We start from the raw sequence: 144,179 nt of genomic DNA on the forward strand, positions 1-144,179 counted from the left end.
CAAAGGACGCGATCTGCTGCGGAAAGCTTTCATGAGTGCCACCTTGTCATTGTAATCCAACAGTTTGAAGATCACTTGTCTGGGACGATGTGAATTGTGGTCAGCTGTTGCTGGGAGGTTTCTGGGGTCCGGCCCCACTCTATGCGCCCTCTCCACCCGGCATGGACGGGGGAGACCTAAGGCTTCCGGCAATGTCCTCTCACACTCGTTGCAAATCAGCAGATATCACCGCTTCTTTCAGCCCCACCAGTCGCAGGTTGCTCCTCCTGGAGCGGTTTTCCAGATCCTCCACCTTGTCCCCCAACTGCGTAGTAACAGACAGCACCCCTCTGAGTTTGGATTGCAGGCGTTCATTTTCATCCTCCAACAGCGTCATACGCTGTTCTAACTCATCAGCTCTGATAGTGACTTGTGCCAGCTCCGCATGCACGCGGTTTAGAGAATCTTGCACCTTTTTTTCCAGCGCCTTTTGCAGGTCTGGCGCTATCTGTTTGGCTACTTCACGGGCCAGGGTTACATAGTCAATGGCTACTGGAAGAGCGGACAGTACATGCTCTGCCGGGCTTGAAAGCTGGGACTGATGGTGCTGCAGCTCATCTTCCTGTGTGTATAGCAGGGTCGCAGTGGCGGGAAGCGCCGCCATCTTACCTCCCTTTACCACGGCCGCGGCTGATTCCTCCATGGCTGGCTTCTGCGCGCTTCTGAGGAGGTACCTGTCCATACAGGCACCACCGATGATGTTGCCGTGTGCAGGGCAGGTGACTTCCCCGCTGATTATCGTCGCCGTAGCGACTATTGCGAGTTTACAGGCTGGACGGGAGCGGGAGCTCAGTCACTCGCGTCCTGCATCCCCAGAACCGGAAGTCAATTTGTAGTTTTTAACAGCACCATTTATTGTACCGTACAATGTACTAAGCTAACTGCTAAAGAAAATAATATTTGTGGGGTAGAATTGAAAAAAAACTGCAATTTCTTCATTATTTTGGGGGGGGTTCCGTTTTTACGGCGTTCACTGTGTGGTAAAAATGACATGTTAATTTTATTCTGTGGTTCAATACAATTACGTCGATACCAAATGTATATGATTATTTTTATATTTTACTACTTTTACAAAGTAAAAACTTGAAAAAAATAAATAAAAATAAATTGTTTTGTGTCAACATATTCTAAGACACATACGTTTTTCATTTTTCCATCCATGGAGCAGGGTGCGGGCTTGTTTTTTGATCACTTTTTATTCAATACATTCAATTTAAATTCAATAAATTCAATTTATGCGATTGTCAGATCACTCAGGCAATACACTGAAATACTTATGCAGAGTATTGCATATATCTGTGATCTACTATTAAAGTGGCTCTGTCACCAGTTTAAAAGTGCCCCATCTCCTACCTAATCTGATAATGCTGTAATGTAGATAAGAACAGTGGTTTTTATTTAGAAAAACTATCATTTTTTAGCAAGTTATGAACAATTTTAGATTTATGCTAATTAGTTCTTAATGAACAACTGGGCGTTTTTTAAATTTTTCCGAGGTGGGCGTTGTGAAGAGAAGTGTATGACGCTGACCAATCCCCATCATACACTTCTCTTCATTCATGCCCAGCTTGTTTCACTGCACAGCGTGATCTCGCGAGACCGGAGCGATGGAAGAGTCAGACATCGCATCCAGGCATGCAAGGATCTTTATCCGAATCTGCAGCGGCTGGAGGTGATGTCTGTTCAGTCTTACATGGCTCCGATGAAGAACCTGTGGGAGGAAATCCCGTCACAGCGTGATCACGCTGTGCAGTGAAAGAAGCTGGGCTGAAATGAAGAGAAGTGTATGACGCTGATTGGTCAGCATTCACTTTAGTTTTTCCCTCCCCACCTTCCAAAAGCTGTAACTTTTTTATATTTACATCAATACTGCCGTATGAAGGTTTCTTTTTTTGTAAGACGAGTTGTAGATTTTCACAGCACCATTTATTGTACCATATAATGTAGTGGGAAACTGGAAAAAAAATACCAAATTGATATAGCTTTTTATGTATTTACTACTTTTACAAGGAAAAACTGATTGTTAGAAATAGAATATGGCGACAAAACTAAAATTTTGAGAGCCATAACTAATTTCATTTTTCCGTACATTTAGCGGGCTTATTTTTTGAAGGGCGAGCTGTAGTTTCTATTGGTACCATTTTGGGGTACATGAGACTTTTTGATCACTTTTTATTTCATTTTTTGTGGGAGATGAAGTGACCACAAAACAGCAATTCTGACGGTTTTAATATTTTATGGCGTTCACCGTGCGGACTAAATAATATATTGTAATAGTTCAGAGTTTTACGGATGCGTCGATACCAATTATGTTAACTGTTTTAGTTTTTTTACATTGTGCTTGAAGGAAAATGGTAAAAGTTTTTTTTAAACGTTTAATTTTTTTTTTTTAAAAAACTTTATTTTACTGGTCCCCCTAGGGGACCTGAACCAGCGATCGCTGTGTCGCTTGCACGATATACTGCAATGCTAATGTATTACAGTATATCGTGATACTGACAGTCTCGGAGGTCCCTGGGGCAGGGCTTCATAGGAGTACAAAGATGGCAGACCTGGGGGCATTCATCAGGCCCCCAGGCTGCCATGCCAACCAACGACATCCTCCGATCTAGCCGCGAGGGGGCCGTTGGAACGTTTTTAGTCATTTAAATGCCGTGGTCGCTATTGACCGCGGCATTTAACGGGTTAAACGAGCGGGATGGCGCTCGTTACCCAGAAGTGTCGGCTGTAACACACAGCTGACACACTCAATCTATGGAGCGGGCTCAGCCCATAAACCCGCACCATACTCCCCCACCTGACGTGCGCAGTGTATATACGGCGGATGTCGGGAAGGGGGTTAATCAATATATGCAAATTAGCATTTTGGAGCAACAAGGGCGCCAGTGTTGCTCCATAATTGCTCTGTCTTCTTTCCCCAGTACATCCCATCTTTCATTGATTGACAGGTGCCAGGCAGTGTGATAGCTGAGTTCACGCCTGACGCCGTAGTCTCCTGAATGCGGACGCGGCTCTGCTTCATAATCTTGACATTGTACTGCGCATGCAATGACGTAATGGCGAATGACGTTGTTTTGCAATTACATAATCGGCTTTACTGCGCATGCACCGATTACGTCATTAGCGCATGCGCAGTACAGGCGATTAAACCGGTGAAACGTCAAGGGTGTACTGCGCATGCGCCTATTATGAAGCAGAGCGACGCGTGTTCAGGAGACTATGTGGTCAGGCGTGAACTCAGCTATTACATTGCCTGGCCCCTTTCAATCAATGAAAGAAGGGATGGACTGGGGAAAGAAGACAGTATTTTGGAGCAACGGTGATGCCCTCGTTGCACCAAAAAGCTCATTTGCATATATTGATTAAAGTGGTTTTCTCTGCAAAGGAGCCACCCATGTGAAAAAGGAAAATAATGTTACATGCAGGTGAGCCCACACTATATTACTCTGTTGCTAGTTTGATAGGTACATTTCTGGTAAGTTTTTAATGTAGAAAAAGTGATCGAAGCATCACATCCAAAGGAACACAGTTTATTCAACCGTGTGAGGTTTCAGTTCAACAGAGCCTTTCTCAAGCGAGAAAGGCTCTGTTGAGCTGAAACGTCGCACGGGTGAATAAACTGTGTTCCTCTGGATGTGCCCCCTGGATCTCTTTTTCTACATTGGCATTAGGGGACCGTTGGATCCAGTCCCGCTGGGCTCTGTACTCCTATATTTTTCCTATGTTCTGGTGCTGTTAAACGTTCCTTTCCATTTACTTTTTGCCCCTGACAAGGCTTAATAATAGAATACTGATAGCATTGCGGTGTTAAAATGCCGGGATTGGAGTTATCTCCAATCTTGGCCATTACATTGAGTTGTCAGCTTTATCATACAACCGACCATATAGAGCGGGTTCAGCCCGCTCAATATTTTCTCATCCGACTCCCGCCGTACATATATGGTGGATGTCACGAAGGGGTTAGGGTATGTTCACATGCCCTATTTACGGACGTAATTCGGGCGTTTTATGCCTCGAATTACGTCCGAAAATACAGCTCCAAACATCTGCCCATTGAAATCAATGGGGTTACGATGTTCTGTGCACACAGGCTTTTTTTTTTTACGCGTAAAAAGACGCCCGTGTCAAAGAAGTGCATGTCACTTCTTGAGACGTAATTGGAGCCGGTTTTCATTGACTCCATTGAAAAACAGCTCCAATTACGTCCGTAATTGATGCCGCAAAAAACGCGAGCACGAGCAATTATGTCTGAAATTCAGGAGCTGTTTTCGCCTATAAACAGCTCCGTAATTTCAGGAGCATTGGATGCTGCCGTGTGAACATAGCCTTAGGGTTTAACATTCTGTTTATAGACTTTGTTTTAACATCCCATTCATTTGGGCTTCTAATTCTTGGGGCACAGTTTATAATAGGTTGTAGGTTTCAAATACTTAGAAGCTTTGTCATGGAGGGCCCCTTGTTAGTTGCAGGGACGGTAGCCCTCATCATAAATAAACTGCTCCATACTGTAGGTAGCCTCAATCTGGCCCTGGGAAATGGTTTTGCATTTTAGGCCTCGTTCAAACCAGCGCCGTGTTCCGTTCGACCTTTCCGTTCCGTATGATTTCAGTTTTTTTTAGTGGAAACAATAGACTACGCTATTGTTTCCACAAAAAAAAAAGAAAGAAAACCTTACGGAATGGAGACAAACGGAAACCATTTGCAACAAAAGCATTATTATTGAAATCAATGGTAATGCAAATGAAAGCTATGGTTTCTGTTTGTCTTTCCATTCATGGGTGCCTTCGAACGGAAAGGTCTAACGGAACCCATGAACGGAATCGGACGCTTATGTAAACCAGGCCTTATACTCAACACGATGTTGAAGTTGGTTTCTTATTCGTCCAGTTTCTTATTCAGGGCTGAAGTTGGTTTGTTATTTCTTATTCGCGTTTTCAGTGTTTTTGTTGTTTCAAGTATATTAACCCCTTAACGACCGGCGTATAGTGTTTTTACGTCGGCTGTTCAGGGTAGTTCTTCTGAAGCGCCGCCTTTTCACGTCAGCACTTCAGTAGAACTTTCCCTGCATCGTGCGGGAATCTCCTGAAGCCCGTGCTGTTGCTAACAGCCTCGGGCTTCAGGGCAACGATCGGAGACCACTAGCAGTGTTCTCCAATCATATTTAGCCCCTCAGATGCGGCGCTCAATAGCGAGCGCCACATGTGAGTGATTTTAGAGGGAGGGGGCTCACTCTCTCATCCCACTGGCATCCCTGCGTGCATCGCGGGGTGCCGATGGGTTCTATGGCAACCTGGGGGCCTAACAAAGGCCCCCAGGTCTGCCTTTAGTGATTGCCTGTTAGGCCATGCCAGAGTTTTACACTGACTGGCAATAATACACTGCAATATAAGGGTATGTTCATACGCAGTGACCAAAAACATCTGAAAATACGGAGCTGTTTTCAGGCGAAAACAGCTCCTGATTTTCAGAAGTTTTTTTAACAACTCACGTTTTTCACTGCGTTTTTTACGGCCGTTTTTGGAGCGGTTTTTCAACGGAGTCAATGAAAAACGCCTCTAAAAACGTCCCAAGAAGTGTCCTGCACTTCTTTTGACGAGCCGTCATTTTACGCGCCGTATTTTGACAGCGACTAGTAAAATAAAGGCTCGTGAGAACAGAACATCGTAATTCCCATTGAAAGCAATGGGCAGATGTTTGTAGGCGTATTAGGGGCGTTTTTTCAGGCGTAATTCGAGGCGTAAAACTCCCGAATTAAGCCTGAAAACACTGCGTGTGAACATACCCTCATAGCAATCAAATGTTTGCACAGTGGGACTAAAAATAAAAGTTAAAAAAAAGTTAAATAAAAGTTTGAAATAAATAAATAAATGTCCCAAGTTAAAAAAAAATAAACCCCCCCACTTTTTCCCCTTACAAAATACTTTATGAAAAAAAGTTAAAAAAGTTACTCATATTTGGTATCGCTGCGTCCGTAACGAACCCAACTATAAATGATTACATTATTTAACCCGCACGGTGAACGCCGTAAAAAATATTATAAATAACAACGCTAGAATTGCTGTTTTCTGTTCATCCTGCCTTCAAAAGCATTTGATAAAAAGTGATCAAACCGTCGCATCTACTCCAAAATGGTACCAATAAAAACTACAAGACGTCCCGCAAAAAAAACCCTCATACAGCTGCATCGGTCAAAAAATAAAAAAGTTATGGCTCTTAAAATATGGCGGCACAAAAGCAAATAATTTTGAAAAAAATTAGTTTTTAGTGTGTAAAAGTAGGAAAACATAATAAAATCCATATAAATTTGGTATCACCACAATCGTAACGACCCGCTGAATAAAGTTATTATATTATTTTTACCACACGGTAAACGGTATAAAATTAAGACGCAAAAAAAAAAAGTTACATTTCAGTTTTTTTTCCAGTACCCCACTAAAAAAGTTAATCAATAAATTATATGTACCCCATAATGGTGCGATTATAAAATACAACTTGTCCCGCAAAAAAAAAAGTCCTTATACAGTTATATCGACACAAAAATAAAAAAGTTATAGATCTTTGAACGCGACGATGGAAAAACGTACAAAATTGCTGTGTATTATAGCTGACACCCAGGACTAACGGACAGGAACAGCGATCGCGCTGTTACAGGAGCCTTTAAAAATTACATTTTTACCAGCGATCTAATGATTGCTCGTTCCAGTCCCCTAGGGGGACTAATAAAATGTGTACAAAAAAAATAAAAAAGTAAAAAAAATTATTATTAGTGAAAAAAATACATAATATATTTAAAGTCCAAAAAATTCCCCTTTCCCATGTTTCCTCTAAAGTAATGTAAAATATAAACAAAATTGGTATCACTGCATCTGTAAAAGTCCGAATTATTACAATATATCATTATTTAACTCTAACTGGGAACGCCGTAAAAAATAAAGAATTTAAAATGCAAAAATTGCTGTTTAAAAAATAAAAAAAATAAAATAAAAAGTGATTCAAAAGTTGTGTGTAAAAAAGAAAATGGTACCAATAAAAATTACAACTCGTCCCGCAAAAAATAAGCCCCCACACCGCTCAATCGACTAAAAAATAAAAAAAGTGATGCCTCCCGGAATATGGTGAAACAAAACGTTTTATTTTTTTAACAAACAGTTTTTACTTTGTAAAACTAGTAAAATATAAAAAAAAAAAAAACGTATAAATTTGGTATCACCGTAATCGTATTAAGTCTCCGAAAAAATTTAAGTTGTTGTTTTTACCGCACGGTGAAAGCCGTAAAAACGAAACCCAAAAAACAATGGAGGAATCGCAGCTTTTTCCAATGTCAGCCTGCAAAGAATTTTATTTTCAGTTTGCAGTGTCACCGTAATCATTATCAGGACACTGTAGTAATGTTAGGGCTTGTGTATGAGGCTGCACATAGTGATATAACTATATCGCTAGTGCAGTGTAAATTAATGGAGGCGTGCATGATGCCGATTGGTCAGCGTCATGCACTCCTCTGTACAACGCCCACTTGGTCGAAAGTAAAAATACGCCCACTTGGGCACTAAGAAAGCTCATTAGCATAAACAAAAATCGCTCCTAACGTTGTCAAAATAGATTGTTTTCTTAAATAAAAAGCATTACTGTCACCTACATTATAGCGCCGATCTCCTTATGTAGGAGACAGAGCACTTATAATGTGATGACAGAGTCTCTTTAAGGGGTGTAGTTTCCCAAATGGGGTCAGTTTTGGGGTGTTTCCAATGTTTTGGTACCTCAATGGATTTGCAAATGCAACATGACACCCAAAAACTATTCCAGCTAAATTTGAGCTCCAAAAGCCAAATATTGTTCCTTCCCTTCTGAGTCCTGCTGTGGGTCCAAACAGCAGTTTACCACATATGGCGTATTGCTGTAATCAGGACAAATTGCTTTACAAATTTTGGGGTGCTTTTTCTCCTTTATTCATTGTAAAAATTAAACATTTCTATGTTATTTCAGAAAAAAGTAGATTTTCATTTTTACTGTCTAATTCCACTAAATTCAGCAAAAAAACCTGTTGGGTCAAAATGCTAACTATAGCCCTAGAAAAATTCCTTGAGGGGTGTGGTCTCCAAAATGGAGTCACTTTTGGGGGGTTTTCACTGTTTTGGTCCCTCCAAGGTGTTGCAAACGCGACATGGCACTGAAAACCAATCCAGCAAAATCTACGCTCCAAAATCCAAATGGCGCTCCTTCCCTTCTGAGCTCTGCCGTGGGTCCAAACAGCAGTTTATTACCACATATGGAGTTTTGCCGTAATCTGGAGAAGTAGATTTACAAGTTTCGGGGTGCTTTTTATTCTTTAATCCTTGCAAATATAATTATTTTTTTTCGAAAAAAAGTAGATTTTCCCTTTCACAGACAAACTCCAATAAATCTAGCAAAAGACCTGTGGGGTCAAGATGTTAACTATACCCCTAGATAAATTCCTTGAGGTGTGTAGTTTCCAAAACCGTGTCACTTTTGGGGGATTTCCACTGTTTTGGCCCCACAAGACCTCTTCAAACCTGACATGGTGCCTAAAATATATTCTAAAAAAGGAGGCCCCAAAATCCACTAGGTGCTCCTTTGCTTCTGAGGCCCCTGTTTCAGTCCATTACCACACTAGAGCCACATGTGGGGATATTTCTAAAAACTGCAGAATCTGGGCAATAAATATTGAGTTGCGTTTCTCTGGTAAAACCTTCTGTGTAAGGCTGTGTTCACACGGAGTTTTTTGCAGGAGGAAAATTCCGCCTGTAAAAACTGACCCTGGAGGTTTTCATGTTTGATGTGGTTTTTGACGTGGTTTTTGAGGCGGTTTTTCAGGCTGTTTTTGCCGAGGTTTTCACATGCATGACATCCTTCTGTCAACGGATCTGTCACCATTGAAATGAATGGTGATGCAAACGGAACTTACTTCACACTTGCCTTTCCGTTGAGGGGTTCCCCTGACTGAAAGCACCGACGGAACCCCTCAGCGGAAACCACGCTGATGTGAACAGGCCCACATTAAAAAAAAAAAAAGTATACTTACTTCTTGAATCAATTTCCCAACATCAATGTCCATTCGGTGGTACACCTCTGCTGTCGTCATTTCTGTTCCTGAAATGCTAAAAAAAAAAAAGAGATGACATACATGAACAACTGCATAACAAAATTAAAGAAAATTTTTTTTTAAAAAAAAATATTTAAAAAAAAAATGCACAGCTCCATACATGTATAGCATGTATGGAACATAGGAGCAATTGCACTTACTTGTATTTGGATGCAGGACTTCGGTTTTCTGTATCCCTGAGTTCTGTCCACGATGTTTCTCAGCCTCCACGAGCAGACAGGAAATGACAGCCCCTTTCTGGGCTGGACTAGCAGCAGGAGACGACTCCTGCAAAAAACTCCTCCAAAACACTCGGCAATATACTCGTCAGAAAACACCTCACTAGTTCGAGGTGTTTTTTGACGTGTCCCCATTGATTTCAATGCGGTTTTGGACGCGGAAACCGCATCAAGATGGGTCATGTCCCTTCTTTTTGCCGCGATGCGTTTTTTTTACTCGCGGTAAAAAAAAGCCTCCGTCTCCCATTGAAATCAATGGGAGTCATTTTGGGTCGTTTTTTGGAGCGTTTTCCGCATCAAAAAAATACGTGTGAACACAGCCTTACAGGGGAAAATATATTACAAATGAATTTCAGCAAAAAAAAATAAATTTGTAAATTTCCCCTCTACTTTGCTTTAATTCCTGTGAAACGCCTAATGGGTTAATAAACTTTCTGACTGCTGTTTTTAATACTTTGAGGGGTGCAGTTTTTAATGTGGGGTGATTTATGGGGTCTATCTAGTACATAAGGCCCTAAAAGCCACTTCAGGACTGAACTGGTCCTTGAAAGATAGCCTTTTGAAATTTTCTTGAAAATGTGAGAAATTGCTGCTAAAGTTCTAAGCCTTGTAATGTCCTAGAAAAATAAAATAATGTTCAAAAAACGATGCAAACATAAAGTAGACATATGGGGGATGTTAACTAGTAACTATTTTGTGTGGTATTACCATCTGTTTTACAAGCAGATACATTTAAAATGAGAAAAATCATAAATTTTTGCACATTTTGGTGTTTTCACAAATAAGCAATGAATTTATTGACCAAATTTTTCCACTAACAAAGTACAATATGTCACGAGAAAACAATCTCAGAATCGCTTGGATAGGCAAAAGCATTCCAGAGTTATTACCACATAAATTCTCTAATTCCTGAAGGCCAAAATGAGGTCGGTCCTGAAAGGGGTTAAAGAGGCTCTGTCACCAGATTTTGCAACCCCTATCTGCTATTGCAGTAGATCGGCGCTGCAATGTAGATTACAGTAACGTTTTTATTTTAAAAAAACGAGCATTTTTGGCCAAGTTATGACCATTTTCGTATTTATGCAAATGAGGCTTGCAAAAGTACAACTGGGCGTGTTGAAAAGTAAAAGTACAACTGGGCGTGTATTATGTGCGTACATCGGGGCGTGTTTACTACTTTTACTAGCTGGGCGTTGTGTATAGAAGTGTCATCCACTTCTCTTCAGAACGCCCAGCTTCTGGCAGTGCAGATCTGTGACGTCACTCACAGGTCCTGCATCGTGTCGGCACCAGAGGCTACAGATGATTCTGCAGCAGCATCGGCATTTGCAGGTAAGTCGATGTAGCTACTTACCTGCAAATGCTGATGCTGCTGCAGAATCAACTGTAGCCTCTGGTGCCGATGTGGCCGACACGATGCAGGACCTGTGAGTGACGTCACAGATCTGCACTGCCAGAAGCTGGGCGTTCTGAAGAGAAGAGGATGTTACTTCTCTTCACAGCGCCCAGCTAGTAAAAGTATTAAAAACGCCCCGATGTACGCACATAATACACGCCCACTTGGACTTTTACTTTTAAACACACCCACTTGGACTTTTGCAAGCCTCATTTGCATAATTACAAAAATGGTCATAACTTGGCCAAAAATGCTCGTTTTTTAAAAATAAAAACGTTACTGTAATCTACATTGCAGCGCCTATCTGCTGCAATAGCAGATAGGGGTTGCAAAATCTGGTGACAGAGCCTCTTTAAGTAACCAAATGCCATATCTCATATTTGGTATATACACACACACACACATATATATATATATATATATATATATATAAAAAATATTCTAGCATTTTGGTGTTAGGCTATACTAGCCATGGGGTGGTAGCAATATTCTCTATCTGCACACAGAAATACCGCCCCAGGAGAAAGAATATTGTTACCGTCCCCGTGGCTGCATATAACTAATGGGGCTTATATATCTGGAACGGCTGAACCGATTTTAACAAAACAAACACCAAAATGCTAAGGCTTCGTTCACAGGGCTCCGTTCAGGCGTTCCGTCGGACCTTTCCGTCAGGGGAACCCGTGAACGGAACCTTGACTGAAACAAACGGAAACCATAGGTTTCCGTTTGCATCACTATTGATTTTAATGGTGAAGGATCCGGTGCCAATGGTTTACGTTTGTCTCCGTTGTGCAAGGGTTGTCATTTTGACGGAATGAATAGCGCAGTAGACTACAGTACTGTTTTCATCAAAACGACGGAACCCTTGCACAACAGAGAGAAGCGGAAACCATTTGCACCGGACCCGTTACCATTGAAATCAACGGTGATGCAAACGGAAACCTATGGTTTCCGTTTGTTTCAGTCAGGGTTCCGTTCTGACGGAAAGCTCTGACAGAACGCTTGAACAGAGCCCTGTTTACATAGGGAGATGTGCTGCCGACAACGATAATATTTAACTTTTTTTAAAACGATACTATCAACAGATGATCGAGCGTTTGCTCGTTCATCTGCTGATCGCTGCCCTGTTTACACATTTATCGATAATCGCCCAGTGTAAAAGGGCCTTTATACAATAAACTCCTTGAAAAATGCAACACAGCACCTTATATAAAAAATTAAAAACAAACTATTGGGATAACCAGTTACTCATTCAAATCTGTAAAAATTTACAATTTCACACTTTCATGCCAGCTTTTATGCCCAAAACAGGCTAATTTCAACTGATTTCGATGCGGGCCATTTCTCTCTGTATGTTGGCAGTGTGAAACGTGTAGCCCAAAGTCATTTAACCTTTCAAAAAACATCAGTTACTTATTTAAATCTGGAAAAAGTGTCCGTCTACCCACTTTGATGCCAGCTTTCACGCCCAGAAGCTGTACAGGCCAGGCTGAACTCTACTGAATTTGATGCAGGGAATTCCTCTCTGTTTGTTGGCAGTGTGAGATCAGTGGCCCAAAGTCATTTAAAGAGGCTCTGTCACCAGATTTTGCAACCCCTATCTGCTATTGCAGCAGATAGGCGCTGCAATGTAGATTACAGTAACGTTTTTATTTTTAAAAAACGAGCATTTTTGGCCAAGTTATGACCATTTTCGTATTTATGCAAATGAGGCTTGCAAAAGTACAACTGGGCGTGTTGAAAAGTAAAAGTACAACTGGGCGTGTATTCTGTTTGTACATCGGGGCGTGTTTACTACTTTTACTAGCTGGGCGCTCTGATGAGAAGTATCATCCACTTCTCTTCAGAACGCCCAGCTTCTGGCAGTGCAGATCTGTGACGTCACTCACAGGTCCTGCATCGTGTCGGCACCAGAGGCTACAGTTGATTCTGCAGCAGCATCAGCATTTGCAGGTAAGTAGCTACATCGACTTGCCTGCAAACGCCGATGCTGCTGCAGAATCATCTGTAGCCTCTGGTGCCGACACGATGCAGGACCTGTGAGTGACGTCACAGCGTGATCTCTGGAGAACACGGCTGTGTCTGCACTGCCAGAAGCTGGGCGTTGTGAAGAGAAGTGGATGACACTTCTATACACAACGCCCAGCTAGTAAAAGTAGTAAACACGCCCAGATGTACGCACATAATACACGCCCAGTTGTACTTTTACTTTTCAACACGCCCAGTTGTACTTTTGCAAGCCTCATTTGCATAAATACGAAAATGGTCATAACTTGGCCAAAAATGCTCGTTTTTTAAAAATAAAAACGTTACTGTAATCTACATTGCAGCGCCTATCTGCTGCAATAGCAGATAGGGGCTGCAAAATCTGGTGACAGAGCCTCTTTAACCCATCAAAAACATCAGTTACTTATTCAAATCTGTAAAAATAGTCAATTTGCCCACTTTGATGCCAGCTGTCATGCCCAGAACCTGTTCAGGCCAAGCGGATTTCAACTGATTTTTATGTGGGGCATTCCTCTCTGTGTGTAGGCAGCGTGAAACGAGTGGCCCAAAGTACTTTAAAGGCATGGTGTCGCCCCAAAAACATGTTTTTTTTTTAAAATTTAAACATTTAGTGTGTGGGTGATAAAACATTGTTCAAATTTTTTTTATTTTTTTCGCGAGTCAGGAAATATTATAAATTTTTTCAAATTTATAATACTACCCATTTTTGGTCACTAGATGGAGCTGTTTGGAGCTAGTTCCCAAAATTGCAGCATTGCAACATTGGGTTAAAAGCTATCGCTCTAGTGAGCGCTCAGCATCCCCCCCTCCTTTATCCTGGCTAGTGCCGGGATAAACGAGGGGTTTGAAAGGTTTAACCTCCTACACTGTGTGTCGCCATTTTTTGAGGTAACCCACAGTGTAGTAGGTTTACATGCAGTAGTAAACACACACAAACACTAACATACATTGAAATCGCTTACCTGCTCCTGCCGCCGCGGCCCGTCCGCTCCCTTTGCTGCCGCTGTTCCATGTGCACTTGTCCGGAAGCCGCGACCGGAAGTAGTAATATTACTGTCCGGCCGCGACTTCCGGTCCACAGGAAAATGGCGCCGGACGGCGCCAATTTCGAATAGGACTGTGTGGGAGCGGCGCATGCGCAGTTCCCACACAGACGCCGTACACGGCAGTCAATGGGACGGGAGCCGTTCGCAGTCCCTATGGGACTGTGGCTGCCGTATTCCATGTCTGTGTGTGTCGTTAATCGACACACACAGAAATGGAACAAAAAATGGCAGCCCCCATAGGGAAGAAAAAGTGTGAAAAAAAGAAACAGTAAAACACAAACACACAAATGAAAATAAACGTTTATATTAAGGCACTAACATCTTTAACATATAAATAAAATATTTGTGATGACACTGTTCCTTTAATCCTTTAAAAATACCAGTTACTTATTTAAATCTGGAAAAAGTGTCCGTCTACCCACTTTGATGCCAGCTTTCATGCCCCGAACATGTTCGGACCAGCCTGATTTCGACTTATTTTGATGCGGGACATTCCTCTCTGTATGTTGGCAGTGTGAAATGTGTTGCCCAAAGTCATTTAACCCTCAAAAATATCAGTTACTATGTACAATTTCACACTTTCATGCTAGCTTTTATTCCCAAAACCTGTTCGGGCCAGGCTGATCCCAACTGATTTTGATACGAGGCATTACTCTCTATATGTTGGTAGTGTGAGATCAGTGGCCCAAAGTCATTAAACCCTTTAAAAATACCTGTTACCTATTGAAATCTGGAAAAAGTGTCCATCTACCACCTTTGATGCCAGTTTTCATGCCCAGAACCTGTTCGGGCCAGGCTGAACACTACTGGTTTTGACGTGGAGCATTCCTCTCTGTATGTTGTCAGTGTGAAATTTTATGTGGGGCATTCCTCTCTGTATGTAGGCAGCATGAAACGAGTGGCCCAAAGTACTTTAAAGGGAATGTGTTGCCAGCAAAACATGTTTTTTTTTTTTTTAGTTAAACAATTAGTGTGTAGGTGATTAAACATTGTTCTAATTTTTTTTTTTTTTTTCACGAGTCAGGAAATATTATAAATTGGATTCAATTTATAATATTTCCCAGCACTGGTCACTAGATGGAGCACTTCCCAAAATTGCAGCATTGCATGTGGTAAAGCAACCACATTGCTTTATGCTGCAAAATTGGGAAAAAATCCCTCGCTCTAGTGAGCTCTCAGAATCCCCCCCTCCTTTATCCTGGCTAATGCCGGGAGAAACGAGGGGTTTGAACGGTCTAACCTCCTACACTGTGTGTCGCCATTTTTTGAGCTAACACACAGTGTAGAAGGTTTACATACACTAGTAAAACACACTGAAACACGAACATACATAGAAATCACTTACCTGCTCCATTCGCCGCCGCTCCCTCCGGTCCGTTCGCTCCGTCTGCTGCCGCTGCTCCATGTGCACAAGTCCGGAAGCCGCGACCGGAAGTAGTAATCTTACTGTCCGGCCGCGACTTCCGGTCCACAGGAAAATGGCGCCGGACATTTCAAATCGGACTGTGTGGGAGCGGCGCATGCGCAGTTCCCACACACACGGCGTACACCAAAGTGGATGGAACGGGCCCCGTTCGCAGTCCCTATGGGACTGGAGCTGCCGTATTCCATGTCTGTATGTGTCGTTAATCGACACATACAGAAATGGAAAAAAAAATGGCAGCCCCCATAGGGAAGAAAAAGTGTAAAAATAGAAAAAAGTAACACACAAATAAATATAAACGTTTTTAATAAAACCCTAACATAAAACTGATATAAAAAAAAATAATTTGGTGACACTGTTCCTTTAACCCTTTAAAAATACCAGTTACTTATTTAAATCTGGAAAAAGTGTCCATCTACCCACTTTGATGCCAGCTTTCATGCCCAGAACCTGTTCGGGCAAGGCTAATTTCAACTGATTTCGATGCGGGCCATTTCTCTCTGTATGTTGGCAGTGTGAAACGTGTAGCCCAAAGTCATTTAACCTTTCAAAAAACATCAGTTACTTATTTAAATCTGGAAAAAGTGTCCGCCTACCCAATTTGATACCAGCTTTCATGCCCAGAACATGTTCGGTCCAGGTTGATTTAGGCCTGGTTTACACGAGCGTGTGCGTTTTGCACACGCAAAAAACGCCGCGTTTTGCGTGCACAAAAGGCACTTAACAGCCGTTATCATTATGACACTCAGTTTGGATGTTTGTAAACAGAAAAGCACGTGGTGCTTTTCTGTTTTCATTCGTTTGACAGCTGTTGCGCGAATCACGCGCGTCACACGGAAGTGCTTCCGTGAGGCATGCGTGATTTTCATGCACCCATTAACTTCTATGGGTGCGTGATGCGCGAACAACGCACAAATATAGGACATGTCGTAAGTTTATTTGCAACGGTCTCACATTGCACAAAAATCACGTACTGTCTGCACGGCCCCATAGACTAACATAGGTCCGTGTGACACGCGTGAAAATCACGCGCGTTGCACGGACGTATATCACGCTCGTGTAAACGAGCCCTCAGACTGATTTTGATGCAGGGTATTCCTCTCTGTATGTTGGCAGTGTGAAATGTGTGGCCCAAAGTCATTTAACCCTTTAAAAACATCAGTTACATATTCAAATCTGGAAAAAGTGTACATTTTCCCACTTTGATGCCAGCTTTCATGCCCAGAACCTGTTCGGGCCAGACTGAACTCTACTGATTTTGATGCGGCACATTCCTCTCTGTATATTCTCAGTGAAATGAGTGTCCCAAAGTTATTTAACCCATCAAAAACATCAGTTACTTATTCAAATCTGTAAAAAATTGTCAATTTACCCACCTTGATGGCAGCTTTTATTCCCAGAACCTGTTCGGGCCAGGCTGAAATTTACTGATTTTGATGCGGGACATTCCTCTCTGTATGTTGGCAGTGTGACATGGGTGACCCAAAGACAATTAACCCATCAAAAACATCAGTTACTTATTCAAATCTGGAAAAATTTTGAATTTGTCCACTTTCATGCCCAGAACCTGTTCGGGCCAGGCTGATCTCAACTGATTTTGATGAGGAGCATTCCTCTCTGTATGTTGGCAGTGCGAAATGTGTGGCCCAAAGTAATTTAACCCTTCAAAAACATCAGTTACTTATTCAAATCTGGAAAAATTGTCAATTTGCCCACTTTGATGCCAGCCTTCATGCAGGGCATTCCATTCTGTATGTTGGCAGTGTGAAATGTGTCTTAAAGTCTTTTAACCCTTTAAAAATACCAGTTACTTATTCAAATCTGGAAAAAGTGTCCGTCTACCCACTTTGATGCCAGCTTCTATGTCCAGAACCTGTTCAGGCCAGGCTGAGCTCTACTGAATTTTATGCGGCAAATTATTTTCTGTATGTTGGCAGTGTGAAATGAGTGGCCCAAAGTCTTTTAACCCTATAAATCACTTTGAAGTGCCCACTTTGATGCCGTTTTTTTGTGCCAGCTTTTTGTTTTTAGGCTGTTTTAGGCCCTGTTCACAGAGTATTTTGACGAGCTTTTTGCCATGGAAACCGCTCCGCAAAACTCGTCAAAAACCGTCCGAAAATGCCTCCCATTGATTTCAATGGGAGGCGGGGGCGGTTTTCTCCCGCGAGCGGTAAAACCGCCTCGCAGGAGAAGGAAGGTACATGCCCTATCTTCGTGCGTTTACGACTCTGACCTCCCATTGACATCAATGGGAGGCAGAGAAAGCGTATTTCGCAGTTTTTGTGCCCGTAGCACTCAATGGGCTCGAGCGAAAAACGCAGTGAGAATCGCGGCAAACGACGTGCAGGAAGGCCAAAATCTGCCTCAAAATCCCAAACGGAATTTTGAGGCACAATTTTCCTCCTGTAAAAAAAACTCAGTGTGAACGAGGCCTTAAAGAGGCTCTGCCACCAGATTTTGCAACCCCTATCTGCTAGTGCAGCAGATAGGCGCTGCAATGTAGATTACAGTAACGTTTTTATTTTTAAAAAACGAGCATTTTTGGCCAAGTTATGACCATTTTTGTAATTATGCAAATGAGGCTTGCAAAAGTCCAAGTGGGCGTGTATTATGTGCGTACATCGGGGCGTTTTTAATACTTTTACTAGCTGGGCGCTCTGAAGAGAAGTAACATCCTCTTCTCTTCAGAACGCCCAGCTTCTGACAGTGCAGATCTGTGACGTCACTCACAGGTCCTGCATCGTGACGGCCACATCGGCACCAGAGGCTACAGTTGATTCTGCAGCAGCATCAGCGTTTGCAGGTAAGTAGCTACATCGACTTACCTGCAAATGCCGATGCTGCTGCAGAATCAACTGTAGCCTCTGGTGCCGATGTGGCCGTCACGATGCAGGACCTGTGAGTGACGTCACAGATCTGCACTGTCAGAAGCTGGGCGTTCTGAAGAGAAGAGGATGTTACTTCTCTTCAGAGCGCCCAGCTAGTAAAAGTATTAAAAACGCCCCGATGTACGCACATAATACACGCCCACTTGGACTTTTACTTTTAAACACACCCACTTGGACTTTTGCAAGCCTCATTTGCATAATTACAAAAATGGTCATAACTTGGCCAAAAATGCTCGTTTTTTAAAAATAAAAACGTTACTGTAATCTACATTGCAGCGCCTATCTGCTGCAATAGCAGATAGGGGTTGCAAAATCTGGTGACAGAGCCTCTTTAACGTGTTTTCACCTCTGGCAGCTCAGTGCAACATATTTTATTATTAATATAAGTTTTCCCTTTAAGATATTCTTAAAAAAAACTAAAATACTGAAAATGTGAATAAGAAACCAACTTAAACCCTGAATAAGAAACTGGACGAATAAGAAACCAACCTCAGCATCGTTCATTGCATCACCACTAAGGTAAAGAGGAACAACCTCCCCACTACTACCAGCATTACCTCACTTGTGCACAGCAGGACCCCATAAACACACAAGGCTCTGGTAAAACAAGAGATAGACATAGTTTTCATAGGGGCATCTGTGGCCAATGCACTTACGGGGCACTTCTGGGTGGGGAGCATTTATGCGGGCTTTTGTGAATGAGGCACCTTTGTGGTACCTGTAGATGAGGCACTTATGGCGGTGACACCTGTCACTCCAAACTAGCATTTACGATTTCCTCGCCTTCTGCTTCCCGCCTAAATCGCTCCAATCCAATCTCAAGGAGCAGAGTTCTCCCAACACCTACGCCGTTCTGGCGATGACGTCACGCATCCACCAAGACCAATACAACTCCTCCCTAATAAGCAGTGAGACGCCCAATAGCCGATCACGTGACCTGTTTACCTGTCTTTGCAGAGTTCAAGTGAAGACCTTCGATGTCGTGTACTATAAAAGGGTAACTCGGCAGGGGCGCGGGAGTAAGAACGGGGCGCAGGGTGTAGAGCGAGGCAGATGAAGCAGAGCCTTAGGTTGACAGGTGTTGTTTTTGGCGGCCTTTGGTTTCGGTGTGTAACGTACTGCAATTTATGACCTGTAGGCGTTGCCCGAAGTACTATACCAAGGCCTGCCATATAATGTGTGCTGTTGTTTCTTGCATGCAACTGAAATAGGTCACCCATACAATGATAAAAGTGTGAAGATTGTTTGTTGCGTTTACTGTAGGTAAGGAATGGAGACTGGAATTATGATATTTTGCATGGTTATTGTTTACATAGTCCTCACACAAACCTGAGCATTTATATGCTATATTAGCCCCTGTTCACACTAGTACAGGTTCTGTTCCTTCAGGTTTCCATATTAAAGTTTATATTCTACCTGGCAAAAATGGGTAGGCCTGACAGATCTCATTATATTAGGCTCTGTCCACGTTTAATTCAGAGGCTCCGTTACAAAAAATTCTGTCAGATTTGACGTGTGGTATAGCCGCGCTATTCTTCCTGTCAAAACGACGGGGTCCCAATGCTGTTGTAAGTCAGCGGGGTCTGTTGGTTGTCAGTGGCATCCATTGCATGACAGATGCAGAAGAAGGCTCGCTCTGAGCTAAAACTCTGCTGCTGTCTGTACTGCGACAATAAAAAGATTTTCTTTTTTCGAATGCTGACGTCATTGCTTCTTTCTTGAGTGGGCCCAAAAAGACGGCCTGTTGCGTTCTTAGGGTATGTTCGCACACACTTTTTTCAGACGTAATTCGGGCGTTTTACGCCTGAAAAAACGGCTCCATTACGCCTACAAACATCTGCCCATTGCTTTCAATGGGTTTTACGATGTTCTGTTCCTACGAGGTGTAACTTTACATGTCGCTGTCAAAAGACGGCGCGTAAAAAGACGCCCTCGTCAAAGAAGTGCATGTCACTTCTTGGGATGTTTTTTGGAGCCGTTTTTCATTAACTCCATTGAAAAACAGCTCTAATAACGTCCGTAAAATACGCCGTGAAAAACGCGAGTAGTTACAAAAATGTCTGAAAATCAGGAGCTGTTTTCAGGCGAAAACAGCTCTGTAATTTCAGAGGTATTTTGATAAGCCGTGTGAACATACCCTGACATCTGCATATAAAGTGACGGTGGTGCTGTTCCTATCCTTATTTCTACAAGATGCAGTAGATCGTTGTGGCTTCAGTTATGAACGTAGACCACAATGCAAGTCTGAACGTAGCCTTAGGCTATGTTAGGAGCCAGTACAAAATAGTTGGTGTCTGTCGTGTGACAGATCAGGCACTTCAGTTTTTTTTTGTTCTGCTTCTGGGACGGAGCAGTACAACGGAAACCCCAGATGCAGATGTGAATGAAGACTTGAAAAGCTTTTCCAGTTTTAGAAAAACATGGCAGCATTCTTCCAAAAACAGTGCCACACCTGCCCACAGGTTTTGTGTGGTATTGCAGCACAGCTCCATTAACTTCAATGGAGCCGAGCTGCAATACCACACACAACCTGTGGACAGGGGTGTCACAATTTCTGGAAGAAAGCCATGTTTTTCTAATGCTGGACAACCCCTTTAACGATACCTGGTAGACTCTGTTCACACTAGCTTCTTGGCTACTATTTCTAACCGAGCCATAATAGCTATGGGAACCAATTTCCAACGGATAATGACGCATGCTTACAGACCTTGTTGACATCTATGGGGTTTGTTGGGGCTCCAGTATTTTTGAGGGCAAGAATAGCTGTTCTTGCTGTTAAAAATACCGGAAAGGCCAGCTGAAACTGTGACTGAACATCTTGAATTATACTGTGAGGGGGCAGCTATGGGGGCTTTATACTGTGTGGAGGGCAGCTGTGGGGGCATTGTACTATGGAGGGCAGCTATGGGGTATTATACTGGGTAGGGGGCATTCTAAGCGCATTATACTGTGTGGAGGGCACTATGAGGGTATTATACTGTGTTGAGAGCACTGTGGGGCATTATGCTGTGCGGGGGAAAGCTTGAGGGGGTTTATTATATACAGTAATATACAGCAGGCTCAGGGAATATATATTCAATGGTGTAGCATGCAAATAGGAGGTGTGGCATGTAAAAAGAGGTGTGACCTAAATAATCGTAATCTAGGTTACATGTTCCATTAATCGTGATTTTGATTAGGGCTGGACGATTAGACCCAAGTCAGTGGTATTTATTTTTTTCAAAACGCAGAATGCTGTGGGTATGGCATCTCTATAGGATTTGAATAATACCAGAAAAAAATGCGTGAGTAAAATGTTATAAAATACCCCCCAAAAAAATAAAATACATAATAATTTGAAATTTGCTGGTTTTTTACAAGTATTTAAAACCGCTGAAAAAAAGTGTGTGTGTGAAGGATGCTCTAGGGCAGGGGTCTCAAACTCGGTCGGGTAAGTGGGCCACAGATAGAAAAAATGGGAAGTTGACGGGACGCATTACTTTCAAATTTGATAGAATACAAAATTATTATTAATCAATTAGTTATTTGAACTACTATAACATTATATTACTATAATACTACATTACTATAATAATACCGCTAGGTTTAAGATTTGAGATATTTCTCCACATGCTTATTTCAACTTTCCAGTTTAAAGGGAATGTGTCGCTAAAAAAATTATTTTTTTCCTGTTAGTTAATTAGTATTTAAGTGATGAAACATTGTTTAAATATTTTTAAAAATTTCACAAGTCAGGAAATATTATAAATTAGATTCTAATGTATAACATTTCCATGTGCTGGTCACTAGAGGGAGCAATTCCTAAAATTGCAGCATTGCAATGTGGTAAAGCAAACTCATTGCTTTATGCTGCAAATCTCTCTCTCTCTCTCTCTCGCTCTCTCGCTCTCTCATAACACGAACATAACTTACCTGCTCTTGCCATATTTTCAGACGTAAAACGAGGCATTATACGCCTCGTTTACGTCTGAAAATAGGCCGTGTGAACCCAGCTTTAGGTGCTTTACACCACTCCACACTAGGGATGTCACGATACCAGAATTTTGACTTCGATACCGATGCTTCATGTAGTATTGCGATTTCTATACCAATTCGATACTTTGCCAACAGTAATAAAAAAAAAGTTCTTCCATTTTCTGATGTGAGGTGCGATGATGACACAGGCAGTTGTTAAGACATACCTAAGAATGCCCTAACAACAGGAAATATGGTAAGACAGCCCTGGAGTCCTTCAATGGACCCTGGGCTGTCTGCTCATATATGGTATGTCCCTCAATCGCGTCACAGGAATTGCCGGTGACGCGATCCAAGGGGCATCCCCCTTCTCATTTTCCCCTGAATGCTGCAGTCCGCTGTGATCGCAGCATTCACGGGAATAACGGCGGAGATGAGAGGTTTCTCTCATCTCCGCCAGCGGGGCTGCGGCTGTGTAATACAGTCATTGCCCCGCTCCTGACAGGAAGTGTGCGCGCAGTCAGCATGAGGAGATGCAGCTGGCGCTGCACTAATGAGCGGCGGTTCAGGTTTCTGTTTTCAGTGCCGCCGCTCATTAGTGCAGGTCTGTCCGCATCACATCATCCTGACCGCGCGCACTTGTCAGGACTCCGGAGCAGGGCAATGACTGTATTACATGGCCGCAGCCCCGCTCTCATACATTCATGTGTTACAATACTGAGCTGTGCGGCGGCACAGCTCAGTTTCGAAATGCATGAAACAACGGTATCGAACCGTTTAGGGATGCAGAGTATCGAAACGGTATCGAAGTTTCGATGCATCGTTCATCCCTACTCCAGACCACGCTTGGTATTGCGTATAGTGATCTTAAGCTTGTCTGCAGTTGTTCGACCGTGGAAACAAAACTTTGTGAATCTAGCGACACACAGTTTTTGTGCTGATATCACTTCCAGAGGCAGTTAAGGACTCTTTAGTGAGTGATGCAACAGAGAATAGTTGATTTTTACATGCCATGCACTTCAGCACTTGGTAGTCCCACTCTTTGTGTTTACATGGCCTACCTATTTGAGGCTGAACTGTTGTCACTGCTAGATGCTTCTACTTCACAATAATAAAACTTAGGCCTAGTTCACACAGTTTGTTGCAGGCAGAAAAAAATCTGCCTGCGCTTTTGTGTTTTCCGTTTTTCTGCGTCTTCTTTTGCCCACGGCCATTGATGACCGCTGGCAACTAACGCTGTGAAAGACACTCGGAAACGAGCGCTGCAGGTTTTTTCTGCCTCCCATTGATTTAAATTTGAAGTCAAAAGCGAAACCGCGACAAGAAAGGACGTGCCTCTCATTGAAATCAACGGGGGCGATTTCCGCGTCAAATTTAGCGCCAAAAAAACTGTGTGTGAACTGGACCTTAGGGTTTTACAAAATTCAGGAACTGACTTGTGGCATCCTATGTCAGGGCATCCTAAATCACCTCACTCTTCAATACAACCCATACAACTACCAATGTTTGTCTACAGAGATTGCATCGCTGTTTGCTTGCTTTTATGCACCTGTTTGCAATGGTTGTGGCTGAAGCACCTGAACTAAATAGATAGGAGGGGTGTCCACATACTTCTGTCCATATAGGGTATGAATGGCAGAATATTTTTTTTTTGTACTGTTTGGAATAATGACTAGTTGCGCCTGTCATGACCATATTCTGCCCTTAGAATATTTCCATGACAGATCCGCTTTAAATATAGAACATGTATCTTGTTATTGGACTAAATAAGTGGAATTTTCCAAATACTCATTGCTATTGGAGTATCAGCCTATGTCATTTTATTTTCTTATAGATCCTATTAGTTGTCTTAGTCAGTGCTTGTTGTGTCTTCATGACGTTCAATAAGGGGTTATTTCCCAGGCTCTGCCTACATTTTCCTTGACATGACAGTGTTTGTTCACTGTACTTGTTACTTTCCTCAACTTTCCACATTCCAGATATTGTATAATTAGAAGATGAGAACCTAGCAATAACCTATTTTCATTAACATTCTTTGACTGTAATCCAGATGATGTAAGATTTCCATGCTACACACAGATCTACCAAAACTCCCTTTAGCAGAGAAAAGACAGTCCCCTGATAAAACTATTATAGAGAAAGAGATTAGTTAGGCAGCAGAGCTGTAAGGGTATGTTCACACGCGTAACAAAAAACGTCTGAAAAATACGGCGCTGATTTCAGAGAAAATAGCCTCTGATTTTCAGGCGTTTTTGAAGCGGAGAATGAAATTTGGAGCTTCTTTTCAGATGTTTTTTGAGGCGTTTTTCAAAGTGTTCAATGGAAAATCAGCTCCAAAAAACGCCTCAAGAAGTGACATTCTACTACTTTTTACGGAGCGTCTTTTTACGCTCCGTTTTTTGACAGGGAAGCGTAAAATGACAGCTCGTCTGCACAGAACATCGTAAGACCCATTGCAAGCAATGGGCAGATGTTTGCCGACGTATTGGAGCCGTCTTTTCAGGCGTAATTCGAGGCGTAAAAAGCCTCCATTACGTCTGAAAATAGGTCGTGTGAACACAGCCTTATAATGTTAGGCTGGATTCACACAAGCACATTACGTCCGTAATGGACGGAACGTATTTCGGCCGCAAGTCCCGGACCGAACACACTGCAGGGAGCCGGGCTCCTAGCATCATAGTTATGTACGATGCTAGGAGTCCCTGCCTCTCTGTGGAACTACTGTCCCGTACTGAAAACATGATTACAGTACGGGACAGTTGTCCTGCAGCGAGGCAGGGACTCCTAGCGTTTTAAAGGGGTTTTCCACTTTCTGACACTGGATAGGTCATCAGTATATGTAGGTGCGTGTCCGACACCCATACCCTGCATCGATCTGCAACTCCGGCTGCCTCCGGACGATGTTGCCGGAAGCAGATGGCTCTGGTCAAAGAATAGCGGCCGAGCTGCAGTATTGCAGCTCTGCTCCTATTCAAGTGAATAGGAGCAGAGCTGCAGTTCTGCCGAACAAACGCTATGCAGTAGTCAGAGCAATCTGCTTTCGGCTCCAACTACTGCATCCCGTTCCAAACTTCTGGTACACGGAGGCAGCCGGAGTTGCGGATCGGTGCAGGGTCCGGATGTCGGACGCGTACCGATCATATACTGATGACCTATCCGGTGGAGAGGTCATCAGTTTTCAGAAAGTGGACAACCCCTTTAATTTGACCCCTGATAATCCTAGAACTTATTTTCAACACAGAACTGCCATGTAATATGGAATTTCATAAGAGCAGAAACAGAAGTCTAAGGGCCCATTCACATCTGCGTTGTCTTTCCGTTGATCTGTTCTGCTCAACCTTTCTGTCAGATGAACGGAAAGCAAAACGGAAACTATCGCCTCCGTTTGCATTACCTTTGATTTCAATAGTATTTTTTTTTCTTTTTGTTCTTTCCAGTTTGCCTCCATTCTGCTAGGTTTCCGTTTTTTTTCACAGAAACAATAGTGCTGTCGACTACGCTATTGTTTCCATGAAAAACAACAAAAACCTAGCGGAACAGGGACAAACTGAAACCAACTGAAAAAAAAATACCATTGAAGTTAATGGTAATGCAAACGGAAGCGATAGTTTCTATTTGGCTTTCCATTCATCTCTTCCTCTGATGGAAATTATGAACGGAAGCCAGCGCTGATGTGAACAGGCTCTAAAGCTACATGCACACGCTGCGTAATTTGATGATGAAAATCTGTATCAAAACTGCAGGTAGGGCTGGGCAAATCGAAATCAAAATTCAGAGCAATTAATCAACGTCATGTTGCAAATTTTGGTTTTATGAATTATTTTCTCCCGGTTTAAACTGTATCTGCATCTTCAGGACGCAGATACCGTTGAATCCAATGGTAGAGCAGGGAGACGTAAAGTCCCTGCTCTATCATTCACTATGTATTGCTGGATGTGAGGCAGTGACATCATCGCGCTTGTCTGCACCGAGCTGCACAGACCTGAGGAGCAGAGGGATCTTTTCCACTCATCATTGGAATGGGGTTAGGTGAGTATGTATATGATTATTTTTATCAGCAACTATTGGGGCTGTGTGGGTGCAACTATGGGGGCATTATACTGTGTGGAGGGCAACTATAGGGGCATTATACTGTGTGTGGAGGGCAACTATAGGGGAATTATACTGTGTGTGGAGGGCAACTATAGGGGAATTATACTGTGTGGGTGCAACTATGCGGCATATGCTGTGTGGGGAGCACTATGTGGAAAATATACTGTGTGGGGCAGTGTCAGGGGGTATATTCTATACAACCGGCTCAGGGGATAAAGCCTCTTGCTCACCATATTGTGTCATAATCGTGTGCGACTCCAAAGGTGTACCTCGAGTCTGTATAGACATTCACCCTTTTACCTGTGCCAAACTTACATGCTTCTGCAAGTGCCATGACTTCTGCCTCTTGGGCAGAGCTGCTGGAGGGCAGTGACTTTTTCAGCTCTGTCTTACCTTCCTGGACATCACAAGAGAACACAACATAGAAGTATAGTAGAAAACGCTTATAACCCCCAGAAACGATGCAGAACTTATGTATACAAAACGAGTCATACATACACTTCTATCTTACTTTTCTCAATTGTTAACTCGCTAACTCACTCCTAATAGTCGCAACGTGGACGTTCAAGAGTGCTGTCCAGATTCGTAGACAGGAGTGGTTACCCGCCACTTCACACACAGAGTTTATAATAAAGTGTCTCACCTTAGACCCAGATTCTGGTGGATAACTCTATAAAACACAGAGGGACTATACCATATACTTCCGTCCATTCAAACAGCAAACATACAGTTAGCATAACAATATTACATATTTTTCAATATTAGATATATTCTGCAATCTGTAATATAAACCAAAGTTTTCCTATGGAGATTGGACATCAAATCATTAATTACAGCAGTTTATATAGCCAATATGACGTATGCACACCAGAAGATAGAGAGACTAAAAATACAATATCACTGGCACATGTCTATATAATATAATGCGGTAAAGATAAAGGTTAATTTATTATATACAATGGTTAGTTGAACAGATGGAATTCCTGTGACTCCCTGTCTGGTAACTCACACAATAAAATCAGTAACTTCTGTTCTCCCACAAGACACGTCATCATTCTCCATGTTAATACATTAGTAAAAAGTTTCATTTCTTAATGTTTTCTATCATACACCCCAATATTTACAAGTATTAAGCTGATCCGTCATATACTTAATGTGCCCACCCTCCGCTACTTGATAACATATTAAACACTTTGTCAGCAGAAAAACCTTTGCAGAGAAACTTGTATAGCTCAATACACATTTTAGTTTCCGATACATAAATTTATAAAACTTTCCTAACAGCATCTAATATGAAAAACTATTACATTTTATTGGTAAGCATGCTTGAAATGGCCTTATCTATAGCCAAAATGTAGCTCACGGGTGACCAATAACATGGAATACTTTTTCATATTGAACGCTGCAGTCATTTTGCCTTTTTGCTGTTCTTCATGGTCACATTTCTGAGATTCACTAAAGTAGGCACTACATGTGTTGAGGGAGTTCAGGCGGTCCGCTAGTAGTTATATTGCTATGGTGAGATTTTGTTTTGATCAGTATCATCCAACAATAACTCAATAGCTGTTTAGAATGTCCTTGAACAGTACCTTTCAAAGAATGGTAGTTGGTGGTACAATTGAATTGCTCAATTTGATCCAGCCTGCAGGTTAGTGTTATCACATTAGCTTGCAACTTAAAGAGCTTCCATACCTAGTCCAGCCTGTTAACCATCTTGTCTCTGTCATCCTCTGATGGAGGTAATCATGTGCTGATGGCTAGACACAGGACAAAATAGAGTTTTCTGTTTATGCGAAAGGAGTGAGTATCATGGGAAGAGTACCATGTAAGTTGATGTAGGACACCAATGTGTGGCTCCCGAGGCCACAGAGATTTTTTCTGTCGCTGCTGATTGCACTGGCGCTGAGTTGATAATGCATAGTGAGTGCAAGAAGTTTATGAGGGTGCCTTAAGTTGGGGCATCATTGGGTGAAAGTTCTCTTTACCAAGCAGAAATTAAAGAAAGTGTCAATCCTTGGCTCTAGGAGGGTGCCGCTGCCTTTCCCTTTTGTGGGATCTTGTTTTTTGTAAAGGCAGTTTTGCACTCTACTGTTCGCTTATTTTATATAGCTTTACATTTTTGAAATACATCAATGTCCTTGGCAGGTTTTGTATTTGCAGGAATTCTTTGGAGTAGGGCAATAACCTTCAAAGTAGTTCATTGGTAAACACACAGCCAATCTTATCTAGTCCTTTTTCCATTTTCTTATATATAATTTAATACTGCGGTTAAAGAGGGGAAATAAAAATGTAATTATATTCAAAGCTAGATAATACATTCATATACTGCTTGCTTCTTGCTTACTACACTTATTTACTTTGCACTGCAGGGTGAAATTAATCAGCCTTCGGGTGGCACCGCAGTATGGTATGAATTTGTCCCACCACATACAGTACCAGCCTGCTTGCTATATGAGTAGTAAAAGCATTGCATTTCCTGCTGTCAGTCGTGAAGGCATCCAGCCTCATTCCATCTTGGAAGAATTGAGGACTCCCTTTTCCCGTGCACTCATCGGAAGATTTTTCCAAGATCCGCCCCGGTTGGGGAACCAGTTCCTGGAGGATTCTCTTCTCCAGGGTTACCTCAAGAGACATCTTCCTCCTGTGGTATGCAGATAGATGCTTTAAACTTACATAGTAGCATAAGGAAGAATGTGCTGTTTGTGTTTCTCAGAGGTGATTATTTTTGCCTAATGCCTTACATCAAATGTTACATAGTAGCAATTAAATGTTTGTTAAAACGACCCTCCGGTCTCAGGGAAAAATTATGAAATTAATGGGGTATATGGCGTAATATTACCAGGTGTCCTCCAGTTGCCCCCCATTCCGTGGATATGCCATTTTTGGGTCTACTTCTATGTTGTCTCAAACCAACCACAGTGCTTTTCAGACGGAGTCTAAGACACTCCCTCTATTGACTGATTGGACGAAACTGTTCACATGAGCAGCCCTGGCCAGTCCGAGAACAGTGGGAGTGTCTCAGACACGTATTCTAAGAAGCGCTGCAGCCATTTTAGGACAGCACAGAGGGAACCCTGAAACGGCGGATCCACGGCAGAGGAGCACAACCGGAGGGCATCAGATAAAATTACTCCATATACTCCATAATATTTAAAATGTTGTCCAGGAACCTGAGGGTCGCTTTAATTGGAAATTAAAAGTAAGTCCACTGGGGAATTTATAAGGTAGACTCATTGCAAATAAGGTAACGCTACTCAACTTATGATGGTGTACCCATATAAACAGTTATTGCTAGTGTTCATGCACTCATTCATATACATTGTTGTTGGGATGTACTAAGCTATCTGGAGCCAATTATTTTCCTGGCTGAGCTGACCTCATCCCCTTCTCCCGTATAAAGCGTTGATTCCATTTCCCTCTGTCTGCAACTACTCATAGAAACTATGTACACATGGACCAGCATGTTGGCTTGTATCACACAACTCCCTGTATATACAGCTAGCTCTAGTAATATGTTTCCAAATTGATGTAACTGTTGATCAGGTGACTCTGAACTTAACAGTACATTAAATGACTAATGTTGTCATAGGCTGACTGTAATTGACTAGTTCAGAAAAAACCTTTACTTGTACACTTAGCCGACCACAATCTTCCTAGACTCCCTCATAAACATGCACGTTTGGATCAGCAGAGCTTACGTGTTTTTTTTTTTTTTAATAGGGAGATGAAAGTAAGCTGCTGTCAGATGCCTCTGGCAGCTGCTTTTCTTCCAGGGAAACAAAGGATAAGTTGACATCATATTTGTGATGAATGTTTTGTGTGTATGCCAGGAAAGCTCCCAACGTACGCACTAAACGTGTCCATGAGGTTACGTCAGCCTGATGGAGACTAAAAAAAAAAGTGTAATTTTGGCCTCCATTGTGCTGGTATATGTTGCTAAACCACAAAAAAAAGGTATGTAACAGCGTAGTAGACTACCCTATTGCATAAAACGGAATCCAGAAAGAAAACCATTACCACACGTATATGTTGTTAACAATGGGACCCCATAGCGATGTATCCCTCTATATGCCTATACAGTGGGATTGGTTGCAACTGTAACGGCTGTCCCCACGGCCTCTGCTCCGGTTCCGGCGCCCACCCTCACCGGCTGCTCATCCCGAGCTCCACTTACCCGGTCCGGACGCTCTGCTGGCCCTGGACGGCGTCAGGTGAGTGCATCCATTACCTCCTTCCGCGGTCGGCATCCTCGATGTGCGGCTGCAGTCACTAGAGGGCGCGCGCGCTGACTCGTCTTGCCTTAAAGGGCCAGCGCGCACCTTAATTCCCAAGAACTTCCTATTTAAGGTTCCTCCTCCCTTCCATCCCTGCTTGTTCAACCAATTTCCCCGTGAGTTCCCTGTGCCCTAGTTCCCTGTTTCCGTTCCTTCTGCCTTTGTCTGGATTTCCCGTTACTGACCTCTGCTTGCACTTGACTATCTATTGCTGCCATACCCATTACGCCGCCTGCCTTGACCTATTGCTGCCATACCCGTTATGACGTCTGCCGCCTGTCCTGACTTCTGCCTATCCATACGACTGCCTCTACCCGCTGTGCAAAGCGTTGCCTGGGTTCCAAGCACCATCTCCCAGACGATACCGAGGATCCACGAACAAATCGGTGAGAACCGTTATAGCAACATTTTCGTTGCAGGTATACGGGAGGAGATCTTTGAGGTAAAACCTTCGAAGATGACGGGTCACTGCAATGAGAAAATCTCCTCACTCACCATGTACAAACCACCCTGACCCTGCACAGCAGATCCCCCACAGCTCCTGTCCACCTGTAACTTCTGCAGTAGCTCAGCCCTGAGCAGAAGCGCCGTGATCAGCAGCAGAGGCTATACATTCTACGTACTACACAGTTTTATACATTCTACGTACCACACATTTCAGCTTTTACTGTGGTTCAGACAGGATGAAAGACAATCCATCGTCCCAAGCTTTGCAGGCTCAGAGATTAGATTCACTGCGCTGGGGCTCCTATTTGCAGCCTCCCTGCTGAATAGAGGCAGGTACTGGTACACAATGCAGAAAAATGCAGTGTGCGCAGCTCTGAGTCCAGATGCCATTCAAGCCCTTTCTTTGGCAAAGATTTCATTCTGCTTTGTGGCGCAAAGCAGAAACCTGGTCATTCTGAAACACCGCATCGGGGAGGAACAGCATATCCTCACAGACAGTGCCCAGTACCAGCATCTACTGCTGTGAGTACTGCCTGCTTTTTCCCCATAGAGATAGGGAGTAGGGCTGCATGGTCGACGTATCCCACTGTATGCCTACACAGTGGGATACGCAAGGGGGCATGTTACTATGGCTGTGACACTGTCCAATCAACTGGAGAGAGGAGAGCGTGTGCGCCCGCACGCGCAGCTCGAAGCTGTGCGCGCATGCTCTCACTCACTCTTCAGCTCTCGGCAGACAAGGACAAGACTGTGAGGTCTCGCGAGAGATCATACAGTCATGTCTGTCGAGAGCTGAAGTGTGAGTAAGAGCATGCGCGCACACGCTCTGCTCTCTCCAGCTCCTGCTGTGGCACTGTCCGTAGCTGATTGGACAGTGTCACAGCCATAGCAACATTGCGATTACATGCACATTACATGACAGTTCAGGTGGTTATTTAAATATCGGGTGCCAAATATAACGACACCGATATCTAAATAATGGAGGGTAGGAAAAAAAGGTAAAGTGCCCCAGGGTTGTATGGGCAGGTTAAAGGTTCTCTTTAAAGCCCTGTCTGCCCATCTTTTTGGTCCATGCATGTCATAAAATAATACAAAGATATACTGTGCATTGTGAGCGGCTCTCAAATGTGGGATGCACTGCAGTCAGCATGACTCCAGATACCAGAGACAACCTACCAGCACCTTATTGAGTCACTCCCCGACAGTCTAGCTGCTGTCCATGCTGCACACGGCGGTTACTCTGGATATTAGCTGGTGGTCATAATAATGTGACTCAACTCTGAGTGTAAAAGGGGTTTTCCATTTTTATGTAAGTAAAGCTTATTCACTACATTTTATGCAACTTTCTAACATACTTTGTATTTTATTTCCTAGTCCTGCTCTCAACTGAGAATAGGATACAATTGTACCAGTCTAGGCAATGCTCTGTGAGCTAAACAGCCTATATTCCAGACTGATACATTGTAGCAAACTATCTGTGAGATAGATCTGTGAGTTTTTTCCCTGTCCGTTTTAAAATTGGATGAATTTCGTTTGTAAATTTTTTGCCACATGCTGACCTCTGTAGATACTGCCACAGCCCCCCTTGTAGGTAGTGCCACACAGACGCCCCCTGTAAGCAATGCCACACAGCCCCCCTGTAGTTAATGCCACACAGCCCCCCTGTAGTTAATGCCACACAGCCCCCCTGTAGTTAATGCCACACAGCCCCCCTGTAGGTAATGCCACACAGCCCCCTATAGGTAATGCCACACAGCCCCCCTGTAGGTAATACCACACAGCCCACCTGTAGGTAGTGCTACACAGACCCCTTGTACATAGTCACCCCCCATAGATGGCACCCCACCCCCCTACTTTCCTGTAGAGGATGGCTCCAGGAGAAGTCCCTCACTTCACTGTCCATATATGGACATAGTGCAGTCAGGGACTTCTGTTTTAGCGGAATCCCCAATCCCCGGCCACAGCGTTGCCAAAGCTCCAACAGGAAGCAAAAAAATACCCTCCTCCTCCTCACATGCACTTCTCACTGTGAGGAGGAGAAGGTTAGAGAGTGAGCGACGGAAGACACGGCCGTCACTCGGGACACATTCCAGTGATGGTCGTGTATTACCTGGCCCCATAGACTTCTAACGGCCGAAAATAGGGCGTGTCCCATTTTTTGACGGACGGGTTTCCCGGGCCGTCAAAAAATCGGTCGTGTGAATAGCCCCATTTGGGGTCTATTGTTCCTACTGCAGCCGTGTGACGGACGTTTTATGAACGGCCGTCACACAGTCGGGAAACCCTGTCGTGTGCATAAGGGCTTAGCCTTTTGCTCTGCTGGAGTAATATCCAACAGATTAATTAAGAGGCAAACACCTCTTAAAGGCTATGTACACCTTTTTGAAAGTGAATTATTTATTTTTTTTATAAAAATTTCAGTGTGTTTGGTGCAATTATTCTTTATTAGAAATTATTTGTTCTTTTTGAGATACAGCTGCTCTGACCTGTGTACAGAGCAGTTGTATAGTTCGCTAAATCCTGTACGAGTTCAGGGTCGGCGGTAGACGCGCAAGATCCACCTGTCATCCATCACATCTAACTTCATAACCTAGATGTGATCGATTACAGGTGATTCCTGTGTGTCAGAGATACGCAGGACCTGCTGACACTGAACCCATTAAGTCCACAGGACAGACGGATTCAGGTCTTAGCAAAAGATACAGCTGCTCTGTATACGTGATACAGAGCAGCTGTATCTCAAAAAGTAAAAATAATTTTTAATAACTAATTATAAAGTTGCACCAAACACACTGACTGACATTTTTATATAAAAAGAATCCCTTTCAAAGGTTTATATAGCCTTCAATAAATCTGTTGCATCTTTTACTGGCTGTGCTCCACAATTGTGGCATAACAATTCGACTGTTACACCCTCCCATCACCGCTCGAACAGACCTAAAAAAGAAATTGAGTGCGTCAGTACCTTCTATGAGCCGTTGCCTGATTTGAGAACCTGAAAGAAGTGGTGAGGTTGAGTACCACCTCTTCTTATTTTTTATTTTTTATTGTACAATAGGGAAAAGGGAGGTAGCCTGATCAAGGGGAGCAAGATACGGGGCCTTGCATGGGCCTCTACCTTGTTATGCCCCCACAGATAACTATCCACTTGCTGGTGTAAATTACAGTAAATATGTTGAGCCTTGGGTGACCCCCTTCTTCCCTTTTGTTAAGCCAAGCCACTTTTGAAAAACTCCTCCTAATTACAACTTTTGTCCCTTTTGCGACTAGTGTAGAAAAAATAATAAATTCCCCCCAAAGTATATAAGAAAGTTGCACAAGAGATTTAAGCTTTATTTACATAAAACCAGAAAAACCCTTAAAGCGTGTTTTTTCAGGTTAAAGAGGCTCTGTCACCAGATTATAAGTGCCCTATCTCCTACATAATCTGATCGGCGCTGTAATGTAGATAACAGTTGTTTTTATTTTGAAAAACGATAATTTTTGAGCAAGTTATTAGCAATAGAAATGTATGACGCTGACCAATCCGTGTCATACACTTCTCATTGTTCCAGTACAGCTTCTTTCACTGCACAGCGTGATCGTGCACAGTGTGATTGTGACTGCACAGCGTGATCTCGCGGTGTTGCGAGTACTGCTAAAAATGAATGGAGAGAAGTGTATGACGCTGATTGGTCAGCATCATACACTTCTCTTTACAACGCCCAGTTAGTAAAAAAAAGTAAAAACACGCCCAGTTGTCTATTAAGAAACTAATTAGCATAAATCTAAAATTGCTCATAACTTGCTCAAATATGATTGTTTTTCAAAATAAAAACCACTGCTGTTATCTACATTACAGCGCCGATCAGATTATGTAGGAGATAGGGCACTTATAATCTGGTGACAGAGCCTCTTTAAGCAGTCGTGTGTGTGTGTGGGTGTGTGTGTGTGTGTGTGTGTGTGTGTGTGTACGTAAGAAAAAACACTAACTGCACATTATACAAAATCTTTCCGATATTTATCCGCAGTTTTCCCCTTTTGTAGGCTCTGTTTCTAATTGTCAGTCTTCCCAGATCTCACCTCCACAGGAGGAGGAGACTGTGCTGTGTATGAGAGACATCATAGCAGCTAGAATAAAGGAGAATCCTGCTCTTCTATCTAGCACACGTGTAAAAGCAGCAGCATGGAAGACCTGTAAGGAGCAGAGTAGCTGAGAATCCAGCTCTGGGGTAGCATAAAACGCTACTAGAAGCTGCAGCAGTGTCTCCCTCCAGCAGCTCCATCCTCCTCCCAGCTGGTGTAGATTTCACTCTGTGGGGCGTAGTAAGGTAGAGGACCATGGCTCCCTCCCCCGATCAGACTACCCCCCCCTTCAACAACTTCACATTCATCAATCATTTAAAAAATAAAGTAAAGCCTTTAGAGTGAGGCGTCGCATATAAGGCCCTGACACTGCTCGGTGTCAGGACCTTGTATGAGGCGCAGCATACTAAGGAAGCCTAAGAGGAGCAGCTGTGAGGTGAGCATACTTTTTTTTATTTGTTTTTTATTTTAATGTCCGATGGAGGGGTACAGTACGATGGGAAAGGGGGGGATGGATGGTGCATGGCCGGCCGAAGGATACAGAACACTTATTAAAAGGAGTTCGCATCTTACTCCAAAAAATTTTGTATTAAAGGAGTTTTTCAGTCCCTAAAAATTGATGACCTATCCTCAGTATAGGCCATCAATAGCTGATCGGTCCGGGTCCAACTCCCGGGACCCCCGCCGATCTGTTTTGAAGGGGGTGCAGCACTCGTACGATTGGTGCTTCTCCTTAATTTCTACTTGCTCACTGTGAATAGTCAACACAGATGTAGCGGCGATTCACAGTATTCGGACTTGTTCACACGGCGTGTTCAACAAATAGATGGTAGAGGAAGTAAACTTTAAAACTTTTTTTTACCCTTATTGATCCAGAGAAAGGTAGGAAATCCATAAGGCACCAAAAATTCCCCATATGAGCCCAAGTGGCGATTAGACTGGACCAACGTTCAAAACAAGAATTCTATACGTTTACATATGTGCTGATATTATTTTGTTCTTAGAATTTATCTATGCCATTTTTTGAAGCCATCAAATTTTACTGCATAGATATATATTTGTATGGTTGTTTTTTGTTTTTTTATGTAGGTGTTGGAAGAAGTTAGCCAGGATCTTGAACGTTTTGGACAAAGATTAGTAGATGAGATTGACAACCTTGGACGTGAATGTGAACTCAATCCACCTCACTTGCAGCATTATGATGCCTGGGGCCGAAGAGTTGATCGCATCATCACCTGTCCAGCTTGGCAACGGATGAAGGTGGTGTCTGCAGAGGAAGGCTTGATGGCAACAGCATATGAAAGAAAATACTCCAGTTGGAGGTAAATATATATGTTTTGAGACTATGAAAATAAAACATTTACATAGAAAAACTGTTACACACCTACTTTAAACACTGTTCCCTTTATAGATTTCAGCATTTAGAAATGAGAAATAAACATGTAACATATCTTAAGTTATAAAAATAGCTACATTTTTATATCACATAAAATAGTTGCGAAGGTTATAATATTAATAATCTTCATATAGCTCCACAATATTTTGCAGCACTTCACAATTCAGAGAGAAAATGTGAAAATAAGATCAGCCATTTCAGAGAGACAAGATGTGTGACGGCCATGCTCGCAAGAGTTTACAATCTTCAAGGAATAAGGGCTCGTCCACACGCTGCGGAATTGCTGTGTTTTTTCCGTACGGAATTTCAGATGGAAAAAACGCAGCAGAATATAGTAGCAGCATAGTGGATGAGAGTTAACAAATCTCATCCACACGCTGCATAAAAATTCTGTGCAGGAATTGACCTGCGGTGCGTAATTTTCAGATCGCAGCATGTCAATTCCTGCTGCGGAAAGTGGACAGAATTGCTGTGCTTTTCAGAGAAGATGTCACCATCTCTTTGCATTGTGAAAAACGAAGTAAAACACGCACCATTTTCTGACGTAAATATCGCAGGAAATGGTGCGTTCTTGCCGCAGCGGAATGTCTATTTTCAACTGAATTTTTCTGCAGCAATTCCATTGTGTGTGGACAAGCCCACAGTGGTGACACAAGGTAAATGTATAACCTTTTTAGGCACGTGTTATACTTAGAGGCTTTGTCACCAGATTTTGCAACCCCTATCTCCTATTGCAGCAGATCGGCGCTGCAATGTAGATAAGAGTGACGTTTTGTTTTTTTTTTAAAACGAGCATTTTTGGCCAAGTTATGACCATTTTTATATTTATGCAAATGAGGCTTTCTAAAGTACAACTGGGCGTGTTTAAAGTTATGTACAAGTGGGCATGTATTGTGTGTGTACATCTGGGCGTTTTTACTTGTTTTTCTAGCTGGGCGTTGTGAATAGAAGTGTATGATGCTGACGAATCAACATCATCCACTTCTCTTCACAACGCCCAGCTTCTGGCAGTGCACAGAGACACAGCGTGTTCTCGAGAGATCACGCTGTGACGTCACTCACTTCCTGCCCCAGGTCCTGCATCGTGTCGGACGAGCGAGGACACATCGGCACCAGAGGCTACAGTTGATTCTGCAGCAGCATCAGCGTTTGCAGGTAAGTAGCTACATCGACTTACCTGCAAACGCCGATGCTGCTGCAGAATCAAATGTAGCCTCTGGTGCCGATGTGTCCTCGCTCGTCCGACACGATGCAGGACCTGGGGCAGGAAGTGACGTCACAGCGTGATCTCTCGAGAACACGCTGTGTGTCTGTGCACTGCCAGAAGCTGGGCATTGTGAAGAGAAGTGGGTGATGCCGATTCGTCAGCATCATACACTTCTATTCACAACGCCTAGCTAGTAAAACAAGTAAAAACGCCCAGATGTACATACACAATACATGCCCAGTTGTACTTTAGAAAGCCTCATTTGCATAAATCTAAAAATGGTCATAACTTGGCCAAAAATGCTCGTTTTTAAAAAAAACAAACGTTACTCTTATCTACATTGCAGCGCCGATCACATGCAATAGGAGATAGGGGTTGCAAAATCTTGTGACAGAGCCTCTTTAAAGAGGCTCTGTCACCACATTATAAGTGCTTTATCTCCTACATAAGGAGATCGGCGCGATAATGTAGGTGACAGCAGTGCTTTTTATTTTAAAAAACTATCTATTTTCACCACTTTATTAGCGATTTTAGATTTATAAAAAATGAGTGTCTATTCACAATCCCTGCACTTCATTAATGTGTCTGTGGTAGTTACAGCAGAGCACAGCATAATCTCGTTGTAACCTGTCATCTACAGCGTAATCTCGTGAGATTACGCTGTGCTCTGCTGCAACTACCATAGACACATTAACGAAGTGCAGAGATTGTGAATAGACATCCCGTGGAATGTATTCACTGTCTAAACACTTCAGTATTGTTAATGTGTTCGTATAAGACAGCACATACTGATCCCTATGCGCTGCCTAAATGAATGGAGAGGAGTGCATGATGCTGATTGGTCAGCGTCATACACTCCTCTGTACAACGCCCACTTGGTCTAAAGTAAAAACACGCCCACTTGGGCATTAAGACACTCATTAGCATAAATCGAAAATCGCTACTAAAGTGGTGAAAATAGATCGTTTTTTTAAATAAAAAGCACTGCTGTCAACTACATTACAGCGCCGATCTCAGTATGTAGGAGATAGGGCACTTATAATGTGGTGACAGACCCTCTTTAAAGAGGCTCTGTCACCAGATTTTGCAACCCCTATCTGCTATTGCAGCAGATCGGCGCTGCAATGTAGATTACAGTAACGTTTTTATTTTTAAAAAACGAGCATTTTTGGCCAAGTTATGACCATTTTTCTATTTATGCAAATGAGGCTTGCAAAAGTACAACTGGGCGTGTTTACAGTAAAAGTACAACTGGGCGTGTATTATGTGTGTACATCGGGGCGTTTTTACTTCTTTTACTAGCTGGGCATTCGGAATGGGAGTGTATGATGCTGACGAATCAGCATCATCCACTTCTGTTCGTTAACACCCAGCTTCTGGCAGTGCAGACACACAGCGTGTTCTCGAGAGATCACGCTGTGACGTCACTCACTTCCTGCCCCAGGTCCTGCATCGTGTCGGCCACATCGGCACCAGAGGCTACAGTTGATTCTGCAGCAGCATCAGCGTTTGCAGGTAAGTAGCTACATCGACTTACCTGCAAACGCCGATGCTGCTGCAGAATCAACTGTAGCCTCTGGTGCCGATGTGTCCTCGCTCGTCCGACACAATGCAGGACCTGGGGCAGGAAGTGAGTGACGACACAGCGTGATCTCTCGAGAACACGCTGTGTCTGCACTGCCAGAAGCTGGGCGTTCTGAAGAGAAGTGGATGATACTTCTCGTCAGAACGCCCAGCTAGTAAAAGAAGTAAAAACGCCCAGATGTAACACACATAATACACGCCCAGTTGGACTTTTACTTTAAACACGCCCAGTTGGACTTTTGCAAGCCTCATTTGCATAAATGCAAAAATGGTCATAACTTGGCCAAAAATGCTCGTTTTTAAAAAATAAAAACGTTACTCTTATCTACATTGCAGCGCCGATCTGCTGCAATAGCAGATAGGGGTTGCAAAATCTGGTGACAGAGCCTCTTTAAGTGGGGTGATTGTGACAGCCAAACCATTATCCTCAGGAGATAATATGCATATATTTAAAATCTTGTAGTCTCCCGATGCATACAAACTATATATAAATGTAGCCAATGAGCAGCTGTCCTATGACATATAAAGCTGCTGCTTAATGGCTTCGGCTCCCTCACACTATGTTTTACAGCACACCTAGAAATAGAGTAGAAGTAAATATCTATAGCACACACGTTGCATTTGCTTAACCTGGTGCCTCCCACCCCATACTCCTCACCCATTTTCTGTTATTGGATTTGTAACCAATTGACACGATAGAAAAAATAAAAATACATTTCATTTATAATGCAACTCCCTAAATTACTATCCTAGGCACCTGTGCAGAGGTACCTAGTGGCAAAATAATAGCAAATCCCATTCTGGAATAAGATTAGTGTGCATGTGAGGCAGTTCTATAGGATAACATCCCTAACTCTTCAATGACAGAGCAATTCAGTGCTCTCATTTACTGACTCAATACCTGAATGTATATTTTCTTGGACCACTTCTTTTTTAACACTATAACCAGAACAGCCTATCTCTCTGCTGAATATTAAAACATGTATTGCCACTATTAAGAGCCTTACAAGGAAAGTAATTTATGGTGTAATTTTTGAGTAACGGAGTGCTCTGTAAAATATGAGATCCCTCATTTGTTAGTTACCAAGGGGGCTATAAGTAAATTCTTATAATTAAAATAGAACATTATTTGCCACATTGTCTTATAATTTTTTTTTTTGTTAAGTAAAGAAATGTCATTTTTTAGAGTTTCCTGAAAGAAAACCATCTGATTTCTTAGAAATAAAAAGTTTCTTAGAAATATTCATGCACAGAGTGAGATTAAATCTTTGTATCTTTATCACATATGTGCAGAGACTAAAAATACATATTCGAGCTTTTTGATGACATCAAACTCTTTAGATACAAGAACAACACTTTTTTTTTTTTACATAAGTTGCTGCTACCAGTTTTTATATATTTTTGTGTTATTGGACAGATACCTTTTTCTACTATTGATATGCAAATTGTATGGGGACGAACGATCGTATTAAAGGGGTTTTCCAGTCAGAAGAAATTGATGGCCTATCCGTTAAGATAGATCGGCAGCACAACCTATCCTTAAGATAGGCCATCGATATCTGATCGGTGGGGATCCGACTCCCAGCACCCCTGCTGATCAGCTGTTTTGAAGACACACTTGTAGTGGCGGTTCACAGTATTACAGCCTTCTCCCATTCACTTGAAGCACAGTACAAGCAGGGAAGAAATGAAGGGGAAGCAGCACTTGCACGAGCGCAGCAGCCGCTTTAAAACAGCTGATCGGCGGGGGTGTCGGGAGTCGGACCCCCACCGATCAGATATTGATGGCCCATCTTAAAGGTAGGCCATAAATTTCTTATGACTGGAAAACCCCTCTAACAATCATTTGTCCCCACATCGCAATAATTGCTGTAGGTAAATGGAGCTAAACGAGCACGGAGCATATCCACAATTGGCGTGTATTTGTTTTATATTTTAGTCATTTCATTAAAAAATTGTACAACTATCGTGATGCTCCGGATCCTAATACTTATTTGACCCATGAATTTAAAGGAAATGTCTTATTTATATAATTTTAGATTTATTAATTAGATGTAAGTCTATAGAAGAGAAATAATGTGTTTTGTTCTTTTTTTTAAATGTGTTAGCCGTTTATTTGTTATTTATAAAAACTTTTCTGTAGGCAGCCATATTAGAGATACACACATCCTACTTGTATTGTCTGTACAGTCCAGTGCTTCTCAAACTGTGATGTGCTGGGAAGGCCGTTTTTATAGTAGTAATCATATGCTGATCTTTCCTTCTGTGCAGGCCTTCCTCTGGTCACAACAATATCTGATTTAGCAATGTAAATACAAAATTTTTAGGATAAAATTAAATGCAAAATTTCTAATTTTGGCGTAAACCGCACTGGTGGTGAGGCCCAGGTATCACTGTATTCTTGCTGGTTAGGCCCCTGTAGAAAAAGATTGAGAAGCCCTTATGTAGGCCTGGAAATGAGTCAATTGACAGAGAAATTTCATAGATTATGACAGGCCTCTCTCCCCTAGAGATGCATACATAGCATTATTTACAGGGCTGTGAAGTCAGTAGGCTAAACTTCTGACTAACTCTGACTCCTCTATTTTCCCACTGTCCAACTCCAGCTCCGACTTTGACGCCTTCATAAGGCTCATGTATAATAGTTAGTAATTTCAAATTTACGGTAGTAATTGTAGTATTACTACAGCATCAGGCTTTTCATCACCATGTAAATAATCAGGCTACTTAAAAAGGACCTGTCATGTTTTTGTTTTTTTAAAAACCACATTCCTCCCCTTATTTCTCGCCTCCTCTCGATTCCAGCACTGTAAGAAAAAAAAAGTTATCCCCCCCCTTTTGTCCCGCAATGGCCCTCGCATGCTAATTTTGAGTAAAGGTACAGAGAGTAGGAGACTTCATCTCTCCCCAGTAGACTTTGCCTCGTGCATCGCTATGATGCTGTCCAATCAGAACGGATGGCTTTACAGAGATGCAGAAGACCTGCTGATTTTGCAAGATTAACTGCAGGTTTTCTGCATCGCTGTGTGGCTGTTCGCGCTGATTGGATGCTGTCACAGCGATGAACGAGGCAACGCCTACTGAGGAGGGATGAGGTCATCTCCTCTCTGTAGCTTTACTTACAATTAGCATATCAGACGCCAAAAGGGAGTAAGGGCTGTAGCTAGACTATAAAAAAAAACAACAAAAAAAAACATGACCGGTCCTCTTTAACAAAAATGAGGTGATAAGCCATGTTTTTACAGCCGCTAGAACATCCTAGTCAGGGATGGACATATCGCCAGTTCAGCTGCACAGGGGCCCGGAAGCACAGGGGCCCTCTGCAGTCTGTGTCCACCTCTGATCCTAATTATTAGAGTTTTTGATAAATAGGGGCCCTCAAATTGATAGAACATACAATAAATTTATATGATTAACCCCTTCCCGACATTTGACGTATCCATACGCCAAAGTCGGGTAGAGGAAGTATGGAGCGGGCTCACGGAGTGAACCCGCTCCATACGATGCGGGTGTCGGCTGTTTGTTACAGCCGACACTTCAGAGTAACGAGCGGCATCGCGCTCGAGCGCGATCCCGCTCGTTTAACTCGTTAAACGCTGCGGTCAATAGCGACCGCAGCATTTAAATCATTAGAAAGAGGGGGGCGACCCCCTTTAACAGCTCATGGCGCCCCCCTAATGAAGTCCCCCAGGTCCGCCATCTTTGTGCACCTTTTAAGCCCTGCCTCCTTAATAGGAGACTGTCAGAATCCCGATATACTGCAATACATTAGTATTGTAGTATATCGTACAAGCGATCTAACGATCGCTGGTTGAAGTCCCCTAGGGGGACTGATAAAAAAAGTAAAAATGAGTTAAATAAAGTTGTGTAAAAATATTAAAAGTTAAAAAAAAACATTTTCCCCCAGAGCATAGTAAACAAACAAATAAATAAACATAATTGGTATCGCCGCGTCCGTAAAAGTCTGAACTATTACAATATATCATTATATAACCCGCACGGTGAATGCCGTAAAAAAAATAATTGTAAACGCCAGAAACCTCTATTTTTTGGTCACCTCATCTGCCACAAAAAATGAAATAAAAAGTGATCAAACAGTCGCATGTTCCCCAAAATGCTATTATTAAAAACTACAGCTTATCCCGCAAAAAATAAGCCCTCATTCCACTCGATGGAAAAATGAAAAAGTTATGGCTCTCGGAATTTGGCGACACAAAATAAATTTTCTTTTTTACACTTAGGTTTTTACTTGTAAAAGTAGTAAAATATAGAAAAAACTATATATATTTGGCATCGCCGTAATTGCATTGACCCACAAAATAGAGATAACATGTTGTTTTAATTGTACCGTGAATTCCGTAAAAATGGCGAGCAAAAAACCATGGAGGAATCACTGTTTTTTTAAAAAAAAATTTACCCCACAAATATTTTTTTTCCCGTTTCCTAGTACATTATATGGCAAAATAAATGGTGCTACGAAAAAAAACTACAACTCGTCCCGCAAAAATCAAGCCCTAATAGTACTATATCGACGGAAAAATGGGGAGGAAAAAACGAAAATGAAAATCTGAAAAAGGGCTGCGGCGGGAAGGGGTCAAACTTTCTAAGCTTTCCTAAATTACTTTGAAAGTAAATATGCGACAAGCTATACATTTAATAAATGAATACAATATTAATATGTAATATTCAATTTTTTTTTTAAACTACGACTCCCATTACACAACCCTACTTTTCTGTATCTATAGTGTTATTATCCTGCCTTATCTAGGCATTCAGCAGTACAAGAGAGCTGTTATGAATCCCCCACCTTTTAATCATAGTGATCTGCAGAAAACGGAGTGTCAGTCTATTGTGTCTGCTCTAGTGGCAAGTGTGAAAACTGGAATATTTCAAGATTGTGGATAGTAGCGAAAAATAAAAATGGCAAAATGTTTAAAAAATATATTTTTATAATAAAAACCTGATTGAAATCATTTGTCTGTTTTTGGTGATACGTTCAATTTAAGAACATTAAATATTTACATTGCGCATTCTACAGCCGCCTGATCCAGTTTGTGAAGATCTATCTCTATTCACCATCCTCTGGATTGTTTAGTTGCCCTCTGGCTATGACTGATGGTGCAGCAAAGGTCATAGAGGTAAGATGATTTATGATTGTGTTGAGTACAGAGTACACTGTATTCTAAGAGCATATTGATGGGTGACTGATTAAGAAGTTTTATTTTTTTATAATTAGTGTTAATCTTGTTTAAAATGTGTTATCTAGCAACTATTTTAAGAACAATCGGATAAATCTGAACGATGTCAAAGCCGAGACCCCCACCAATCCAGAGATTGAAGGGGACGCAGCTTTAGTTTAAGGGCTTGTCCATACGTAATTGCTGCGTTGTTTCTGTCTGGAATTGAGGACAAAAAATACGCAGAGGAATACAATAGCAGCAAAGTGGGTAATATTTAACAAATCTCATCCACATGCTGGGTAAAATTTCTGTCCCGAAATTCACCTCCGGTGCGTATTTTTCCTTCTGCAGCATGTCAATTCCTGCTGCGTAAAGTGGACTTTACAGAGGTGATGTCACCATCTCACAGACTTTAAGAAAACGCAGCAAAATCCGCATCTGCAGTAAAAAACGCAGGAAATTGTGCGGTTTTTTTTCAGCGGATTATTTGCTAGATTTAGCGGAATTGCTGCATACGTTTTGTGCAGCAAATCCGTTACTTGTGGACAAGCCCTAACGCTGCGTCCCCTTCAAAGGTTGTCCCTGCGCAGCGGCTTTTCCAGCCACTGGCTGTGCAGGGAGCTGCAGTACAGCCTGATGTACTTTAGTGGAGCTATGTTGAAGTTCCTCAGTGAACCACTGCAGGGAAAAACTTGGAAGGGGATACAGCGCTAAACTAGCACTGAATCCCCTTTTTTCTCATCATTGTGAGGGTAACCCCAAATGATTAGAAAGTGATGGCATTTCCAAGCAATATGCCATCACTTTCTGAGATGGTTAAACCTCTTTTAAGTTCTTGTTAATAGTAAGCAAATAAAAAAATCGATTATATTAATAATGTACGTAAACTTTTAAACAGTTCTTAGGCTTCGTTCACATCTGCGTCAGGCCTCCGTTCCGACGTTCCATCACCCGACGTTTTGACAGGATGAATACCGTAGTCTACTACGTCAAAACAACGGAACACTTGCACAATGGAGACAAACTGAAACCATTGGCACCGGATCCGTCACCATTGAAATCAATGGCGATGGAAACAGAAACCTATGGTTTCAGTTTGTGTCAGTCAGGGCTCTGTTCCGACGGAACGTCGAAACAGAGCCCTGACGCAGATGTGAACATAGCCTTATACTGATTTTTTTTCGATTTGTGCCTAATTAAAATGTATGCATCATACCAAAGATAAAATTAAGAAAGGAAAAAGCAGATTGGAACAAGGTAGTATCAGAAATTGAAATTATCTATATCAATTCTTATGAAGAGCACTTTATTAACACAGGGAGACAGAATGTTTGCGGAGTAGGAGTTTAACGTGTGGTAAGTCTGTCTACGGGGCCCATTTTGTTAGACAGCTTGCTCTATAATCTTTAGATGTACCCAAATGAAGTTCATATTGAAAATGGAGAAAAACCCTTTAACACCTCCGAAAGATTCTGCGCTTTAGCCGTTTTCTACCTCTTACCTACATTAAATCTAGCTGCGATCAGTATATGGCTAACTGGCCATCGAAATTCCAAAGGAATAGTGTCCATCTGCATATCTAATAAGGCTACTGCAGGAGACGGTGTGAATACTGCACCCATTAATTCCGAAATATAATGGAAAATGTTTCCAAAAGGGGTAAACCGATTTACACGACCACGATAGATGAAACAGTGTGCCCCACGGTTTCTCAAGCATAACGGGGAAGCACCTACTTGCATATGTGAGACGTACAGGGGCGCAATACCATCTAAGCTGAACCTTCCTCACCACTTCCAAGTGGTTGACACACTTGGATATTTTATGTGCGTGAAGCAGAGCAGCCTACCAGTCCTCTTCCGAGAACACCTGTCACACATCTGATTCCTACTGAGACATATATATTTCAATTTAAGAAACGGGCCATGGGTATTCAATGCCAGATAAGCCGAAGCTGATCCTTTCAATGATGTATTGTCAGAGTCTAAAAATCTTTGGAACACTGAAGCCTGTCCAGATGCCTGGAGAGCTGCTGAGCCCCTCTGCAGAAAATGTGGAATTTGCTAAAATATAAATAAGTGGTTTTTGGGAATGTGGAATTTGAACACACTAAGTGTTTGGGCATCCACTTGGCAAATGAAGTTTAGTGTAGATAAATGTAAAGTTCTGCTTCTGGGTACCAATAATCTGCATGCATCATATGTCCTAGCGGGAGCTACGCTGTGGCAGTCAATTGTTGAAAAGGATCTGGGTGTACTTGTAGATCATAAACTAAATAACAGCATGCAGTGTCAATCAGCTGCTTCAAAGGCCAGCAAGATATTGTCGTGTATTAAGAGGTATGGACTCGTGGGACAGGGATATAATATTACCACTTTACAAATCCTTAGTGAGGCCACATCTAGAATATGCAGTTCAGTTTTGGGCTCCAGTTCATAGAAAGGATGCCCTGGAGTTGGAGAAATACAAAGAAGAGCAACGAAGCTAATAAGGGGCATGGAAAATCTAAGTTATGAGGAAAGATTAAAAGAATTTATTAAATTATTTATTTATTAAGAACCTATTTAGCCTTGAAAAGAGGCGACTAAGGGGGGACATGATTAACTTACATAAATATGTTAATGGTACATACAAAAAATATTTTGAAATCCTGTTCCATGTAAAACCCCCTCAAAAAACAAGGGGGCACTCCCTCCGTCTGGAGAAAAAAAGGTTCAATCTGCAGAGGCGACAAGCCTTCTTTACTGTGAGAACTGTGAATCTATGGAATAGTGTACCACAGGAGCTGGTCACAGTAGCTACAGTAGATGGCTTTAAAAAAGGCTTAGATAATTTCCTAGAACAAAAAGATACTCGCTCCTATGTGTAGAAATGTTTCCCTTTCCCATGCCTTGGATAAACTTGATGGACATGTATTTTTTCAAGTGTACTAACTATGTAACCATGTAACCTCGAGTTCCGTGAAAGACCTAATTTTGACCCCATCATACAGATCAGAAATGTGCTTTATTCCCAAATGATTCCACACCGAAAGGTCTATATTAGGAATCCATTGTGTTAGGTAGGATAACGGGCATTTCAGTTTGGAGCAATGATATAGTTTGTATACCTTGAGTGCCTTGCACCACCCCTGAAACGTGTTTAGTAGTGGGTAAAGAACGGAGGTCAGTTTGAGACTCAACCAAAACCCCTATTAAGACAGCTTTAACATCCAGATGGGGCACATATGCACTTTCAGTTTGCATCCAGTGAGAATTCACTTTCGGGTCCCAACAGCATTTAATAGCCGCTAGGGCTGAGGCCAAATAATAAAGATAAATATTCGGTAACCCTAAAGACAAGAGTAGTCATTAAAGTTTTAGATATACGGGCTGTCACGTTGGGTGCGTGGACCCACTAGGCCGTACCGCCTTAATGGTATGGCAGCTGGCCAGCAGGACACAGGTCAAAGTCTATAGTTCGTATAGGTGTACCTGTGGTAGCTTCAGACAGTAGCAAGACAGGCTCGGATGGGACTAAGCAGCAGGCAAACACCTGTCGTGGTGTAACATTAGAGGCGTAGTACTCAGCGCAGCACGACTTCAACTCAATATGGCACTTGGACCAGGATAACAAAGGTTACAGGTAGCAGGAACGGAAACACAGGGAACTGGAAGACACTTAGGAGACCATTTGCAGAGACAAACTAGGGTAACGACAACAACGCTCAGGCAATGCAGGAATGGGTTTTTAATTCAGGTGCGCGCGCTGGCCCTTTAAAAGCAGGCACAAGCGTGCCCGCTCACCCTACGGGATAAAGCAGAGCGAAGCCGAAGTGAGCGGTAGCGTCTCCTGTGGAGGAGACGGGCACCAGCGCTCACTAACCATAGCTGCGGCCGTCAGGAGGTAAGCAAACCTGGTGGCCCATGGCCATGACACGGGCCCTCTTATTTTCCCATATGAATTTAAGAAGTGTATATTGCATGTCTGTAATGATCCTCAGTGGAATCTGTAGGGGGATAGTCCTTAAATAATAGAGAATTTTTGGCACGAGCCACATCTTGACCAGGTTTATCCTGCCCACCCGAGATATTATAACATCAGAGACCTGTTGGACTTGGGTCTTGATAGAGGAGTGAAGATCCCTAAAATTAGAGATGACCGTGTCATTCGGATTGGCTGTGAGTTTAATACCTAGATATGATATATGGTTGACCGCCCAACTGAATGCTATGACAGTGTCTTCCATGATCCACCTCTCATATGGGGGTTCCCCATGCTTGTTGCAGTAGGCTGATCTTCTGGGTTGTACCTTCTACCCATACCCTCCTTTTTTCTCTTCCCCCTTTCATTAGGGTGAAGAATTTCCTTACTTTCTCTTTCTTCCTTCTACCTCCTTAATTCTTCGATCTTTAGTTACGTTGTAACCATGTTCTGTATTTGTAACCTCGTATTCTGCAATGTACATCGTACATACGCCTTCTTGATGGACCTCAATGGCTCCTTGATGTCCCTCTACACTTTAACCTGTATTATGTTTGCTGCCAGTGGCTTAGATATAGGGGTCGAAATTGAGGCCGGGCCCCGACGCCCCCCGCAGCACATCAATAAAAAGTTACTATAGTAACTGGGTTCGCGGGCCCCTGTTACTATAGTAACTACAGTACTTACCTTCCTGCTTCACAGCGCTGTGCGCAAGGCATGACATCACAACGCTATGCGCAGCACACAACATTCTGATCCTGGATAGAGTCAGGAGCTCTGCTGCGGCTGAAGAGGAGGGTAAGAGTAATATCCCTGTCTGCTGAAGCTGATTGCCGGGGTCCAACCCCCGGGACCCCACCAATCAGCAGTTTTGAAGGGGCCGCAGCGCTCGTACGAGAGCTGCTTCCCCTTCATTCCGGTCACTTGCTCACACTGTGAATCAGTGTCCGTGATTCACAGCGTGAGCGAGTAAGAGAAATGAAGAGGAAACAGCTCTCCTTCGTAAAAAACAGCTGATTGGCGGGGTCCCGGGTTTCGGACCCTGACCCATCAGCTATTGATGGCCTATCCTGAGGATAGACCAACAATGTTTAGGGACTGGACAACCCATTTAAAGAGGCTCTGTCACCAGATTTTGCAACCCCTATCTGCTATTGCAGCAGATAGGCGCTGCAATGTAGATTACAGTAACGTTTTTATTTTTAAAAAACGAGCATTTTTGGCCAAGTTATGACCATTTTCGTATTTATGCAAATGAGGCTTGCAAAAGTACAACTGGGCGTGTTTAAAGTAAAAGTACAACTGGGCGTGTATTATGTGCGTACATCGGGGCGTGTTTACTACTTTTACTAGCTGGGCGTTGTGTATAGAAGTATCATCCACTTCTCTTCAGAACGCCCAGCTTCTGGCAGTGCAGATCTGTGACGTCACTCACAGGTCCTGCATCGTGTCGGCACCAGAGGCTACAGTTGATTCTGCAGCAGCATCAGCATTTGCAGGTAAGTAGCTACATCGACTTACCTGCAAACGCCGATGCTGCTGCAGAATCATCTGTAGCCTCTGGTGCCGATGTGTCCTCGCTCGTCTGACACGATGCAGGACCTGTGAGTGACGACACAGCGTGATCTCTCGATAACACGGCTGTGTCTGCACTGCCAGAAGCTGGGCGTTGTGAAGAGAAGTGGATGATATCGTGTAAATCCGCCCTAACACTAACCCCCATTATTACCCTGGTACCCACTGCCACCAGGGGTGCTGGGAAGAGCCAGGTACGATCCAGTACCTGACCATTTGCAGTGACATGCGGGTAATGGGGAGGCCGCACGCTGGTATTAACAGGCAGGCACAGGCCAGAAACTGTGGCCCTTCCCACCCTGGTAATGCTAGCCTGCTGCTGTGTTGTATCTGTCTGGTTATGAAAAATGGGGGGGTCCCCCCCAATTCTCATAACCTGCCAGATACAACACAGCAGCAGCCTAGCATTAACAGGGTGGGGAGGGCCACTGTTTTTGGCATTCCCCAGCCTAATAATGCCAGCCTGCGGCCGCCCCGGTGCCTAACTATCGCTACAGATGGTCGGGTACTGGTTCATACCCGGCTCTTCCCAGTACCCCTGGTGGCAGTGGGTACCGGGGTAATAATGGGGGTTAGTGTTAGCCTCTGCACCTGCTAACATTAAGCCCCGCCTTAGTAATGGATGTTGTCAATCAGCCAGCGGCCATTACTAAGACAGTAGTAACAAAGTTTAAAAAATATTCTATTGAAATAAAAAAAACACAATCCTCATTATCCATTATATTGAGAATAAAAAAAACGCTGTCATTGATACTGTCTGCTAAGCCACTGTATCTAATCCTATCATGTGTGATACTGTCTGCTGAGCCACTGTATCTAATCTTATTCATCGTTTATAGGGTCGTAGTGCTATAGATATTTTGTGTCACACACACACATTATTTTTGGGGGGGTATGTGTATTGGGGCTATTTCCCCTGACATTTTAAGTCCTTAGTGACGCCCCTGGCTGCTAGTGCTTCATTGTTGGGTCACTTAGGAGACCCAGCGATGCAGCTGAAAGCTGCGGACTATCGGCCATGAGAAGTTTGCAGGGGGGCCCAATAAGAACTTTTGCATCGGGGCCCATGAGCCTTTAGCTACGCCCCCACTTGCTGCCCACATGGGCATTGTTATGTTGCTCTATTTTGAATGTGCCTTGTGACAACAACTGTTCTATTTGCTATTTCTGTAAAACGATAAAAATTTTGGAAAATAAAAATACCTTATTAATCGCTCCATGTAAAAACGGCACCCCTTAAAGTATTTAAAGAAGCTCTGTCACCACATTATAAGTGGCCTATCTCCACATAAGGAGATCGGCGCTATAATGTAGGTGACAGCAGTGCTTTTTATTTTAAAAAAAAACTGTTTTCACCACTTTGTTAGCGATTTTACTCTTCGTTACTCTGTCTGTGGTAGTTACAGTAGAGCAAAGCGTAATCCCGCGAGATTACGCAGTAAATGACAGGTTACAGCGAGATTACGCTTTGCTCTGCTGTAACTACCATAGAACATTAACGAAGTGCAGAGATTGTGACTAGACAGCCCGTGGAATGTCTAAGCACTTCAGTATTGTTAATGTGTTAGTATAAGACAGCACATAAGGATATAGCAGGATCCCTATGCGCTGAGTAAATGAATGGAGAGGAGTGCATGACACTGATTGGTCAGCGTCATACACTCCTCTGTACAACGCCCACTTGGTCTAAAGTAAAAATACGCCCACTTGGGCATTAAGCAACTCATTAGCATAAATGTAAAATCGCTAATAAAGTGGTGAAAACAGCACTGCTGTCCCCTACATTATATGCATTATAATACATTATAATGTGGTGACAGAGCCTCTTTAACCCCTTCCCGACATTTGTCGTAAGTATACATCATGGAAAGCCAGTGCTTCCCGCAAAATGTCGTATACTTACGACAAATGTTTGGCACCGGTGAGTCGGTGCCATAATCGCCGGATCTCAGATGTATCTGACAGCTGACATCCGGCTGTAATGGCGGGAACCGAAATTAGCTTCGATCCCCGCCATTAACCCCTTAAGTGCAGCGCTCAAACGCGAATGCTGCACTTAAGGTGTTTGCAGCTCATCGGAACCCAAGCAATGAAATTGCCGGGGTTCCGGTGGCTGCAATGGCAACCGGAGGCCTAATACTGGCCTCCCAGTCTGCCTAGCACGGAAGCAGGTCAAGATCCACCCGGCGGCTGAGCCTGATCGGCTTCCGTAGCCGCCGGCAAGATGGCGCCTGCTCAGGAGCTGATTCGGCGTCATCAGCGGTGGAAGTGAGCTGTATGTTACAGCTGACATCCACCTGTAACGGCAGGAACCGGAGCTAGCTCCGATCCCTGCCATTAACCCCTTCGATGCAGCAATCGAAAGCGATTGCTGCATCGTAGAGGTTACTAGCAGATCGCCAGCCCTGACAGGCAATCAGGACTGGCGACTGCTGCTATGGCAACAGGAGACACAATGGTCTCCTGCTCTGCCATTACAGAAGCCGATTTAGGCCCCGCCGGGAGGCGAAGCCTAATCGGCTTGCTGTCAGTGTATGACTGACAGATCTAATACATTGCACTACGTAGGTAGTGCAATGTATTAGGGAAAAAAAAAATCGAACCATTGGACCTTCAAGTCCCCTAGTGGTACTTGAGAAAAAGTATAAAAAAAAAGTGTAAAAAAAATGCAAAAAATAAAAGTTTGAAAACAATAAAAGTTTCAAGTAATAAAATAAAACACAATCCCCCTTTTACTCTTATCAAGTCCTTTATTATTGAAAAATATTAATAAACCATACGTATTTGGCATTGCCGCAACCGTAACGACCTGAGGTATCAAAATATTATATTTGTTGTACGCGGTGAACAGCGTAAAAAAAAAAAAAAACTTTACCAGAGTTTCTGTTTTTTGGTCACTTTGCCCTACAAATATTGGAATATAAAGTGATCAAAAACTCGCACGTATCCAAAAACGGTACCTATAAAAAACTATAGCTCGTCCCGCAAAAAACAAGCTCTCATACAGCTCCATGGACAAAAAAATTAAAAAGTTATGGTTCTCACAACTTGGCGACAGAAAAAATACATTCTTTTTACAAAAGTAATTTTATTGTGCAAAACATTGTAAATCATAAAAAAGTTCTATAAATTAGGTATCGCCGGAATTGTACTGACCCGCAGAATAAAGTTAACATGTAATTTATAACGCATTGTGAACGCTGTATAAAAAAAAAACTAAAAAAAGCTGTGCCAGAATTGCGTTTTTTTTGTTTACCTGACATCCCAAAAAATAGTATAAAAGGTGATCAAAAAGTTGCATGTACCACAAAATGGTACCAATAATAACTACAGCTCGTCCCACAACAAACCAGCCCTCATACCACTACGTCTATGAAAAATAAATTCGTTAAGGCTCCAATAAGTCAGGAAATAAAAAAATATGCAGTTGTGCAGGTCCGAGGGGAACATTTCTTCTGTTTCAAGAGGCGATTTATCAAGGACCTAAAATTAGGGAACCAGGAAGGGGAGAGCCCAAACATATCCGCTGGAAGCGACGGTGCCCGTATTATACCAGGACAACACTTCCCAGCAAAATTCACCAAACTGCCAAGGTGCGGAGTTTGGAACAAAAGGGGGATAAGAAAGGACACCATATATCAGTGCGACACCGGCCTGTTGAGAAAGTATTGCTTTACAACGTAACACACATCTATGGATTATTTTATTATTTTTTTACCCCATTATTATACCACCTGACTATGCCTCTTATATACTCCACCCGGCTTACATTTACCCCCACATTATAAATGGAAACACCAGCATTAATCAAACAAATCTACTACCAAGCAAAATCCGCTCTCCAAAAGGCAAATGGTGCTCCCTCCGCTCTGAACCCTACAGCGTGCCCAAACAGCAGTTTCCTTCCACATATATGGCATCGTCATACCCGGGAGAACAAATATAACAGCATATAAAATATTGTAGAAATTTTTGCCAAGAAATGAGCACGCAGTGCAATATACAAACTTTCACAGTGTAAGAACAGTATATAAAATGTATAAACATCAGTGGGAGGGAGCCTCCCAACCATCCAAATTAAGTATATATCGAAATGTATTGGTACTAACTGTACCATGTGTACAGCAAGATAGTGCAATAGTCAGGGGACCAGGCCCCAGAGAAATAAGGGTTGGTACGTATAAGTGCCACCATTGTGATATCACACCAACACAAGACACCAGACAACAAAGGGAAACACATACAGACAAAGCGCACAGAGTAGGGTCACAGAACTTGTTCAGAACATTCCATCCAGCCAGAGAGATAGATCAGCACCACCCCGGAATCCAGACCACACTGCCCACGTTTGGACGAAGAGCACAGATTTGCCCCTATCAGCAACTCCTCCATCCTCATTATCCCGTTCACCTCCGTTACCCATTCCTTCAAAGAAGGGACAGTATAAGACTTCCAGTGACGAGGTATCACCGTTCTCGCCGCAGTCAAGAAATGCCTAAAGACACCCTTTTTGAGGTGTGGGAGTGATCCAGGGACCATGGAGAGCAATCCAATAGAAACGGAGGTCGGGACCTCAGTGTGAAAGAAGGGACGTAGTTTGGGACAATCACACCAAATATGCAACATGGTTCCAGGAGCCTCCCCACACCTCCAACTATCAGCAGACACATCAGGAAATATCCTATTCAACAACACAGGACAACGGTACCACCTGGTAAGTATCTTGTAGTTCTTCTCGAGCGAAACAAGACGTTGGGAGCTTGTGAGCTAAAAGGAAAGAAGTACCCCATTCCTCTTCAGAATGCTGGACCCCCATTTCCTCGTCCCATGCAGTAGTGAAGGACAGTTGAGAGAACGAAAATTTGGGCAGAAGGATCCCATGTAAATAGGACAACACATGAGAAGGGGCAGTAGTCAAGGATAAATAATGTTCCAGAGGAGTCTTATCCTGTAGCAAAACAAGACAGTCACCCATGGAAGAAAGATAGGAGTGTAGCTGTAAATAGGACCACCAGGTTGATCGTCTCCCCGGGCAGGCCTCAGAGACAGCATTCATTGATAAGATGGCACCATCAGGAGTAAGAGTCTCAGCCAAATATCCGCCCTCTCCTCTCCCCCAAACAGAGGAATGTATCAACACCCACCGCCGGGGGGAAGGAAGGGTTATCAAAAAGAGGAGTCAGAGGACCCGGGCGATGAATAAGGCCCGCGGCACCAAAGATTCTCTCCCAGACCACAAGGAACTGACGTGTGAGGAAAGGCAAGGAAAGCACGTGTCGCTGAAGGACAGACAACCACGGCAGAGAGGACCATGCAAGAGGAGACAGCTTTTTCAATGCGCACCCACTGCTTACCCGTTTCCGAGCGGAACCAATCTACGACGCGCATAATCATTGCAGCTTGATGGTATCGTTTCAAGTCTGGAAGACCCGCGCCACCGTCTACCTTTGGCCGACTAAGGACAGCAAAACGGATGCGAGGCTTAGAGGATCCCCACACAAATTTAGTTATTGCCCTATGTAAGGTCTTGAAAAAGCCCGATGGTTCTACAATAGGGACAGTCTGAAAGATGTAAAGAAATTTGGGCAAAATATTCATTTTAACCGCGTTGATACGCCCAAACCATGACATACGGTTCCCACCATACTCCGCCAATTCCTTCAGGGTTCGCTGCAGAATGGGCGTGTAATTCAGAGCATACAGGTCCGACTGCTGCGTGGGGACATGCACCCCCAAGTATTTTAAGGACGTTGGTTGCCATTTGAACGGGAATTCCCGAGCGAGATGGGTAGCCAGAGGAGCATCCATAGATATATTCAAGGCCTCAGATTTAGAATAATTGACTTTAAAATTACTTAAATGACCAAAACGCTCAAATTCCTCCGTCAAAGATGGCAAAGAAATCATGGGAGTTGTAATATACACTAGGAGATCGTCTGCATAAAGCGCCAGTTTATGATGCTGTGAGCCAACCCGTACACCATTAACATTAGGGTTGCGCCGCAGTGCCACGGCCAGGTGTTCCATGACCAGAACATATAAAAGGGGCGAGAGTGGGCACCCCTGTCTCGTGCCATTAGCAATAGACAAAGAGTCAGATAAAAGTCTGTTGACACAAACTCGAGCAGTAGGCCTATGATACAAGGCCATTATCCTATCCACCATAGTAGTGCCAAGGCTAACCTGCGTCAGGACACTGCGGAGGAACACCCAGTGCACTCTGTCAAAGGCCTTTTCGGCTTCAACTGAGAGTAAGCACATCGGTATCTTACGGGATTGGCAGTACGATGTTAAAAGGAGAGTCTTGTTAGTATTATCCCGCGCTTCCCGACCGCACACAAACCCCACCTGATCATCCAGGATCAAGCCAGGCAGAAACGGTGACAGACGAGAGGCAAGCAACTTCGCGAAAAGTTTTACATCAACATTGATTAGTGATATGGGCCGGAAGTTAGCGCACAATGTTGGATCCTTGCCTGGTTTTGGTAGGAGGGTGATATGAGCCTCGAGGGACTGGGGCGCAAAGGGACACGAGGAAGACACAGAGTTAAAGACTTTCGTCAAAAAAGGAGCCAGTTGATCCTTAAACGTCTTATAGAATTTGTTATTAAACCCATCGGGCCCCAGACTCTTGCCCAAGGGTGAGTGCCCAATTACACGCTCCACTTCTGATTCCACAAAATCTTCCCCGAGCCCCAAAGCCTCCCCATCCTCCAAGGGTGGCAACGCAGTATTATGCACATAATGGTCGATTTTATCCCGTAACGCCTCCGCCTGCATATCGTGAAATTGGCCTTTAATATTATATAACGCCGAGTAATATTGTCTGAAGCAATCAGTAATACCAACCGGGTCATGAACCTCACTGCCCGAAGGAGATATAATTTTAGGGATGTAGGACGCTTGTGTACGGGGATGTAATATGCGCGCCAAAGACCTACCACACTTGTCCGCAAATTCTTAGGAGTGCTTCCTCATCCGATCCCTGAACCGGCGTGGGACTGATCTATCAGGGAGCGTAAGGATTCTCTCACTGTAGTAAGATCCGCAAAAACCTGTGAAGATGTAACCCGTTTATGACAGGATTCCAAATCCCATATCTGAGTGAGGAGACACGCAATAGTTACCCCTTTTTCCCGCTTCAAACGTGCCCCATGTTGTATCAAGACTCCTCTAATGACACATTTCAGTGCCTCCCACTGGAATGGCAAGGGAGTAGAGTCATGCTCATGGACCTAAAAAAAAAACGAAAGCGAATCCTTAAAGGGAATGTGTTGCCAGCAAAACATGTTTGTTTTTTTTTAATTAAACATTTAGTGTGTAGGTGATTAAACATTGTTCAAATTTTTTTAATTTTTTTCACGAGTCAGGAAATATTATAAATTAGATTCTAATTTATAATATTTCCCATTGCTGGTCACTAGATGGAGCTATTCCCAAAATTGCAGCATTGCATGTGGTAAAGCAACCACATTGCTTTTTGCTGCAAAATTGGGAAAAAAGCACTCGCTCTAGTGAGCTCTGAGAATCCCCCCTCCTTTATCCTGGCTAGTGCCGGGATAAACGAGGGGTTTGAACGGTCTAACCTCCTACACTGTGTGTCGCCATTTTTTGAGCTAACACACAGTGTAGTAGGTTTACATACAGTAGTAAACACACACAAACACGAACATACATAGAAATCTCTTACCTGCTCCTGCCGCCGCGGCTCCCTCCGGCCCGTCCGCTCCGTCTGCTGCCGCTGGTCCAAGTGCACAAGTCCGGAAGCCGTGACCGGAAGTAGTAATCTTACTGTCCGGCCGCTACTTCCGGTCCACAGGAAAATGGCGCCGGACGGCGCGCATTTCAAATTGGACTGTGTGGGAGCGGCGCATGCGCAGTTCCCACACAGACGGCGTACACAGAAGTGGATGGGACGGGACCCGTTCGCAGTCCCTATGGGACTGTGGCTGCCGTATTCCATGTCTGTATGTGTCGTTAATCGACACATACAGAAATGGACAAAAAAATGGCAGCCCCCATAGGGAAGAAAAAGTGTAAAAATAAGAAAAAGTAAAACACAAACACACAAATAAATATAAACGTTTTTAATAAAGCACTAACATCTTTAACATATTAAAAAAAAATTGGTGATGACACTGTTCCTTTAAGGGCCGACACGCACACTGTATCTCGTAATAAGTTATCATTAAGTTTCCATGACTGGAAATTCGGCACCGAGTCAGGAAATGTAAGAGTCAGAAACACAGGGGCATGATCTGACCAGATCATGGGGCCCACATCAGAAGTAGGATGCCAGGTAAGCAAATGGTGGCTAATCAAAAAAGCGTCTATCCGACTATACATATTATGCAGTGGGGAGAAGAAAGTATATTCTCTCACCTGAGGGTGCAGAATCCTCCACACGTCAATCAGTTGCATGGAATGCATCACAGTCTTCAGTGCCCCCAAGTGCGACTTAGGAACAGTAGACCTACCCGAGGAGGTGTCAAGCCTGGAATCGAAAGTCAAATTAAGATCTCCTCCCACAATTAAAACACCCTCGGTGAACTCTTCCAATTTCTTCAAAAACAAACGACCCACTCGGGCCTGGTCCTGATTAGGGAGGTACAAGTTAGCCAGGATGAAAATCTTATTTCGCAAGGACAGTTTGAGAAAAACGTACCGACCACCTGGGTCAACCAGAACGTCAATGATTTTGTGAGAAAGCGATTTGTGGAGACATATACTAGCGCCCTTGGACTTGGATTCCGGGTTGGCACTGTGAAACCAAGTCGGAAAATATCGATTTGTGAACTGTGGCGTATGGCCCACCTGGAAGTGAGTCTCTTGTAGGAACAAAATATATACCCGCTCCTTGTGCATGTTATATAAAACTTGCGAGCGTTTTTCCGGGACATTAAGCCCCCTAGCATTAAAGGTACAGACTTTCAATTGCGCCATCGCCACCTCCTACCGAATAAAGCAAATTTCAATAAAGCAAATAACAATATAACAGAAAAGAAAGGAAAACCAAGACCCTTAGCATGATACCCTATAGTGGTGAAATAATAGTATGCAGCATTAGTAGGGACCTAAAGAAGCCTCAGCAGAGAACACCCCTGAATACATTCAATATCAACATGAGTGCACATGCAGGTTAGCAATACAGGGAATATATGAAAATTTTAGAACATTCACATTTGTGGTGCATTAACAGCAATCAACCTACACCAATTAGCCACCAGATCTCCATCAGCAATCACTTATAACAAGAAGCAGACCCAAACCGCAATGGCTATATGAAACACAGAATACAATTGCTGAAGGTGAGAAACACAAGAGCCGTTGCATTTAGTTCTGACAACAGGCCGCAAGGAGACATAAGAAAGGTGTCACATCGGCTCAGCAGGACGACCCTCATGACGCCTCACAGGAGAAACAGGAGAACGATCTCGCCTGCGTGACCGTGGACGCGGCGGCGGGATGGGAACATAAGGCCAATCAGGAAGGGAGACTCTAGGCAAACGGAGAGCAGCGCAGAAGTCCGGAACATCTCCTGGGTCCCGAACACTCAACAGTGTTCCATCCCTGCGAACCTGTAGCTAGAAGGGGTGACCCCAGGAATAAGAGATCTCGTGTTCTCTCAAGACGTCCAACAAAGGACGAAGCACTCTGTGCTTGTCCAGAGTCATCCTGGACAAATCGAACAGCAGCTGGATCTTGACCCCCTGTAATAAAACCTCGCCTTTATCTCGGGCCTTCCTCATGATCTGCTCCTTGAGAGAAAAGAAATGGACACGGCATAGCACATCTCTAGGCCTATCAGGATCTGGGTTACGAGGGCCTAGAGTCCTGTGAGCTCTATCCAATTCCAGAGGGTCATCAGCAGGGCGCCCTAGCAAGGTGTTAAACAGAGACTGGAAAGCAGGGATGAGTTGACCCGGAGAGATATCCTCAGGGATGCCCCGAAGCCGAATATTATTGCAGCGATTCTGATTCTCGTGATCCTCAGCAAGGTTAAATAATGCGTGAATCTGATGAGAGTGCTGATCCAATCTATCGGCATGAGAAACTTGCTGTTGTGAAATAACGGAAACATCGCTTTCCATAAGCTTCACTTGATCGGACAATTGGGACAAATTGGTGGTAAGAGATGGTATCTCCGACTTGTACGTCGCCTCAAGACGATTTACATAACGCTCCATGTCCTGTTTGGTGGGCAGTGCAGATAATTGTCGTCTCAGGCTCTGTAAATCATCTCACAGGGCAGTAGCTCCACCTAATTGAGATGAGGTATGAATAGCCATATCTCTGGGAGAGGTAGAAGACAGCAATGCAGGCCCCAGCACATGACGGGAGGAAGAAGGAGAGATCCGGCCGCCATGACAGACACCACGTGGTGAGCAGTCCCGAGCAGGCAGCGCCATCACAGCCCCAGAAGAGCCCGGTGTTATCCCATCCAGCAGGGAGGGAAACTGCTCAGACGAACCCGACATCGAGGAGAAGGTACTATCGGTACCTGATGCAGCAGCGCCGGCCGCAGATGACAGCCCTTCTGGAAGCAAGGTCCCGGTGCCATCTCGTCTCCCCTCCAGCGGCGCCATCTTAGATGATGTTCCAGAAGCAGCGTCGGTCAGGAATCGCTGGATGGAGCCGGCTGAAGACATCTGCCGTGTGCAATAAGGAGTCCCCGTGGAGGTCTTGGATTTCCTGACCATCCGGCAAGTAAAATGAAGCTTATTAATGAGCTTATGATCGGGTTAGAGAAGTGCAGGAACGGAGCTCTCCAGAAGCACGTCTGGTCAGCGCCATGTCCAAGCCACGCCTCTGGGAGAAGCCTTTTAACAATTTTTGGGGTGTGCGTCTTCAGCGTCATAAGCTGGGCATGACATATTTGCCACTGAATGTCATCTAGGGAAAAATATAAATTTTTAATTTGCACTATCCGCAGTGCAATCATTTATGGAAAAGACCTGTGGGGTGAAAATGCTCACTACACCCCTTAATAAATGCCTTGATGGGTGCAGTTTCCATAATGGGGTCACTTCTCAGGGGTTTCTTTTTATTATTTCACATTTGAGCCTCTGCAGTTGTGAACCAATACTTTGTAAATCGCCAAATTAGGCCTCAATTTGACATTGTACGCTTTCACTCCTGAGCCTGTTCGAATGTCCAGGCAAAAGATTAGTGCCCCATGTAGGGTGTTTCTAAAACCAGGAAACCCAGCATAATAATTAGAGAGCTGTCTTGTTATGGTGGCACAAGCTGGGCACCACATATTGGCATATCTATGGAAAAAATCCCATTTTCACTCTGCAACATCGAGAGCACACTAATTTCTACAAAACAACTGCAGGGTTAAAATGCTTACTACACCCCTAGGTATATGCATTGAGGGGTGTAGTTTCCAAAATGGGGTCACTTGTGGGGGGTTTCCACTGTTTTGTCCCCTCAGGGGCTTTGTAAATGTGTCATGGCCTCCGCAAGCCATTCCTGCTAAATCTGAGCTCCAAAAGCCAAATTACGCTCCTTCCTTTCTCAGCCACGCTGTGTCTCCAAACAGCTGTTTATTACCACATATGGGGTATTGTTTTACTCGGGAGAAATTGCTTTACAAATTTTGTAGTGCTTTTTCTCCTTCAGTCCTTGTGGAAATGAGAAAAAATTAGCTAAACCTACATTTTCTTTGAAAAAATGTAGATTGTCATTTTCAGGGCCTACTTCCAATAATTTATGCACAAAACTTGTGGGGTCAAAACACTCACTATACCCCTAGATAATTTCCTCAATGGGTGTAGTTTCCAAAATGGGGTCACTTGTGGGGGGTTGCCACCGTTTTGTCCCCTCAGGGGCTTTGTAATTGTGACATGGCCTCCGCAAACCATTCCTGCTAAATTTGAGCTCCAAAAGCCAAATAGCGCTCTTTCCCTTCTAAGCCCTGCCGTGTGTCCAAACAGCCGTTTATTACCACATGTGGGGTATTGTTTTACTCGTGAGAAATTGCTTTACAAATTTTGTGGTGCTTTCTCTCCTTTAGTCCTTGTGGAAATGAGAAAAAAAACGCTAAACCTACATTTTCTTTGAAAAAATTTCGATTTTAATTTTCACGGCCTACTTCCAATAATTTATTGTAGTTTCCCAGATGGGGTCACTTTTGGGGGATTTTCACTGTTTTGGCACCGCAAGAGCCCTTCAAACCTGACATGGTGCCTAAAATATATTCTAACAAAAATAAGGCCCCAAAATCCACTAGGTGCCCCTTTGCTTCTGAGGCCGGTGCTTCAGTACAGTAGCACACTACGGCCACATGTGGGATATTTCCTAAAACTGCAGAAACTGGGCAACAAATATTGAGTTGCATTTCTCTGGTAAAACCTTCTGTGTTATAAACAAAATTGTATTAAAAATTTATTTCTGCAAAAAAATATGAAATTTGTAAATTTCACCTCTACTTTGCTTTAATTCCTGTGAAATGTGTAAAGGGTTAAGACATTTTCTAAATGCTGTTTTGAATACTTTGAGGGGTGAAGTTTTTAAAATGGGGTGACTTTTTGGGGGTTTCTAACATATAAGGCCCTCAAAGCCACTTCACAACTGAACTGGCCCCTGTAAAAATAGCCTTTTGAAATTTTCTTGAAAATGTGAGAAATTGCTGCTAAAGTTCTAGCCTTGTGATGTCATAGCAAAAAAAAAAGGATGTTCAAAAAACGATGCCAATCTAAAGTAGACACATGGGGGATGTTAATTAGCAACAATTTTGTGTGGTATAACTGCCTGTCTTACAAGCAGATACATTTAAATTGAGAAAAATGCAAATTTTTGCAATTTTTTTGCTAAATTTTGGTGTTTTTCACAATTAAATACTGAACATATCGAGCAAATTTTTCCAGTAACATAAAGTCCAATGTGTCACAAGAAAACAATCTCAGATTCGCTTGGATAGGTGAAAGCATTCCGACGTTATTGCCACATAAAGTGAAACATGTCAGATTTGAAAAATTAAGCTCTGTCAGGAAGGTCAAAAGTGGCTAAAGAGGGAAGGGGTTAAACAGCATTTAGGAAGTTTGTTAACCCTTCAGATGTTTTACAGGAACTAAAGCAAAGTGGAGGTGAAATTTCCAAATTTCATATTTTATTTTTTTTAGATATTCAATTTTATTCCATTTATTTCAGTAACACAGAAGCTTCTAACAGAGAAATGCAACTCAATATTTATTACCTAGATTCGGCAGTTTTCAAAAATATTCAATATGTGGCCCTAGTTTGCTGCTTGACTCAAACTCGGGCATCAGAAACAAAGGAGCACCTTGTGAATTTTGGGGCCTCCTTTTTTTAGGATGTTTTCCAAATGCACGACTATAGATTTGCAGAGGCCTTGAGGTGTCAAAACATAATGAAAAACTCTAAACTACACCCACTCGAGGAATTTATCTAGGGGCGTAGTGAGCATTTTGAGCACAATTTATTAGAATTGGCTTGTTAAAATTAAAATACAATTTCACTCCAATAATGTGTAGTTTTAGCTCAAAATTTTTCATTTCCACAAGGGATTCAGGAGAAAAGTACCCCAATAATTGGAAGCCAATTTTTCCTAAGCATGGCAATACCCCATAGGTGGTAATAAACTGCTGTTTGTACACATGGCAGAGCTCAGAAGGGAAGTAGCACCATTTGGCTTTTGAAAAGCAGATTTTGTTGGAATCGTTTTCTGACCGTTTGCAGAGCCCCTGAGGTACTAAATGGACTGCAGCGGATCAGTACAGTCATGTCTATTAGGCCTAAGTCATTCTGTCCTCGGTAAGTGCACTACGATCTTGATGACAAGTTCGGCTTGAGCACCATAAGGGATATAAATATTATCCCTAATCCATTCTAGACCAAAAGGCATATGTTGGAGGCTCCATTGGAAACCCGTCACAGATCTGTTAAATTGACTGACACCGTGCCGGAAGCCTGACAGAACCCACTAAAGTCATTGTATGAAGGGCGCCGTTGGTGTCTGTCCTGCGTCAGATCCGGAAGTTCTGTTTTTTTCGTTGTACTGCTCCTATGATGGAGTAGAGCAACGGAAAACTGAACGGAAGTGTGATCATAGCCTTCTAAAATACCTTTAGTGTAGCCATTAGACCTCCTGGGATATTATTTATAAAAAAACATTATACCACCAAGAATGTTATTCTTATACCACTGGACCACAAAGGATATTAGAGGCTCTGTCACCAGATTTTGCAACCCCTATCTGCTATTGCAGCAGATAGGCGCTGCAATGTAGATTACAGTAACGTTTTTATTTTTAAAAAACGAGCATTTTTGGCCAAGTTATGGCCATTTTTGTACTTATGCAAATGAGGCTTGCAAAAGTACAACTGGGCGTGTTGAAAAGTAAAAGTACAACTGGGTGTGTATTATGTGCGTACATCGGGGCGTGTTTACTACTTTTACTAGCTGGGCGTTCTGATGAGAAGTATCATCCACTTCTCTTCAGAACGCCCAGCTTCTGGCAGTGCAGACACAGCGTGTTCTCGAGATATCCTGCTGTGACGTCACTCACTTCCTGCCCCAGGTCCTGCATCGTGTCGGCCACATCGGCACCAGAGGCTACAGTTGATTCTGCAGCAGCATCAGCGTTTGTAGGTAAGTAGCTACATCGATTTACCTGCAAACTCCGATGCTGCTGCAGAATCATCTGTAGCCTCTGGTGCCGATGTGTCTTCGCTCGTCTGACACGATGCAGGACCTGGGGAAGTGACGTCACAGCGTGATCTCTCGAGAACACGGCTGTGTCTGCACTGCCAGAAGCTGGGCGTTCTGAAGAGAAGTGGATGATACTTCTCATCAGAATGCCCAGCTAGTAAAAGTAGTAAAAACGCCCCGATGGACGCACATAATACACGCCCAGTTGGACTTTTACTTTAAACACGCCAAGTTGTACTTTTGCAAGCCTCATTTGCATAAATACAAAAATGGTCATAACTTGGCCAAAAATGCTCGTTTTTTAAAAATAAAAACGTTACTGTAATCTACATTGCAGCGCCTATCTGCTGCAATAGCAGATAGGGGTTGCAAAATCTGGTGACAGAGCCTCTTTAACAACCCCTTGCTGCCAGAGCCAGTTTTCACCTTCCTGTCAGACACATTTTTCAATTCTGACATGTCTCACTTTATGTGGTTATAACTTTAAAATGTTTTTACTTATCCTAGAGATTCTAAGATTGTTTTCTCATGACACATTGTACTTTATGTTAGTAGTACATTTTGGTCGATGCATTCATTGTTTTTTTTTTCTGAAAAACAAAATTTATTGCTAATTTAGAAAAATTAACATTTTTAAAAAAGTGATTTTCTCCACTTGTAATACCACACAAAATAGTTACTAATTAGTATTTACCATATGTCTACTTTAGGATGACATCATTGTTGGAAAATCATACATTTACATTTTCAGGACGTTAGGAGGCTTATAAGTTCAGCAGTCATTTTTTAAAAACCAAGTTTTTTTTAGGGACCACTTTAGTTCTGAAGTCCTTTGAGGGGGTCTTTATGTTAGAAACCCAATATAAATCACCGCATTTTAAAAACTGCACTTCCAAAGTATTTAAAACATCATATTAAAAGTTTCTTAACCCTTTAGGCATTTCACTGAAATTTGAGCAAAGTAAAGGGGAAATTGAAAACGTCTTTTTTTTGGCAGATATTCAATTTGAATCTTTTATTCTGTAACGCAACATGTGTTAATAGAGAAACACAACTCAATATTTATTATCCAGATTATGCCGTTTTTTGAATTGGGCCGTGAAAATGAAAAATTACATGTCGTTTTAGCTCAAATTTTTTCCACTAGGAATAAAAGAGAAGCGCTCTGACATTTGTAAAGTAATTTCTACTGAGTACAGCAAAGTGGTCAGTGTGTGGTCATAAACTGTTGTTTCGGCATACAACCAGGCACAAAAGGGAATGAGCGTCATTTAGCTTTTAAAGTGCAGGTTTTGCTGGATGCCATGTCGCATATGTAGAGCCCCTGTGGAACCAGTAGAGTGGATACCCCTGAGAAGTGTTTCTATTTGAGAAACTACAACCCTTTAGGAATTAATCTAGGGGTGTATTGAGCTATTTGACCCCAAGCTTTTTTGATGGGTTTATTAGTCAGGCAGTGAAAATTAAATATTGACATATTTTTTTGTATTTAATGTAGGGCCCAGATGTCAAGGCCCAAAACTAGCAACGGCAAAATGCGCATTGGGCAGGTGGTGGCTATTCAGGTCTGTTTAACCGTTCACTTTTTATATTCCACTCTGTATTTCTTGCCATTTTTTACAGCAATACCCCATATGCGGTACTAAACTACTGTTTGGAGCCACGGCAGAGCTCAGAAGGGAATTTTGATTTTGAAGCGCGGATTTTGCTGGATTGGTTTTCAGTGCCATGTTGAGTTTGCAACGCCCTGGAGGGAGCAAAACAGTGGAAACCCCCCAAAAGTGACCCCATTTTGAAGACTACACCCCTCAAGGACTTTTTCTAGGGGTATAGTTAGCATTTTGACCCCACAGTTTTTTCGCTGAATTTAGTGGAATTAGGCCGTGAAAATAAAAATCTACTTTTTTCTGAAAAAACATAGAAATGTTTAATTTTTACAATGAATAAAGGGGAAAAATCAACCAAAAATTTGTAAAGCAATTTGTCCTGATTACAGCAATACGCCATATGTGGTAATAAACTGCTGTTTGGACCCACGGCAAGACTCAGAAGGGAATGAACAATATTAGGCTTTTGGAGCTCAAATTTAGCTGGAATGGTCTTCGGGTGTCATGTCGCATTTGCAAAGCCCCTGAGGTACCAAAACAGTGGAAACCTCCCAAAAGTCCCTTTAGGGGACTGGAACGAGCGATCATTAGGTTACTGGTACAATACACTGCAATACTAATGTATTGCAGTATAATATCATTTTTACAGACTCCTGTAACAGCGCATTCGCTGTTCCTGTCCATTAGTCCCGGGTGTCAGCTGACACCTGCAGAATATGGAGCGGGCGCAGCGTATATAACCCCCAGCACCACGACATTCTATTAAGTCGTGGTGCGCAAAGGCGTTAATGCGCAGGGGATGGTGCAAAGTGAAAATTTAAATTTTCCACTGATATGCCATTTTAATGCACAATATGTTGTGCCCAGTTTGTGCCACTGAAGACAAATGCCTCATACAATGTTGACCAGGTTCTCCCGGATATAAAATATTATATATGTGGACGTAAGCTGGTGTTTGGGCATGCTGTGGGGCTCAGAAGGGAGGGAGCGCCATTTGGCTTTTGGAGCGCAGATTTTGCTTGGTAACTGTTCTGTTTGGGGTTTTGCTGGTATTTCAGTTTATAATGTGGGGGTATGTGTAAATTGGGCAGAGTACATCAGGAGATAATAAGAGGGTATAATAATGGGTAAATAAATAATAATCCGCAGATATGTGGCCGATGTCGCACTGATAAATGGCGCCCGATCTTATCCGCTTTTGGACACTGCACAATTTCTGTCGCTTTATTCTGAGCGCCAGAACTTTTTTTCTTTTTTCTGTACCGGAGCGGTTTGAGGGCTTATTTGTTGCGGAACAATCTGTAGTTTTCATTGGTACCATTTTAGGGTACATGTGATTTTTTTATCACTTTTTATTAGATTTTTTTGGAAGGCAAAGTGACAAAAAAACAAATTCTGACAATGTTTTTTGTCCTTTTTTTTCACACTGTTCACCGTGCACTATAAATTACATTTTACTTTATTTTGCGGGTCGATACGATTACGGCGATATCATATGTATATAGTTTTTTTATGTTTTGTGGCGTTTGCGCAATAAAATCACTTTTCGATAAAATTATTTATTTTTTGCGTCACCATATTCTGAGAGCCATAACTTTTATTTTTCAGTCAAAAAAGCTGTGTAAGGGCTTGTTTTTTGCGGGACGGGTTGTAGTTTTTATTGGTACTATTTTGGGGTACATGTGACTTTTTGATCACTTTTTATTCTATATTTTTGGAGGGTTGATGACCAATAAAATAGTGATTCTGACACTGTCTTTTAATTATTTTTTTTTGCGGTGTTCACCGTGCGGGAAAAATAATATTATAGTTTTATAGTTTGGGTCGTTATGAACACCGTGATACCAAATTTGTGTACTTTTTTTTAACATTTTCATTTTTTCGCTATAATAAAAGACTTATAGGAAAAAAGCATTTTTTGTTTTTGTATCTTATAACTTGTTTTTACACTTTTATAAAACATTTTTATTACTTTTTTCTTTACTTTTTACTTGTTTTACTTGAAGATCTGCAGCACTGATGTCTGCTATAATACATTACACTACCTAGGTAGTGTAACATAGTATAAACTGTCAGTGTGACGCTGAGAGTCACACTGACAGGAAGCTTATGAGGACCGGCCTCCGGCTGGTTCTTATAGGCTACTGTGCATGGCAGATCCGGGGGCTGTTGTATGGCCTCCGGTTTTGCCTTATAACCGATTGCAGCACCCGGAATCGGTCCCCGGGAAAGTTTGTTGTAGCAACAAACTTTCCAGTTTGTTGTAGTAACAAACTTTCCAGTTCGTTGCTACAACAAACTTTCCCTGCGATCACATGAACGGGACCTGAACCAATTAGGTCCCGGTCAGGTCTCCGGGACTAGAGGCAGGGGATAACAGCGCGATCCGGGTGGTGTCAGCGCTACTCTGAGACACCAGGATCGCGCTTTTAACACCCACCATGAATTCACGTTGGCGCTGCACAGAACCCAACAAGCGCCGACGTGAATTTACAGTGGGCGGTCGAGAAGCGGTTAAGGCTCAGAGCCCATTTTTCAAATCTGACATATTTCACTTTATGTGGTAATAACGTCGGAATACTTAAACCTATCCAAGCGATTCTGAGATTTGTTTTCTTGTGAAACATTGGGCTTTATGTTAGTGGTAAAATTTGGTCGATATATTCAGTGTTTATTTGTGAAAAATTGCAAAATTTAGAGAGAATTTAGAAAAAATGGATGCATTTAAATTCAGAAAAATGCTGCTTGTAAAACAGATGGTTATACCACCCAAAATAGTTATTAGTTCACATTTCCCATATGTCTACTTTAGATTGGCATAGTTTTTTGAACATTATTTTATTTTTCTTGGACGTTACAAGGCTTAGAACATAAACAGCAATTTCGCCTTTTTTTTAAGGTACCTGTTCAGTTCTGAAGTGGCTTTGAGGGGCCTATGTATTGGAAACCCCCATGAAACACCCCATTTTAAAAACTAGACCCCTCAAAGTATTCAAAACAGCATTTAGATAGTTTTTTAACCCTTCAGGCATTTCACAGGAATTAAAGCAAAGTGGAGGTGAAATTTGCAAATTTAATTTTTCTTGCTGAATTTAAATTTTATTCTATTTTTTTTCTGTAACACAGAAGGTTTTAACAGAGAAACACTACTAAATATGTATTGTCCATATTCTGCAGTTTTTAGAAATGTCCCACATGTGGCTCTAGTGTGCTCGTGGACCAAAACACAAGCCTCAGAAGCACGTAGTGCATTTTGTGGCCTCCTTTTTTTTTTTTTTTTTTATTAGAATATATCTTAGGCAGCATACCTGGTTTGAAGAGGTGTTGAGGTGCCAACAGTAGGAATCCCCCAAAAGTGACCCTATTTTGGAAACTACACCCCTCAAGGAATTAATTTATGGTTGTTGTTACCATTTTGACCGCACAGTTTTTTCACAGCGTATATTTCAATTGGGCTATGAAATGTAAAATATTCTATTTTTTTTCCAATAAGATGTCATTTTTTATCAAAATTTCTTATTTTCACAGGGAACAAAATACCCCATTTTGTTGCCCAATTTGTCCTTAGTGCGTCAATACCCCATTTGAGGTGGTAAACTGCCGTTTGGGCCCATGGGAGGGCTCAGAAGGAAAGGAGCGCTATGTGTTCTTTGGAGTTCAGATTTTGCTGAATTGGTTTTCAGGTACCATGTTGCATTTGCAGAGCCCCAGAGGTATCAAAGCAATGGAAACCCACCAGAAATGACCCCATTTTAAAAACTACACCCCTTAAGACATTCATCTAGAGGTGTAGTGAGCATTTTGACCCCACAGGTACTGTGTAAAAGATAATGCGCAGCAGATGGTGCAGAGTGAGATTTGCAATTTTCTATATATATATATGCCATGTCAGTGTCCAATATAGAACCTATAGAATGTAGGGTACAATTAACACAATGCAATTTAGAGAAAATGTATACATTTTATTAAAGATAACAACATTAAAAGATGAGTCATGCTGAGCATGAATAAAAACGTCTGTCAATAGCAGAGGACAATTACATATAACAATAAATGACAGTACCATGGGTGGTATATTAATGTACTTCCAAGGCAATCAGTCTATCCAGTAAAATAGTAACAGCTTCTGTGTAAATACTGGCATGCAAAATTCAACATGTGTACAGAAACAATAAGGTCTATACTGAAAAAGACTGCAAACAGCTCAAGTACAGCATCAAACACCAGCCTAATGCTGGAAACCGACATATGATATCAAACTGACAATTACAATGCAGTCAGTGATGGTAAAGGCAGTTTAAACGGAGTGACATGTGGAAGACAAGAAACACAACATACCCATGATAGCCCTCTGCAAGGAGAGAACGTCAGTCCCGACGCACGTTTCGGCGAAATGCCTTCGTCCGGGCGATTGGTCCCGGGACGATTGGTCCCGGCACACCGAGCTGTGATAGCCTGCATTCGGAAACAGCAGGCATCACAGATCTATGAAACGCCAGGGGAAAATGGCGATGCATTTTCCCTAGGACGTACTATTCCGTCACTGAGCGCAAACGATGTGCTCAGCACGACGGAATAGTACGTCGTGGAACGCAACGGGATTAATAGCCTTTTGTTCCAATTTTTAGTGTTTTTTTTATGGATCAGGTCTTTATGGATGCGGCAATATCAATAATTAAAGGACTTGATTTTATTACTTGAAAACTTATTCTTTTCTTTTTTTTTTTTTTTTAGACCTACTAGGAGACTTGCAGATCTGATTACTGTTATAATAGGATTCAGAGTAGGACACGACCGTATTAAAAACAATAAAGTATAGGCGGTAGGCGTTCCGCTTAGAACACTTGGGAAGGAGATGCCTGTTACAACTATTTACAAGTAACAAAAACAAGAAAAACATATCCAGCAATTTGTAGCGTGTTTAACTAGACATGAGCAAAACCCACATAAATGACATTTATACCTAAAGTGAGTGGAAAATGGGATAAGGGTTAACCCCATGGCAAACAATTAATGTTAAGAAATGTCACAATATTTAAGAGTCCGCAAAGGATGGATAGCGGAAGGAAATAGTGGCTGGGGAGTACTACTTCTCCCAAACCTTATTAAACTTGGTCTCTTTGTTTCTGTGCTTATATATTCACTTTTTATGGGGTATAGTCAAATTAAAGGGGTATGCCCAGAATCGACCATTAACCCCTAAGGGTATGTTCACACGGCGGGGGTCCATAACGGCTGAAATTACGGGGATGTTTCAGCCTGAAAACATCCCCGTAATTTCAGCCGTACCGGCATGTGCAGGCGCTTGAACGCCGCGTCAATTACGGCCGTAATTAGCGCTGCTATTCATTGGAGTGAATGAAGAACGGCTCCAATTACGGCCAAAGAAGTGACAGGTCACTTCTTTGACGCGGGCGTCTAGTTACGCGCCGTCATTTGACAGCGGCGCGTAAATATACGCCTCGTGTGAACAGACAAACGTCTGCCCATTGCTTTCAATGGGCAGATGTTTGTCAGCGCTATTGAGGCGCTATTTTCAGACGTAATTCGGGGCAAAAACGCCCGAATTACGTCCGTAAATAGGCCGTGTGAACATACCCTCAAGGAGGCAGTCACTTTTGGACCATATGACAGAGCCTCATTTTTTAAATCTGACATGTGTCACTTTATGTGGTAATTACTCCGGAATGCTTTTACCTATCCAAGCGATTCTGAGAGTGTTTTCTCGTGACATATTGTACTTTATGTTAGTGAAAAATTTTTGTCGATAAATGCAATATTTATTTGTGAAAAACACCAAAATTTAGAGAAAATTGGCAAAAATTAGCATTTTTCTAAATTCAAATGTATCTGCTTGTAAGACAGATAGTAATACCACACAAAATAGTGACTAGTTAAAGGGAACCTGTCACCAGCATTTCACCTATTGAACTTTACTTCTCCCTCACTGGTCGCTGCTATAAAAAGTTCATTGTCATTATCCCCGCTCCTAAACTCCTCTTCCAACTGTAAATAGCGGTCTGCAAACGTTTTGCGCCTTTTATCGTAATACTCTGGTGTCCCTTTGTGCGCACACACCAGAAGAGGACATCAATGCACAAGCGCAGGATTTTGTGTGCTGGGGGAAGGCGAAGAGATGTCAATCAAAAGTGAGGAGGCGGGGTAAACTCGGAAAGACTTGAGGAATGAAGATATGACTCTTTCCAAACTAAGATCTGACTCTTTTCTGCTCATTAGCATACGGTGTGGGAACACTAAAAACTGAATACTAAAGCTACAGAGCCGACTAAGAAGACAATTATAGGTTAAATAGAAATGATATTTCACCCACTACCACCAGGTATAGTCCGTTTAATAGGTGAAATGTTGGTGACAGGTTCCCTTTAACATTTCCCATATGTCTACTTTATGTTTGCATAATTTTTTGAACATCCTTTTATTTTTCTAGGACGTTACAAGGCTTATAAGTTTAGCAGCAATTTCTCATATTTTCAAGAAATTTTGAAAAGGCTATTTTTTTAGGGAACAGTTCAGATCTGAAGTAGCTTTGAGGGCCTTATATATTAGGAACTCCCACAAATAACCCCATTTTAAAAACTGCACCTCTTAAAGTACTCAAAACAGCATTTAGAAAGTTTCTTAACCCTTTATGCGTGTCACAGGAATTAAAGCAAAGTGGAAGGGAAATTTGCAAATGTCATTTTTTTTGCAGAAATCCCATTTTAATCCATTTTTCCTGTAATACCGAAGGTTTTTACAAGAGAAACACAACTGAATATTTATTGCCCTGATTCTGCAGTTTTTAGAAATATCCCACATGTGGCCCTAGTGTGCTACTGGACTGAAACAAAGGCCCCAGAAGCAAAGAAGCACCTAGTGGATTTTTCGGCCTTCCTTTTCTTAAATTATATTTCAGGCACCATGTTAGGTTAGAAGAGGTCTTGTGGTGCAAAAACAAAAGGAAACCCCCCCCAAAAGTGACTCCATTTGGGAAACTACACCCGTAGAGGAAATCTAGGGGTGTAGTGAGCATTTTGACCACACAGGTATTTCATAGATTTCCTTAGAATTGGGCAGTGAAAATGAAAAATTACATTATTTTTCAATAAGATGTAGCTTTACCTCAGTATTTTTATTTCTTTCAACAAATAAATGTTGTAAAGTAACTTCTCCAGAGTACGGAAATACCCCATATGTGGTAATAAACCACTGTATGAATACACATCAGGGCTCAGAAGGGAAGGCATGCCATTTAGCTTTTGGAGTGCAGATTTTGCTGTATTAATTTCTCGGCACCATGTCTCATTTGTAAAGCTCCTAAGGTACCAGTACAGTGGTAACCCCCCCAAAAGTGACTCCATTTGGGAAACTACACCCCTAGAGGAATTCAACTAGGGATGTAGTGAGCATTTTGACCCCCCCCCCCCCCCAGGTGTTTCATAGATTTCATTAGAATTGTGCAGTAAAAACTAAAAATTACATTTTTTTTTTCCACTAAGACATAGCTTTAGGTCAAAAGGTTTCATTTTCTCATCAAATAAAGGAGAAAAAGCACCATAACATTTTCAAAGCAACTTCTCCAGAGTATGGCAATACCCCATATGTGGTAATAAACCACTGTATGAATACACATCAGGGCTCAGAAGGGAAGGAGCGCCATTTGGCGAGCAGATTTTGCTGGATTGGTTTTTCTGCACCATGTCGCTTTTGCAAAGCCCCTTGGGTACCAGTACAGTGGAAACTCCCCAAAAGTGACTCCATTTGACAAACTACACCCATTGAGGAATTCATCTAGGGGGGTAGTGAGCATTTTGACCCCACAGGTGTCTCATAGATTTTATTACAAATGGACAGTGAAAATGAAAAATTACATTATTTTCCAATAACACGTAGCATTAGTTCAAAATTTTTCATTTTCTCAACAAATAAAAGAGAAAAATCACCCCAACATTTGTAAAGCAACTTCTCCGGAGTACGGAAATACCCCACATGTGGTCATAAACCGCTATTTGGACACACAGCAAGGCTCTAAAGGGAAGGAGCGCCCTTTAGTATTTGGAGTGGAGATTTTACAAGATTCGTTTTTTGACACCATGTTGCATTGAGCTATAGTACCAGTACAGTGGTACCCCCTGAAATATTACCCCATTTTGGAAACTAGATCCCTCAAAGAATTGATATAGGGGTGTAGTGAGCATTTTGACAGCACAAGTGTTTTGCAAAAATGAGTAAACAATAGATGTTGCAGATTGAAAATTGCTGTTTTCCACAGATATGCCATTTCAGTGCCCAATGTGTTGTGCCCAGCTTGTACCACCGTAGACACACATCCCATAAATTGTTAAGCGGGTTCTCCAGAATACAGTAATACCCCATATGTGGTCATAAATTGCCGTTTGGGCACACTGCCAGGCTCAGTTGGACCACCATTTGGCTTTTGAAGCGCAGATTTTGCTTGGTGTTTTAATGGTATTTCAGCTTATAATGTGGGGGCATATGTGAGCTGGGCGGAGTACATCAGTTTATATGTAAGCTGGGCGGAGAACATCATGGTATATGTAAGCTGGGCGGAGTACATCAGGTCATAATAGGATGATGTAATAATGGGGTGATTGGATAATCCATGGATTGGTGTGGTACGCTTTGAACCAATCCTTTATGCACAGGCCGGGTTATTGGGTATTATACAGAATATCTGCGCTCCAGTATTGCCTTATATTTGACTTCTTCACTAGCCCTATAAGCCGCACAAGGCCCTAAAGTTTCCTCATCTCCGCTGCATCTACAGGGTCCACCTGTGGGGTCCAGCAAATGATGATGTGGGGTCATTTTGCATCAATGCGTTTTGAGAGTCATAACATGTTATTTTTCCGCTGACGGAGCTGTGTGAGGGCGCGTCTTTTGTGGAACGAGCTGTAATTTTTATTGGTTCCATTTTGGGGTACATGCGATTTTTTTATCACTATTCCATTTTTTGGGAGATGAGGAAACCAAAAAACAGCCATTCCAGCACGTTTCTTTTCTTTTTTTTTTTTTTACAGTGTTCACCATGCAGTATAAACAACATGTTAACTTTACTCTGCGGGGTGATATGATTACAGAGACACCAAATTGATATAGTTTTTTTACGTTTCCACAATAAAAATACTCTTTTCTAAAAAAAAACAAACATGTTTTATTGTCGCCATATTCTGACAGCCATAACTTTTTTATTTTTTAGTTGATGTCGCTGCGGGATGGCTTGTTTTATGCGTGACAAACTGTAGTTTCTATTGGTACCATTTTGCGTTACTTGCAACTTCTTGATCACTTTTTATTACATTTTTTTTGAGACAAGATGACCAAAAAATAAAATGCTGTCATTGTTTTTTATTAAAATTTTTTACGGTGTTCACCGTGCGGTAAAAATAATGTGATATTTTTATAGATCAGGCCGTTTCGAACGCGGCGATACCTATTTTGTATAGTTTTTTTTTCATGTTTTCAGTTTTTTTCTAATAAAGGAATTGATCAGGGAAACAGGGCAAGTGTTGTTTTTATTATTTATTTATTTATTTATTTATTTTTCTTTCACATTTTATTTTACATTTTTTACTTTTTCATTTACACTGACCTGGGGACTTGAAGATCTGGTCTTCTGATCCCCGGTACAATGCACTGCACTACTTATGTAGTGTAGTGTAGTGCATTGTAACTGTCATTCTTCATTTGACAGTTAGCCTATTATGTCCTGCCTCGGGCAGGACCTAATAGGCTACCGTACCTGGGCAACCAGGAAGCCTAGTAACGGCTTCCTGGTTGCCATAGCAACCATCGCCACCCGCTATCCATTGCGGGGGGGGGGCCCGGGGATACAGAGGGAGCTCCCTCCCTCTGTTAACCACTTCAATGCAGCGGACGTCATTGACAGCCGCATTGAAGGGGTTAAATGGCTGTGATCGGCGGTAACAACCATCGCAGGCATTGCAGCGGCATGTCAGCTGTGTATAACAGCTGACAGCCGCTGAAGATAAAGCGCGCACAGCTCCTGTGCACGCTTTATCTACAGGGCGTGACTATACGCCCTATTGCGGGAACGCACTTAGAATTTGGACGTACAGTCACGCCCAAAAGCGGGAAGGGGTTAATAGTTGTCTGATCGCTGGCGGCCCCACCAACCACGAAAACAGGGGTCCTGAACCCCCTGTTCTTCCTCAATGGTCATCCACAGTGAGGAGGACATTGAATGGAGTAGATGTCAAACACGCCCCCTGCCGCTCGACTATTTCCGTCAGTCCTATAGATATTCACTGGGATAAGCGGGCACATGGTCGACCACTTCTCCAATAAAGCTCCTCCTCACTGCAGGGGATGCAGGAGGCGCAAAAGGAGGTTCGGGGCCCCCGTTCTCATGTTCGGTGGGGGTCCCAGCAGAGGATCCCCTATACTGTGGATAGGTGATAATTGTAGATTCTGACACAATCCCTTTAGCGGCATGTATCCAATCTCGAAGGGTAGGGAGATAAAAAGCCATTCAGAATTTAGCCATCGTTTTCCTGACTCACAGAGGAGCATACGTTCAACTGGGGAGGGAAATTTCTCTGGATCAATAAATAGAAGACAAGTCTTTGGGGTCGTCCGGTACCACAAGCACCATGAGATCATGTAGGAATTTTTGGATTTGTTTCCAGTTGCTCAGTAAAATGTTCCGGGAGACTCCCTACATTTCGGGCACACATCTTAAGTTTGGCTTAAATTTGCGATGTCTACCAGTAGTCACCTAAGCTCTATGAAGGATATGCATTTTGGGCATCATTTTACTACAATTTGGGGATATGTCCTTCAGGGAAGCTAGAGCCGTGTTTTACTACTCCCCACATCGCCTCCCAGCAGGATTTCACAAGAATGCACTAAGGACAATGGGATAGCTGAATATAGCAAAAATATAGCTTAAAATAAGGCTAGGCAACCCCTTCTGTTTCTCAGGATCTACAACGCTAATGAGTAGCCAGTCAAGGTCTCTTTGTTTGCCCAAATAAACAATGCAATAATAAAAGTGGACCCGTATATACGCAGGGGATTGTAATTAGACATGTAGTATTTTCGGAAGCATGGTCATCTTCACCAGGCTGTTTCTTGCGGGAAAAGAGAGGATCAATCTGAGAGGCAGAAGAACTTTTAGTTCTCTTATAATCGGAACCTTCCAGGCGATTTCCTTCCTACCTATTGGAATTTTTTTTGTTGCTTTATAAAGCAAAAGGTGGCCACAATTTTATTTTATTTTTTACATTTACGGTTCATTATAGAATTTCTTTATTTATAAACTTTATTATATGAATTTATACTTACTATTGTCCCATATTGTTAATGAAAATGCCTTTAAGTTCCTGAATCTTCCATTGACAGTCACTAGGTGTGCCGAATGCCCTTGAGGATGCTTTTAGACGTCTTACATCTCGAAATCCTAAAAGATTTTGGACATCTGGCCAATGGATGACAGAACGCAAAGGAGGATCAGATGTTGGTGGGTGACAACTAAATCCGATTGTGAGAAACATGTTCAGCCAGATTAAACAAGTATGTTTTCTATTTTCTCTTTTTAGCCCATGGCACAGAAACAGTGGCTCATGCCCAAGCAGATGGCACTTACAAGCTTTACGGTTACAAATGGTTTACATCAGCCACAGATTCTGACGTGGCTTTGACTCTAGGCAGAGTGGTGGATGAGCAAGGACACGTTACGTCGGTAAATCCCAATCCAAAATTCTTATGACCTTTCTAGGGGTATTTTCACACAGTTTTGTGCAGGCAGAAAAATTTGCCTCAAAATTCCTTAAGGAATGCTTTCTTCACCTTTTTTTTTTGCGGCGTCTTTCGGCCGCGGCCATTAAGCGCCGTGTGGGAAAAACGCAGCAAAAAATCGCTTTCTCTGCCATCCTTTGATTTTAATGGGAGGTCAAAGATGAAACCGTGGCAAGAAAGCGCACGTCGCTACTTTGTCCTGCAAGCGTTTTTTTCCGCTTGCGGGACAAAAACGCATCGGCCTCCTATGGAAATCAATGGAAGGCGGTTTTGGGCGCGGTTTCCGCGTCAAAAACTGCGCCAAAAAACTCTGAACTAGCCCTAATAATGAAAATTAAATGAAAATGTAACAGACATACTAACATCAGCATCTGTTCGGTATAAACTAGCTCTGCAATCCCAATGAACTTACTGTAAAATGTAATAGAAATATATACGTTCCTATTATTAATAATATTGTAAATATAAAGTATACTTTAAGGGTATATTTACATCAGAAATGTTTTTGTCTACAATTTTGCTGCTTTTAAAAGCGCAACAAAAAAGGCTCATGTCAATATACACTAAAGTGTAGAAAAATTTTGTAATTAACTGTTAACAAGCTTTTTACACTTTGCAGGGCACAAAAGGATTATCGCTTTTTTACTTAGAGACCAGAGATGCAGAAGGACATCTAAATGGTATTGAGGTTCAGAGGCTTAAAGAAAAATTGGGTACTAGGCAGCTGCCAACAGCAGAATTGCTGCTTGATGGGGTAACGGCTCTGCTGGTAAGTATATTTCTGGTCCATGTATCCTGCATTAGGTTAGACTATTTTACCCATAGATGTAAAAGTTTTCTCGTACACCTAGTGATAATTTTGCTGCAAATTGCACCTCCTTTTTTTTTTTCATAGCAAACGGGTTAAACGTGTTTTTAATGTGTTTTACCGCTTTAAAATGTGTGCCCAAAAACATGTGGTGCACTACAGCTAGGTGTATGGGCAACCAAAGGTCTGTCTGGTGTATGTGGAAATACTGTCAACTGGCTTTCATAATTATGTCTCACCTTACAAGTCTTGACCATTTTGAAAGGCAATATTTAACCCTTTAGCATGGACGTATCTCAAATGTTCCCTCAGGGAAGAATTTTAAAAGCCAAAGTTCTATCTCATACGTCCATGATGCAAAGAGCTGTGGGAAGGATCAGTGAGGGGAAGGGGGCAGCATAGTACAAGCTGGCAGAGAGAGGAAAGGGACCTGTGACCATCCTCCTGGTTCTGTATGGCTTTAGATTTCCAGGGGGAGGGGATAAAATGGTCTTTTGTTATCACCCCCCTTATCAATCACAGAGCATATTTGCTCTCCGATTGTCATGTATAGCGAGGTGTGCGTCTTTCTTTATCCAGCCAAGGAGTCAAAAACAATGGAACCCTGTCACAACGGTGACAAACGTAAACCTTTAGCAACGTTTCCATCACCATTGATATCAATGGTAGTGCAAACGGAAGCTTAGGTTTCCGTTTGCCTTTCCGTTGAGGGGTTAACTCGACGGAAACCTCAGACGGAACCCCTCAACGGAAGGACAACGCTGATGTGAACACAGCCTTATAGACTGTGTTCACCGTTTATAGACTCCACAACCCGGCCGTTTACTAGTGTCCAGATTGCCACAACAAGTAAGTTGCACCAAGCACACAAGCAAAAATCAATAAAGTTTATACATTTTACTTCCCTTATTCTGTCTATACCCAATCTTTAGCGTAAAATCCTCTGACCGCTCTACCCATTTCTACAGTCATAACGATTATCACTAGAGAAGAATGTCTAATACATTTCTGACCAAATTAACAGATTTCTGTCTGTCAGAAATGACACAATGTTTATAATGACAGTCAGTGTCATCCAGTAAGTCCAGAAAAAAATGGAAGCCAAAAAGCGCTACTTCATCACAAATTAAGACGTCCTTAGTAGGTAATGCGTAGATCAGTTTTATCAAATTTGTTGGGGTGACGCGTTTAGACACCCAACTGGCATCTTCATCAGACCATATGCATGAAGCACCAAACTGAATATGGTTATTTAACCCCTTCCCGACATTTGTCGTATGGATACGTCATGGAAAGCCAGTGCCTCCCACATTTTGCCATATCCATACGACAAATGCTGGGCACCGGCTCAGAAGCTGAGCCGGTGCCATCATCGCCAGATGTCAGCGGTATCTTACAGCTGACATCCGTCTGTAATAGCGGGGACCGAAATTCGCTTCGATCCCCGCCACTAACCCCTTAAATGCAGCGCTCAAACGCGATCTCAAACGTCTATGAAAAAATAAAATTAGTTAAGGCTCCAATAATTTAGGAAAGAAAAATATGAAGTTGTGCAGGTCTGAGTGGAACATTTCTTCTGTTTCAAGAGGCGATTTATCAAGGCCCTAAAATTAGGGAACCAGGAAGAGTAGGGCCCAAATATATCTGCTGGAAGGGAGGGCACCCGTATTATACCAGGACAACACTTTCCCAGAAAAATTCCCCAAACTGAAAAGGTGCGGAGTGTGGAGCAAAAGGGGGACAAAAAGGACGCCATATATCAGTGCAACACCGGCCTGTGCAGAAAGGATTGCTCCATAGCGTAACACACATCTATGGATCATTTTATTGGTTTTTTACCCCATTATTATACCAACTGACTATGCCCCTTATATACTCTGGCCAGCTTACATATGCCCCCACATTATAAACAGAAACACCAGCAATACTCAAACAAAACCGCTACCAAGCAAAATCCGCCCTCCAGAAGCCAAATGGCGCTCCCACCCCTCTGAATCCTACAGCGTGCCCAAACAGCAGTTTACTTTCACATATATGGCATCGCCATACCCGGGAGAACCTTTTTAACAATTTTTGGGATGTGTGTCTCCAGTGGCACAAGCTGGGCACAACATATTTGCCACTCAAATGGCATATCTAGCGAAAAATGTACATTTTTAATTTGCACCATCCGGAGCGCATTAATTTATGGAAAAGACCTGTGGGGTGAAAATACTCACTATACCCGTTAATAAAGTGCCTTGAGGGTGAAGTTTCCAAAATGGGGTCACTTCTCAGGGGTTTCTTTTATTATTTCACCCCTGCAATTGTGAACCAATACTTTGTAAATCGCCAAATTAGGCCTCAATTTTACATGGTACTCTTTCACTCCTGAGCTCTGTCAAATGTTCAGGCAATATATTAGGGTCACATGTAGGGTGTTTCTAAAACCGGGAAACACAGCATAATAATTAGAGAGCTGTGCTCTTATGGTGGCACAAGCTGGGCACCCCATATTGGCATATCTATGGAAAAATCCCATTTTCACTCTGCAATATCGAGTGCACTCTAGTTTCTACAAAACACCTGGGGTTAACATGCTCACTACACCCCTAGGTGAATGCACTGAGGGGTGTAGTTTCCAAAATGTGGTCACTTCTGGGGGGTTTCCACTGTTTTGGTCCCACAGGTGCCCAGAACCAATCCAGCAAAATCTGCACTCCAAAAGCCAAATGCCTCTCCTTCTTTTCTGGGCCCTACTGTGTGCCCAAACAGCCGTTTATGACCACATTTGGGGTATTACCGTACTCTAGAAAAATTGCTTTACAAATGTTTTTTTCCTTTATTTGTTGAGAAAATGATTTTTTTTTTACCTAAAGCTACATCTTATTGAAGAAAAGGGATTGCTTTTATTTTCACTGCCCAATTCGAATAAATTCTATGAAACACCTGTCGGGTCAAAATGCTTACTACGCACCTAGATTAATTCCTCAAGGGGTGCATTTTCCTAAAAGGAGTCACTTTTGGGCGTTTTCATTGTTTTGTCCCCTCAGGGGCTTTGCAAATGCGACATGGCCTCCGCAAACCATTCCTGCTAAATGTGATCCCCAAAAGCGAAATAGCGCTCTTTCCCTTCTAAACCCTGCCGTGTGTCCAAACAGACGGTTATTACCACATGTGGAGTATTGTTTTACTCCGGAGAAATTGCTTTACAAATTTTGCGGTGCTTTTTCTCCTTCAGTCCTTGTGGAAATGAGAACACATTAGCTAAACCTACATTTTCTTTGAAAAAATTTAGATTTTCATTTTCATTACTTTCAATAATTTCTGCAAAAAACCTGTGGGGTCAAAACGCTCACTATACACCCATTGAGGAAATTATCTAGGGGTAGTTTACAAAATGGGGTCACTTGTGGGGAGTTTCCACTGTTTTGAAACCGCAAGAGCCCTTCAAACCTGACATGGTGCCTAAAATATATTCTAATAAAAATAAGGCCCCAAAATCCACTAGGTGCTCCTTTGTTTCTGAGGCTGTTGCTTCAGTCCAGTAGCACGCTAGGACCACATGTGAGATATTTCCTAAAACTGCAGAACCTGGGCAATAAATATTGAGTTGCATTTCTCTGGTAAAACTTTGTGTTACAAAAAAAAATGGATTAAAAAGCAATTTCTTCAAAAAAATATGAAATTTGTAAATTTCACCTCTACTTTGCTTTAATTCCTGTAAAACGTCTAAAGGGTTAAGAAACTTTCTAAATGCTGTTTTGAATACTTTGAGGGGTGAAGTTTTTAAAATGGGGTTTCTAATATATAAGGCCCTCAAAGCCACTTCACAACTGAACTGGCCCCCTGTAAAAATAGCCTTTTGACATTTTCTTGAAAATGTGACAAATTGCTGCTAGAGTTCAAAGCCTTGTAACGTCCTAGAAAAATAAAAGGATGTTCAAAAAACGATGCCAATCTAAAGACATATGGGGGATGTTAATTAGCGACTATTTTGTGCGGTATAACTGCCTGTCTTACAAGCAGATACATTTAAATTGAGAAAAATAAAAAAAAATTGATGTTTTTCACAATTAAATACTGAACGTATCGAGCAAATTTTTGCCAGTAACCTAAAGTCCAATGTGTCACGAGAAAACAATCTCAGAATCGCTTGAATAGGTAAAAGCATTCCGAAGTTATTGTCCTGCCTAGAAAAACGTTAAGACTAGTTTTAGAACTACTCTTAACGTTTTTCTAGGCAGGACTATACATTTATTAATTAACGTTTACTATTTACACTGGTTTTTTGGAATTTAACATTCCGAAGTTATTACCACATAAAGTGAAACATGTCAGATTTGAAAAATGAGGCTCTGTCAGGAAGGTCAAAAGTGGCCAAAGATGGAAGGGGTTAAACACAAAAAACCGCCAAAGTACTCAAATGCACACAAGAAAAAAGCAGTTTAAAAAACCATTAAAAAAGGACTATGCAATACATATAGTAATCAGAACTTAGATTAAAAGTGCATGGTAGATATCACTAGTTTTAACAAATAAAAAATATATATAATATATGAAATATGATAAAAATAGAAAATATATATGTATATTTAAAAAGTGTGTAAATCCGAACGGGGAATGAGATTTAATACACGCATAGTCATACAGAGACAGCAGTAAAAATGTGCCTGTGCTGTGTATATCTAATTAGGGGGAAGGCAAAGGATCGAGGGATATCAGAAATGGGGCTCAAATTGTGTAATGCAACTCCTCTTAAGTCTGAGAGCAGTTCAGTATCGGGAGTGCAGGGACGAACGCCTCACGACGCCATTATCCGCCGTGGCGGCGCAGACGACCAATCAGAGGCCAGACAGCAGCCAGGCCCCTGTTACTACAGGGTGGGTCATTTATATGGATACACCTAAATAAAATGGGAATGGTTGGTGATATTAACTTCCTGTTTGTGGCACATTAGTATATGGGAGGGCGGAAACTTTTCAAGCTGGGTGTTGACCATGGCGGCCATTTTGACGTCGGCCATTTTGTATCCAACTTTAGTTTTTTCAATGGGAAGAGGGTCATGTGACACATCAAATTTATCGAGAATTTCACAAGAAAAACAATGGTGTGCTTGGTTTTAACGTTACTTTATTCTTTCATGAGTTATTTACAAGTTTCTGACCACTTATAAAATGTGTTCAAAGTGCTGCCCATTGTGTTGGATTGTCAATGCAACCCTCTTCTCCCACTCTTCACACACTGATAGCAACACCGCAGAAGAAATGCCTCCCGATCTGACCCCCTTAGACTTTTATCTTTGGGGTCATCTGAAGGAAATGGTCTATGCTGTGAAGATACGAGATGTGCAGAAACTGAAACTACGGATACTGGAAGCCTGTGCTAGCATTTCTTTTGCGGTGTTGCTATCAGTGTGTGAAGAGTGGGAGAAGAGGGTTGCATTGACAATCCAACACAATGGGCAGCACTTTGAACACATTTTATAATGTGCCACAAACAGGAAGTTAATATCACCAACCACTCGCCTTTTATTTAGGTGTATTCATATAAATGGCCCACCCTGTATAGTGCATTGGGACGCTGTGCTTCCAAAAGGCTGTCAAGCAGCCAATCAGGAGACCGCATTTTACCAAACCCCCAGTAACCAAGGCGACGGAACGCTTTGCAGGGAAGAGGCAGAATAGAGCACAGCTCAAGAGGTGGCAACTGAATATCATTCCCAAACGTAGCTGGAATGAAATCAGGTACATAGATAAGTGGAAAGTGGCTTATATATGTTTAGTAGGGACAGTGGAAAACCTTAGAATGAGGTCTCTATATATTCATTTAGGCCATGTGGCTGTAGGCACGATATTTTGTAGATCCAAAAGTTCTCACGTTGTCGGAGTCTGCCAAATCTGTTGGGGGTAGAACTAGCAATCTGTTCAATCGGGGTAATTTTTATGCATTTGAAGTCATTATTATGAACAGCCGCACAGTGTCGTGATACGCTATGTTTGAGAAAACCACTATTGACATTGGATCTGTGTTTGTTAATTATATTTCTCAAATGTTGGACTGTTTGTCCGATATATTGTAGATTGCAAGGACGTTGCAATAAATAAACTACGTACTCAGACTAACAATTTAAAAACGTTCTAATAGGGAAAATTTCCTTAGTTACCAAAGATTGAAAAGAGGTAGATCTATGTGAGATGTTCAGGGAGCATAAGCAGCGAGGTTTACTGTATTTAAATGAGCCTTCCAGGTTAGGGAAAAATTCCCCTGTTTTATTCTTAGGCTCTCGGAGTCTACTGGGTGCGAACACGTTTTTGAGCGTAGTCGCTCTTTTGAATGTCAACTTTGGTCTATTCGGTAGTACATCCTTGAGATGTGGATCGTTAAGCAATATGTACCATTGTTTACGTAAAATACTCTCAATGGTTTTATGACCAGTATTGAAAGTATTCATAAAATTATGTTTTGACTTATATTCAGTATTCGTTGGCTCTAGAGCCTTCTTTTTAATTAGGCAAGGTAGACGCCTTTTTTATTGCTCCTTGAATTAAACTCTCAGGGAAGTGTTTTTCATGGATCCGTGTAGTCAGGCTTTTACACTGTGTAAGAAAGGTATTGAGTTTTTCCTGATCCTTTTGTATTGGCCGAAAAGATTATTTTTTTTAACCAGGGTTGGTAATGCACACTTCTAAAATCTAGGTAACTATTAATATCTACTTGTTTAAAAAAGGTACATGTTTGCAGATTGCCTAGCTCATCTTTGGAAAGTAAAAGATCTAAAAATTCAGTTCTGAAAAATGTAAATTAAGTCCAAATGTATTGTCGTTTAAATATTCTAAAAAGAGACTCGCTTCATATTCACTCCCATTCCATAAAACAAATATATCATCTATATATCTATGGTAAAAAATATTATTTTTAAAACGTGTACTGTAAATATATTGCTCCTCATATGCACCCATGTAAAGGTTCGCATAGGAAGGTGTGAACCTAGAGCCCATGGCGCAACCCCTTATTTGCCTATATATTGTGTTGAAACTAAACACATTGTGGTCCAAAATGAACTGGACATAATCAGCAATAAAATTGGTCTGGCTTGATGACATGACGGGTTCCTTCTCTAAAAAGTGTACAATAGCTTCCACCCCTTTGTCGTGCAGTATATTAGGGTAAATCGCAGTCACACCAGCCGTTAAAAAGTGCAGATTCTCAAAACTGACAGATTCATTTAGCCCTTGCAATTCAGTGATAACTTGGGTCGAATCTCTAAGGTATGATGGAAGTATCTTTACCCATTTTTGTAGATGTAGGTCAACAAAGTGGGAAAGGTTACTGGTCAGAGAACCTATCCCAGAGATGATGGGACGTCCGGGCGGTGATATGAGTGTTTTGTGCACTTTGGGCAAATGTGTAATGATGGGGGTAAGGAAACAGACAAGTGAGCCCTAATCTACCCGCCACTCAGTCCCTGCCTACTTGCAACGACCCGCCCTAAGCGACGGGGTACAACTGGGCGACGGTCCCTACGCTCAATAAGTGCCCAACAGACAAGGGTACACAGAAGCAAGGGAAAAGGGGCAGTTGCCCACGGCAACACCGCGAGCAACAAGAGTGGTGAACGAACCGAGTCAAAACAGGAGTGTACGAGGTACCAAACGCAGAGCAGGAGAGTAGTGAACAAGCCGAGTCAAACCAGGAGTGTACGAGGTACCAAACGCAGAACAGGAGAGTAGTCAGTAAGCCAGGGTCGATATGAAGCAGGGTCAAATGGTAAAAGAAGCTGCAGCAGGGCCAGGAAACAAAACAAGAATCACAAGCAAGGAGGAACAGGAAAGGCAGGTATAAATAGACAGAGGGCGGGAGCTAGCTCCGTCTGGCCAGGCTGTGATAGGCTCTCCCACTCCAAAGCCTGCCATCCTGAGTGGTGGAAGATGCAGTCAGTCTCACAGACATAGAAGCAGGTGCAGGCTGATTACCTATGGGCGTGGATACAGACGCTGTGCCTGGCAGATCCTTAACAAAATGGTAAAGTAAAATTGTGAACTTCTAGAAATTTAATTTCTTTCTTATTTACAAGGTGATTGTTCGCAGCGGTGGTTAATAGGGACTTATACACTAAATGGTAGTCCTCCAGCAGATTAGTCCTTAGTTTTTCATAGAAGGTTTGGTCAGATAATATCCTTAGAGCCTCCGCAATATAGTCAGCTGTGTCCTAAAGCACAATGCCCCCACCCTTATCCGTAGATCAAGGTTATTTGTTAGGAACTTAATAGCCTTTATCTCATCAGGGTTAAGGTTACTTTTGGTAAGGCATGTTTGTTCTAGTGTTCTGAATGCATTACCCACTATGTTCAAGAATGTATCAATAGCCGGCCCCCGGTGGTGTATAGTATTAAAGATGCTCTGTCACCAGATTCTCAAATCCCTATCTCCTATTGCATGTGATCGGCGCTGCAATGTAGACAACATTATATATATATGCAAATGAGGTTTTAAATGGACAACTGGGCGTGTTTTTTTTCGTATGTCCAACTGGGCGTGTATTGTGTTTTTAACTGGGCATGTTTACTTGTTTCACTAACTGGGCGTTGTGAATAGAAGTGTATGATGCTGACGAATCAGTGACCAATCAGCATCATGCACTCCTCTCCATTCATTTACACAGCAGCATCACGTTCTTATTAGAACGATGTGCAGCCACATACACAAGTGTCCTGATAACGAATACACATGACCTCCAGCCTGGACGTCATGTGTATTCAGAATCCTGACACTTCTGAATCTTTTCTGTGAGATTCCAGCAAGCCACGCGTAATCTCGCGAGATTACGAGGTAAACGAGATTTCGTTTCCCTTGCTGGAAATCTCACAGAAAAGATTCAGAAGTGTCAGGATTCTGAATACACATGACGTCAAGGCTGGAGGTCATGTTTATTCGTTATGAGGACACTTGTATATGTGGCTGCACATCGTTCTAATAAGAACGTGATGCTGCTGTGTAAATGAATGGAGAGGAGTGCATGATGCTGATTGGTCACTGATTTGGCAGCATCATACACTTCTATTCACAACGCCCAGTTAGGCCTCATTCACACTACAGGGTTTCCCGTCCGGGTGCCGGCCGTTCATAAATCGGCCGGCACCCGGCTGCATTAGGAATAATAGACCCCTAATGGGGCTATTCACACGACCGATTTTTTGACGGCCGGGAAAACCGGCCGTCAAAAAATAGGACATGCTCTATTTTCGGCCGCGTGCCCGGCTCCCATAGAAGTCTATGGGGCCGGGTAATACACGGCCATCACCGGAATGTGTCCCGAGTGATGGCCGGGTTTTCCGTGGCTTGCGCTCTATCTCCTCCTCCTCAAAGCGCAGAGTGCATGTGAGGAGGAGGAGTTGATGCCATTCGGACGAATGGCTACGCTGTACACTGTGTGGCAGGGCCGGGGTGTACAGCAGGTGGAAGGGAGCGCTGCGCTGGCTCCCTTCCCCTGCTTGTTAAAAGCGCCCTGGCCCGGCGACACCTTCCATGGCGCCGCTAGCAGCTACTGCTTCGGCTGCTACTGCTGTAGCGACGCCACTATAGCAGAGCAGGGAGGTATCTCCCCACTCTGCTATGTGCTAGCCCCACTTTAGCTCCTTGAAGGAGCGGAATCCCCGTGTTTTATCTGGGCAGTGACATCAGGGGAAACTCCTGAAGCGGAATCCCCGAACACATGGGGATTACCCTTCAGGAGTTGCCGCTGATGTCACTGTCCAGATCTGCCCGGCCCGGAACGGATGCAAAACTTTATGCAAACCGGCCGGGCAAAATGGCCGATTTTACCGGCCGACACTCGGGCTCGAGCGGGACCCGGTCGTGTGAATCCCGCCTTAGTGAAACAAGTAAACATGCCCAGTTAAAAACACAATACACGCCCAGTTGGACATACGAAAATAAACCACGCCCAGTTGTCCATTTAAAACCTCATTTGCATATATAGATATAAAATAGCTCATAACTTGGCCAAAAATGAACGTTTTAAAAAAAAACAAAAAACGTTACTGTTATCTACATTGCAGCGCCGATCACATGCAATAGGAGATAGGGATTTGAGAATCTGGTGACAGACCCTCTTTAAAGAATTATTTGGGGCGGACATTCACTGAGATGGCTGTAGTAGGGGTGGGAGGCGGAGCAAAATTGGATTGGGGGCCTTTGATGGCCATAATTTTAAAATGTCTAGTCAGTGTAAGGTTCCGTGCATAACTGTTCAGGTCTAAAAATAATTGACAGCCATCAGGGGACGAAGACGGACAGAAAGAGAGACCCTTTGAGAGTAGTTAAATTTTCATTTTCTCTGAGTGCATATTTAGATAAATTAAGGAGTTTCTGTTTTGTTCGATATTTTTTTGCTTTTACTGGAGTATTTTGTGAAATTTTTGTGTTTTCCCCCTCTAGATCCTCTAGATCTGTTTAATTTTTTCTTTTTACTTGGGATTTTTGGAGTGGTGGGAAGAAGCGCGTGATGGGCTGACTCTTCGGACTTGTGAGCTGAGGTACCAGTGCAGTCATTGTTTGCACGGTTAGACGTGTGAGTGCTGGGGAGGAGACGGGTGGAATAGTTAGTTGTGATGGAAGACCTAAAAAATAAATTGATAGCATCTTTACAGAAAGTGCTTCATCATCAAACTGGCTAAGTTCAAAAGAAATGGGTAGAGCTGAGGGTGTTGCTGGGTCAGGCCTAATAGGAGATTCCTGGCTCCATTGATGTAGATTCGTCATGCACACACAGTTGTGATAGTAGGGTGGGTGAACAAGTGTTAACTGTGGGGCGGTTGGAATCTGTGGGCAGAACAATTGGGTCATTGGACGATAGGAGAAATACATTCTTATCTAGAGAAATTGAAGTGCCAGATTTAGGGATAACACTTTGTATTTTAGATACATGTTCCAAATGTTCTAGGGCTAATGTTAAGTCAGAAGCCTTAAATGCATGAATCAGAATATGACCCAAGGGTTTAGAAGGTATAGCATTCTTCGGCGGCCCACTACAAGGTTTTTTTGTGGGGTTTTTTCTGGACTTAATGCTAAAATACGCGATGGAACCCTGTTGTCCCACCGGTTAGGAAGCAGCTGCAACTACATCAATTAATGTTTCTAAATAGTGTTGTGCCTGGACATCGCACAACCTGCCCAGGTGATGTGCACTCCTACACCTGTATTGTGTCTCTTCCAAACTGTATTGGGATTTCTGCACCATGAGGCGCTTTTCTTTTTAATTTTTTACAGATTATCAAGTGTCCATATAAACGACAGTTTCCAACTAGTTCCACGATAAATAGTAATAGTTAATTCATTAGATTCAGGTTTAGGGATTTGTGATTCTGAATTAGTGTCAGAGTTTTTATAGGGGAATGGAAAATAATATACATATATAGACCCCAATGTAATTTGCCTGCAAAAATTGGTTGGGAGATTTCTGTGGTTATGGTGTTTTTTTTTTAACACATGCAACAGTGAATGTAGACATTTGTGGTATGTCTGAACTCCTCACATCTCAGTGTTTTGCAGACTACATTCGGTTTGCATAAGGAGTGTACTTGAGCAAGCATTTAAAGAGGCTCGGTCACCACATTATAAGTAGCCTATCTTCTACATAATATGATCGGCGCTGTAATGTAGATTACAGCAGTGTTTTTTATTTAGAAAAACGATAATTTTTGACGGAGTTATGACCTATATTAGCTTTATACTAATGAGTTTCTCAATGGACAACTGGGCGTGTTTTACTTTTTAACCAAGTGGGCGTTGTGGAGAGAAGTGTATGACGCTGACCAATCAGCGTCATACACTTCTCTCCATTAATTTACACTGCCGATAGCGATATAGCTATATCGCTATGTGCAGCCACATAAACACGCTATAACATTACTGCAGTGTCCTGACAATGAATATACATTACCTCCAGCCAGGACGTGATGTGTATTCAGAATCCTGACCACTTCTGTAGCGTCTCTGTGACACTACAGCACAGCACAGCGAGATCTCGCTGTAAATGACAGTTTACAGCATAATCTCGCGAGACTACGCCTGCTATGCTGTAACTCACAGAGAAGTGCAGAGACATGGTCAGGATTCTGAATACACATCACGTCCTGGCTGGAGGATTCATTGTCAGGACTTTCAGTAATGTTACAGTGTGTGTATGTGGCTGCACATAGCGACATAGCTATATCGCTATCTGCAGTGTAAATGAATGGGGAGAAGTGTATGACACTGATTAGTCAGCGTCATACACTCCTCTGTACAACGCCCACTTGGTCAAAAAGTAAAACACGCCCAGTTGTCCATTGAGAAACTCATTAGCATAAAGCTAATATAGGTCATAACTACGTTAAAAAAAAATCGTTTTTCTAAATAAAAAAACACCGCTGTAATCTACATTACAGCACCGATCACATAATGTACAAGATAGGGAATTTATAATCTGGTGACAGAGCCTCTTTAAGTGAAAACTTTAAATGTTGAATGTGCAATTTTTGCCTGTAATCACTGATTGATGCAAAGTTGCTTGAAGGTGGTTGTGCATATAAGTTATTTAGAAATTATTAGTATTTTTAAAGATTTTGGTAACGTAGTAGCTGTTTGAGGTATGCACTATATATTTTTATCACATTAGCGGACAAAGAACAAATGTTGCTGTTAAGGATCTGCCAGGCACAGCTTCTGTATCCACGCCCATAGGTAATCAGTCTGCACCTGCTTCTATGTCTGTGAGACTGACTCCATCTTCCACCACTCAGGATGGCAGGCTTAGGAGTGGGAGAGCCTATCACAGCCTGGCCAGACGGAGCTAGCACCCGCCCTCTGTCTATTTATACCTGCCTTTCCTGTTCCTCCTTGCTTGTGATTCTTGTTTTGTTTCCTGGCCCTGCTGCAGCTTCTTGAACTACTTGTCCCTGCTTCGTATTGACCCTGGCTTACTGACTACTCTTCTGCTCTGCGTTTGGTACCTCGTACACTCCTGGTTTGACTCGGCTTGTTCACTACTCTCCTGCTCTGCGTTTGGCACCTCGTACTCTCCTGGTTTGACTCGGCTCGTTTACTACTCTTGTTGCTCACGGTGTTGCCGTGGGCAACTGCCCCGTTTCCCTTGTTCTGTGTTTCCTTGTCTGGTTGTCTGTCGTGCACTTACTGAGTGTAGGGACCGTCGCCCAGTTGCAAGTAGGCAGGGACTGAGTGGCGGGTAGATTTGGGCTCACTTGTCTGTTTCCCTATCCCTGTCATTACAGTTGCATTGCCGCTGTTGCAGCGTTTTTGAGAGAACAAGCTTCTTGATTAGATCTATTATTTTTACTATATATTCTGTGTGTTAGCCTCTGTTTGGATATAAATTTTAGGAATTATTGCAATTCTTTTTTAAAAATACAAATTTTTCACAAAGTTGCTTGAAGGTGGACATGGCTTTAAATAGCAGGTTAAAACAGCTGTAGTCACCAGGTTCTCTGCTTTCAGGAAATATATAGTTTGGGGATACGCCAATTTTCTGGGGTGTTTAATCCCTTTTACATTGTTACTACTAGTACAACATTTTTATCATAAGATCAAACTTTGCATTCCTATTAATTTGGTATTTTATTTTAAAGACGTGAGTTTAGATGTAGACTTTGTAGTATGTTGGATCTTCGGTTACATTAATATTTATTTTTATGAAAGGACACTTTTGTGGATAAAGGGTCTACTGGGTTCAAGGTAGGACTATTAGGCCCTGTACAAACTGAGTTTTTTGGTACTGATTTTGACGCGAAAACCGTGTTGGAATCGCCTCCAAGAAACAGGCGAAATCGCCCCCATTGAACAGCCAAACACTGCTACAAAGGTGAGGTTGTGGAAGAGCGTTTCATGTCACGGGTCCACCATAGCAAGACAGAGCACAGCAACAAGACACATGGTAGTTATACTTCATCAGCAAGGTCTCATCCAGGCAAAGGTTTCAAGATGTGCCGTTCAAGCTCTTTTAAAGATGCACAAAGAAATGGGCAACGGTGAAGACTGTAGATGCTGTGGACGGCCAAGAAAACAGTGCAGCAGATCAAAGACACATCATTCTTACTTCCCTTCAAAATCGGAAGATGTCCAGCAGTGCCATCAGCTCAGAACTGGCAGAAACCAGTGGGACCCTGGTACACTCATATACTGCGGAGAAGTTTGGCCAGAAGTGGTCTTTAAGGAAGTGTTTCGGACAAAAAGCCATACCTTCGACGTGGAAACAAGGCCAAGCGACTCAACTATGCATGAAAACATAGGAACTTGGATGCAGAAAATGGCAGCAAGTTCTCTGGACTGATGAGTCGAAATTTTTAATATTTGGCTAAAGCAAAAGGCAGTTTGTTCGCTGAAGGGCTGGAGAGCGCTACAATAATGAGTGCCTGCTGGAAACAGTGAAGCATGTTAAAGGCTCCTTGCCAGTTTGGGGCTGCATTTCCGCAAATGGAGTTGGGGATTTGGTCAGGATTAATGGTGTACTCATTGCTGAGAAATAAAAGCAGATACTTATCTATCATGCAATACCATCACAGAGGCGTCTGGCTTCAAATTTATTCTGCAACAGGACAACGACCCCAAACATACAGCCAATATCATTAAGAACTATCTTCAGCGTAAAGAAGAACAAGGAGCTCTGGAGTTGATATAGCCCCCACAGAGCGCTGATCTCAACATTATTGAGTCTGTCTGGGATTACATGAAGAGACGGAAAAAGTTGAGGAAGCCTACATCCACAGAAGATGTGTGGTTCATTTTCCAGGATGTAACTCCCTGCCGAGTTACTTTAAAAACTGTGTGCAACTGTACCTAGAAGAATTGATGCTGTTTTGAAGGCAAAGTGTGGTCACGCCAAACATTTAATTGATTTAGATTTCTCTTTTGTTTATTCACTTTGCATTTTATTAATTGATAAAAAATATACTATTAACACTTCGATTTTTGAAAGCATTCTTGCTTTGCGGCATTTTTCCACAACTGCCTAAAACTTTTCCACAGTATTGTATATACAGTTTAAACAGGTGCAATTATAGCCTATGGCTGACAGATGCCTAACAATGGTATCATCACCCATTGACTATACTAGTATCAGTTTAAATAAACACTATCTTTCCAAACTATTTATGCTAATCTAATAGTATACCTGATATATATCAACTTTGTAATTTACTTACAGTTCAAATTTTGTTTTATAGATGCAAATTCTGAGTAAAGTTACTGCCACTAGGTGTCTCTCTCCCTGTAATCTGCTGTACAGCCCCTTTTGTCAAGCAAAATCCGTCCCTAGTTGCAGAGGAGATGGACTGCAGGAGGTGGGGGTGTGTGTCTTCACTACCTGCCTATACAAGTCTATAGAGAGGGGAGGTGGAGCAGAGAGAAACACATTCAAGCTGCCCATACAATGTCGCTGAATTAGAGCGTGGTACTGTAATAGGATGCCACCTATGCAACAAGTCAGTTTGTGCCATTTTTTACCTCATAAATATTCCATGATCAGCTATGAGGGGTATTATTGCAAAGTGGAAGTGTTTAAGAACCACGTCAACTCTGCCACGAAGTGGCAGATCACGTAAAGTTACAGAGCAGGGTCTCCAAGTGCTAAGGCACATAGTGCATACAAGTCGCCAATGCTCTGATGACTCAATGACTGCAGAGTTCCAAACCTCCTCTGGCATTAACATCGGCACAAAAACTGTATGCCGGGAGCTTCATAGCATCAGTTTCCATGGCTGAGGAGTTGCATACAAGTCTTACATCACCAAGCACAATGCCAAGCATCGGATGGAGTGGTATAAAGCACACCGCCACTGGACTATGGAGCAGTGGAAACATGATCTGTGGAGTGACAAATTACACTTCTCTATCTTGCAGTCTGATGGATGAGTCTGGATGGTTAAATGCCAACTGCCTAACTGCATTGTGCCAACTGTAAAGTTTGGTGTAGGAAGGGTAATGCTATGGGGTAATTTTTCAGCGGTCAACCTAGGCCCCTTAGTTCCATTGAAGGGAAATCTTAATACTTCAGTATACCAAGACATTTTGGACAATTGTATGCTTCCAACATTGTGGGAACAGTTTGGGGAAGGTCCTTTTCTGTTCCAGCATGACTTTGCCCCAGTACACAAACCAAGGTCCATAAAAGCATGGTTGGGTGAGTTTGGTGTGGAAGAACTTGACTAGACAGAGCCCTGACCTCAACCCTATTGAACACCTTTGGGATGAAGTAGAACGGTGATTGCGAGCCAGGCCCTCTCATCCAACATCCGTGTCTGACCTCACAGTTGCTTTTCTGGATGGATAGGCAAAAATTTCCACAGATATCATACAAATTGTTGTAGAAGTGCTTGCAAGTGCGTGAAAAACACATGGCACACGCTAAGCACACTGATGCAAAACGCAACGCACGACCAGATTTACGCGTGTTTTTTACGCTCATAAACCTGTCACGCTTGTGTGAATGTAGCCTTCGATACAGGGCCCCAGCAGTAAATATCCTTGTACTAAACCGCATTTCTGGGGCCCCAAGCAAAGTTATGTCTCTGGGCTCTAAGCAAAGACCTGTAGAGCGTTCCCCACACAATGCCCCCTGTATATAGTGTCACTACCCCCCTGTATGGTTCCACACACAGTCCCCCTGCCATACATTCCCCTTGTAGACAGTGCCATGCAGTCCCCTGTAGGTAGTCCCACATACCCGCCTTGTCTCAGCAGACAGTATCCTACATGATAGGCTTAGATACATGGCCCCATCAGACAGTATCCTACATGATAGACTTAGATACACGGCCCCAGCAGTAAGTATCCTTGTACTAATATATGTTCAAACCCCCCCCCCCCCCCCCCAAAAAAAAGAATTTTACTAATTTTTTTGGTGTATTCGTGTTTTTGTTTTTTACAGGTTCTGTTGTTAGACTACGTCGGATTCGAGGACCACTTAAACTACAGCTTTTTTATTCATAATAAAAGGGTTAACGAGGGATGTGTGGGGGTATTTCAATCATCTGCGTACAATGCAATTTTGTTTTCGTAGCTACCATTTGTAAACCCTTTAATCGTAGAGGAAAGTCTGACTGCAGTAGCTAGGGGTTCAATGGCAAACAACAGGGGCGAAAGTGGGCACCCCTGTCGCATACTCCCATTCGCTCTAATTCTGGCCTTGGGACTAGAATATAAAACTTTGACCCAGGAGATGAAAACCGGACCTATCCCCATACTAGCAAGTGCGTGCCATAAATATGAACATTCAACACTGTCGAATGCCTTAGCAGCATCAAGCGAGAGGATGGCCCTATTACCATCATTATCTGGCAGGATCTGCAAGCTGAGGAACAGTCGTCGAATATTTACAGACGTTGCTTTCCCAGGCATAAAACCGGTTTGGTCAGGGTGGATAATAGAAGTAATAAACCTTTTTTGACCTATTGACTAGATCTTTCGCAAGGATTTTAACATCTGTAGACAGTTTGGAGATCGGGCGATATGATTCAGGGAGCGATGGGTCTTTACCCTCCTTCCGTAACATTACAATAGTGGCTTCCTCCATAGACGCCGGTAGAAATCCCAGCGCTAGAGACTCTTGGAGCACCTCTAGGAGTCGAGGTAACAGTACCTGCCCATAACTTTTATATACTTCCTTGGGCAAGCCGTCTACTCCCGGGGCTTTCTCATTAGCCATACCTCGCACAGCATCCTGCAATTCCTCAAGGCTAAGAGGGGCATCCAACTTGTCTCTGGCATCCCAATTTAATTTAGGCAGTCAAGCATTATTCAAAAAGCTTGTGATGTCTGCAGTAGTAGGAGTCACCTTGGAGGAATATAAAGAAGTATAAAAGGACTGCAATATTCCCAGAATACACGGAACATCAGAGATCAAGCTACCCAAACTGTCTTTCAAAGCACTAATGTGTGAGGAACCTTGCTGGGCCCTAGAGATCATAGATAGCATGTGACCAACCTGCTCCCCCTCCACATAAAATCTCTGTTTGGCGAACTGTCTCTTTCTATCTGCCAGCTCTAGAAGGTGAGTTTTCAGGCATGACTGGGCTTGTTTCAAGTATTCGCTGGTATCTTGTGTCGGGTTGGCAATATAAGCCACTTCCGCAGCTGTCATAGCCGCATGTAGTGTGTTATCCAAAGCCTTAGACTTAGATTTAGTAATATTGATGGATTTGATCACCACCCCTCTCAAGTATTCCTTCATAGCCTCCCATACCGAATGCTCCGATTCCACATTAAATTCAAAGTATTCCCCTAACAGTCGTGGGACTTGTTCCCTATCATGCATAATAGACAACCAGAACGGGTTAAGTCTCCACGTCTATATCCTTCCCTTAGTTCCACAACTATCCTTAAGGGAGAGTGGTCCGACAAAGACCTAGGCATATAGTCTACCTCCCTTATCTTAGAGAGCAACACAGGACAACAAAGGGCCAGATCTATACGAGATAACTATGGGTGTTTGTCCCTCCACACATCTTTAAGCCCGACCTCAATAAGTACACCAAAAGGGGTTCGCTCCAACACTACAGGTTGGGCAGCAATACGACATCTATCCCAGGCCGAGTCAGGGACATTGTTAAAGTCCCCCACCGGCAGACATGGGGTCCCAGGATGTAGGGCCACAAATTCCAATACCTCTTTCAACAGGACAGAAGAAACAGGAGGGGGAATATACAATGAGACAAGTACAAGGATCTGCTGATCAATTTTACTGAGGAGGCATGCATAGCGGCCTTCCTCATCAATGCACTGCGCAAGACACTGGAATGGCATGTCCCTATGCACCAGGTCATACCCCCCCCCCCCCCCCACCGATCATACATTGATGACCTATCCTGTGAATAGGTAATCCGTATTAAAAATCGCCCTGTTCCAAGACAACACCTTTAATACCCGTGGATGAATGCCGCATGGCATGGGGCTTTATCAATATTTAATTTGCTCATTTGCAGCTCCTGTGGTAAGCAGATAATATTGGGTGGCAAAGCTTTATTACTATCCCCCTGAATATCTGGCACTGGCAGCTCATGAGTAAACACAGAGGAATAGTACAGTACATGTTTAATATATCAGCTCTCCATTTGTCCTCTACAATTATATTCCCATGCTCATCTGTAAAAGGGACAATATTATCAGATTTTTCTTCTTTTTGCTATTAATATATTTATACGTTTTTGGGGATTAGTTTTAATGTCCTTAATGATTTTTTTTGTATTTCCTGTTGAGATCTTTGTAAGCCTCAAATGCTTTTTCTGAGCCCTCAGCCTTCAATGTTTTTAATGCTTTTTGTTTTTGTCTTATTATATTCAGCACTTACCTATTTAGCCTTAATGGTCTCCTTTTATTCCTAGACATTTTGTTCCCATGGGTTTGAACTTACTACATGATTCATGTAATATATTTTTTTCTAAAACTCCCCATTAACCCCTTAGTGTCTAAGCCTGTTTTGGCCTTGTGGACACAGCCGATTTTTGCAAATCTGACGTGTTACTTTATGTGGTAATAACTCCAGAATGCTTTTGCCTATCCAAGCGATTCTGAGATTGTTTTCTTGTGACATGTTGTACTTTATGATACTGAAAAAATTTGGTCGTTATATTCAATATTTATTTGTAAAAACACCAAAATTTAGAGAAAATGTGCAAAAATCAGCATTTTTCTAAATTGTAATGTATCTGCTTATAAAACAGATCGTAATACCACACAAAATATTTACTAGTTAACATTTCCTATATGTCTACTTTATGTTTGCATCGTTTTTTGAACGTCCTTTTATTTTTCTAGGACGTTACAAGGCTTAGAACTTTAGCTGCAATTTCTCGCATTTTCAAGAAAATTTAAAAAGGCTATTTTTTCTGGGACCAGTTCAGTTCTGAAGTGGCTTTAAGGGCCTTATATATTAGAAAGTCTCCATAAATCACCCCATTTTAAAAACTGCACACCTCAAAGTATTCAAAACAGCATTCAGAAATTATTTTAACCCTTTAGGCATTTCACAGCAAATAAAGCAAAGTAGAGGTGAAATGTACAAATTTCAATTTTTTTTTACAAAATTCATTTGTAATACAGTTTTTTCTGTAACACAGAAGGTTTTACGAGAGAAACGCAACTCAATACTTATTGCCCAGATTCTGCAGTTTTTAGAAATATGCCACATGTGGCCCTAGTGTGGTAATGGACTGAAGCACCGGCCTCAGAAGCAAAGGAGCACCTGGTGGATTTTGGGGCCTCTATTTTGTTAGAATATATTTTAGGCACCATTTCAGGTTTGAAGAGGTCTTGTGGTGCCAAAACAGTGGAAACCCCCCAAAAGTGACCCCATTTTGGAAACTACACCCCTCAAGGAATTTTTCAAGAGGTATAGTTAGCATTTTTAGCCCACAGGTTTTTTGCTAAATTTATTGGAACTGGTCTGTGAAAATGAAAATCTACTTTTTTTTCTGAAAAAAAACATACAATGTTTTAGTTTTTACAAGGAATAAAGGAGAACCACCACCCAAACATTTGTAAAGCAATGTCTCCCGATTACGGCAATACCCCATATGTGGTAATAAACTGCTGTTTAGATCCACGGCAGGGCTCAGAAGGGAACGAGGGCCATTTGGATTTTGGAGCGCAGATTTTGCTGGAATGGTTTTCGGTGCCATGTCGTGTTTGCAAAGCCCTGGAGGGACCATAACAGTGGAAACTCCCCAAAAGTGACCCCATTTTGGAAACGACACCCCTCAAGGAATTTTTCTAGGGTTATAGTTAGAATTTTGACCCTACACGGTTTTTGCTGAATTTATGGGAATTATGCCGTGAAATTGAAAATCTAAATGTTTTCTAATAAAATGTGGTTTTAGCTCAGATTTTTTCATTTTTACAATAGATAAAGGAGAAAAAACACCCCAATATTTGTAAAGCAAACTCTTCTGAGCACAGCAATACTCCATATGTGGTAATAAACTGCTGTTTGGACACACGGCGGGGCTTAGAAAGGACGGAGCGCCATTTGACTTTTGGAGCTCAAGTTTTGCTGGAATGGTTTGTGGCCCCATGTCAGATTTGCAAAGCCACTGAGGGGCCAAAATAGTGCAAACCCGGCAAAAGTGACCCCATTTGGGAAACTATACCCCTCGTGGAATTTATCTAGGGCTATAGTGAGCATTTTGACCCCACAGTTTTTTTGCTGAATTATTGGGATTATGCAGTGAAAATTAAAATCTACATTCTTTCCACTAAAATGTTGAATTTTTTTCATTTTCACAAGGAATAAAGGAGAAAAAGCTCCCCAACAAGTGTAAAGCAATTTCTCCCGAGTACGGCAATACCCCATATGTGGTCATAAACTGCTGCTTGGATAGACCGCAGGGCTCAGAATGGCAGGAGTGCTACTTGGCATGTAGATTTTGGTTGATTGTTTTTTGGGCGTCATGTCGCATTTGCAGAGCCCCTGAAGTACCCGTACAGTAGAAACCCCTGAGAAGTGACTTCATTTTGGAAACTTTACCCCTCAGGGTAATCATCTAGGGGTGTACTGAGCATTTTGATCCCAAAGGTGTTTCATAGATTGTATTAGAATGAGGCAGTGAAAATGAAAAATTATTTTTTTTCCAAAAAATATGTAGTTTTGCACCCAATTTTGTTTTCCTCAAGGGGTAATGGGAGAAAAAACAAACACATAATTTGTTACCCAATTTCTCCCGAGTACGACAATACCCCATGTGTGGCCCTAAACTGCTGTTTGGGCACATGCCAGAGCTCAAAATGGAAGGAGTGCCATGTTACTTTTAGAGTGCAGATTTTGCTGGACTCGTGTACGGGCGCCATGTCGCATTTGCAGAGCTCCCTTAGGTACCAGAGTAGAGTGTAAAACCATGAGAAGTGACCCCATTTTGTAAACTACACCCCTCAAGGCATTTATCATTTGCCTGGACATATGACAGGGCTTAGGAGTGAAAGGCGCATGTGAGACCTATTTTGGTGATTTTCGCTGCATTAGCCCACAATGGCAGGGCTCTGGTGTCAAATAGTAAAACACCCCCAAGTAGTGACCCCCATTTTGGAAACTGCACCCCTGAAGGCATTTTATTAAGGTGTAGTGAGCATTTTGACCACACAGGTTTGTTTTTTTCTATTAGAAATGAACGCTCAGTGGATGGTGCAAAGTGAAAATTGCACATTTTCACAGGTATGTGCGATTTTAGTGCACAATATTTTGTGCCACTGAAGATAAATACCTCAAACTGTTAAGCGGGGTCTCCCGGGTATGGCGATGCCATATATGTGGACGTAAACTGCTGCTTGGGCACGCTGCAGGGCTCAGAAGGGAGGGAGCACCATATGGCTTTTGGAGCGCAGATTTTGCTTAGTGGTAGTTTTGTTTGGCGTTTTGCTGGTATTTAAGTTTATAATGCGGGGGGGGGGGCATATGTAAGCTGTGCAGAGTACATCAGGGTATAATAAGAGGGTATAATAATTGGGTAAATAAATAATTATCCACAGATGTGTGGCCAGCATCGCATTGATAAATGGTGCCAGATCTTATCCGCTTTTGGACACACTGCACATTTTGCATCGCCATATTCTGAGAGCCAGAACTTCTTTCTTTTTTCCCCACCGGAGCTGGGTGAGGGCTTATTTGTTGCGGGACAATCTGTAGATTTCATTGGTACCATTTTGGGGTACATGCGATTTTTTTGATCACTTTGTATTTCATTTTTTTGGCAAGCAAGGTGACCAAAAACCTTAAATTCTGATGTTTTTTAATATTTATTTTTTACGCCATTCGCCATGCGCTATGAATGACGATTTAACTTTATTCTGCGGGTGGGTATGATTACAGCGATACCAGATGTATATAGTTTCTCTTATGCTTTGCAGCATCTGCACGATAAAATCACTTTTGTTTCAAATAATTTATTTTTTGTGTCACCATATTCTGGGAGCCATAACTTTTTTATTTTTCCGTCAAAAAAGCTGAAACTTTTAGATCCCTTTTTTTTATTCTGTTTTGCGTGGGGTAGTGACTAACAAATAGCGATTCTGGAATAGTTTAATTTTTTTTTACGGTGTTCACTGTACGGGTAAAATAGCGTGATATTTTTATCGTTTGGGTCGTTACGGACGCGGGGATACCAAATATGTGTACTTTTTTTTTATGTTTTTGGGTTTTTCCTATAATAAAATACTTATTATGGGAAAAAAGGCTGTTATAGTGTTTTTTAACATGAAACGTATTTTTTTTTACAAAATTTTTATTAACTTGTTTTAACTTTTTTTGTGTCCCACTAGGGAACTTGAAGGCATGAAGCCCTGATCGCTATTCTAATACACTGCACTACCTACATAGTGCAGTGTATTAGAGCTGCCAGCTATTCACTGACAGCAAGCCTATTAGGCTTCGCCTCCCGGCGGGGCCTAATACGCTTCCGTACTAGGAAGCGATTGTTAGGCTACAGTTGCCATAACAACCATCGGAACACACGCTGGTGCCGATGGTTGTCATTAGCAACCATAGGGCGCCATCTAAGGGGTTAATCGGCCGGATTGGAGCCTAGCTCCGGTCCTGGCCGTTAGAGCACGATGTCAGCTGTGACAAACAGCTGACACCCGCGCCAACCATCGTGGTTGCCGACAGGCTACAAAAAATCGATTGCGTTGATCGATGCATCGATCGCGTTGATCGATGCATCGAAGGAGTTAATTGGCTGGATCGGAGCCTAGCTCCGGTCCTGGCCGTTGCAGAGGGGTGTCGGACAGCCGATACCCGGCGGTGATAGCTCTGGCTCAGCTTCTGAGCCAGCGCCATCACATACACCACGTCATGGAGCTGTGATTGGTCAGTCTGCTTTGACTGACCAATCACAGCGATCGCCGGCAGGAGACAGCTGTGATTGGTCCCCTGCCGTCTTACTGTACCGATCAACTGTCATAAACAGTTGACTGCACAGTTCTGTCACCTTGTCCTTTGACAGGGTGACAGTTTTTAGCCAGGACGCACCGGTACGTCCCGGTGCCTTAAAGCACTGCAATACAGGACGTACCGGTGTGTCCTGGTGCGGTAAGGGGTTAAGCTTTGGTATCCCTATTTACCATTACATTATCCCAGTCTACAAAAATCCCAACCACTGCAAGTGCTTCCCTCAGTCGATTCGTTTTTGCTTTCCTAAAGCTACAGGTTTTTGTAGCTTCCCTTCGTACTGTTTCATTGAATATTATTTTGAAAAGAATCGTATTATGGTTACTGTTGCCCAAGTTCTCCCGGACCTCCACATCTGATATTATATCTGGTCTATTAGAAAAGACCAGGTCCAGCACATAATGTACTCTGATTGGTTTATCAAGCAACTGAGCGAAATAATTGTCTAAAATTGTGGTTTAAAAACTCACAGCTTTTAGCACCTCCAGTGCCCTCTATGTCCCAATTAATGTCAGGATATTAAAAATCCATAAGGACCCCAATATAATTTGCTGCCTTTTCTATTTGTTGAGCATTTTATCCTCAGTCCGTTCTCATATGTTCGGTGGCTTATAACAAACTCCTATTAGCAGTTTACTGTTAGGGCCCTCTTACACTGGCCAATTTTGGCCGTAAAAACGAGACAGCCCGTTGACTATTGCTCGTTTGCTCCTTTCACAAGGAGATCTTATCAGTAATGTATGAGGACGAGCGCTCGTTCTTACAATCGCTCGTCCCTATACATTTCTATCATGTCGGCAGGGAGATGTGCAGCCAACAATGATAGTATTTTCTGCTGCAGAAACGATAAGATCAGCCAATGAACGAGGGTTTGCCCTTCCTTCCTGCACCAATTTCTTAATTTAACTCCCTAATCTCCTGCTGTCTTTCTAGTTCGTATCACTGGTAGTATTTATGTAAACACTAACTTGGAGGTCCTGGACTTGAGCTTCTCTTCTAGTTCCCTAAAATCATTTTTAAGGACCTTCCATCTCCCACTGACATTGTCATTGGTACAGCAGTCCTGGTTGCTAGGAGCAACTCCCTGCATAGTGATTCTGGCCCTGGACTTGCATACCTAATCACAAAAACATGCATATTTACTAGGTTGCGCCAGTTCAAGACTAGCATCCCTGGCCCTTTCCCCCCTAAACCTTTATTTTAACTGTTACCCAACTACTGATCTCTGAGCTTGTCCCCCTCCATTTCGCTGGCCCCAGCCAGTGCTTGCTCATTGAGCTATAAAGTGTGAGCTATAAATCCTGTAAGTATTGCAAGTTGCATATTGAGATCCAATACCTGGGCTTCCAAATACACAACATGCTTACATCTAGTGCAGAGAGATTCACCCTCCAGCGGCTGTTCAAGGCATGCATACAATGCCCAAGAGACACACCTGGTAGCATTGTCCATAGATCACGTTTAAATGGGGTGATACATTGATAAATCTGAACCCTTTGGCCCTGTTCACACAGAGTTTTTTTGCAGGCAGAAAAATGTGCCTCAAAATTCCATCAGAAATTTTGAGGCAGATTTTGACCAGCCTGCACTTCCTTGCAGTTTTTTTCCCCAGAGGCCATTGAGCTCCATGGGTGAAAAATGCCTTCTCTGCCTCCTATTGATCTTAATGGGAGGTCAGAGGCGGAACCACAGCAAGAAAGTTGAGCAAGTTTTTTTTTACCGAGAGTGGCTAAAGGCCGCTGCGGAAAAAAGATGCCTCCACCTCCCATTCAAATCAATGGAAGGCAGTTTCGGCCGTTTTTTCGTGCTGATTTTGAAGCGGTTTCTGTGTCAAAATCAGCGTAAAAAAACACTGTGTGAACTGGGCCTTTATGTTTTATGCTTGGTAAAGCCATTTTCCTGCATGGGTCAATTCACTCTGGAAGTTTAGCTGTATATTATCTATCTCATTACTAGGGTACTGACATTTTTAGATGAGGGTTGTGTCAAATATATCAGATTACCAGTCATATTTAAAGAGGCTCTGTCACCACATTATAAGTGACCTATCTCCTACATAGTGTGATCGGCGCTGTAATGTAGGTAACAGCAGTGTTTTTTATTTAGAAAAACGATCTATTTTCACAAAGTTATGAGCGATTTTAGCTTTATGCTAATGACTTTCTTAATGCCCAACTGGGCGTATCTTTACTTTTGACCAAGTGGGCGTTGTAAGGAGAAGTGTATGACGCTGACCAATCAGCGTCATACACTTCTCTCCATTCAGGTATTCAGCGCATAGTGAACAACGCAGGATCACTATGTGCTATCACATACACCCACATTAACATTACTGAAGTGTCTTGACAGTGAATAGACATCACCTCCAGCCAGGACGGGATGTCTATTCACAATCCCGACACTTCGGTAATGTTTGTGTGGGACTTACAGCACAGCACATCGAGATCACGTTGTGCTGTCATTTACAGCGTGATCTCGCGAGATTACACTTGCTGTGCTGTAAGTCACACACAAACGTTACCGAAGTGTCGGGATTGTGAATAGACAACGTTAATGTGTGTGTATGTGGCTGCACATAGTGAACAACTCAGGATCACTATGTACAGAGTAAATGAATGGGGAGAAGTGTATGACGCTTATTGGTCACTGATTGGTCAGCATCATACACTCCTCTGTACAACGCCCACTTGGTCAAAAGTAAAAACACGCCCAGTTGGGCATTAAGAAATTCATTAGCATAAAGCCAAAATTTCTCATAACTTGGTGAAAATAGATTGTTTTTCTAAATAAAAAGCACTGCTGTTACCTACATTACAGTGCCCATCTCCTTATGTAGGAGATCGGGCATTTATAATGTGGTGATAGAGCCTCTTTAAGGACTAATGACTTATGTGTATTTGAATTTTTTTAAACTAAAGATATCACCTGAAGGTCGGGGTGTCGCTTCAATCTCCAATATGTTGACCATTACGCGCATTCACAACACCATTGGTGCAGCGGCTGGCATGAGGAGGTAAAATAGCTCTATAATATCTATGTATATACACTGTTCATAATCTGTCAGATAACAGATCATTTATATATTTCTTAAATCTAGGGTGATCAATCTAGCCAGGGAGTATGCGTTGAAGAGATTTGTATTTGGCAGTCTGTTAAAGGACCACTCTTTGCATGTGCAGACTATAGCACGCATGGAGGTAAGTGTTGCTCAAATGTTACAACTCTATATTAAATGTTTTTGTTTTTTTTTTAAATTGTTGTAATACCACATCATAATCACGGCTAGTTGAGGTGATATCAGCATGAATGAAATGGCACTGCGGCTGCCAAACACACATCGTCATATCATCACACTTTCATGACTATGATGAACAAAGTGAAAGTGTGAGGGTATCTTCACACGCTTAGCAGAAAACGTCTGAAAATACGGCGTTGTTTTCAAGGGAAAACAGCTCCTGAATTTCAGCCGTTTTTTTTTAGCAACTCGCTGTTTTCACAGCCGTTTTTGGAGCTGTTTTTCTATAGAGTCAATGAAAAACCCCTCCAAAAACGGCTGAAGAAGTGACATGCACTTCTTTTTCGTGGGTGTTTTTTTATACACGGCCGTTTTTAAAAACAGCCTCGTAAAAAAATGGCCCGTCGAAACAGAACGCCATATTTTCCATTGAACTCAATGGGCAGATGTTTGGAGGCGTTGCTTACGATTCTTTTTGGCCGTTTACGGCTTGAAAAACGGCCAAAAATAAGCTGTGTGAACATACCCTCAGAGTGAGAGAGAGTGAGAATATATATATAATTTATAACATTTTGGTTAGAGAGGGTAAGTTTACTGGTGACTACCTGCGTCCCTCCATACTGCCTTCATGCAGTAGCCTACATATCTGCTTTCTAGATCTTTGTGAGTATGAGGCTGGGTTCACACGACCTATTTTCAGACGTAAACGAGGAGTATTATGCCTCGTTTTACGTCTGAAAATATGGCTGCTATACGTCGGCAAACATCTGCCCATTCATTTGAATTGGTTTGCCGACGTACTGTGCAGACAACCTGTAATTTACGCGTCGTCGTTTGACAGCTGTCAAACGACGACGCTTAAATGGACTGCCTCGGCAAAGAAATGCAGGACACTTCTTTGCCACGTAATTTGAGCCGTTCTTCATTGAAGTCAATGAAGCACAGCTCAAGATTTACGAGTGTCTCAGACGCCTCGCAAAATGCGAGGAGGAGCATTTACGTGTGAAACGAGGCAGCCGTTTTCTCTTGAAAACAGTCTGTCTTTTCACACGTAAATGACAGCTAGCGTGTGCACATACCCTGACTTGTTGAAATTGGGGTGCATGCAGTATTCTGATCAGCCCTGCCCTCTTGGTTGATTCACAGATCCGCTTTAAAAAGGTACCACGTCAACCTAAACAGTCTCTCAGATATACCAGCCTGTCTATCGGTTTATTATCTGTTATAATCTCTTGAGACTGAATTCCAACAGTTCACCTCTCAGAATGCAAAGTAGATGATTTGGTTTTGATTTTCAGCTATGCAAAGCATGTGTAGGTAAAATAATCCCTGTAAATCTAGAAGCGAACAGGACATTTTAATATACCACTGCACATGTGCTTCCCACATCTCCATACTGGTCCTATAATAGAGAAAGATGAGAGAAGGATGGATAAGGACAGTACTCATGATGCAATTATATTGTAATATATGAATTAGTAAATACATGTCTGCAAACCTCAGTGGCTAGACAGTTAGTCATCCCACATCATCCAAGATATCCAGTATAAATATAAGTTTAATTGTTCTAACATATGTCCAAGACATAGCCGCGTGGAATGTTCTACTCCCAGGAGCGTGACATTAGCATGACATCACATGGTGTAAGGGTATAGCTAGTTTGAATGAGAAATTAAATTGTGTATCATCAGCGTTTTTACTGATACAAGGATGCAGTGTTTAGAATTATGCATTTGTATATTTATGGCATATGGAAGAGTACAGTACAAACTGCATTCAAGGTAAATACATTTCCGTTTGAGGACAAAGTAAACAAAGTCAAGATTTGTAGCGAAAGCTATTTACTCTGAGTGTTTTATTTACAGCGAGGAACTCTACTGTGCACCTTGAAAGTAAAATGAGCTTTTTATTTCCGTTCCACTGCATGCATACACTCATGTGCAGAGGCGGCTCACTCTGTAGCCCATGTCACGGTTACTTCTTGCCTTTGATCATTATTGCCATCTGCTAATTATAGTCGCGGTTGGAGAAGTGCGTGAAACAATACAATACTTACTTTAATTTGCTGTGTTTTATATAGTCAGAAGTGTAAACCGTGTTCATACCATTTTAATTGTATACAGATAGGTAAATTACAGTCTTTACTTAGAATACATGTTACAGAAAAGTGTATAATGCAAATATTGAGTATAATGTTTGGATTAAAGACATTTAATGGTTTCAAATATACAGTCCGTATCCTGTCAAAAAAGGATTGTTAGCCTTTTGAAAATCACAGTATCATATTTCCTTCTGCTCCCTAAGCCTTTCCCTGACCTGGGGCCTCTTTTCCCACCACCATTTATCCTTATTGAAAGTATTCGGTAAGAATCTATTCACATCTACACTATATGGACAAAAGTACTGGGACACCTACAGAAGCTTTTATGACATCCCATTCTAAATTCATAGGCATTATTAGGGAGTCGGTCCCCCCTTTGCAAATAAAACAGATTTCACTCATCTGTGAAGGCTTTCTACAAGATTTTGGGGTTTGTTTGTGGGAGTTTTTGCCCATTAAGCCAGAAGAGCAATTAGGAGGCCCGACACGGATATTGGACGAGAGGCCCTGGCTTGCAATCTCCGTTTGAGTTCATCATAAAGGTGTTCGATAGGGTTGAGGTCAGTGCTCTGTGTGGGCCAGTCAAGTTCTTCTATGTAACTCCACCAAACCATGCCTTCATGGACCTTGCTTTGCGCACTAGGGCACGGTCCTGCTGGAATAAAAAAGAGCCTTTCCCAAACGGTTCCCACAAAGTTGGAAGCGTACAATTGCCCACAATGTCTTGGTATGCTGAAAGATTAAGATTTCCCTTCCCTGGAACCTTGGACCCTGGGCCAACCCCTGAAAAACAACCCCATTGTACTATTCCTCCTCCACCAAACTTTACAATTGGCACAATATATTCAGGCAGATAACTATTACTTGGGATTTGCCCACCCAGACTTGTCCATCCGAATGTCAGATAGAGAAGTGTGATTAGTCACTCCACAGGACACATTTCCACTGCTCCAGAGTCCAGTGGCGGTTCGTTTACACCACTCCATCCAACGCTTGGCATTGTGCTTGGTGATGTAAGGCTTATACACAGTAATGCCAGAGGAGGTTTGGAACTCTGCAGTTATTGATTCAGCAAAACGTTGGTAACTTTTATGCACCATGTGCTTTAGTATTCAGCAATACCGCTTTGTAACTTTATGTGGTCTGCTACTTCTCTGCGGAGTTGCTGTGGTTCATAAGTGCTTCCACTTTACAGTAATATCACTCACAGTTGATCGTGGAATATCTAGGAGGGAAGAAATTTCACAAACTGACTTGTTGACACAGTAATATCCTATTACAGTACCACGCTCAAATTCAGTGAGCTATTTTGAATGTGGCATTCTCACAAATGTTTGTAAAGGCAGACTGCATGGTTAGGCGCTTGATGTTATATACCTGTGGCAATGAAACTGAATGAAACACCTGAATTCAATGATTAAGAGGTGTGTCCCAGTACTTTTGTCCGTATAGTGTATTTGCCAATTGTTCCATTGTATTTTATTTTAGGAACCAATGACAAATGATTAATAGCAGACTTCAGTGTAAAAAATTATGGATGGAAAGACCTAATTTTATTTCCGCATTAAAGTCAGAGACAATTTTTATACATTGAAATCAATTATTTTATGGCGTTTTAAGTCATCTGTCACATCGATCCATCTCATTAGTCTTTTCATGACCAAGGGTCATTGATGCCCCTATGTCCAGGTCAAATTTTCCATTCCAGATAAGCACTTCTTTAAACGATAATATATTTGCCTCTGCTTTGATCACAATTTTTTTTTTACAAGACTTATGAGGCTTTCATTTTCTAGATTACTTTAATTCCATGTTTTGTTTTTTTTTTTTAATTCTCCATTTAAGTTTTTCTTTTAAAACAGGAAGGAAGGAGTATGGAAGGAGAGTACAGAAAGGAAGAGAAGCGAGGGTTCGGGTATATTCACACGCTGAGTCAAGAACTTCTGAAAATATGGAGCTGTTTTCAAGGGAAACCAGCTCCTGATTTTCAGAAGTTTTTTTAAGCCACTCGCGATTTTCGCAGCTTTTATTCGTGCCGTTTTTTATGGCCGTTTTTTCAATAGAGTCTGTGGAAAACAGCTCCAAAAACGTCCCAAAAAGTATCCTGCACTTTTTTCGCGGCCATTTTTATACGCGGCCGTTTTAAAAAACTGCTGCGTAAAAAAACAGCCCATCGGAATAGAAGCCCGTTTTTCCCATTGATTTCAATGGACAGATGTTTGGAGGCGTTCTGCTCCCGACTTTTCGGGCATTTACGGCCCGAAAAATGGCCGAACACACTCTGTGAACATACCCTTAGAAGTTACAAGGTTTACAAATGCAAATTGTAATAAGAAACAGAAGGTAAACTAACAATTGTCTCTGCTGATATGAGTTTGAGATGTAGAAAGGTATGACTAATTTTGTACAAGCTGAAAAAAACAACTGTATATTTCAAGATTGATAAATTATTCCAAAATTATGAGTTTGAGAGGAGACTGAAAACCTCACCGGTCACAAAAGATTGGTGAGATCATCAGATTTTTGTGCAAACCTTGTGGCTAACGAGCAGACATTCAACATAATCGCTGAGTCGATTAAGATCTTTTCACCTGACATTCTAGACTGTAAACTTATTTACTCGTTTTTATTCCGCTAGAACTGTACCTAAAAAGATAGTTTCAAAACTTTACCAACTTCTTGTTAGTGATTCAGAAACACCCTCATTTATAACAAAATGGGAAAAAGAACTTGGTAAAACGTTTACTAAGGAACAGACTGATAGAATCTTGAAAAATTCCCACTCTCACTCTAGCTCCACAAAGATTCAAGAACTAAATTAGAAATTAGTGGCACGTTGATATAAGACACCGAAGCTCTTGAATAGAATGGATTCTAACCAAAGCCCAATATGCTGGCGCTGTAGGAAAGAAACGGGGACCATGTCACATATCTTTTTTTTTTAATCAGTTCAAGTTTATTCAACAAACTTCACATCAATACAGGTCATTATACATTCTCATACATTGTGAAAGCATCTCTCCAAAGACCCAAGCATTTATTTCCAACAAAACAATCCCTTCCCCCCAACTCCCCCCTGTATCCCCCAGCCGGCCCTCCCGTCAATTCCTCTCTACCAAATGTGTCGATCAGCCATTTTTCAAAGAAATCATCCGGATTCGTTCCCTCCACTCTTTCCGGAACCCCCACAAGTCGAACGTTGTTCCGTCTCAGCCGATTCTCCATGTCATCTGTCTTTGCCTGCAATGCGGCCACTGCCTGAGAGTGTGCTTGTACATCCTGCCTTATGTTAGGAATCGCATCCTCCATGTCTGACACTCTCCCCTCCACAGCAGTGGTGCGTTCCGCTACTTTCTGCAAATCATTCCTGAGCAACAAAATGTCCTCCTTTAATCCACCCATCTGGCATGATAAGGCAGTAAGGACCATAGAATTTTGCTTCACCGCAGCCAAAATGTCCTTTAATGAGGGTTCCCCCTTTCTTGCTCCACTTTTCCCTCCAGCACCTGGCTGATCCTGCATGGCACCGCACATCTCCTCCTCCTCCTCCTCCTCCTCACTTCTCATGTCCCCTGCCAAAGGAGAGTACCTGGATCCATAAGATGAGACTCCTGCAGCCTGATCTCCAGCCGACTTTCTCTGCTGTGCTGCCGCACCTCCTGCTCTCAGCGTGCGGGCGAACCTCTCCAGCTTCTCTGCTGCTTCCTGCCTTAGGCCTCTAGTGCGGCCCTCCGTCTCGCCGGCGCCATCTTGAGAGCGGGACCCGGGACTCGCTGGCGGCGACTTCTGCTTCTTCGAGCGCGTCATTATGGACGGGCACTCGTGCACCTCCACCTCTAGACTCCGGTAAGTCACCGGGGAAACCGTTTTCTGCGGGATATATATGCCTTACAGGATGGATACAGCAGGAGCTCCGGTCATACACGTCCTCTCACATTCACCACTAGGCCACGCCCCACCATGTCACATATCTGGTTTAGTTTTAACCTTGTCAAACCATTTTGGACTAAGATAGAAACGATCATAAACTACTGTAGGTTCTCAATAAAATAAAAATAAAAAACACTTTGATGTTAGAACTTGCAATTCTTAAAGAGGCTCTGTCACCAGATTTTCAAACCCCTATCTCCTATTGCAGATCGGCGCTGCAATGTAGATAACAGTAACGTTTTGTTTTTTTTCAAAAACGAGCATTTTTGGCCAAGTTATGACCATTTTTATATTTATGCAAATGAGCCTTTCTTAAGTACAACTGGGCGTGTTTAAAGTAATGTCCAACTGGGCGTGTATTGTGTGTGTACATCTGGGCGTTTTTATTTGTTTTACTAGCTGGGCGTTGAGAATAGAAGTGTATGATGCTGACGAATCAGCATCATCCACTTCTCTTCGTTACCACCCAGCTTCTGGCAGTGCACAGACACACAGCGTGTCCTCGCTCATCCGACGCAATGAAGTTCCTGTGGGAGGAAGTGAGTGACGTCACAGCGTGATCTCTCGAGAACACGCTGTGTGTCTGTGCACTGCCAGAAGCTGGGTGGTAACGAAGAGAAGTGGATGATGCTGATTCGTCAGCATCATACACTTCCATTCACAATGCCCAGCTAGTAAAACATGTAAAAACGCCCAGATGTTACACACACAATACACGCCCACTTGGACATAACTTTAAACACGCCCAGTTGTACTTAAGAAAGGTTCATTTGCATAAATATAAAAATGGTCATAACTTGGCCAAAAAAGTAAAGTTTTTTTTTTTTTCAAAAACGAGCAGTTATCTACATTGCAGCGCCGATCTGCTGCAATAGGAAATAGGGGTTTGAAAATCTGGTGACAGAGCCTCTTTAACCTTGATATGTCCGTTCAGATTATAAACCATAATCTGGTATAAACCATAATCCCATATTTTTATTTTTTTTATTATTTTTTAAGTACAGCAAAACTTTTAATTGCTCGTTGCTGGAGGGAGACATTATTTCAGAATGGAACAACAAAATTTGTTTACTACAGTCTTTTGAAAAACTAAATGGTCAATACAACAAAATATTGATAAATACTTCACGATTTGAGACTAATGGATTTAAAATTTTTATTATGAGCAGACAAATCACTAAAAAAGTTATAATTTTTTTTATATATATATTTATCTACAGTATATTATATATATATATATATACACATACACACACACACACACTATATAGCTCTGTAACAATTAGTCTTCTCTCTGTCACCCTGGATTGCGGTGAGGGGAGAGTGAATAGGGCTAGAAGGCCCCATGCACACGAACGTGCTTTTGCGGCCACAATTCCCCCGAAAATCCACGTGAGAATTGCGGCCCCATTCATTCCTATGGGCCCATGCACACGTCCAAGCTCATAGGAAATAATGCGGGCGGCTCGCGGGTGTCACTCCGTGCACATGGCTACGGTCGTTTGCATGAGGCCTAAGGCTATATTCACATGATTTGAAAAAAAGGGCAGTTAACAACAGATCAACTGTCAGGTTTTTCATGGCTGTTTTGCATCAGTGTGTCTCGACATTTAAATGCATTTCCCGGCCATCTGAACGTTTTTAACCACCATTTGCCATACGTTTTTCATGGACGTTAAAAAAAAAATGGATGAATTTTATTTGTTAGGGTTTTTTTTTGTCCCTGCCACCTGCAAACACCACAGTGCCCATGTAGATAGTGATGCAATACCACTGTAGATAATGCCACATTGCTCACTGTAGACAGTGCCAGTGCCCACATAAATAGTGCCCACTGTAAATAGTGCCACAGTTCCCACTGTAGATAGTGCCCATGTAGATAGCACCACAGTGTCCCATGTAGATAGCACCACACCCCCTGTAGATAGTGCCCCTTCTGCAGATAGCACCACCCCCCCCCCCCCCTGCAGATAGCGCCACCATGGGATAATGGACAGGAATACTTTGAATGCAATGCTTTCTCTTTGGAACAATGGATGCATTTAGTCAGAATTTTGTGAAAACCAAATCTCATTGAAATCAATAGTATCCATTTTTATGGATTTCCAAACACCCTTTAGTCACAATACCCCAGAAACAGATGGAAAAAATGGACAAGCTTGGATACAAGGTTTCATCTTGGTTATAAAAAGACCAATGACCCTTAACTTTCACTGACAAAAACGGAAAGTTCAGCTTTTGGCCATGAGTTATATGACTCTATATGCCACCAATGTTTCACTAATCTGAACAGCTCCGTCCTGGAGCTACCACTCTGTCCTCTATTGAGTCAAAGCTGAAATAGTCTAAACAGTGTCAAATACTTTTTGTATTGTCAAGACACCATAAAAAAATTCACGGCTCATATGACTAACATATTGAGGTGCTAGGACTTGGACCCCATTACTTGAAGAAGTATTGCTCAGTTTCAGTTAAACACAGACATTTTGAAATAAAATGGCAATTATAGATATCTTCATGGTTAAAGTTTTGATATACCTTTATCCCACCATCTGAATGATGAATCAACTAAAATGTGAAAAAGTTGCCAAGTATATTAAAGTTGTATATATATTTTTTTTTTTTAGGTGCAAGCTCGTGGAGCTTTTCTTTTGCTTATGAAGGTTGCGCGCTTGCTGGGGTTAAAGGAAACAAACATGGCAACTGAACAGGACCAACATCTTCTCCAGCTGCTAACTCCCATCGCCAAACTCTATACAGGGAAGCAGGTACACTAGTCTAGGCTAGTACAATAAGTACACTTATTATATTTTATGGAATAATTACATTCTCTAATGTATGCATTTTTGTACACGCAAGGTTATTGCCGTCATATCAGAAGGACTGGAGTGCTTTGGAGGACAGGGTTATATGGAGGACACAGGTCTGCCAGCTATGCTGAGAGACGCCCAAGTAAGAGCTGTAACTGGGTTACAAGATTGAAACAGAATCATCATGTATTGCCGTTTCTCACTCTATCATATGTGTATGATAGGCGCTAACAATCTGGGAAGGAACAACCAACATTCTATCACTAGATGTCCTGCGGTCAGTTAACAAGAGCCAAGGGCAGGTTTTAAGGGCTTTCTTCTCTTCTTCTCAGGTAAAATACATTACATTATGATTATTTAAACAACTCCGCATTACCACCTTACACAAGCCTTGTAGTGGTTACTAGATTTTCTGGATTGTTTATATAGTCGGAGTTACAGGTTGTCAACTGATATTTGGATATATGGAAGTGACGTGTATTTCTTCACTGCAGGAAAAGCTTCAAGCCTCATCTAATATTCCCAGTTTGTCTCAACCAACTTCACGGTTGTTACAAGCTCTGCAGAACTTAAAAGACTTCACAGAAAAAGCAGGAATGAGAGGAAGCCACTTCATGGAACTAGCAGCTCGAGATTTTGCTTACAGCCTAGCTAAAATATACATCGGTAATTTATAAGGCTGTGTTCCGACAGTGCAGTTGTTGTATGTCATTGTTTAGATTTATATTGAAGCATTACCCACAGCAAAAATTCATTATTACCTGAGAAATTCGATCTTCTTAAGAGATCATTGATTTCTCCTAGACTCCTCTTTAAGTCCCCATGCACACGACCGTAGATTTCGTCTGTAATTGCAGACCGTGATTATGGTCCGCAATTACGGACCCATTTATTTCTATGGACCACAGACGGCTTCCTGTATATTTGCGGGAAGGTGTCTGGGCTGTAGAAAGCATCCGCAAAAGATAGGACATGTCCCATTTTATTCACCATCAGTATTATATAATTATTGGTAGTTTTCCCTCAGGTAATGTATATAGTATTCTTCACTGGATAAGCGCCAATAGGGATATATTTTTGTTACACCTTAACCATGGATATTTATTGCATTTTACACTTTAGCAATAATCAATTGTCATACTAATATATCTATGAAATAATTTACGAGTGCTTGCGCACTTTACATTGACACATATAAAGATAGTTCAGATAGCCCGAGAGTGTATACGATAATTTTAATAATTTTTTACTTTTTACCTATAAGATTTTTGTATTTTTTTTCTGTATATATTTTTTATGTTGTTTTTATTCTATTATATTGACATTTTTCATTTTAATCTTGTATATTTTAAAGTAGGGACCGGTAACTCCACTTACACTGGGGTTTCCCTTCAATTGTCAAACACTATAAACGGTCTCTCTCCAGATCACAGTGATTAGATCTGGTGCACACTATTGTTGGAGTTATATATGTTTATCGGGCATTCCTTCAGTTCATTCAGACACTCTCTAAATCTAGCAGCAACCTGTTAGCCCTACGCGTTTCTTTACTATACAGTTGCACTGCAGTAAATAGTCAGGGGCTTGCAGAGTTAGACTTCTGGAAGATCTAATATACTATGTGTTCAATGCACTAGGGCATGAGATCATGCGTGGCGTGGATATGATTGCTAACTGCTGTGAGCGGCCAAGTACTCAGTCTCAAAAGGCAGAGTGCCCGCCCCCTAATAAAGTCACGGTTCTGTCCAGCCTATGAGATGGCACCACGTCATAGGTGACATGTCCTATCTTTTGCTTTTTACGGACCGTAGTCCCATACTTTATATGGGACCACGGCTCGCAAACGCGGGCGGCTTTCTGCGGCCGGCCATGCCCGTAATAACAGATCACTGTAATATGGTGCCATGTGGAGCGCTCCCCTCATGTGCATGACGCCTTTCAGTATTGTTATTTGAACATTTTACTCATATATTAGCAATACACTAGTGGTTAATCAGTGCTTCCCATAAGACATTTTCGTGGGTAGAGCTCAATATCACAGTTTGATTTGGTGCAGTTATGTGTCTACAGCTGTTCTTTCAGATATCTCATCTCCTCCCCCCGTAGGTTGTCTCTTTGTGGACCACGCGGCTTGGGCTGGTGCAAAAGAAACAGCAGTATATTGTGCACAAAGGTAATATACAAGGGGTCCCGACCCTGACTGCCGTTGTTTTCTATCTGTAGATTAACAAGTGTGGTTGTAAGTAATTCTTAATGCACTCTTTGATCCCTTCTCAGATGGAGTGAACAAGATCTGTGTCCTGTCCACACAGCTGAAGTTTCTGGCTGCTATAATTTAGATGCAGCCTCAATGGACAGACAGCTTGTGTATGAGCATAGCCCTTTAGTAAAGGGAAAGCCTTAAGTTATTGATTTTTCCCTGATTTGTAATTTTCTGGTTTAGGACTTAATAAATAGTTTCCCACCTAATATTTTTTAGAATAAAAATAGATTAATCTCTATTGTGATAACCGAATGTGATATGTTAAAAAATAAAAACCGTATTCAAATCAAATAATCAAAGTAATTTATAGCCACATATAATTGAAATGGTAAAAATAACCTTCAGGTACGCAAGATCTGTATGGGTATGCGTATCGTAGCAGACACCTTCCCAATGTATGTTTGAGGCACCTACAAATCTCATTACTAATTTACCTATGCACATCAGGTTTACATCTCATTAAAACTGTGCATTTGTATACAGGGTATGGTAAATACTCTTCAGTGAGCATTGTAGTGCTTTGTAGCAGGTTCTCAACTACTCATCATTGCACAGGAAGAAAGAAAATGGTACTAGTAGTATGTAATGAGAGTTGTCAGAACACATAACTGTGCTTAACCCTTTCACGCCGTCAATGTGTAGATTCACGTCCTATCCGCATATACCCCGTGCAGACAGGACGTAAATCTGCAGACCTCTGCTGTTGCCGGCATAGCGCTGGGGAGAGCGCTCTGACGCCGGCGTTGTCAGTGTCCCCGGCTCCCCAGCAACCTGTTCTCCGATAGCCAAACAAATTGGTTCGGCTACAGAGAAAATGATCACCGTTATTAACTGTTTCCGGACCGGCCACAGTAAATTCACGTAGGCACATGCTGGGCTCTGTGCAGCGCCGACGTGAATTCACAGTGGGTGTTAAAAGCGCAATCCGGGTGTCTCAGAGTAGCGGTGACACCCGGATCGCACTGTCAACCCATGCCTCTGGCCCCGGAGACATGATCGGGACCTCATTGGTTCAGGTCCCGATCATGTGATCACAGGGAAAGTTTGTTGCTACAACAAATTTCCCGGGGACCGATTGCAGGTGCTGCCATTGGTTGCATGGCAAAACCGGAGGCCATACAACGGCCTCCAGGTCTGCCATTCACGGAAGCCTATGAGTACTCATAGGCTTCCTGTCAGTGTGACTGTCAACGCGTCACACTGACTGTTTATAATACATTACACTACCTAAGTAGTGTAATGTGTTTATAGCAGCCATCAGTGCTGCAGGTCTTCAAGTAAAAAAAAATAAAAAGTTATAAAAATGTTTTATAAAAGTGTAGAAGTTACAAAAACAAAAATGCTTTTTTTTCCTATAATAAGCTCTGCCATGGGTCCAAACAGCAGTGTATTACCACATATGGGGTATTGCCGTAATCGGGAGAAATAGCTTTACAAGTTTTGGGGTGCGTTTTATTCTTTATTGCTTGTAAAAATATAATATTTTTTCAGAAAAAAAAGTAGATTTTCATTTTCACAAACTCCAATAAACATAGCAAAAGACCTGTCGGGTCAAGATGCTAACTATACCCCTAGATAAATTCCTTGAGGGGTGTAGTTTCCAATACCACTTTTGGGGGATTTCCACTGTTTTGGCACCACAAGACCTCTTCAAACCTGACATGGTGCCTAAAATATATTCTAAAAAAGGAAACACCAAAATCCACTAGGTGCTCCTTTGCTTCTGAGGCCGGTGTTTCGGTCCATTACCACACTAAAGCCACATGTGGGATATTCTAAGAACTGCAGAATCTGGGCAATAAATACTGAGTTGCGTTTCTCTGATAAAACCTTCTGTGTTACAAAATTGTTTTTATTACAAATTAATTTCGGCAAAAAAAAAATGAAATTTGTAAATAACACCTATACTTTGCTTTAATTCCTGTGAAACGTCTAAAGGGTTAAGAAACTTTCTGAATGCTGTTTTGAATACTTTGAGGGGTGAAGTTTTTAAAATGGGGTGATTTATGGGGTCTATCTAGTACATAAGGCCCTCAAAGCCACTTCAGAACTGAACTGGTCCTTGACAAAATAGTCTTGAAATTTTATTGAAAATGTGAGAAATTGCTGCTAAAGTTCTAAGCCTTGTAACGTCCTAGAAAAATAAAATAATGTTCAAAAAACAATGCAAATATAAAAGTAGACATATGGGGGCTGTTGATAAACAACAATTTTGTGTGCCATTACTATCTGTTTTACAAGTAGATACATAAAAAAATAGAAAAATTATAATTTTTGCAAATTTTGGTGTTTTTCACAAATACGCTATGAATTTAGTGACCAAATTTTTCCACTAACAAAGTACAGTATGTCACGAGAAAACAATCCCAGAATCGCTTGGATAGGTAAAAGCATTCCAAAGTTATTACCACATAAAGTGACACATCAGATTTGAAAAAATGGGGCTGGTCCTCAAGGGCCAAAATGACCTTGGTCCTGAAAGGGTTAATGGACCAGCAGAAAGTAGTGCGGCTATTGTATATGGTCTTTGAATTTGGAATTAATTCTGGACATTGTTCATATTAAAACAAATACTTTCTAACCAATCTACTAAATAAGTTAAATCAACTAAATAACCACAGTGAATACACTACTCCGCACAGCTAAATGCTAAGCAGCTGACGCATAGTACAGTATTAACCACATACATAAAAATCTGTGGCTTTAAAATAGACATCTAAAATCACGTCAGAGTAAATGGTCTCCTGCTGAGCAATTCAAGGATATTAAAATTACAGGCATTTTCTCTCCCGGAAGGGCTTTATAAAACAAGCGGGAAAATCATATTCTCTATAATTTTCAAATCTTACCATTTGTTCTTGATATATATTGGTTTTAATTGGTCGATTGTAACTGTTAGTTACTGAAAGTTGGATTTTACTATAATTGCTTTCTGTATGGTGAACCATTTTTTACAGAATGGTTGTTGGAAGCATATAACATTGAACATCACTAAAGTCTATTCTTTATCAGTGCTTGTGTGTTGATATTTCCAAGTGTAAGGGTATGTTCACACGGCCCATTTTCGGGCCGTAAATTCTGAAGCAGAACGCCTCCAAACATCTGGCCATTGATTGCAATGGGAAAAACGGCGTTCTGTTCCGACGGCCCTTTTTTCGCGCGGCCATTATGAAAAACGGCCACGTAAAAAAACAGCCGCGAAAAGTGCAGGACACTTCTTGGGACGTTTTTAGAGCTGTTTTTCATAGACTATTGATCGCGAGTGGCTTAAAAAATGTCTGAAAATCAGGAGCTGTTTTCCCTTGAAACAGCTCCGTATTTTCAGAAGTTTTTGAGTTTGTGTGTGAACATACCCTTAGGCTCCCTGCACAGGGGAGGGAAATGCTTCAGATTTTTCGTGCAAAAAATCTGCACCGTATTGCAGTACCAGCCATGTGGATGAGATTTGAACACATCTCATCAACATGGTGCGGAACATTTCCCACACGGAAATCCGAGCATGCTGCAGATTTTCAGATATATACGGCAGATGTCAATGCAGAAGGGGTAAAATCGACAGTAAATCTGCATGTTACATGCAACGTGCAGATAACAAATCTACATGTTTTGGCTGCAACACCTGGAACTCACACGGTTCAACTGAACTTAGAGAACCTTATGATCTAAGTTCAGTTAAACTGCGGGAGGTCCGGCTATTGCAGGTGTAATACTGACACTAAAATGCGGCCACATTATGGCTTTGTGAAATCAACCTTAGGGTATGTTCACACGCTTATTAAAAAAACGTCAGTTTTTGGAGCTGTTTTTCTATAGAGTCAATTAAAAACTGCTCCAAAAACATCTCAAGAAGTGACATGGTTCTTTTTTGCGGGCGTTTTTTTACGCACCCATTTTTCAAAACTGGCGCTTAAAAAAATGCCTCGTAGGTACAGAACACAGTTTTTCCCATTAAAATCAATGGACAGATGTTTGGAGGCGCTCTGCTTCCGAATTTTCGTCCGTTTACGGCCCGAAAATAAGACGTGTGAACATACCCTACAGCGGATATATAAGGGATATATCACGTGAACATAACATGAAAGGTTATCAACACCACTCACTCATATGACTACTTAATGAGAGCATATTAGCCAGGTAAAAGCCAATAACAACCTGTATGTGGTGAGCAACTGGCGGCCTGCTAGTGCTTAGCCTGTGGCCTCTCACTCCCCTTTTTCTGCCCGTGCGTCTCATGTATGGTTTTACGCAGGGGCACACATGGTTTATTTACTTAAGTGCCCCTGAGGCAAACACTGAAGTAAATAAACCACATGTTCTCCTGTGTGAAACTCTACGTGGAACGCACGGGCAGAAAACTAAAAAAAAAGGGGTAAATTAACACATTAAGAATATTAAGAACGGGATAAAAACCCATAGTGTCTCCCTACAATTATTTGATGTGCCCAAAGGGGCCTGAAGTTTGGATATAAACAGCTCTATAAAAGAATGACGTGGATATTCCATTGTTTGTTTTATTGTACATTTAGATACGGTTTCTCATCTGTTTTATTATAATGGACGTTGGACATTTCGGGTTAGTGACTGCTGAGGAAGTTGGAATGGCTAATGGGCTTAATAGAAGCAGAAAGGTGGCAGACATGTAAGCCCTAATTAGGAATCATGGGAAAAGCTTTCTTTTTTTTTAACCCCTTCCCGACCGCCCATCTTGACGACAGGCGGTGCAGGTCCCCAGTCTACAATGACGTCTTTTGGCGTCGCTGTAGATCAGGCTGATGAGCCGTCGTGTAACTAACAGCTCCTGATGTTATGATGTTAAAGAAGCCTCCTGTACACAGCTGGGGTCGGAACACATTCGAACCCCAGTTGTTTAACCCTTTGATTGCCACAGTCCGTGACCGCGGCATGATTAAAGGGAACTCCCCTCTGATCGCATTACCGGGATTCCGGTTATGCGATCAAACACTGGGGAATCCCTCTGCAGTCAGCCCTGGGGACCTACAAAGGATCCCAGGGCTACCTGTTCCGTCTGCCTACTGTTCGGGCACACTATGTGCTGCCCAAACAGCAGCCTGTGTCATAGTGAGACAGTGTAATGTATTAGCATACAGGAGTATGCTAATACATTACATGTAAAAAATAAAGTTATCCCTTAGTGAGATTTTTTTTTAAAAAGTAACTTTTTATTTATTTATTCATTTTTTTGCAGCACAAGAAAAGTCATTATTTTGCATAAAATATATTTTATTACCCCTACACTAAATAAAAACAAAAAACCTACATATATTAGGTATCTATACAACCATAATAACTTGAAGAATTAATCTAACGGGTTATTTAGCATGAAATGTGAATGGGATAAAAAATAAACAAGAAAAACATGTCGAGAATTGCTTTTTCCTATATTTACGCCGTAAAAATGAAATATTGAAATACTATGCCTGTCTCATAAAACAAGGCTTCATACAGCCATATCAATGAAAAAATTAAAAAGTTATGGCTGCTGAAATGCAGAGGCAAAAAAAGAAAAATTTAGCTGGTCATTAAGGGGTTAATTTATTTTTTCTACATTAAAAATAACTTTATTTAAAGGGAACTTTCTCCGATCCCGGCCATTACAGTGAAGTGTCGGCTGTAACATACTACAACCATAATACATAAACACAGCCAACACGCACGGAGTCCGCTCCATACTCCCCTCTTAAAGCCAAGATGTACAGTTACATCAAACGTCAGGTAGGGGTTAAAGTGTGTCTTTTTGTACTTTCGCAGTGGTATGCTTATAACTCCCATAAATTGATACAAGTACATTGCCTACACTCGAGATTATGTAACAAAAGAATAAAGTGTCTGTGGACAGAGCCTCATAAGTCCATCGAAATTTGTTCACACAGCAGCTCCCATAGTGTCTAACCAGAGGAAGAGTGGGCAAGAAAGGGAAAAAGGAGGGATTGTATCATATGCAAGGAAAGCAAAGTTGGAGAGACCGTGAGATCAATATGGTAGAAGCCAACATTGAACAGGGAGGTGCAACTGTTCTTGTTATTAGTGTTATAGAAAAATGGAGCTTATGGATATTTCTTTTCTATTTTGCAACTGGATCTGGTCATTATCTGAGTGAAAATTACCAATGAGGAGATACTGTGGTTGAGAAACGTTTTGTTCATCTGTACTAATAATGACTTTTGTCTAGATGCAAAACAGGTTGTAATCCCTTTGTTTACATTTAACCCCTACGCGCATGACGACGCAGTGTCCTGGAACCGGGAGATAAGCGGTCTCCGACAGCTGACACTCCCCTGTAGCCGGCCATCACTGGCGATTTCGGCAATTAACCCCTTTAAATGCCACGGTCTATAGCGATCGTCACATTTAAGGGGTTTGTAGATCGGCAACCCCATGACGCGATCGTGGGGGGGCTGATGTTTGGCATGGCAACCGGAGGCCTGATAACGGCCTCCAGGTCTGCCATGAACAGAAGCCGGAGGACCCACCTCCAGTAGGTCCTGATAAGCTTCCTGTCAGCGTCACACTGACAGCTGTAATACATTACACTAGTGGGACAAAAAGAGAAAAAAAAGATAAATGAAAATGTATAAAAAAAAAAGTGTAAAAATAAAAGTTCGAAGTTAAAAAAACAAAAACTGGCTTTTTTCCTATAATTTGTCTATTAGAAAAAAATAAAAATGAAAACATTAAAAAAAAAAAAAAAAAGCACACATTTGGTATCACTGCGTTTGTAATGGCCCAAACTATAAAACTATTTTTTATTTCCCGCACGGTGAACACCAATGTCAGAATCACTATTTTTTTTGGTCACTACCCCTCCTCAAAACATGGAATAAAAAGTTGGCTGTACCCCAAAATAGTACCAATAAAAACTATGACCCGTCCCGCAAAAACAGGCCCACAGCTTTTTTGACTGAAAAATTAAAAAAAAAAGGTATGGCTCTCAGAATATGGTGACACAAAAAATAAGGTCGCTTGTATCTCAAAATGGTACCAATGAAAAACGACAGATTGTCCCGCAACAAATAAGCCCTCACACAGCTCCGTTGGAGAAAAAAAAAAAAAAGTTATGGCTCCCAGAATATGGCCATGCAAAATGTGCAGTGTGTTCCAAAAGCGGATAAGATTGGGCACCACTTATCAGTGCGACACCGGCCACACATCTGTGTATTATTATTTATTTACCGCATTATTACACCAACTTAATATGCCCTGATGTTCTCCGCACAGCTTACTAATGTTATTAGTAATGGGGGGAAAAAAATAAAAAATACCTCTAAAGTAATGTAAAAAATAGAAAAATTGGTATTGCCGCGTCTGTAAAAGTTCTAATTATTACAATATACCATTATTTAACTCGCACAGTGAACGGCATAAGAAATAAGAAAACATTAAACTGCCAAAAGCGCTGTTTTTTGATCACCTTAACTAAAAAAAAATTATGTAATAAAAAGTGATTCAAATGTTGTATGTACCAAGCAAGACTCAAAAAAGCTAGATCGCTAAAAATGTATTTGCTTTTGAGCCAAATTTTATCACTAGAATGTTTGAGTAAAAGAGCCAGCTTAGAGGACATACAAACTGACCTTCTTAAACTTCGGAACGAATTGAATGGTCTACCTAAAACATAAAAGCAGCGAAAGCAAACAAACATTATGTGCACGGGGATAAAGTGATGTCAGCAATCATTAAGAAGCAAAAAGAGAAAATCGCATATATCTGGCATAACAGAGGAAGGCAGGGTAGTCTCAGACATCGCCTCAGAGTTCCACAGGTTTTATACTTCCTTATATAACCTGCGGGAATCTCCGCGCTGAATATATCGGATAAAACCAGTTTCGTTTTGGCCTTCCCAGACTCTTTACAGCTTCCCAGATTATCCGATATAGACCGAAAAAACTTTACTCGCCCCCTTCACGTTTGAAGAGATTTCCACAGTATTATCATCTATCCTGATTGGTAAGTGCCCTGGCCCTTATGGTCTACCAATTATATATTATCATAGTATTATATATAGTTGCAAATGAAAAGGACAAGTTGGATCCAGCGCTGTGAGAGGTTAAAAGGGAACTATTTCCAAGACTTAATGGTATCGATTTTAAAACAGGATCATGGGAGAAAGAATGAAGATGTCCTGGAATGCAGAGAGTTTTCAATGGGGTAGGTAGCCTACGCGTTTCGAACGCTAGCTGCGTCCTTACTCATGGCCTGTGTTGGAATGACTGACGTTATTTGCTGTGTTTTTGTATCCGGTCTCACATGTGTTTTTTGATTGCGTTCCAGGTGCTTCAACCTGGTGGAACGCAAGCAGAGACCGACGCAATTGACTGATATCCGCTGTGTGAGTCAAGATCCCTCCGTAATGGTAAGTATTTGAATTGATTAGTTTGAGAATGTATGAGTCAAACCTATTGTCTTCGGAATTTATAGCTTTTTATGATCTTTGTGAAGTTTATTCCGTGTTTGGAGTGTGTGTTTTGATGCACTTAGGAGCGGCTTATTTTTTGTATTTAGCGGTATTAGTGTCTTGCGGTAAGTTGCTTATGATAATATACTACAGCATGGAGTCAGTGTCATGTGTATTGTAACAATTGAAAAGGTTAAGGATTGTTAAAAAGGGAATGTGCGTGAAGAGGCTAAAAAGCATATATATCTGTTATTCTAGGTATATATTGCTGGTTAAAACTTGAATAAATGTGTACATGCCTTGAGAAACCTTGTTGTTGAACACGAGTTTTTGCAATGGATTTGTATTATGTTTGCATGTTTTTTTCTTTGCGGGTTTAAGAACAGAAAATGCAATAAAGTTGTACGTCTATATCAGATATATATCATATATTTATGAGTATATTGTGCAATGTGCAGATATCAATATTTATGAGAGTATATATTGTTTTTAGTTATTTTTATGTTTAAATATATGTGTGGAGCATATCAGTAGAGATTGATATCATATACATTGGTGTGCAAATTTGTTGCATATTTGCGTGTTTATTTCTATACGGGTTTAAGAACAGGAAATGCAACAAAGTTGTACATCTACATCTGATATATACCATATGTTTATGAGTATATTGTGCAATGTGCTGATGTCTAAATTTATAGAAGTGTAAATTGTTTTTGGTTACTTTTATGTTTTAATATATGTGTGGAACATATCAGTAGAGATTGATATCGTATACATTGGTGTGCAAATTTGTTGTAGTTGGAGAGTAAATTTGATCTTTGACGGTTGTGTGTCACTTTTGTCAATAATGGAACATCAGTTCCTTTTTTAGATTGAGACCATCTGGGACTCGAGTTTTTAATCTGAAAATCCAGTATGCCTCTCTTTGATGAACCTTGTATTTTAGGTCTCCTCCTCTTTTGGACTTATGGATTTTTTCTATTGCATAGCAACGCGTAGGCTACCTACCCCATTGAAAACTCTCTGCATTCCAGGACATCTTCATTCTTTCTCCCTTGATCCCGTTTTAAAATCGATACCATTAAATCTTGGAAATAGTTTCCTTTTAACCTCTCACAGCGCTGGATCCAACTTCTCCTTTTCATTTGCAATTATATATTCGTGTGCCGACACGAGGACCCGTGCGCAGTGACTACAAATTACAAGTCCACATACAAGGTGAGCTGGAGGCTTCCTCTTTGTTTCTACATTTTCGACCATTTTTCTCACGTGCCCACCTTGAATATCATAATAAGGATCAATTTTCTTTCCTAATTACAAATGCATATATATCCAGTATTTCCTAGTGCATAAAAAGAGTCACTTTCAATGTATGCTATATGCTAAGTAAAAGTAGCACAATTTGCTTATGCCTTATATACCAATATTCAGGCTAAATCTATCACCACTGGTTTTAAATCACTTCCCCCCTATTCTGCCATTGGAAACCACTTGTGTTGACAAGTATATATATCTGCAAAGATGAACCATGAAATGCAATCATCAAGAGCAGAAATGGCTGCAAAAGTCTTTGGAAACACAGACATCTCTATAGAATGCAGTCACACCCTTAAAGATATGTTCCAGGATCTAGAAAAATACATGACCCAGGAAGCCAAAATCTGGAGGGACCTAACAACATTAAAAAACTACATATCTAAAGACATGATACCCAGAGGATTGAGAATACGAAAAATCCCCACTTTCAATTACTCAGCGGATTTTAATCTCAAATGGAATCAAATCCTATCTGACTGCTCTATCAACCTTATGAAGTTAATTACAAAAGAAGTAGAAAACAAACTGATAGAACTTGAGACCAACATATCTGAAATCAGAACCAAACTGGATGCCCTACCTAGCTCACCGGACTTTGTACTCCTAGACACCCGTACCACACAATTCATCGAAAAACTAAATAAATCCATAGCCGAAACCAAAAAGAATAAATTTCAACGAGACACACGAGACTACAATGACAACGAAATCTATGATTGGAATAAAAGAGATAAAAATCGCAATAGGCTCAGACCTATTCTAAAGAACCAGAACTGTTACAAAAAACACAGAGACCCCTTCAATAGAGTCAGCTTCAGTTCAACAGAAATAGACTCTACAGACGGCTACTCAGAAGAAGAAAATACAAGATCCCGTTCTAAAAACAACCACAGACATGATAACAGCACTCATATGTCAAAAAACGAGGCAGGAGGGGCGGTAGGAAACAGACAGAATAGACCAGGACCTAAGCCGTCGCCTCCGATCCCGCAAATTCCAACATTAAATCTGAACGTCGTCAATTTGTCATCTACCCCACTTACAGAGGCACAGACAGAAGCACTGTCATTAGGTCTTAATTTCGCTCCAAGCAACAACTTTGACCCATTCAATACTCTGTTAGACATAAACAAATTTATACGTAATCTCACCATCAAGAGACATTTTTTCACACCAGAGGTAGTTAACAACGAACTAAATACCAATATAGAGCTATCTTGTACTACAACCAAATCTACCAATTCTATAGATGATGCTTGGAAAGAAAATGAACAACGTATGAAAAATTTCTCCTTTCAAGAACTTAAAACGGTCGTCTGTCTAGAGAGTCAGTGCACTGACACACCAACACAATCTACCAATTCTGCCAGCAATTTTCTCACAACCAACCCGAGATTTTACCCCACGATGTCGAGAACAGAGTCCATGGACCACTTTCAAATAGTGATAGAAAAAGAACTCCAGGACCTATCAGACAACATCAAAGGAAATAAACACGAATCCAATCTTCCTATCCAATTAAAAAAAGCAGTTAAATCACTAAAAGACAACAAAGAATTAATTATTAAAGCAACTGACAAAGGAGGCGGCATAGCAGTTATGAATAAAAATGATTACAGGAAATCAATATTAGACCTACTATCAGACAAAAACACCTACAAAAAATCAGATAATAACCCAACAGAAAAAATACAATCGAAAATGAAACTTCTACTGAATAAAGGTCTAACAGGTGGATTCCTCACCCAAAAACAACTGGAATATATCTACATTGAACATCCAATCATGCCAATCATACATGCCCTGCCTAAGATTCATAAAAACATCATTCCTCCACCCATGCGGCCCATAGTCTCCGGAATTGGGTCCCTCTTAGAGAAATTGTCTGAGTGGTTAGATTCTCTCCTACAACCACTGGCTCAACAATCACCTGGCTTCCTGAAGGACACATGTGATGTCCTGTGTTCCTTCCAGAACAAAAAGTGGAGAAAAAATTATATATGGCTAACATGCGATGTAATTTCATTATATTCATCTATCCCGCATAAAGTGGCATACGCTGCACTGAAACATCACTTAACTACACATAGCACCTACAGTCAAGATTTCCAAACCTATATCTTAGACACACTAATGTTCTTGATGTCACGCAACCACTTCCAGTTTGACGGAAATTTCTATTTACAGCTAACAGGTGTATCAATGGGAGCCAAATTTTCTCCATCTATTGCAAATTTAGTCATGGCCTGGTGGGAGGAATCTTATCTTCTCCACAAATAACCGATACGGAGAAAACATAGAATGGTACGGAAGGTACATAGACTACCTCCTATTTATATGGAGTGGAGACACTCAAACAATTCCTTCATTCATGGAATTCTTAAACAATAATCCATACAACCTTAAATTTACCCACAATGATGATAAAAACAACATCACGTTCCTAGACCTAGACCTAAAAGGAGAAGATGGTGAAATCATAGAGACAAAAACTCATCGCAAACCAACAACTGCGAACACGATACTAAACGCAAACAGCAACCACCTAAAGCAAACCATAAAGTCTATCCCGGTGGGAGAAATGTATCGTGCTAAGAGAAATTGCACTTCACACAACCAATACTTAACAGAAAAAAATCAAATACAATCAAGGTTATTAAACAGAGGATACCCTAAATGGTCCCTCAAGAGAGCAGACAACATCACTGCAAAAACACCTAGAGCTAATTTACTAAAACAGTCTAATCAGCACAAAAAATTTGACTCAGACAAACCTACTCTAATCCTTCAACAGAGTAATCAATTTCATGAGATCAAACAAATCCTAAACAAATACTTACCCATTTTAATGGAAGATGACATCCTGAGATCCATTCTAAAGGAAGGATGTAGAGTAATGGCTCGTAAAGCTCCGTCACTTGGTAGTCCCCTTCTTTCTTTCGGTCCACAGAATCCAAAACCACCTGGCTGGAAAACAAGGGTTTCTTTAAATGTTGACAACATCCATGTAAAGTATGTTCCTACACTAACATCTCCAAAACCTTCTCCAATTCAAACAACTCAGATACATTTACTATACAAAATTACATAAACTGTAATACCGACTCAGTGGTTTACATAATAGAATGTATCGAGTGCAATCTAAAATACGTGGGATGCACCAGCCGCAAACTTAAAATCCGAATACTAGAACACCTGAGCTACATCAGAAACCCCAACATCAGTAACATTTCAAATGCGGCGAAACATTTCATCTACTACCACAAAAGAACAACAAATACCTTCAAGAGCTATGCAATAGAAAAAAATCCATAAGTCCAAAAGAGGAGGAGACATAAAATACAAGATTCATTAAAGAGAGGCATACTGGATTTTCAGATTAAAAACTCGAGTCCCAGATGGTCTCAATCTAAAAAAGGAACTGATGTTCCATTATTGACAAAAGTGACACACAACCGTCAAAGATCAAATTTACTCTCCAACTACAACAAATTTGCACACCAATGTATACGATATCAATCTCTACTGATATGTTCCACACATATATTAAAACATAAAAATAACCAAAAACAATTTACACTTCTATAAATTTAGACATCAGCACATTGCACAATATACTCATAAACATATGATATATATCAGATGTAGATGTACAACTTTGTTGCATTTCCTGTTCTTAAACCCGTATAAAAATAAACACGCAAATATGCAACAAATTTGCACACCAATGTATATGATATCAATCTCTACTGATATGCTCCACACATATATTTAAACATAAAAATAACTAAAAACAATATATACTCATAAATATTGATATCTGCACATTGCACAATATACTCATAAATATATGATATATATCTGATATAGACGTACAACTTTATTGCATTTTCTGTTCTTAAACCCGCAAAGAAAAAAACATGCAAACATAATACAAATCCATTGCAAAAACTCGTGTTCAACAACAAGGTTTCTCAAGGCATGTACACATTTATTCAAGTTTTAACCAGCAATATATACCTAGAATAACAGATATATATGCTTTTTAGCCTCTTCACGCACATTCCCTTTCAACAATCCTTAACCTTTTCACTTTTACTTTGTTACAATACACATGACACTGACTCCATGCTGTAGTATATTATCATAAGCAACTTACCGCAAGACACTAATACCGCTAAATACAAAAAATAAGCCGCTCCTAAGTGCATCAAAACACACATTCCAAACACGGAATAAACTTCACAAAGATCATAAAAAGCTATAAATTCCGAAGACAATAGGTTTGACTCATACATTCTCAAACTAATCAATTCAAATACTTACCATTACGGAGGGATCTTGACTCACACAGCGGATACCAGTCAATTGCGTCTGTCTCTGCTTGCGTTCCACCAGGTTGAAGCACCTGGAACGCAATCAAAAAACACATGTGAGATCGGATACAAAAACACAGCAAATAACGTCAGTCATTCCAACACAGGCCATGAGTAAGGACGCAGCTAGCGTTCGAAACGCGTAGGCTACCTACCCCATTGAAAACTCTCTGCATTCCAGGACATCTTCATTCTTTCTCCCTTGATCCGGTTTTAAAATTGATACCATTAAATCTTGGAAATAGTTTCCTTTTAACCTCTCACAGCACTGGATCCAACTTCTCCTTTTCATTTGCAATTATCTATTAGTGTGCAGACACGAGGACCCGTGCGCAGTGACTACAAATTACAAGTCCACATACAAGGTGAGCTGGAGGCTTCCTCTTTGTTTCTATTATATATAGTATTAGAATACTAGTCCCGCATTTTCTTTCACTCTAACTCCCAGACAAATGGTTGAAGCATTCAATACTCTAATACCTAAAGAAGGTAAAGACCCGACGAAATGTGCGAATTACAGACCGTGTCCACGTTTAAAAGGGAGATCGAAGTAGTGGGCGAAACTTATAGCTCACCGATTACAAGCCCTTCTCCCCAAACTTATGTCACCGGAACAATCTAGATTCCTTCCAGGCTGAGAGGGTAGGTTCCAAACCACTAGATTAATTAATGCGTTTAGCTTTGCCAAACAATGGCGTCTCTCGTTGGTCCTCCTCCGCACAGACGCGGAGAAGGCCTTCTATAGGGTTTCCTGGCATTTTAGGAGTTTTTTTACGTTGAAAACGCGCCAAAAAACGTCCGAAAATGCCTCCCATTGATTTCAATGGGAGGAGAACGTGTGTTTTACGGCGAGCGGTAAAAAGAAGCGGCAGGCAGATCAAAATCTGGATCAAAATTCCAAACGGAATTTGGAGGCAGAATTTTCTGTCTACAAAAAACTCAGTGTGAACAGGGCCTTATGGAAGCAGTGTTGGAGAGATTAGGTTTCCCAAGCACCTTTATTAGAGCAATTATTTCTCTTTGTAAAGACCCGAATGTGCTGGACTCAAGAATAATGGTACGCTTAGTCTGGTTTTTGAAATGCGTAATAGAACCAGACAGGGATGCCCCCTCTCTCCTTCACTCTTCATTTTGGTGATGGAGACCCTAATCGGGAAAATCTCACATTACCCTGAAATTCAGGGACTGCGGGTTGGCTCCCAATTGCATTCTACTGCGGCGTTTGCAGATGACCTTTTAGTTTTGATTACGAATCCATCTCAGGCTCTCCCTAAGCTTTGAAGAATTTGGAACTATCCAACTTCAAGATAAATTGTGAAAAATCATTAGTGCCCCGCTACGGATTATAGATGCGCTGAAATCTTCGATCCCGTTTACATGGCCCTAGGATACGATTAAATATTTAGGGATTCGCATTCCCTCTAATCCTAACAAACTATAAACCCTTACTGCTGAAAATAGCAACCCAGCTACCCCAATTTCATATCCCATAAGTTTCTTGGTTGGGGAGGAAAAATATTGTTAAAACGTATATCTTACCACAATACACTTTTAGCGGTACCCATAAAATTACCTAGATATTTCTTTACCCGAATTAACTCCCTGATCTCCAATTTCATTTGGAATGGCAAACGACCTAGAATAGCCTTTAAATATCTTAGACATCACAGGGCACATGGTGATCTGCCAGATGTTTTGACCTACTATAGAGCAAATCATCTGTCCAGGTGGCTCTCCTTGGTACATCAGAGAGTTGACTCCCAACAGTTGGAGAGACATTTACTAGGCGAAGAAGGTCTCATACATCTTTGGTCAAAAGTTAAGCCTCGCCAACCACTGTGCAGCTTGACTACCAGGGGAACCATTGCAGTTTTCCAGGATTTTATGGGATCATCTCATGCTTAAAGGTGCCCATCCCCACTTAGTCTACTTCCGGCCTATGTCAAACAACACCGTACACCTTTATTGCTTCCCTGGTCTAAGCACTCAAACTTTAATATATCTCCACATCTCAGGAACTTCACGCAAATATCTACATTAGGTTCCTTGTTACCCAGTAGCGTAGCCCACTGAGATGGTGGGGCCTACCGCTCCCGCCATGACCACCGCTACCGCCATGGCCACGCCAAGCAGGGCGGCATGCTGCCTGTCTGAGGGGGTGGTGGCGCAACTGAAACCAGCCGCCGCCACCCACTCCTGCACTAATTGTATCTGCGTCTATAGGACACAATTACATGCATAAGCGCTGAACGGCTGGGCACATGTCGTTCCCGACCATTCAGCGCCTAACAATGACTCTTCTGAGCAGGTCTGCTGGGGCTGAAAGACGCTTGCGTCGTTGATAGGGCGCTGATTGGCGGGGCAAGTCATTCTGTCCTGTCAATCAGCGCCTTTCAACGACGCTAGCGTCGTTCAGCCCCAGCAGTCCTGCTCAGAATAGAGCAGGCCTGCATTGACACAGGATGGCGTGGAGACGGGATCAAGATGAGTATGTCAATTTTTTTCACTAGAAAGTTTGAGTGTCATTATCTACGGGGGGAGCTATATGTGGGACACTATCTACAGGGGGCTATATGTAGAGCGCTATGTACAGGGGGCTATATGTAGAACGCCATCTACAGGGGGCACTATCTATGGGGGGAGCCATCTACAGGGAGCAGTGTGTGTGTGTGTGTGTGTGTGTGTGTGTGTGTGTGTGTGTGTGTGTGTGTGTGTGTGGGACACAGTGTATGGTGCTATTATAATTTGGGGAAACAGTGTATTGTGCTATTATAATTATAGGTGCTGTTTATGGCGCTATTGTATTTAGGTGCGTAGTGTGTGGCACCATGAGAACTTTATCTTTGTTTATAGGTGCAGCAATGTTTGAAAAGTGAGAAGCTGAATCCATCTGAGCGGCAAACTGCAGAAATGGGCTGTGGCCGGGAGAAGTCATCATAGGTGGTCTGGACCGGATGGAGAAGAAAAGAGAAAAACGAACAACTAGAATCTAAAAAGACGTCACTTAATGTAAATGTTCTGCCTCTGAGTACTGTAATCAGCGTGTGATCTGCAGCGAGGTGGCATGATTATTTTCTTTGTGAAACACAAACTCCCAGCATATCCTTATCGTTGTTCGGGTCATGCTGGGTTCAATAATTTTACGCCGTACAAACCTATACCGCAGGGGTAGCCATCATTCCTGTATATACCAGCCATCATCCCTGTTCATAACTCCTATCTTACCTGTATATACTAGCCAAGCTGGTATATACAGAGATGATAGAGGTTATATACAGGGATTGGTATATAATTATATTGGTATATAATTAGAATGTGCCTCTTCAGTTGCAAACATGCGTTAGGAGAGGCCCACTGGGTTTGGGCCCAATCAGATATGTTTCTCCCCCCCCCCCCTGTGCTACACCCCTAGCTATGCCTCTGTTGTTACCTATGACTGGGACAAGTAGGATATCCTTCCTGCATGAACGGTCCTTCCAGCGCATATGTAAAAAATTCACAGAGAAGATCTCGTCCCCCTTAAGGGATGTTAACTGGTTAGAAACATTGTTAGCTCCTCAGCTCGCTAAGGGTCCGATTTACAAAATCTATGTTCTACTACTCCATGTTATTTTTAGGGTCACACCCTCCTTTAAAGCAGCATGGGAGAGAGCACTGGGCATCCGGCTCACGCCAGCCAAGACCTCCAGATTTCTAGCCAGCTCACATGGATTTTCGAGATGCATTAGAATTCAAGAGAATTCATATAAAACCTTAATGAGGTGGTATAAAACTCTGCACCAGCTTAAATTAATGGGTTACTCCCAAGACTATAGCTGCTGGACATGTAATTCTGCATGGGGCACAATGTCCCATATATGGTATAATTGCGAATTAAACCATTCTGGAGAGATGTACGACATCATATTAATCTGGATTTCTTCCAATTCTATCTTCTTCTCTCCCGAATTTATCTTACTCTGGCTCCCTACCCTGAAGTTGTTCCCTTCTAAACACAGTCTCCTCACGGTTCTACTAACCGCTGCTAAACTACTTATACCCTTGAAGTGGAGATCACCAACTCCCCCCATCTCTGGAACAATGAGAAACTCCATCAGATAGCACGGATGGAGGAGCTTTCTACATAGCATGAGTACACTGCTCCCAGCTAAGATTTCGAAATTGTGGAAACCGTGGGAGGATTTCAATACTACACGACACCTCACAAATCATGAGGATATTTTGTGACCATCTGTATGTTCCTCCGGATATAGATCCATGGTTACATACTCTGAATTATGGATTTAGGCCCTCCATCCACTGATTGGTTAGTACCCATGTTGTAGGGATTTCACATACTAGAATAAGCTATTCACTTTGAATTTCACACTTCTTCCTATCTTATTAACTGGAGATACCATGTAATAAATATGGTTTGTAGATGTTACACTATATTCAGACACTGTTTTGATTGTTCCGTTTCCCTTTGTCCTAATATCTCTGTTGAACTTGAGAAATTATTGGCCTGCGTGCCTAGCAATCACTTATGCGTTTTAATTTCTATATTTCAATAAAAACTATAATAAAAATAATAATAATTATATACCAAAACATTATACCAATAAAAACTACAGCTCGTCCTGCAAAAAATAAGCCCTCATTCCACCCAATCAACCAAAAAATTAAAAAAAAGTTATGGCTCTCGGAATGTGGGGGAACAAAACAATTATTTTTTTCTAACAAAGTTTTTTCTTTGTAAAAGTAGTAAAATATCAAAAGACCTATATACATTTGGTATCACCGTAATCGGATTGAGCCGCAGAATAAAGTTAAGTTGTTGTTTTTACCAATTTCAGCCCGCAAAAGAATTTTGTTTCCCGGTACATTATATGGTACTTTAAATGGTGCCAATAGAAACTACAACTCCTCCCGTAAAAAAATAAGCTCTCGCACCACTCTATTAACGGAAAAAGAAAAAAAAAGTAATAGCTCTTGAAAGGTGGGGAGTGAAAAACGAAAAAGAAAAAAAATGGCTCAGTCCTGAAAGAGTTAATTAATTTCTAATAAAAAAAAAAAAAAAAAAAACACCTGTGGGGTCAAAAATGCTCACTACAGCCCTTAAAATGCCTTAAGGGGTGTAGTTTCCAGATGAGGGGTCACTACTTGGGGGTTTGTTTTACTATTGACCTGCAATTGTGGGCCAGTGCTGTGAAAATCACCAAAAAAGGCCTCAAATGCGCATGTTGCTCTTCACTTCTGAGCCCTGACATATGTCCAGGCAAATTATTAATGCCTTGAGGGGTGTAGTTTCCAAAATGGGGTCACTTCTTGGGGGCTTCCACCGTACTTTGAAAAATCCCTGGAGGTACCAAATGCGACATGGTGCCCAAAAACCAATCCCTCAAAATCTGTATTCCAAATAGCGCTCCTGCCTTTCTGAGCCCTGCCGGGTGTCCAAACAGCAGTTTATGACCACATGTGGGGTATTGCTGTATTCAGGAGAAACTGCTTTTTGGGGGTGCTTTTTCTCCTTTATCCCTTATGAAAATGAAAAACGTCAACATTTTAGTGGGAAAAATTTTGCTATTCATTTTCACGGCCTAATTCTAATACATTCTGCAAAAGACATTTGTGTTCTAAATGCTCACTAGAACACAGACAGATGAGAGACCCCAGGTAGTTGGCAGGCACACTAATGAATTGCAGGAGAAGAGAGTGTCGCCCTCAGGCGACCAGCCTAATTTCCCAACTACCCAACAGAATAAATTAAAAGTATTTCTTTATTAGCTACTTATAGCAAGACGACCACACACACAAATTTAAAATTATCACTACCAGAAGACCGGATGACAATATTTTGCCTGTGGTGCAGGCATAAGGTAGCTACCGATAAGGTACGCATTAACAAGTGTAGTAAGTTAGATTGCTATCTATTTAGTTGACTATTGTCAAGCAAAGTGAAACCGGTCAGTGGTAGGAATTAAAAGGAATTTGAAAGCCCCCCCGACATGTTTCGCTACTGAGTAGCGTCCTCAGGGGTACACGGGGCTAATGGCGACGCGGCGAGACGGAAGCTCCTGATATGGGCCAGTAGCTGACGTTTAGTGGGGGTGTGTCAGCAGGACAGCCAGTCCTGTCAAAGGAGACATGTCCGTAGCGTGGAGAGGGAGAAACAACAAATGGAAAACTGTATGAGGTTGACCAATAGCGCGAGGGCTAGGGCGCAGGCGCGGAGGCACAAAATCGAACTTAGTCTGTGTGTGTCACGCCAAGTATAGCGGCGCCAACCGGCGCATGCGCAGATCTCACTTACAATGACTCAGAAAAGGAATAGCAAGTTCCCATCAGTTAACGGCAGAGGCGGCGCAGGCGCAACTGACAGTGTATGTACTCAGAAACAAATAGTAAGTGAAATATAGAAGTGAGTGGAAATAAAAGCACTGACGTAAACGGGTAATTTTAAATTTAATATATATGTAGTAAACCAAGTCGGAGATAAATGAGGCATGCATGAAGGTGCACGGCTCGTTGGCGCATGCGCAAATCAACTTTTTTTCCGTAAATCGGACGAAAGATGACACATATAATGAATGACAACAAAACAACCCCCCCATCATCACCACGCCACCAAGATGACAGGAATGCATCAACTTATAAAAAGTATAATGTAAAGGATCCACCTAGTGCGGCATAAGGAAGGTCCACATCAAGAGAGGTGAGTCCATTCATAAATAGAGGGGCAGTGAGTACCGTCCCCTATAAAAATAATTATAAGTATGTCGCCATAATTGTGTAGTACTTGTCATAAGGATAGATAGGATAAACATATATGTAAGACCCCAACACTACATGTGTGGGGTCAGAGGAGTAATCACCAAAATATTTCGATACCTTGGAAAGGATACGGCAGGGAAGGAAACTTCAAAGTATAAAGTAGAAGGAACAGTGTCAATAAAGTATCCACTATATTTTACTGATGACAGAATAGGTCCAAAGAGGCTCATAGGAAGGCACTAAAAGTGAAACCCTCGTTAAGACCCCTGGGAGACATGGTATTAAGGCGGTAAATCCACCGCGCTTCCTCCTGTAGGAGTCTGCGGTCAAGGTTACCTGCTCTGGGGCCCATTTTAATCTGGGTAACCCCCCAGAATTTAAGCAGCCCTGAATTACCCCCATGGTGCTCGTGGGTATGTCTCGAGAGGGTGGTGTCCTCCTTGAGCCGGATGGTACTGAGATGTCTGGATATACGTCTTCTCAATTCTTGCACTGTTTTTCCCACGTACAGCTTGGGACATGGGCATCTAGCAATGTAGACAACCCCTTTGCTCTGACAGTTGAGAAACTGTTTTACAAAATAGGTTTTGCCATCGGTAGGATTAATGAAATCCTTAACGGTGGGCATATAAGAACAGAAAGAGCACCTACCGCAGGGATGAAATCCCTTTACTGACGATGTAAGCCATGTAGATGGAGTACTGGTTATAGTTGAATAATGACTATGTACTAAAAGGTCACGTAAGTTTTTCCCCCTGCGGTAGGTAATACTGGGACTCTCAGAGATAGCCCCCTCCAAATCAGGGTCAGCGATTAGTATATCCCAATGCTTCCGTAGGATCTGGGAAACTTGAGGGGAACATGCATCAAAAGTGCCAATGCAACGAATGGCACTGGATGATCCGGTCTTAGCAGCTATAGTTTCCTTATTGGACAGAAGGTCAGTTCTCCGAGCAGCCCTTGCCCTTGCGTAGGCCCTATGCAGACATTTCTTGGGGTATCCTCGTGCTCTAAATTTATGAAACAATTTATCACACTCCAGTTGGAATGATGTTTCACTGGAGCAGTTCCGTTTCGCTCTCAGGTATTGGCCTATAGGTATCCCTTTTTTAAGGGCTGGGGGATGGTGACTTTCCCAGTGTAAATAGTTATTTGTAGCTGTGGCCTTTCGAAATATGTCAGTTTGGACACCGCCACCAGGATCCAAAGAGATCTTAAGGTCAAGGAAGTTAATGGCATGGTCGTGTATCTCATAAGTGAACCTCATGCCTATATGATTCGTGTTGAGTATAGACATAAAGTCAGTGAAAGTTTTGACATCCCCATCCCAAAGGATGAGGATGTCATCTATATATCTACCCCAAAAGGAGATATGTGAAGTGAAAAAAATTAGATCGGAAAAAACCATGGTGTCTTCCCACCACCCTAAGAAGAGATTCGCATAAGTGGGTGCACAGGTAGTGCCCATAGCCGTGCCCTTAATTTGATGATAGTATACTTTATCAAAAGTGAAATAATTGTGTGTGAGTAAATAACGTAAAAGTGATAACACAAAATTGTTATGTTGTAGGAATTGGGTACCTTTAGTGCTCAAATAATATTTTACGGCAGTGAGTCCCAGATCGTGCTGAATATTAGAATAGAGTGACTCTACGTCTATACTCGCTATCATTGTAGTGGAGGTGACATTGATCTCATGGATCCTGGTGACGGTGTCCTTGGTGTCCTTAAGATATGAGGATAGGGAGGAAACGAAAGGTGACAATATTTCATTCACATAGAGACTAATACCCTGGGTCAAGTTATCATTACCCGACACAATGGGTCTCCCAGGGAGGGGAAGAACTGCTTTGTGGACTTTAGGTAATGCGTAAAAGGTTGCTAAAGTGGGAGTAGAATTGTAAAGAGATTTGAATTCATCAGTAGTGATGAGGTTATCATTCTTGGCGGTATTGAGGAGATTGTACAATTCAGGTAAGTAGGTGGCCGTGGGGTTACTTTCCAAGATGGCGTAGGTGGTAGTGTCATCCAGTAGTTTATGGACCATACTGACATAGTCAGTACGGTCCATCACCACTATATTGCCCCCCTTATCAGAGGGCTTCAGGACCAAGTTATCATTTTTACACAAATCATCCAGTGCCATTTTCTCATTGTCACTAAGATTGCCAAAGATCTTAGATCTGCCACCCTTCAATTTCTTGAGATCATTACAGACCATTCTAACAAAGGTGTCAATTTGACTATATTGAGAGAAGGGGGGGGTAAGTTTTGACTTAGGACGTAGTGATGAGAGTGGCCCTACAACATCAGTGACACCAAATTCGCTCTCATATAGGAGGCCTTCCAAGTCCCTCAGGGTATTAGACTCCAGACGGTCTTGTCGAGCAACATCTGAAACGTTGCCCTTAAAATATTTATGTAAGGCCAATTTTCTTGCGAATAGGTTTATGTCCTTTACCCATATAAATTCATCGAAACCTGGTGTAGGGGTATAGGAAAGGCCCTTCTTCAGTAAAGTTAACTGATGAGTATTCAGATGACAAGAGGATAGATTGAATATCTGCAACTCTTCGTCCTTTGATAAATATGTGTTTGATAAGGTTTGGTCCCCCAGTTTAGGCTGGGTGGGCCTAAAAAAGGAAAAGTAGCCCGGGGGCCAGCGACAGAATTGGCCATATTGTCCCCTGGGTTCTGACTCAGATTTAACCGAGACTGTATATGACTGATCGGAGTATTCGTAGTATTTGGTATAGATGTTAGGGAGGATGCAGAGGGCATAGACAAAAAACTGGAAGTAGTAGGTGGACATCCTAACGCACGGTTAGGGTAATTAGTACTTGTTTGTTTAGATGTAGTGAATGTTCGTTTAGGTAGACTAGGTCTACTGTTCCTGATTTTACGTTTCGTGCCCAGTCTTAAATTGTCAATATGTCTCGGTTCCTCCGGGCCAGAAGTGTCCGATTCTGAGAAATCTGTGTACACAGTTGTGCGCTTTGAGGTAGGATATGAGTTTGTTTTATATGTATAGACCTGTCCCAAGTCAAAATCCCTACGGTCACGGATGTACTTCCGATGTTTACGCTCCTTAATTTCTCCCTGTAATTTTTCAATATTTTTTTGCAATTTAATTTCAGAGGTGCTAAATTCAGGGCAAGAATGAAAAACCTGTATGTCTTCAATTTCTTTCTCTAGTTGAACACTAATCTTGCTGTAGTTCTGTCTCTCAAAGTCCAACAAATACTGAAGCATACGTATGGAGCTGTCAGTAAGGAGTTCTTCCCAGCCTTTAATAAAGGCAGTATTGTCCCTATATGAATTAGGTGAAATATTGATTCTTAGACCCCTATATACTATTTTTTGTTGTACATAGGTCTCTAAGCTGGCCACTTCCCAACAGGATCGTACGTATTTTTGATATGTTTTTTGAAGGTCCCTAAAGGCTGTTGATACGTCAAATTGGTGCAATGGGATGTTCTCAACGGAGAAAACAATGGCAGCATCAGCCGACAGTGTCTCTATGTTAGGTCTTTTAGACAAAAACCCTGCCATATCAAAACGAATGCACAAATCGCTCGGTAGGTTGTTCCAATTAGGAACGGGGTCATATAACGGGTAATTAACCCAGCATTATAGAACACAGACAGATGAAAGAGACCCAGGGTATTAGTCTCTATGTGAATGAAATATTGTCACCTTTCGTTTCCTCCCTATCCTCATATCTTAAGGACACCAAGGACACCGTCACCAGGATCCATGAGATCAATGTCACCTCCACTACAATGATAGCGAGTATAGACGTAGAGTCACTCTATTCTAATATTCAGCACGATCTGGGACTCACTGCCGTAAAATATTATTTGAGCACTAAAGGTACCCAATTCCTACAACATAACAATTTTGTGTTATCACTTTTACGTTATTTACTCACACACAATTATTTCACTTTTGATAAAGTATACTATCATCAAATTAAGGGCACGGCTATGGGCACTACCTGTGCACCCACTTATGCGAATCTCTTCTTAGGGTGGTGGGAAGACACCATGGTTTTTTCCGATGATCTAATTTTTTTCACTTCACATATCTCCTTTTGGGGTAGATATATAGATGACATCCTCATCCTTTGGGATGGGGATGTCAAAACTTTCACTGACTTTATGTCTATACTCAACACGAATCATATAGGCATGAGGTTCACTTATGAGATACACGACCATGCCATTAACTTCCTTGACCTTAAGATCTCTTTGGATCCTGGTGGCGGTGTCCAAACTGACATATTTCGAAAGGCCACAGCTACAAATAACTATTTACACTGGGAAAGTCACCATCCCCCAGCCCTTAAAAAAGGGATACCTATAGGCCAATACCTGAGAGCGAAACGGAACTGCTCCAGTGAAACATCATTCCAACTGGAGTGTGATAAATTGTTTCATAAATTTAGAGCACGAGGATACCCCAAGAAATGTCTGCATAGGGCCTACGCAAGGGCAAGGGCTGCTCGGAGAACTGACCTTCTGTCCAATAAGGAAACTATAGCTGCTAAGACCGGATCATCCAGTGCCATTCGTTGCATTGGCACTTTTGATGCATGTTCCCCTCAAGTTTCCCAGATCCTACGGAAGCATTGGGATATACTAATCGCTGACCCTGATTTGGAGGGGGCTATCTCTGAGAGTCCCAGTATTACCTACCGCAGGGGGAAAAACTTACGTGACCTTTTAGTACATAGTCATTATTCAACTATAACCAGTACTCCATCTACATGGCTTACATCGTCAGTAAAGGGATTTCATCCCTGCGGTAGGTGCTCTTTCTGTTCTTATATGCCCACCGTTAAGGATTTCATTAATCCTACCGATGGCAAAACCTATTTTGTAAAACAGTTTCTCAACTGTCAGAGCAAAGGGGTTGTCTACATTGCTAGATGCCCATGTCCCAAGCTGTACGTGGGAAAAACAGTGCAAGAATTGAGAAGACGTATATCCAGACATCTCAGTACCATCCGGCTCAAGGAGGACACCACCCTCTCGAGACATACCCACGAGCACCATGGGGGTAATTCAGGGCTGCTTAAATTCTGGGGGGTTACCCAGATTAAAATGGGCCCCAGAGCAGGTAACCTTGACCGCAGACTCCTACAGGAGGAAGCGCGGTGGATTTACCGCCTTAATACCATGTCTCCCAGGGGTCTTAACGAGGGTTTCACTTTTAGTGCCTTCCTATGAGCCTCTTTGGACCTATTCTGTCATCAGTAAAATATAGTGGATACTTTATTGACACTGTTCCTTCTACTTTATACTTTGAAGTTTCCTTCCCTGCCGTATCCTTTCCAAGGTATCGAAATATTTTGGTGATTACTCCTCTGACCCCACACATGTAGTGTTGGGGTCTTACATATATGTTTATCCTATCTATCCTTATGACAAGTACTACACAATTATGGCGACATACTTATAATTATTTTTATAGGGGACGGTACTCACTGCCCCTCTATTTATGAATGGACTCACCTCTCTTGATGTGGACCTTCCTTATGCCGCACTAGGTGGATCCTTTACATTATACTTTTTATAAGTTGATGCATTCCTGTCATCTTGGTGGCGTGGTGATGATGGGGGGGTTGTTTTGTTGTCATTCATTATATGTGTCATCTTTCGTCCGATTTACGGAAAAAAAGTTGATTTGCGCATGCGCCAACGAGCCGTGCACCTTCATGCATGCCTCATTTATCTCCGACTTGGTTTACTACATATATATTAAATTTAAAATTACCCGTTTACGTCAGTGCTTTTATTTCCACTCACTTCTATATTTCACTTACTATTTGTTTCTGAGTACATACACTGTCAGTTGCGCCTGCGCCGCCTCTGCCGTTAACTGATGGGAACTTGCTATTCCTTTTCTGAGTCATTGTAAGTGAGATCTGCGCATGCGCCGGTTGGCGCCGCTATACTTGGCGTGACACACACAGACTAAGTTCGATTTTGTGCCTCCGCGCCTGCGCCCTAGCCCTCGCGCTATTGGTCAACCTCATACAGTTTTCCATTTGTTGTTTCTCCCTCTCCACGCTACGGACATGTCTCCTTTGACAGGACTGGCTGTCCTGCTGACACACCCCCACTAAACGTCAGCTACTGGCCCATATCAGGAGCTTCCGTCTCGCCGCGTCGCCATTAGCCCCGTGTACCCCTGAGGACGCTACTCAGTAGCGAAACATGTCGGGGGGGCTTTCAAATTCCTTTTAATTCCTACCACTGACCGGTTTCACTTTGCTTGACAATAGTCAACTAAATAGATAGCAATCTAACTTACTACAC

At 41.9% G+C, this 144,179-nt stretch overlaps 1 protein-coding gene across 4 annotated transcripts; it reads left to right on the forward strand.

The window, feature by feature from the left end:
• The first annotated feature begins 18,985 nt into the window (after positions 1 to 18,985).
• On the forward strand, positions 18,986 to 117,406 carry LOC142743034 (acyl-CoA dehydrogenase family member 11-like). Of its 4 annotated transcripts, none has more exons than XM_075853408.1 (15): positions 19,033 to 19,138; positions 28,557 to 28,833; positions 36,063 to 36,295; positions 44,199 to 44,298; positions 77,547 to 77,664; positions 77,744 to 77,886; positions 78,562 to 78,711; positions 105,577 to 105,671; positions 105,756 to 105,855; positions 114,552 to 114,692; positions 114,784 to 114,876; positions 114,959 to 115,066; positions 115,229 to 115,400; positions 116,841 to 116,907; positions 117,012 to 117,404. In XM_075853408.1, the coding sequence occupies exons 1-15, from the start codon at positions 19,119 to 19,121 to the stop codon at positions 117,136 to 117,138; spliced, it is 1,944 nt and encodes a 647-aa protein (XP_075709523.1). In that variant the 5' UTR covers positions 19,033 to 19,118; the 3' UTR covers positions 117,139 to 117,404. The 4 variants fall into 4 exon arrangements, with proteins under 4 accessions (XP_075709540.1, XP_075709523.1, XP_075709514.1 ...); XM_075853399.1 differs by lacking the exon at positions 19,033 to 19,138 and adding an exon at positions 19,176 to 19,247 and having other exon boundaries at positions 117,012 to 117,405; XM_075853415.1 differs by lacking the exon at positions 19,033 to 19,138 and adding an exon at positions 19,265 to 19,404.
• The last annotated feature ends 26,773 nt before the right edge of the window (positions 117,407 to 144,179 follow it).

Source organism: Rhinoderma darwinii, chromosome 1, assembly GCF_050947455.1.
Source record: "Rhinoderma darwinii isolate aRhiDar2 chromosome 1, aRhiDar2.hap1, whole genome shotgun sequence".
Taxonomy (NCBI): Eukaryota; Metazoa; Chordata; class Amphibia; order Anura; family Rhinodermatidae; genus Rhinoderma; species Rhinoderma darwinii.

Excerpts from the sequence above, each read along its gene's own strand:
- LOC142743034 (XM_075853399.1), top strand. The coding sequence starts at position 19,195 with ATGAAGCAGAGCCTTAGGTTGACAGGTGTTGTTTTTGGCGGCCTTTGG. Across the intron at positions 114,877-114,958 it reads CTATGCTGAGAGACGCCCAA|GCGCTAACAATCTGGGAAGG; the intron begins GTAAGAGCTGTA and ends TGTGTATGATAG. Across the intron at positions 116,908-117,011 it reads GCAGTATATTGTGCACAAAG|ATGGAGTGAACAAGATCTGT; the intron begins GTAATATACAAG and ends ATCCCTTCTCAG.